We start from the raw sequence: 144,179 nt of genomic DNA, 5'->3' as shown, positions 1-144,179 counted from the left end.
CTACATCCATGAGGGCCAAATGCTGCCCACGCCTTTTCTACCTGAGTCCTATGACTGCCCACGGTCTCTCCATCTGCCACTGGGGCCTCAACCCCATGGCCCAGCCCTGTTACCCCACTTGAATGGGGGCCATATTTCTGCCTGCCCCAATCCCTGGGGAACTGGCATGCTTCTGTTCTTCCCTTTCTTGCTTGAATGGGCTTTCCGGCATGACCCGGCTCAGGCCTGGGAGTCCTGTTCTCACCACTTGGCGCCACCAGAACTGGACCCCGTCCATGGCTTTGCTCTCTCTGGACTCCTTAGATGTGAATGAGTCTGCTGTGTCCCTGTGGGACTTGGTCTCTTGGCCTCGTTGTGCACTCTCTTGTGTGGTTCTCACCATCGTCTTCTTCCTGCCCAGCGTGTCGCAGAGTTGGACTCCGTTCTCCACTTTATCAGCAAGCAATCATGCCAAAGCCTATTTGCTGGTCACAGTCATCACAGATGCTGTCACTCCAACTCAGCAGATGGACAGCAGACCATATGAGGACAGAAGGAGTGAGAGTTACTTCTCTTCCAGGAGTGCCCCCACACTGGAATAAGACCAAGGGCTGGCAAATTTACTGGGGTTTAGGGTCATGATGTATTAGTGAGTCATTTACTTTTCTTGCTAAAACTAACAACAAAAGAAAAGGTCCTACTAAAAGGAAAGATAAATGTGTATTATTTTGTTGTTGGTCCTGGACAACTGGTTTGCTTAAAATGCACAGGGCAGTTAGTATAGTAAGTAGTGGGGGGATACTCTGTCTTTTACCAGGAACATTCATGTTTTCAGGGAAGTTCTGATGCATAAGAATTTTTGATTGGAGGTAGCTTCTTGGGGAAAGTAACCCTTATTTCTAAGTTAGAGTGTGCCATCATAATTAATTTTCTAATTTTTCCAAGGTTTCGAGAGATTCATTCTTATGACCCTTGTGACTTTCTGTGGTGTAAGACTAGGCCTTTGAGTTCTGAACAAGATTCCATTTACAGTTCCTTATTAAGCATTTGGGAAATTTAAATATTCTTAACTTCAGGAGCCTCCGTTTTGAGAGCATGGCAAACAGTTCCCTCATCATTCCAGACAGGCCGGGTCTGTGTCTTCCCTCCCTAAGGATAAATTCTGAGTCTTTCTTTGATTCATGTTTGACTGACATGGCAAATCCCAATTGTAAGTTTATAGACGGGTCCTCTGAAAGATGAAGTATGAAAGGTATTTATTTAAATTACTCTTGGTTTTGCTTTGTAAAGTATGCTATTCTTAAGTCGCAGTGCTTCACATGAATTACGGACAAGTGATGGTTTGGCAAAAACACAACGCTTACAACACATCACATGTTACCAGCAAGATGCCACACGACATGATTTTATTAACACGAGTTAAAGTTAAGGGTACAGGTTTGATCTGTTTGCTTTCAGGCTAACAGCAGCGGGAGCCGGACTTCCAAGCAGGGATGGAAGCTTTGCTACTTCATTAAGCAAACTCCACCAAGCATTAGCTCCCTATTACCTAGCTAAGCAACTTTCTTGGGAACTGATACAATGTCTCTTTTCTCCACCCACCACTGCAATACTCAGCTGATAACACCATTGCTATGTGTTTTCCATAGTTATATCTTCCATTTTTATATGAATTCATTGCAACTCCGGCTTGTGGATTTTTGCTTCTTTCTCTAGAATTAGAGACCCAAATTATAAGTGGATTGGGACAGGTTCTAATTCTTAGAGGTGCAAATAGGTTCTGTGTGGTGATGGTTTCATTGCTTACTGATCACTTAGCCTCACAGCCAACATTAAATATGAGTCATTAATAGCAGCTACCATTGAGCTAAGTGCTCTGCTGTATACATTGTTAGCATGTGAATTCCATGGGGTTGGACATTGTTTCCCTAGAGGAGCCTGAAGCCCATCATTGCCATGTCTCTCTTCTTGGGAAGGTTTGCAGACATCGGTGAACTCCGTAACCAGATCTCCCTGTGCTCACTGAGGGGTAGTAGTTACATTTTTGTGAGTTAGCGAGAGATAACCTGTGACCATGCAGGTTAATTATGTTTTTTCCCCTGCTGCGTTCTAGAATAACACCAGTGTTTTAATAACTGAAACCTTTCTATGCGAGAGGTCCTTTGAGATGCAAAATTGGCAGTAGTAAAATAACAATAATATTCTTTTCAATGGTAATGGTGGAGATAATTGTACAGTGAAGAGGTGCCATGAAAAGGTGGCTCGGGCACCACCGTGACCTGGCCCATTGCTGTGTCATCCTCATGCTTTCTATTTTAGCATTAATAACATGCCTTTATTTTGTTCCCCTTCTTTATGATAATCTGGAAGTCTTAAGTGCCTCAACCAAGCCTAATGGATTGTCGAGAAGCCACAATAATGACATTTTATTCTATTATTATAATTTGTTTTCAGGGGGCATATTTTTAATTATTTGCATGAATAATGTTATCGTGTATTCATGCCAATACAATTCTGATAATTAATTTACATGATGGAAATTTCTTAGTGATTTTGATGTCAATGTTAATAGCAACATCTGATAGTTGATGTGGGGATGTTGACATAAATTTAACTTTTAATATATTATTGCTAACACCACCGGCAGTATAAAATTACTTTGCAAGAAAAGAAAAAATCCATCGGGGAAGAATTCCAATGAAAAAGAAAGTGAACCTTCCCTAGGGTTTATGAGTCCAGAACAAAATATATGCACTCAGATGTGACAAATGACTTACTTGGACACAGACTTGGGAAAATGAACCTGTCGAAATGTGTGGCTTCCTATAAAGAAAGCTCGCTGTGAAAATACTGTACATGCTGGAAGAAGTGGCTCTTACAGCCACTTTTTTTGTTGGTTTGTTTTCGTAATTTTTTCTTATAAAATCTTTCAAAGCTTTTGAACTCTTTGTGTGCTTCTTTTGTATTTTGCCTTTGTTAATTTGCATTTTACTTATAAGATTTAACAGGGGAAGTGATAGGCCATTGTTATTTTACAGAACAAAAAACATTGTGCATGTCCGGGAAAAGCTCTATTTTCACGTTTCAGTCAATTAAATGACTGAGGTGCTAATAAATCCATTATGGAAGAGTGGACCATGTTAATAAGGTGATCTCAGGTGATCCTCAGGTAACTGCAGAAAATACGCTCTTCAGTTTCCACTGCGGGAGGGAAGTACAATCCCAGAATGTTCATTGCATTGTTGGGAGTTGTAAACAGCAAATGGTACGAAAACAATGAATCACGGATCACTACATCAAAAACTAATGATGTTTTGTATGGTGACTAACATAACATAATAAAAAAAATAAACAAAACAGCAAACGGAACCCCTCCTACTCAGATATATATATTCATAAATATGCATATAAAATACATACATACACACATACATATGTGTGTGTGTGTGTATGTGTGTATGTATTTCTGGTTTAAAAATATTGGAATTTGGGGGCACCTGGGTGGCTCAGTCAGTTAAGTGTCCAATTCTTGGTTTTGGCTCAGGTCATGATCTCAGGGTCGTGAGATCGAGCCCTGCGTTGGGCTCCATGCTCAGCACGGAGTCTGCTGGAGCTTACCTCTCTCCTTCTCCCTTTGCCCCTCCCCCCTTAAATAAATAAATCTAATAAAAGTATTGGAATTTTATAGGTCTGATAGTTTTTAGGAGGAAAACGCCCCCAAATCCTGACTGACCAGATCTGTGCTTGGCTCATGTAGCTGTTTTTCCAGGCTCCCCCTCACTTACAAAGAAAGGCACCATCTTCCCTAATGTGGCATTTGCGCCACAGGACATGTTCAGGACTGTGTAATGGGTGATGTCCCACTGTCTTCTCATCATTCAAAGTCACTACCGTGGCTCTTAGGTTTTTTATAGAAATTAGTTTGCAAAATACTCACACTCTTGAATAAGGTGAGCATGGGAAAGCAACGAAAAAATTCAAGGCCAGTTATAATTTTGATTTGCTTTTGGCTTTTGAGAGGCTGTATTACAGTGACCGGAGCAGATGGGAAAAACCATCACGCTGCATTCTGTTCATCAGGTTAGTTATTTCAGGTTATTGTGATTGAGAAAAAGGAGGAAGGGCAGGACTCCAGTGACAGTTAAGACGTTTTTGTCTGGCCAAACTTTTTCCATGTCCTTGCCATCAACAACAGCAACAGTGTCCCTCATTAGCTCTGAACTGACTGGTCTCAGCTCTGTGTGTGAAAAGAGGTTTTGGAGGGCAGCAATTAGTACGGGGCAGATTCGAAATGCAAGCTCTTCTGGGTCTCTCCTCGGTGGATACAGCCTCACTGCTTCTCGGGAGCAGAAAACTTTCACCCCCCCCCACCATCTTCACCTCTTTAACTCCCATTTTCTCTTCTAGTAAAAACAGGAAGGATGGAAGCAAAGTTGGAATACATGACGAAGTAGAATGAGCTAGTTCAGTGTTGCCTGTACTACTGAGCAGGTTCTCTAAACTTGATTTTAATGAATATTTTGAGAGTGCTTATTTTGATTGATTGGTTGAAAAAACTTCACCACCACTGAGAATTGAAATATGATTTTTAATGTTTCTGAACAAAAACTATGTACTGTGTGATTTGTCAGAATTCACAAGAAAGTGTGAAGTCACTTCCTATGGGCTTTGTTGTGACCGATTGATCCTGATGATTTAAAATATCTTTCTCTGGGTGTTGCACACGATATAATTCAAGGAAAAAATTTGTAATCGACACTTAATAACTTCAACCTTGTCATGCTATATTTTCATTCCTTCACTTTATTGGTTTCTAATTGCCTTGACAATATATTATGCTTATGACAATAGTATGCAGTTCTTCCTGGCATAAGAACTCAGAAATATGCTTTGACTAAGTTATGAATCACACATTACAAGTAACGGTGGACATTTTTGTTTTGGATTTTCCCAAACATGCTATTTGCAGTTGTTTACATATATTAGAATCCCTTGCATTTAAATAGCTCATTATGTAAATATTTAGGAAATAGGTGGATATTTATTTTCATGGAAACTTCCACTCAGTCACTGAAGTTAAGATGATACCTTAATGTTGACGGCTATATTGCATGTTCAGTAAAGAATACATAAATATAAAATGGAAATCAAATCACATTTAACTTCTGAAAGTAAAAAAATAATGTTCATATTTTGAAAATATATAATTAGCAGAACCCACTGGACCAGAAGAATTGCAGTGATGGACCCCTAGGTAACCAGCTTTGGCTTTCCCTGTCTTCTGGCTAGGAAAGCTCCCATTTTCCATCTGGCAGAGGAACTTTTGGCAGCAGAAGAGTTAATTGCTGTGTTTATGGACTATGCAATGTGTCTGTGTCTCAGGGCATTTTAGTGCATTTAGTGCATTGAGGATTGACCTACTTGAGCTCCCAAAGGCCAGCAACAGCCCTGGTGGGCGGAGGCCAATGGCTTGGTTTGCAGATGGCTACTAATCCTGCACTTCAGCAAGTGAGATTTATCACACTCAGTCTTTGAGAATTACCTAACTTTGTGTTGGGTTTACTTCCATACTCATGCTGGCTGCAGAATGACATCAGCTTTGGGAAGTCCAGCCACTGACCCAGGATCAGATAGGGGCTGGACAAGTGGTAGATCAAATGGGCATCAGAATTGCTGTGGGGGATGAAACGGTCATGTGTCAATTGCTAGACTTAGATCCAGGAAGCTGGAGTTCTCGTCCAATAATTAGCTCTCTAAGCTCACAACTCAGCCTCTGTGAGCCCTGGTTCTCTAATCAATAGAAAAAGGGGAGTAATAGAGGGCTCCTGGGTTCCTTTGCATTCTAATATTCTCTGATTTTAAATCTTTTGGATAAACGGTAATTACACCAAAAAAAAAAAAAATAACCACAGAGAGTGGTAGAAATGGAAACACCCATTCCACGTCAACTCTAGAAAAGATATATTGAAAAAGGCACAGAGCAGACATCGAGGGACAAGATAAGGGCATCAGTGTGCAGAGAAGAGGGGCATTTTGCTCTGGGGATTCAAAAACATTAATAGTTTATCGGAAAGGTAAACAATTTGAGTGAGATGACCTATGTATGTCAAGCGCCCACATTGCAAATGCTCCAGAATGGTAGCTTTGATTACCACTGCTATTATGGAGAAGATGTGAAGATGTGGCAAGTGTTCTGTTCTCCTTCACACACACACACTTTCCCCCAGTCTGGCTTCTCGGGTAGATGTTCCTGTTAATAATTGTTATCGTCTGCAGAAAACTTTCATGTCTTATTAAACAGATGTATTTGATAGTTATGTTTAATAAAAAACATTTAGTTTTGTTTTAACTCTCCCGTGCTCTTGGTGAGCATATTTTAGTTGCCCTAAAACATAAACACAGTCGAAGGGCACTTGGTGATGCAGTCAGTAAAGCATCTGCCTCTTGGTTCTGGCTCAGGTCATGATCTCAGGGTCGTGAGATTGAGCCCCGTGAGCCCCGTGTCAGGGTTCACGCTCAGTGCGGAGTCTGCTTGGGATTCTCTCCCTTTCCTTCTCCTTCCTCCTTTCCACTTTTCCTGCTAGTGCTCTCTCTCTCTCTGTCTCTAAAATTCGTAAACAGAATCTTTAAAAAATATTAAACATAGTGGAGAGCAATCAACTTGAATTACCCTAACAATCTCTGGCACCTTGCTTTTGTACCCACATCATGCAAGTGGTCAGGAGACAGACTGCTCCGAGCTCCAGCTGGGAAGTAGGTAGGAGCTGGTCCTCAAAGGGTATGGACAACGTCTAACTGCTAGCCCAGAATAACAGGATGGGAAGAACTTTCAGGCCCAAGGAAATAGAAAGTGAACATTAATTTTTGATTGGGGTTTGGAGGACTTTAGAAAACCAGCCAAATCTCTGACCCTTATTAGTTAGGTGTAAACTGGTGAAAGGTTAGGATTGAATGTGTGAAAAGGCAGTGTGTGGGAATGGCGCACAAGGAAAGTCCTAGAAGGCTTCTCTCCAGGATCCCCACTTCACCAGCTATACTACATCTTGAAATGCAAAGATTCCATTTTTTTTTAATTGTGCAAATATTTGGAAATGTCCCTTGGTTATTGCGTCCTGCCTTGGTCCTCTCCGGGTCCACCACCGGGTCCTTCTTGGGAGTACGGTCCATATTAACCCTTTGTCATCTGGCTTTCACATTCATTTTATTGAAAGTGTCTCTCCAAACCCTTGTGACTTCCTATCTACCATAGCGTGTCTTTTCCCTAGACCTCACCTTCTTCTACTACTCCATTGTATTCAATGTGTGGGCCCACTTCCTTCCTAGATATCTCTTTACCCTTAGTGTCTCAACACCCTACAGTCCTACTTTTCTGTCTTCATTGAGTAAAACCCACTCTCCTTTACTGGTTCTTTTTCCTCTCCATGCCTCTAAAATGTAGGGACCCACTGCCCTGAGTTTCTTGTCTCCTTGCTCTGTCATGTGCTTATTTCTTTGGTGATCTCAACCAATTCCTGCAACTCCAGCTCCCCCCAACTCTATAGAGACGACTCTTGCTACTAAACTCCAAATCTGTATTTTCAGCTTTCTACAGGGTATGGTATGTATTACTATCTCGTATCAAACTTTAAGGTGGCAGTGGAAATGAAATTTGAGGAGAAGTTTGATGAACATTCTAGCAAAACAATGTTCAGAATTTTGTAAGCGGCTGGACGTGCAAGATGGGGAAGAGAAACTGCCAGAGGTAACCTTGTGTGTGGAGTCTGAGCTCTGGGTGCAACCTTCGGAGACTTTGTCTTTGGGCCTGTCCTCTCTTCTATGAACGGTGTCTTTCTGGAAGATCTGATTCATCCCTTGAGTCCAGCCTCTATGCAGATGACCAGCACAGCTATCTTTTGACCTGACTTTTGTTTGAGTTCTAGCTCTAAAGAAAGAACTCCCCCTGGGCATCTATGCTATCCTCTCGTGACACTTTAGATTCAATACATCCAAAATGGGGTGCATTATGTTCCTCTCCAAATTTAATTTCTTCTTAATACTTAAGATTGTGGCTTCCAAATAATCATAACTTCCCAGGTTTGAAACCTGAAATTCATCTTTTCTTCTTTTTCACACTCCCTTGCTTATCTCCATGGGAGAGGCAGACATCCCTACTTTATTAGTGCTGTGCTTGACCAGGGAACTTATTTAGCCAAAGGGAGGTTAACAGGTCTGACACAATAGAGGCTTGACATGTGCTTACACAAAATGTGCCTGGGCTTGTACATGTCTGTCCTCTGCAATCTGCCCTTGCCCGGGAAGACTGGCATGAGCTAGCCCCCTGGTCCTAGGGTATAAGCTATCTGGAAGCCCAGATCAGCTGACTCCCAGCCAACCTGCAGAGTTGTGACCCCAAAACTTACTGTTGTGTGCTGCTGTTAATTTTGTGGTTGTTTGTTATGCAGCATCATTGTGACCACATTGACTGGCACACCTCTGCTTCTCTTCTAATAGTCCGTGCTGGTAACCTGTCTTCTCTCTGCCTGAAGCCCAGCCTCTCCTTCACACTTTGCAGACTACCGTCCTGAAAGCACACCTGTACTCCTAGCCTTCTCTTGTTCAACAGCCGTCAGAGGCTCCCTATTACTTAGCATGTGATCCACCTCCACGGCTGGTCGGGGAGCGTCCTTTGTGATGTGGCTCATCCTCCATCTCAGGGTTCAGCTCGCTCTGTTTTCTACCTGTGTGCTAGAACCCAGTGCTGGCAGGCCACAGTATACCACCGCTTCTGCTTCCGTCTGTCTTTCCTTACATGGCTCCCTTGGCTTGGGTTGTCTGCCCACATTGTTGGTCACATTTTGAAATCTTAAATTTCCTTTCAAGGTAAATCATCGACGCCATCTCTCCATAAGTCCTTTCACCGCCCAGTGTGTTGTGATTTTTTCCTCTTCCCAACACCATTCAATCCTTCTCTTTTATTTACGACCCTCACTTTTTTTGTATCCATATCTTCCTGTTTCTCGAACACTGCCACTCACCCTCCCCAAGCATTCTTATAAGCTTGGTTGTAAGCTCTTTGCTTTTTGTTTGTTTGTTTGTTTGTTTCTGTCTTGTTTTGTTTTTGTCTTTTCTGTGGTTTGGAAATCAGTGCATTACAAAGTAGAGTGTTGATTTTTATTTGAATTGGGTTGAAAAACAATAAGTTGTATTTCCCCCAATACCTAAAAACGTTACCTGCAGTACTAGAATGGAAATTTGTTCAATTTTAATTGTTTTGTGTTGTAGGGAAGAGAGTGAGCGGTTCTCTGTCTGGGGTGCTTCACCTCAGCAGGCAGCTGGGCACTTGCCACAGGGCTATAGAAAGCATCAGGCATCCTCAGAGTCGGGCAGAGAGAATGCCGGGATTTGGTAGGTGCAGAAAAGCAAGTGTTCGTTCCCTCTGTCATGTCTCTCTGGGACCTGAGCTGCCGAGACTCATGTGGACCAATGCTTAACCCAGAGATGGGGACACCAGTTTTTATAATGAGAAATTATCTTCTGATCAAATTGGATTCCTTAGAAATCTGGTCCATTTGTTTAATTAATTGTTTTTCACTTATTGCTCTTTTGCCACTTTCAGTCTAAGGGTAAAGAAGCATTGTGTTTTTAATCCAAATATTCTGTGATGCCAGAAATTCCACAACTCTAAGCTCAGGATATATTTTGACAAGGGAATATGCCAGACCTTCCCATAGTCACTGGGACTTCTGAAGGGGAAAGTTTCATCCAGAACCAGGGGTCATGGGTATATAACTAGGGGTCGCACCAAAGGTAGTGGTTATAATAGCCACGATTCAACCGCTTATCCCTAGAAAACGTAAACCATTCTTTCCATCTTCCCAAAACTGGGAAATATCTCTTGTATAATTTGGTGAAATCATTCAGGTTGTTAGGATTGTCCGGAACATCGTTTCTGGATTAGTTATGTCAGTTGGGTCAGTGACCTTTCTTTCTTACCAGTAATTAACCGGACTTCTTATCAGACATATTATTTAGCTACATGACTTCAAACTTTCACAGTGCTTTAGGAAATCGGCCGAGTCTCAGAAAATGGGAGCAAATGATTCACTTTCTATGAGAGGAAATTGAGGTCAGTCCGGCATCAGGGTGGCTGAGATCCTTGACTCTAACACATCTACAGACCCCACCTCCTCACCTCACTCAGCATGGCTGATAAAGAGTCATCCTCATCCCGGGTCCGAGTTTCTTCTTCACGGGAGGTTCATTACATGCAATGCCTGATTCAGACACAGACATTCTGAAAATCCAAAGAGGGTTAACCCAATCACTGTGGCTTATTCTTCTACTCCCTGGAAAAAGACAGGTTTGTAAATGAGCAGTTTCATAACTGTTCACTGATTATTCTGCCCACCATGTCAGTTTTGATTATTGTGTAAAAAATAAAAATGCCTGCTTCTGTTCTGTAGACTCGCCAGCCATGCTCAATAGCAGGAAGCTGTCAAGTGGCTGGATATGCGTGTTTCTAGATAGAAATGTTTAGTTTAATAAATTGTGTCTTTTTGTAATATATCGTGACTTTAAGTCACTCTCCTTTAAATTTACATATTTATGCATATACGTGCATATATATCCTTATACACACATGCGCACCCATCACACACATGGGAATGCATAAATACATCACTTTGTATTTTTATCACTATTATTTGTAAATAGGAAATGAAGTTACAATCCTTGAAATTGTAATGGCGAGCACACAATGACACAGTTGCTGGCACAGAATTCAATTAACAGATAGCAATCACCCCTGGGTGACTGTGTGAGGTAGAAATATACAGGCATGCTAATAAGTAATATCTTAAAGCCGCAACGTTTATCAGCCAGCAGCCAGACATGGGCACAAGTGTGGGCAGACAGCGTTGCTCTAGGATATTTAATACAAACCAGCTCTCTCCGTTTAAGGATTTGTGTTTAATCATTCAGCAACATTTTAAAACATCCCGGCTGGCAAGCTTTTCAAATGGCACTGCTTTGGTCAGAAAATGCAAGAGCTTATTTCGCTCCCCATGGTTGAGAGGGATAGGAGGGGCAGGAATAAGGAGTTTAGGAATAATCAATCTGCATTTGTATTTTTAAATGTTTTTTCCCTGTCATTTCTGATCTTTGAGCTACTTCAGTGTGCATCTGCTGGGTGAATCATAGCTTTATCTAAGGAAACACGCAGAAGGCATTCATTAGTACGGAATAGCCAGATGACTGACTCCCTGTGAAATAGCATTTTCCCCAGCAGCCGCTTAGTATAGCTTATGGTTATATTGTTCTTGAATTTTAGTGAAAGAGGAACACAGGGGTGCTCAGAAACTAGAGGCTGTTTTATCTTATTTTTTTTCATGCACATAGGGATATTTCTATAGTAGGTTAAAGAAATTCTTTAAGTGCCTTTCAAAATATTTTGTACTGTGTAGAAGCGAAGAGCCAAGAAAGGTTATGATAAGGTGGGGCATGGTGTCGCTTTTCCGAAGGAGAATGTGAATTTATCAAAAGAATGTGACCCCTCGTAATGGACAAAAAGAAACATTGTCTTACACTGAAATAAAGTGGAAGCCATATTTACGATTGCCAAGATTAAAATCCTCATCACCCAGAAATGGTTCAAGAACAGCGAGTCTACTGGCATCTGGGTCATGCGATTTGCCTGGAGGTGTTATGTCGTATTTATTACAAGCAGATGCCTGGGGGAATCTGGCTGCTTAGCAGATGGCTTTGCTGGGAGAGCATCTCCTACATTTGGTTCTTTGAATCAATCAGACCTTCTGTAAAGCTCTTCGTTCTTCAAAGCAGAGAGGTAAAGGGGGAGAGAAAAGAGGAGAATAAAGGGAATAGTTCCACTGTAGGTACAACTGACAGAAGTGTGAGTAGATTCTACTTCAATTGTATTTTTCAAGTACTTAGGTTAGTACTTACTATTTCTCCTCTAAGGTTCAAGTTTTTATTTTTTCAAAGTAAAAAAAGAGAAAGAAAAAACAAGCAGAGGTTGTTGTAGAGTCCAGGCATTTCATACTTTTTAAGCATGTGGGTTTTTAAGAAATAAGATGACAGCACTATTAATTTTAAGATTGAAAAATTGTTTGCAATTTTCACCGTTTGCTGACCAAGAGCCATATTCTGAGAATCAGGGCTCTGTGGTGTCCAGTGGTTCCTTCCTCACTGCAAGACCCTCATTGTTGTCCTGAGATGTTTTCCTGTCTACAAAGTAACCTCGAAATTATGCCTGAGAAAGAATCTTCTCTGAAGGAAATGGGTCATCTCCACAGGGAGACCATTGATGCAGTGCCAACATCTTATCCCGATTTCTGTGATTTTCTCTTCTGTCAAGTAAATATGGTTTCATGAACCCAGAATTCACTTCACTGATGTCTGGAAGGATCCACTGTAGCCAAATTGGGAGACAGTGGATTATATTTAATCCAAAATGATAACAGATCTCTTAAACTTGCCATTTATAATTTAACACAGGATAATGACGTCAGTAGAGTGAAAAATTCAACTGGTGAACTTGGGTGTTTGTGTAGGAAATGAGTATTTAGAAGTTTCACGGACTATGGACAAGAGTCCCTGTAGATTCTTTTCCATTTCCTTAGGGCTCACAAGTTTTGATTATATCAAGAAGTGCACATTTCCCACAAGTCTTGTTGCAATGGAGAATTTACAAACTCCTACGATCCTTAAAAGACAACAGCTGAAGTGGCCTCTAAGTATTTACAAATGATGGGTTAGGTTAGAGAAAATGCCTAATATAAAAAAAAAAAAACAAACAGAAGTGATTATTTTTCTTATCAAAGACTTGGTCTCTGTTTTAGGGGAAACAATATATTCAGATTTAGTATTGCACATAGTTGTGTAGCCATTTTTTAAAAAGTTTTATTTATTTATTTTTTAGTAATCTGTACACCCAATGCAGGGCTCGAGCCCATGACACCAAGATCAGGAGTCACATACTCTTCCACCTGAGCCAGCCAGAAATCCCTGGTTGTATAGCCTTAATATTAAAAATTATCATAAAAGATTTCTCCTGGTAGTATTAGGAAATTTTAAGCATGATTTTGTCTGTCTCTATTTGTGCTTGGCTTGAACTGCTAACATGTAGCTATAAATGGATTAGCTCTAGGAGAATGAATTATAGTTTACTGCACACACACACACACACACACACACACACACACACCTGCACACATGAAATACTGTAGTTGGTCAGATCAACAATCCATGCAGCCCATTATTCAGCCTAGAGGGTGGTACCAACATTCTTTTAAATATAAAAAATACAGTTGACTAGTATGATATAATTTCAAATTTTTCAAGGTTAATTACTATTCTTTATTCTAAAATATCTCAATGGTTACAATAATAGGATTTGTGGGGAATATAGGAAAAAGGCAGATGTGGCCCCGAACTCAAGGAGTTTATAATCTAGCTGAAGTCATAGAATGGACATCCATGGGATAACGTCAAACATTTCGAGATAATGTGTAATTGAGTGGTAACCTATATGCATAGATCTCTCAGTCCTGTGGGCACTCAGAACCAGGAGCTCGCAGAGGAGTGGGACGGGCCAAGGCAAATGAGCCGCATAGACTCTAGGTACTCATCACACCCACTCCTCCGCTAGAAATTTATATTATGCATTTATGCAAGTTTTTCCTGACCTTTTAAAAACCATTTCAAAATTTCTCATTCTTCAGCTATCAGGTTTGTAAAAGCAGTGTTTAATTTGACCTAAGTTGTCCTTTCAAGTTTCGAAGAGTGTCCACTAATTCTATTATGTTAGAACAGAGATCGTTGGATGGATGAATGACTTACCTCATCCATGTATTTCAGGATTTTCTACACTTCAAACATCTCCTCATGTTCTTAATGAGTCTAGGTGGAGTGAAAGCCAGTACAATTGTCCAAGTGAGGGAGGTTCTACCCCAGACTTCGTACTGGGAGACTTCCCACTGGACTTTGTCTGTGGCATTCTTTTGCCTGAGCTCCAGGGTTGGGCTGGAGAGGAAGAAGGGGTGCTCTCCAGCCAAGGGTAGCTCCGGGAGCTTTGGGAAGGTGGGGTGGGTGGGCATCGAGAAGGAAAAGAGGGGCTTGCAGCATAAGCAGAACAGGGACAGCACCACTGTTGGGGTCCATGGAGGAAACGGATGGGGTTGCAGAGACAAGCGAACACCACAGGAACAACAGGAGGACTGGGGGGAGGAATACAGCCAAGTGCAGGCAAACTGTGTGTGAAAGTGAATTTCAAAGACCTTGGTCACTGAGGGGGTGAGCGAGCAGAGGAGTTCCGGGCTGGTGTGCCTCGGGAAGCTGAAGACAGAGAAGACAGAGACAATGCCACGGGGATTGAGGATCTGGTCAGTACAAGGTCACAAGGGATTTTCGAGATGGTCTTTTCAGTGAAGTGTTGAGGAGGAAGCAAGCAGGTGTTAGGACAGTCGGGGGTGGAGGGAATTTTCTACCACTTTTCCAAAATGTTCAGCCTTAAAAGAAAAAAGAAAAGGGGAGTAGCAGGATCCAAAGAAGTTTATCTCTTCTCTGTCCCCAGTAGAATTAGGCCTATTTATGGGCAGAGAGAAGTGGCACAGACAGAGCACGCAGTGAAGATGAAGTAGCATATACAACTAATGGAGTAAGGTCCCGGGGTAATGGCTGGGCTGGGAGCTGAGCCATGGCCTGGGGGAGTAGCACCTTTGCTCAGGGTCAGCCCCCACTCTCCTGGTAACTGGGGGCTTGTCATTTAGCCTGTCTGAGCCCGTTTCCTGGTCTGTGCTTCGGGGTTAGAACAAAATACAAAAGCGTATGTAATAACCTTAGCACAGTCTGAATAGCAGGCACATAGTGAAAATCTTCAGGTCAAAATCTTCACAGGACTGAGGGAGGGCAGGAGTCTAGGGGTGCTCTAGCGTGTGGTACCCATGAACAGACAGACGGACAGCTGGGAACTCAGAATGCGCTCTGAGGCAAAGTACAAATCCACATGGGCCGGGGTGGGGGAGAAGGAGACACAGAGGTCCCAGCAGAGAGCACGTGGGGGAGGCAAGGATGGGGTGAGTCTTCCTTTCAGAGGGCACCTGAGGTTTGCCCCACAGGTAAGGAGGAAGCTGTTCCAGGTGAACAGTCTGAGCAGAGGTGTAGGGCGGGCACAAGGAACCCCTGACCCACTACCACCCCCAGCTGCTCAGCCGGTTCCATCGGTGTTGGGTGTGAACACTCTGAAATGCTGAAACAAGCATTAGTACAGAAAGGCACACTCATCACAGGATGAATAACATGCAAATAAGAAACAAAAAAGCCCAATTATTAGAGAAAAATTTCATACGCGCTCATGTGGTCTTGCCATCACTGGGAATGATGACAGAGTGGGTGCCCATCAGTGGGCATGGGCTCTGTGCAGTTTTAACTTATGGCATCCTTTGTTTTCGGAGTCACCTCTGGTGGTCACGTGTTGGTGGCCTGGTAATTAAGTTGGACTCTCAAAAGAAACGGCCTCATGGGGTTCTTTGTTTTTAACATGGGCTGAAACTCTCCCCAGGAGAAAGTTCCTATTTCTTCAATGTGTCACCAAAGTCAAATGCTCATCACGGAAAGTCAGTCAATTTTAAGTAAAAAGGAGCCCTTCTGCAGTTAAACCGTAGATTCTATCATTTATGCTCCTTTTTCTTTGAACATACATGTTATGCTTGGGAAATGCCCTCTCAATATTTATGCTCAGAACAACTCCTTTACTGCACAGTGGAGAACACAGATTTCAGCTGTAACACTCCTGTTTCTCAGCTGTTGCTAGACATAAAAGCCAGGTTTCATCTACATCTCTTCTCCCAGATTAGTATTTACCCACTTGTATTTGGTAGTGGTGGTAAGAGGGCACAAGCCAGGCTTCTGACTGTCAAATAGTTTCTAGTCAATCATGTGGCAAAAAGACCGTTGCAAAAACCCAAGTCCAAAACAAAGCAAAGCAAAGCAAAGCAAAGCAAGGTGATGAGTGAGATTGCGCCAGCACCGCGAGGCAAGGCACGTGTAGAGTCAGTCATTGCCACTGCACTTAGGGTTGGAAGGTGGCGACTGGTAAAATCATTCTGTCTGGTCCTCGCCTTGGGCACATCAGTAACTTCCTCCACAGGGCAAACCCTTGCCACTCTTTCCTACCCAGCTCTGGTGCTGGTTCTTGGGTCAGACTTACTGGATTTCCCCAGAGGTCCAGGTGTCCCTCTCCACATCTCCAAAAAGCACTCATCATATGGAGCTGGCTGTCAGCTGGCCTGTCTCCATTATCGGACTCTCTGTGTGAGGACAAGGGTTGTCACCAGTCCATGTAGTCACAATATTGACTACAAATAATCTGGAACAGTCGTATGCTAGTATAATAAATATGTTGGGGCGCCTGGGTGGCTCAGTCGTTAAGCGTCTGCCTTCGGCTCAGGTCATGATCTCAGGGTCCTGGGATCGAGCCCCGCATCGGGCTCCCTGCTCCGTGGGAAGCCGGCTTCTCCCTCTCCCACTCCCCCTGCCTGGGTTCTCTCTCTCGCTGTGTCTCACTCTGTCAAATAAATAAATAAAATCTTAAAAAAAATAAATATGTTTTAGTCCTCATGTTATTGCCAGGTTATGCAATTGAATTCTTAAAAGTTTAAAACTCTTGTCTACAGCTAACGAGTGGTACGTCATTATATATGTTGTGTACCAGGTAACACATTTATCCTAAAGCCAGATATTCTTGACTTTCATACCCAAGTCCTTCAGCTGGACCATTAGAAGTTTCTAGCTAAATTAGCTAGTAAACTTATCTCCAAAATCTCAGTTAAATATCAGCTAGACAGAGAATGAGTGGGTAGACATATTCACTGCCATCAAGCCAGGGTCCAGTCAAGAAACTTGCTCTTATGGCTTCACCATGTATGGTGGGTTCCCCCATCCCCGGTGCTGTCTATTAGAGAGGTTGGAGCCCTGGAAAGCTTCTCCAGCCTAAGGTGGCCAGAGGCTGCCCCTGGCTCACTGAGTCTTAGAAAGGCAGTGAACACCCCGCTACTGCCTGAAGAGTAGAAACTCCCAGAAGCCATAATGCCCTCCCCACTACATGGGCCAAGAGGATAGATGCCAGAGCGAGGACTGTTTCCTGGGCAGTTGTGTGAACATTGGTGGGATCTCCTGCCTAATAAAGCTGCTGGGGACGCAGAGATACTCCAGAACATCATAATACTTGCAGAGAAGGTTCTGAGGTCCTTGCAAAACTGACCCTTGAAGACCAGCCCCCAGTAATCCACTATCAGGTATGATTTCCAGATGAGAATGTTTTAGTGGAAAATTTAGGTGTAAGACTGATGGCTTGATTGATTGTGCTCCAATTTCCTGAAGTCCCATGGCCACTTTCTTCTCTGTGGAGCCCTTCAGATGGGTTCAGCTTACCCCCATTAACTTCCCATCACACCTGGCTCAAGCCTAGTGAAGAGGGCAGGGTTGGTAAACACCAACACAGCCAAGCATGCCTCAGACTCACTCTTGATCCCTTTGACAGCAGGGTCTTTGCAGTTCCTTGGGAGTGAGGGGCATTGTTTGTGGCACAGGAGGTTGAACCCTGAGCCACACCTCATCCTTTCTACAGCACTCACTGTGTAGAATTATCCTCACAGAGCACTCTTGGGCTCATCAGAAAATGCCAGTCTCTTCCCCCCCGCCCCTTTTTTTTAACCCAGTCTGAATATCCAGCCCTCTGACATGCAGTTATAAACTCACCCCTGAATAAAACACATCGACATTGAAATCTTCCCAACACATACATTCCTTATCAACCTCATGGTGGCTCCGAGTGGCATGTCTTCCCGTGGCCGTCCATCTCTGCCAATGTCATCCTCCTTGAACTGCAGGCGTACACGAGGCTGGCTAGGGCTTCTGCCACGCCCGTTGGGCAGTGTTCAGCCATGCATTCATTACCTCTGGGCAACTGCCTCAAGCTGGGACTGCCCACTTTTTTGTCATGATTACGAAAATGTATGCAAAGCACACCTAGCATGGAGTGCAGCCCGACACGTGACTCTTCCTCCCAGATTATAGACACACATTCTCGACATCCAGCGTTTCGTTATTTATTTATACTCCATGTTGTTCCAAATGAATTGAAGGCACCGTCTTGGAACACAGACTGCAGCAGTAATGAGAGAGAGCGTCCTTTCCACATAGCTTTTCACGGAGCGGGATGACGAGTTGATGACAAACATTTTTGTAATTGTGGGTTTTCATCTATTTCTGTCCTGTAGCTCACTCATCATTTTTCTCTTCTTGTTGCTTTCCCGAGGTTTTTATTCTTGTATCACGAGTCTCCAAAATAACAGCTAAGCTAACATTTTTTTTTTTTTTTTTCCTGTGCAGGGTGCTCCGGGGAGTGCTTCACAAGCCTGATCTACCTTAAGCCTCCAAGCGCCCCTGTGATATGGGTAGTGGGTTCTGGTGTATCCCTTGTAGGAATGCGAAACTGAAAATCGGAGGGGTTAATGTTCCGTCTTGGGGTCACGCAGAGAGGAAGAACGGGATAGCAGGACTTGTCCTGCTGATCTTCTGTAGCATGGCTTATCATACCTCTGAGGGTTAGTACCCGGCAGGTGAGGGGCCTTTGGATGCAGCAGGCAAGGGTACCCTGTTGGGGCCAGAATAACTCAAAACCGTCTCAGTCAGGAGCTTTAGGACTGAAACTCAACGAGGAGCTGAACAGAACAAATGCTCCACCATCTCTAGGAGGGCCCACAGTGAAACATCCTGCCAATTTCGTCCCATAGGCGCTCTTCAGGGAAAGTTGCAGACATTTTTATGGAGAACATCCTGCTTCCAAAGCTTCGGGGAGGGAGTTTATAAAAGCCACAAACTCAAGGGCCTGATGAGAAAGGCCTGTGGACTCGCTGACCGAGGGAGGAGAAAGCCAGGACCTTGTTTGTCCTTGCTTGAAATGAGCAAGTGAAAATTTGGAGAGTTTAATGCCAGTTTACTAGGCTTTGTTAATATTGTTCATAAGTCAAATACTCTGCCATGATTTTGGTGTTTAAGTAAAATTCCAAAATGTCTACCGCTTTTCAAAGACCTTGATTAAATTGGACTTTCAAAAGCAATGGCCTTTTGTTGAATATTGCCGTTAGAGAAAAAGGATTCTACAATTTGCTTTTATCCTGTGGGAAAGATGCTAAGGTTCTTCGTTGTTGAGCAAGTATAATTGAATAGACCCAGTTTTAGTTACTGTAACAATGCTATATAACAGTTGCATTATCTGCTAACAATATGCAATATACAATAACCAGAGTGTAATACCAAAGGGCATTAAGCCTCCAAATATCTTTGTTTTAGATACTGGGAGGCAGATTTTGTTATATTCTCTTGGTAAAATGATTTCAATGGCATAGTGGTTTATTAATCATCGAGGACTTCTGGGATCACTTACTGGTAATGTAGATGAGGTAAATTATTTCTTCTTAAAGTTCCTCGATTTTTTGGATCATGACAGCTCATTCAGTCTTCCTAACTTTTTTGTTTGCTTTGCTTTGGGAGGAAAGGGCGCAGGCAGCCCGTACTACTGTAATGATGTTACTGCTGTTGAATAATACAATATTTTGGGTCTCAAGGATACGTCATCTGGAAATAAAATTCAGTCTTTCAGTAGACAAAATGCATACTTACCTTCCCGGTTACTTTGCCAGTCTAAGCAGGAACTATGGTGATGACCCGCAGCGTCACACTTTGCATTTCCCAATAAAGTCACATTTCTATAATTCACAGGATTTCTACCACAGACTGTGGTGGGGCTTATTCAGTAATGCTGGCGGGAAGATGAGAGGAAAGAAGAGTGAAAGAACACAGAACGAGGTGGTTTTGTTGATTACAGCTTTTTATTCCCTGTGGAAAACGGGTCCGGCCTCACTCGGCCTTTTGTTTCAAATATATTCATGCCAGCTTCTCTTCTCGAAGCAGTGGTTGCCCTCTGCCAATTCTGTGGCTGGGAGTCTTTCCTTGGGAACATACTGTGGCTTCCCAGTTCCTGTGTTTGTGATATCACAGAGCTTGGCTCAGCAGAACCCTGAATGGTGTCTTTGTAACAGCCTGCGAGAGATTTAAGATGCTAAGAGGACCGCATTACTAAAGAATGTCTTGAAAGAGAGGAAAATTAAATGACCAATAAAAAAAGAATCGTCACAAGTTCCTATTGTATCTTGTAAAAAGAAGTACTGATGTATTTGGGTCTAGCTCCTCAAGGCCTGTGGGCAGTTGCCAGGCTCCGGGGCCGCCCCTCCCCTCGCCTGGGAGCTGGGCTGGAGTCTAAGTCCCAATTAATGAATCTGCTTCGAAGTTGAGGAAGGAGCAAGTAAACCACAGCTGTGAGTCTCAGGTCACTGGGGATTTCTGTTTCAAACTCAGCCAGTATGGAGTCTCTGAAATTATTTGATTTGGGAGTGGGATAAAAAAACTGATAATATCTGATTTGTAGATTAGCCCTGGAGGGGGAAAATACTAATTTCACATATCATTCATCTTCCTTTTTATCTGGTCTCCTCAAACTGTAATGAAATTACTGAGTCCAGCTTGAGAAAACCTCAAAGGAGTTTGCACATTGAACTGGCAAATTAATCTGTGAGCAGCCCACAGCTCAACATTTATTTGGTCAATATTCAGTGAATAATAAAGCTTGAAAGCACATTTTTTAATTTGTCCATTTATTCATTGAAATGTTTTCAATCAAGTCTACACCTTGAGATTTATTCTCATTTCTAAAATCACGAATTTTCAACCTAATTGCAATTTTTTTTTCCCTCTGACTAAAACCTGGACGACACAAGTAAATGTATTTACAAGTTAAACTTAGCAGACTGATTTGGAAGGAGAATTAGAGCAGGGCTCAGGAGATAAGAAATATGTTCAGTTCAGTGGAAGAGTTTATCATGGAATGTTCCCAAAGAGTTATGTAATTAATATAATGTGAGATGTTATACAACAAATAGAGATATATGCTATTAAGTTTATGCATGAAAATAAGATTTCAGAATCTGAAGATCACTACAAATTCTCTGCTCTTTGGGTGCATTATACACTGGGCATGATTATTGCATATTATGTCGTCCCAACATTCTTATGAGGCCAATGGGTATTATGAATCCGTCAATTTATTCAATAAACGGTAAGGACACACAGAGGGGCCGATAAATAATATTTACTGTGTGGAATTAGGAACCACTCCAGTGGGCTCGAATCCTGTCTCTATCACTTACCATCTGTGTGAACTTGGACAAATTACTTAAACTCTTGGAGCCTCAATTTCTTATCTGTATGGTGAGGATGACGATAATAAATAAATGATAGGGTAATTGCCGGGTTTAAATGACTTTATATATGTAAATTGACAGGAATGGTACCTGGAACTCAGTCAGCATGACTTAAAGAATTGTAGGCATAGGGAATGCTATGACCCAGCTGCCACCTCAGGTGCTCACATTATGGTCAGGGAGGCAGACGTGTAAACGATTAAAAATAATGGCGTTATAAATTTCACAGCAGAAGTGCAAATGAAACACGGTGGAGAAAACTTTGTTTGGAAAGGTAAGTGAAGACTTGACAGAGGGGAGGAGAAAGCCAGCCTGTATGCAGAGGGAGCAGCAACCTGCTCAGCACGGGTGGTAATTGTTCAATAATATTTGATAAATAAGCAGTTGACGGAGTGACTATGAACCCATAAGTGAATGAATGAATGGGTGAATACAATCACATCCAGACATGCACTAGTCCAAGCCAGATTCTGGGAGAATTCTGGTGATTATAGATAAAGAAAACACATTTACCTCTGACCCATCCTCAGTCAGATGTATAGAGCTGAGATATTAGACATAATTTCAACAGAAATTAAGCCTCCAAAAAATCCAAGATCAAAGAGTCTATTGTTCGGACAGATCTTTGCTCTCTGTACTAACTACATCATGCAGCCTCTCTGTAAATTTCTCTACCATCAATGCTTCCAACTGCAGAAAGAAGGTGCCATGGGTTAGCAAGGTTATAAAACGAAAGGAACAAGAAAAAGCCAGGGCGGATGAAGGGCAAGATGTTCTTAAAATCTGAAGTGGAAGGACACCTGCGAAGAGCCTTCCAGAGACAGGGAGTCTTCAGGAGACCATTTTCTGAAAAAACACTAATCATGAGTCATTCATAATGCTCTGCTTTTATGAGTAACGAGCAGATGTATCTTCGGTGTTCTGTTCTTAGAACTGTATCTTGGGATGACTTACATTCTGGGAAGGATAGAGGGGGCAAACCTGCCTCTCTGACCTTTAGGTTTGCATTCTAGTTAGTGATGTCAGTGCCCTTGTCTGAGAGTAGAGCCTCTGGATACCCTGGGGTATGCTTGGAGGAGCCCCTGGAGTTCTGCTGATTTATGAAATGCCTCCAGGGTGGGAGGAGGTGGGAGAGAGGATCCAGGACACTTGCTCACTCACACAGCAGGGCAGATCTATTGCACAATGGATCCTTCCTTCAGGCTCCTGGGTATTGTTTGGATGCTGCAAAAATTTCTGCTGACAGTTTTTCTTTTTCTTTTTTTTTAATTGAAGTATAGTTGACACACAGTGTTAAATGAATTTCAGTTTCTGCTGAAAGTTTTCAATGCAAGAGTCAAGACTACCCTCTGGAGCGGGGGCTGCTCCTCTCCAGAGTGGTCTCCAGCCCAGCTACAACCTCCAAAGCAAGCAGAGAGTTCTGGCAGGGCTGCCCAGCTCACAGTGTGCCAACCAGAACGTTCTAGGTCAGACCAAACGGATACGGCTTTCACCTCATATATATATCACTAAAATCATGAAAAAGAAAAGATATTTTAACATTAAAAGGGGGGGAGGGTGTTAATAAGAAAAAAATAAGATATTACCTTATGAATCTATTTGCTTTTACAAAAAACTCTCTGCTGTCATTATTTTCTTATTTTACCATGAACCAGTAAAAATTTGGGCAAGGATCAGTCGTGGTTCCCAAAACAGTTTTTGTGTCTGGTCTCAGGACCCAAAATTTAGATGCAAGAAGGATCTTGTGTTTCCTCAGCCTGTCAATGGTCACTATTCACAGCCAACAGCAACTATTCAGGACCGAAGGACTCCGTCGTCCCCCCCACTCCCCATGGACAAATGAGTCTCTCTTCCTCCTTCTCCCATTTCCCTGGAAACACTTCTGTGTGTTCACATTACCGCTGAATCTTGGAAGAAGCTCGTCCTGCTCTCCTGCTGGCATGTTTGCTGGCCTTGCGTCCCAGCTGAGGCGATCCAAGTCACGGAGGGGGTTTGTAACAGCTCCCAGGACCCCCATCTGCAAATGCTAAGCCAGCACTGAATCTTAGCTTCTTCCCAAAGTAGTTCCCAAATGCACAGTTGGCACCAGAATCACACCAGCCAGTGCAACGGACTCTCCTCAGCAGGTTCGTGGCTGTGGGATTTGTGTTGCCATCTGCACGTGGCTTTGGAGTGTGACAGGAGCCTACACTCAGAGATGGTCAAGCTCCCTGTTGTCTCCTTATGATAGCCATGGCAGTAGGAAATGAAACCCCCTCTTTGTCTTGCTTACAGGCAACTACTTCTCTCTTAATTCTTTGTGATTTACTTTAATTATATCTTTAACTTCTTCCTTAGTTCCCTAGTTTGAGGGATGTTGGCTTTCGGACAAAAGTGCCATTGACAACGTGAAGTTACCTGTGGAGGCCAGGATCCCTGAAGGTCGCCTCCCACTGTGGGACGATTTGGTTCTGCGTGTGGCCCTTGCTGGTGTTGGTGCAGCATGAGGTGACCATGACTGAAAGAATGCCCCGGTAAGTGGCTTTGACCAGTGATGCTCTTCTGTGTGCTCTTTGGCTTCAGTGATACAATTAGGTGCTCCCTTGTTTGTTTTTTGAAGAGCCTATTCAAGAATATTCTTGAAATGTGTACATGGAGTGATTGAAATACGCTTATTTTTCAGCCTTTAATTCTTGGAGGCAGGCAGAGTGAGGAGGCCACCAATGACTTAGTGGATCAATAAATGTCAATGAGTGTCATGCATTATGTCAGGGCCTATTCATAGGATGGGTGGATACTCCTATGGTCATCCTTGTCTGGGTAAAGGACAGCTGGTATTAAAAATGCTGTCACAACCATGACAGTGACCAGCCATGTCCATGGTCTCCACCAGGAAGCTTGGCTCACGTGAAGAAGAAGGCGAATGCAGTTGGCCATAAGGAGAATGGTGGAAACTCTATCCTTGTAGGATATGTCTGGGCTCATGAAAAGAAGAACCATGTCTCCTACTTGTGTGATGTCTCTCAGGGCATTCTTTTATTTCTTCTTCTTTACCCAATAAGCATTTCCCAAGAGCTTACCACTTGTTGAGTCCTGGAGACACAAAGAGGAAAGATAGCAACCTTCAAGTCTAGTATAAAGACAAGAACATAGATGACATAAACTTGTAAGTACCTAATGAGCATGGAGGGCACCAAGGGAGTGTAAAAGAGGGGGGGTGGTCAATGAGGTTTGAATGACTGACATAAACTAGGAAGAATGTGTGTGTGTGGAAGGGAGGCACAGCTCAGGAAGGGCAGGTGTCAACATTTTTGGATCTTAGAATTTCTTTCTCTAAAACCTCATTCTGATGTCTTGTTATTCCAAGAATTGCTTGAAGTTAATGGGTTCCTAGATTTGGAAAGAACATCAAGCATATCTAGTACCATGCTTAGGAACTAAAGCTAAAATTACATACCACTCTGTCTCTGGACATTCTCTAAGAGAAAAGGCTATCACGTCCCTGTGTGACAATCCACTGAACTTCTCCCCTGCAGCACAGGAAAGGTTGAGGGTAGGGCTAGTTCAACAGAGATTGCCTGAGCAAACTTGTCCAATTTTGACTTTCACATCTGTTCTCTGAGAGGAAATTGGAACTGAATGATCCTCGGAGCTTCGGGATCAGCTGTACCGACTAATGAAGCTACGATAGGGAGCCTTCGCTCCTTCCCTCGTGCCCTGATCCCACCTTCCACAATAAAAATGCTTTCCATAGGCTCCAGTCTGAAGAGTGTTCCAGGCATTGGCCTCCACGTGTGTATTCTTGGTTTGCTTTTCTTCATCTTTTTATGTCATTTGTGGAATCTTGTTATCCGTGTGCATCACCTTCCTGCTCTGACACAGATCTAATGACCTCCTGAAGCCGTAGTTCCCCCTGCAAGTCTCCCAGGTGATGGCTACTTCCCACGTGGTGCATACTGCGGGGCCTGGAGGTGAAAGCCTTTGTCCCTTGTCCTTCCAGAACACTGTTTGTCTCTCTTCCATAAAACAGACAAGAAAAACCAAGCAGAGGAGCCCACCAGGATGTTTGCAGCACACATCATTAGATTATCCCAAGTGCTACCTGTCCTTATGGACATCTACCATTCTCCTGGGCCGAGTTCAGAGCCCACATCCGCCTCACACCCTTTGCCCCCACCCGCTTCCCCCGCGCCACCAAAGCACTGTTCCTCACCCCTGCTGACTTGCACATCCAGTTTAAAAGACCATCAAACACACTGCCCCTCAATTCCCTCACCTCCAATATAATCTTTCCTCCTCCCACTTCTGTCATCCATTTCTGCGACCATTTCTTGTACTTATTATTACCAGGAACCACACTCTCTACAAAATCTTTAATTAAAGCATTTCTGACCCAAGTTTTTATCTTCCTGGCTCATTTGCTCTGGTACTTCCACACCAATGCGACTTCATCTAAACCGAGCCCTCTCATTCATGCGTGCCACCCTTCCCAGCATTCATCCCACTTCCTCCCCTTCACCCTCCCCACGTAGCTTAGGTGGCATGGTCCATCACCGTGGTGACTCCCCTGATACACCCTCAGTGCTCTTGCCCCTCCATCTCTAGTCAAAACACCATTTGGGTTAAATCCAACTCTGTTAACTCTGTGCCCAGATGAGTTGAATGTGGCCTGGGAAAAATATCTAAAATTCTGCTGGTGGTGGGCAGATTGCGTCAGCACACGTCCCAGCTCGATTTACTCCTCTCCCCTCTCCTCCTTTCCCCTCCCCTCCCCTCCCAGATGGCCACTTCACACCTGCCCTCTCTCTGCTAGGGTCCGACGCCCCCAGCACCACACTCTCGGCTGAGGACTTGGTTTTCACTGAAAAAATGGAAGTGATTTATAGGGAAGTTGCTCATACTTTCATCACAAAGCTGTCTCCTTGTAATTATATGTTCAGAACTGGTTTTGTAATCCATGCTTCCAATCCGACCAGTAATTCAGGCCAAAATTCCAGGAGCTATCATGCTTCTCTTCTCCTCCTGCTTCTCCTCCTCCTTTTACAGTCCACATTCATTCCAGAGATTCAGATCAGTAGACAGACATGATTCTACCTTCAAATATACACTGACATCCATCCGTCCCCACCGTCTGCACTGTGCCCAATCCAAGCACTCTCATGTCTCATGGAGCCATTGTCACCTACTGGACTGATCAGAATTTGATCTGCCCACTATAAACCCAGTGGAAATGGAAGCTCATGCTTTCACACAGAATTCCAGAGGCAGGAATCCTTCTGCCCTCCTGCTCTACCACCCTAGAGGTGGCCCATGGTCCAAGCTGCCTGTGTCATTCCTGCCTGCCATCAAGGTCACATCACTGACCACACCCAGTGGAACCAGGAAGGGCAAGCAGGATGCATGCCACATGCTCGTTTCCCTGTTTCCACACCACTAGCAGCTCCCACCTGAACGAGGGCAGGTGAACACAGTTGTCTAGGTGGTCACATTGCTGCCCAGAAACAATGCTGAATTCTTTTACTAAGTAAGTCAAGGAGAGGAGGTGTGAGTAGGTAATAGCAGTGCTTGATATGGCTTTGTATTTTTCTTGTGGCTTCTATTCATGCACTTACCAATTCATGCTCCATACAGCAGCCAGTGTGATATCTTAAATCCCAATGAGAACATGTGAGTCCCCTACTTACATATTAGTAAGTCGCTTTCCAACACTCCTCAACAAAAGGTCCTATGTCCTTTGTGGTCCTTCATGCTCTGGCCCCTCTTCACTCCCTTCTCCCTAGCCATAAGGTTTCTAACACCTAGCAAACCCATGTGCACATCTAGCCTCTACCCTTGCTGATTTTTCTCCCACACATTTTCACATTTTCCTCTCGTTCTCTTCAGCCATGTTGCTGCTAATTTCTTACTTCCTCCTGGGAGAGGATGAGCTCACTCCTACCAGCCAGTAATCCCCACCCTCGCATCCATTTTTTCATGACCCCACTGGGCAAAGTTGTCCTCATCTTATTTGAAGTTAAATGTTTCTCTTTGTTTGCTCATTGTTGTCTGTCATCTGCCCTAGCTCAGTGGATCCATAAAGGCAGGGATCCCATCTGTCTCGTTCACCATGATGGCCCCAGCTCCTACAACCATGCCAGAGTACTGTAGGATCTAAGAAAAAAAAATGTTGAATGAAAGAATTAATTAATTCTAATATGAGGTGTTGGTTTTATTTGTAAAATCTAAAAAGTATGTTAAAAGAATATCTCTGTAATATGCCCTTGTTAATGCCCTCATTTTACATATTATATTACAACATTATAGAATGTTATAACATTCTACAATGTTATACACATAGCAATTGAAAATGTGCCAAACTTCAGCTCAGTTCATGTCTTCCCTTACAGAAGGGAGGTTTACAGCACTAACAGGTAGGAGGCTAACCATGAGTTTACTTGTACATACTGATTTTCTAGAAGGCATCAGACAACAATACAACTAGTAATCTGAAGTCTACTGTTGCTGAATGCATATCAGTTGAACACATTATGCATTTTAATTTTGAATTATGCATGCCATTTTATGTAGATGTCTAGCCAACTTTACTATGTGATTCTTAAGGATGCATTTTACATTTGTACAAAAGACTTCTTCAACTTTAAAAACAATTGAAATAAATCATGTTATTTAATGCAGGTTATTTTTTAAAAAATAATTCAGTGGAGTAGGTAATCAGGAAGATCAAGCAAAATATAACACAAACCCCCCCCCAAAAAAAATTCTTCAACAAGAGGCATGCTCCTAAATTCCTTAGATTACTGAAACCTAAGAAATTGGATAGCCTGCAAGAATCCGAAAACGAATCCCCAGTCTGAGTCCCTAGTAAGTTTATGTAAAATCATTGACCCTGATCCAAGGATAGACCTCTTTAACACAATCAATACAGGTGCAATCAGATAAGAACATTCTACTGTTTTATTAAAGTGCATCTAATTCAAAACTCAATAACCCTCACACATCCTTAATCAGGGAAGACATCCTGGGAGGTATTTACATGAGTGGTCTTAAAGTGTTGGTTTCTGGCTTGTTAGCAAGACTTTCTACAAATAGATCTTTCAGGATCCTGTCTATTCTCTCAGAAATTTTTTTCACCCGCTTTCCTATTTGTGACTATTGTAAATATGTTGAAGTTGTCCTCCTGTCTCCCCCGAAAACGGAAAAGAATTCTCTGGGGTGGACACTGAAAAGCTGATCTCTATTCCCGGGGAGCTGGAGAGGCCCAGGGGAGGGTGTGTGGGCGCGTGTCTGGAGCTGCTAATAACTTCCCCTCCCCGCTCCTGTTCTTCCAACAGCGGCGCCTTGGGAGAATTCGGGGAATTGTGTAGCCGGGAGACAATTATCTTGTTTCCAGAAATAATTTGAATCGAAACAATACGTTCTGAACAAGGCAGAATGACCCCAAGCACAGGCTGGGGCGTCACTATTCATTTTGTGGGGGCGCGATCTTTGGGGTGATCCGCAGCACGCCCCGCTGCAATGTGTGAGGAATTGTAATTTGGGACAGTTACACGGAGTCTAGCTTATCTTCATTACATTAACTCGAAGTCTATTGAAAATGGAGGTCTAATCTTTCAGGGTAATATTTTTTACTAAGGACTTCTCTCCGCTTGGTCAGTCATTCACTAATTCCTCACGGAGGCCACCTGCGCTGGAGAGGGCCGGTGAGAAGTTCAAAATCCAGCAAGGCCGGGAACCACGCATCCCCAGGCCTGGAGCCCACACCCTGTCTGGGTGAGTACTGCCCTCAGCAGCAGCTTTCCCTTTACAAATAAAGGGCTGCGCGTTCTGGTTGGAATGCCTCCACCGAGAGATTCCTTTGACCTTTTCCAGGGTAAAGACAAGTAATGTCAACATTTCCTCCCAAAGCACAGAGAACTCCTTTTTGGCAGTTTGTTTACCTGCCTGCTTCACTTTGAACACTCCTGCTCTGTATGCACGCAGGTGGGGAAGCCCATGGGAACCCAGCATTCGATCAGAATCATGCAGGGTGCTTGAGACCTTTTTTTCAGTGTCCACACAGTTTTATACCACACATTCTCTTTCTGGGTTTTTATTTGAGCACCCCACCTCCCCAAGATGCTTACAGTATGCACAAAGATAGCCCCCAAATCTCCATTAGGTTAGCAGTGTGGTTGAGGAGCAAGTGGAGAATTGATGATTCATTAGAATTAACCAATCAATTGGCTCATATATTTATACATTTAGAGAGAGCCACCTGTGACTGGAAGGTGCTAGAGGTTGCCCTAGAGGCAAAGAAAAACCTACTCCTCAGAGACAGAGTTCAGTAGCAGATAAGAAGAAATTATACAAAAACAACATTTTACTTTGTGGAGGAAGAACAAAAGAAAGAGTATTATGTCATAGAGGTACCTTGCACAACCCCAGGAGGGCAATATTCATATGTATTCCGATGTAACTGGCTTTGAAAATAGCACCCACTGGAGTTGCACAGTGAACAACCTGGGCAACTATATGTGGTGGTCCAGAGAGGAGGAAAGATTCCTCTAGAGGAACACTGGAGAGGAGCTCACACTGAAGGGAGGGAAGATGGTAGAATGAATAGGAATTGGCCAGATGATAAAGAGGGAGGGAGGGATTCCTGACAGAGCCAGCATCATATATGAGGGAAAGTTTAGAGCCTGGGATGATATCAGTATCAGTAGAGAAGCACTGTGGGGTTTCAGCCATTGTAGAAGAAGTTCCTTCCCCCAGTCCTGTTAAGACACACCCCACAATATTGCGGCATTACACTGATATCCCAGGAGGGGAAAGTTGCAACCATCCCAAAAGTGTTAGGGGGAGATTAAGTATTCCAACAAGATGAAGACACTTGTATGCACCAGTAAAGGGGTCATGCCTTCAGGAGGACCCATTGTGATAAGCCGTTTGGGGACTTCCAGGGTATATTGAAGTAGACCACAAACACACACACACAAACATGCATATGCACCCATGCACACACCTACACGTGTGCATGCACACACGCACCCACGCATGCGAACATGCATACAAGCACCCACGCACAAGCACACACATGAGCACAGGGAGGGGAAGAGACATAGGCCTGGGGGCTGCCCCAAAAGAGGTGCAGCCGAGGGGTGGTAGAGGCCCATTAAAGCTGCCTTCTGCCTCTGCTGTGTCAGCTCTCTGTGAAGTCGCGTTGCTCACTCTTGGGGTGGGAGTGAGTGGCTCATCTCCACGGCAGGTAAGAAGTGCTGATTTCCACAGCACATAGGGTGTGGGAGGAACGAGGGATCAGTGGCATCCTTCTGTGGTCACGGCTGGGAGTGTCTGCTTCTCACATGGCTCTCCTCCGAACCCCCACCGTCTCTTTATTATGAAAATGCATAAAAATCCCTGCGTGTCGTAGTATGTGGAGACAGCAAGAAGGTGGGGGGTACATCGCACATCAGATGTGCTTTTGGAAGTAGTGAAGGGCTGGATGAAGTCAAGACCTGTAAAAGCGAGGAGCCCTGGGGCAAGGGGTCTGGGAAGAAGGGAAAAGCTCAAGGAAAGTTAGTCCTTATCCTTGATCGGGGTTGGAGGAGGACAGTGGAGAGGACAGCATCCTCTTCGGGCTTCTGGACAGGTAAACGGGGGAATGAGGATGTCAGAATGGAGTCAAGAATATTTACAAAAGAACAGGCTTGGGATATGCCGATACAACCAGTGCAGATTTGGACATTTGGATTCTGAGATGAATGTGGGATTCTTTAGTGTCAATAAGATGGGAGAGGCATCTGCATTTAGAAATAGCAATAGTGATACTTTAAAAATGGCTGATATTTATACACGTGTATTTGTTAACACTGTGGGTATAAATCAGCTCATTTAATCCTCACAATAACCCCATATAGTGAAGTATTATTATCATTCCTATTTTACAGAAGAGGAAACTAAGGCAGAGATTTTAAATAATGTGTTTACAGTTTCACAGCTGAAAAGTGGTAGAGCATCTGGCACCAGAACTCTTGCTACTAATCATGACATTATAATGGAGGCTGAGCATGTGGGAGCAAAAGGGATTTCTGAGAGAAAGGGCGAGGAAAAGAAGCAGGAGGGAGAGGATGGAATTTTGCAGAATGCCCATATTCATGGTTCCTTGTGAAGCTTTGAAGGAATCGGATTCGCATCCAGGGGACTGGGAAGAAAGGGAGGGGCCCGGAGAAAATGGGAAAGGGGATTGGTGTGAATAAAAGGGGGAGGGCGTGGGGGGAAGGCGGAGCCTCGTGGGAAAGAGGCGGGGCTTGGGGGAAAGGGAGGCGTGTGTGGAAGAAGGAAGAGTATGGGTGTGTCTTTATCGGCCTGAGGTCCAGCCTTCCTCCTGCTCTGTTCTCCATGCCTCCTGCAAGTAAGGATTAGAAATGAGGTGACGCTTGGTGCTGCATCTTTCTGTCCCACCGGCTCCCGCAATACCCACTCAGAGCGGCTGCCTGCACCTGTTCAGGGTGTGCTAGGGAGTCAGCTTAAGGTTCCATTCTGCCCCGGAGAGCGGTGAGAACCACAGTGCAAAACAGCCAAGTTTCTCCCAGCCTGAACATGACTTTGCTGTGCTTTTTCCATTCATTATTGTGTATTCACAGGCGACATGCATGTTTCCATGGGGCGGAAAGTTGAAAAGACTTGATTCATTCTCGGGGCATTTGGAATCAAGTTTGAGAGTTTGGAATATTTGACTCCTAATGAACCATAGAAATATCGTTGAAGTATTCCTCCACACTGCTAATCATTAGGCTGAGGTGGACAAAACTATTACATGTTAAGATGTTTAAATTGTCTCTGTAAATTAAGATAAACACACCCAGAATTCACAGGAGAGAGATATAGCACAGGGCATTAAATGCCCAGAAATACCAAGGACATAATAATTTTAGATTAAAGAACCTAGTGTCCAGCTCCGGTGCGGTTGGAATGTCCTCTGTAGGAGCCAGTGGGCCCCAGCTTCCCCTACCCCGATCCGCCAAAGAATTTGTATTGGGTAAAACTTTGATACCAGGCCGTCTCTGATAATTCATCGGAGGCTTTTTAAAAATTGCAGTTGACTTCTTAGAACTAATAAAATAGGTTTATGATGATTGTGGCAAAAGTGATTTAATAACTCTTGTCTGATGAGCAAGTTTTCCTTCTCTTCAGGGAACGATTCTGGATTTTCTTTAGTCTTGCAGACATGGGTGAGCCTGGGTGGGGACCAAAAGTTGTTTGAAGAGCATATTGTCAGGGGGCTGACAGGGTTTACCTAGGGAAATGAGAAAGTGCAGGTGCACAGATTTAGCTCTGTCCTGGGGGGAATGAAAATCTCTTTGTCATCAGTGCTCTAGCATCGAAGAAGGAAGGCGTGTGTGTTTGCTATGAGCAGTGGCAGCTGGCTGAAGTCTGGCAGTTTGTCATCCTAGGACTGGGTCTAAAAAAAAAAAAAATCAAATCCTCAGCTGAAAAAACCTAGACAAAATAATAGTAGCTAACATTTTTAGTAATCTCTGCACCCAACGTGGGGCTCGAACTCACAACCCTGAGATCAAGAGTCACATGCTCTTCTGACTGAGCCCGCGGGGCGCATCTGCGGTAGCTAACGTTCACTTACTGCTCCATGCCGGGAGCTTCGCTGGAATGATTCCCTTTCTCCTACACCAACCCTTTGAAGATTCTATAATTATCCATGAGCTAACTAAGTATCAGAAGGTAAAACAACGTCTCCCTTGTTCTCAAGACTGTAGTAGAATTATTTCAACGCCTGTTCTGGCTTCTTGGTGTGTATACTCTACTGCTCTGCCCACCACCACCCTGTCAGGCTGCCGGCGCCATAGAGCCTCACACAATCTCCCTGTTTACCAGACAGAACCCCAGACTGTCAACTCCACGGGTCACACCCTGTGTTGATTGGCCCCCTCTGATTCCAGCTTCCAGCTAAGAGCTTGTCCCATAATCAATAATCAATATTGGTTAAAGGAATGAATGAATCACTCAATGTATGAAAAATGAGTCAGTGAAAGAAGTGAGCCTTACTAAATCTTCTACTGAGTCAGCCTGGGAGAAAAACAGGCTGGCGGAAGTGTCCGGGATTTTGGGAAGTAGACATTTTGGAGAAGGACCTCTATTTACGAAAGATACTGCACTTTAGCAAAGTATGCGGTTGCCTGTGTAGCCAACGAAGCAGGTACCTGTGAAGTGGTTGCTTCATGATGAGAGACCTTTCTTCTCCAGGGTCAACTTCATTGTGGGGAAACACTAAATTCCTAGCAACATTTCAATTGTGAGTGGGAAAGAAGGACAAATTAAGCAGAATGCAGTAGTGCAAAAGCTTCATTACAGGGCAAGAAGAAGGATTAAGTCAGGGACTCTTTAGTAATAAACAAATTGAATAGAAAAAGGTCACATGCTGGATGCTCAATAATGTTTTGTTTAAAAAATGTTTGTTGAATTGTATTGGACATGCCTTATTGAAATAGCCTTGTGTTTTACTTTAAGCTCTACGTTTTGGGGTGTTCTTATTGCCTATTTTTGAGTGCTGGTAAAACCAAAGCAGGTCTGAATTATTTCATTATCTTGTAGTTCCTGCCCATAAATTATCCTCTCCTACTTTGAAGTCCCTGAATATGAAATTCCAGTTTCCAACTCATTATGATGGTGGTGATGTGCTGTTTACTGAGGTGAGCGGCTTTCTTTCCTCATGGCAGGACACCCCTATTTTTGGAGAGGTCAAACACCTGTGCTTAAGAGCATACATTTTGACAGTAAGCATCTCATTAAAATCCTGCACATCTGCAAAAGACTCACCGTGCTGCTTTCTGGGGAGGAGGTGAGGACAGAAGCTCATTGCACGGTTTTCACTTGTGTGTGTGACGGAGCCCAGCCTACTCCTGGGAATGACCTTGACTTAGACACTTCACGACTCCACTTCCCTTGCGTCTAGGGCAGAGTAGAGAGGCAAGGTGTGGAGCCATCCAGAATGGGGCTGCTGACTGCTGCAGAAAGGAGGGGTTCCTGGCTCCAGGGAGGGAGTAAGAAGTCCATATCCATCTCACTTTGACATTAGAGTGGCCAACGCATGTCAGGAGATGGTAGCAGGGTGCACAGAGAGCTCCTTCCCCTTTCTTGCGATTGAGGAAATACTCATTATAACTCTTTATCAAGTGGCTGTTATACACAACGCACGAGGCAGGACCATATGGGGCAACAGGAGGGAAAAATGGGCACAGTACCCAAAAGAAGTAGAATTTTTTTAAAAAAGTGTATGAGGACCTTCGTTTGTACCTGACGGGTAACTATAGAAATACTTGCTATACCAGCAGTGTGCAGTGTGTGTTTAAACGATGCACAATCACTAAACGTGTGCTCATGGTCCAAGAGGAGCATGTATTTGATCCTGATGAAACCATGTAAGATTTGCTTTATTTAATTTCTATGAGGACTATTGCAAAGCAGATTTATAAAATCATAACTTAGAGAATTTCCTTTTATTAGAGTAGTGTGAATCAAACATAAAAGTCATGTCTTCAAATATCATTATGTTCTAGTGCTTTATGATGTGTTAGTAAAATCAGACTGTAAGAATCTCCTGTACCAAAGTGCTCGGGGTAATACTATTTAGGGAAGTAAATGAACTAACATTTGTTCAGTGCATTGTTGGTAACAACATTATCCTTCATTCTTTATGTATTTTACCCCACGTAATTCTCAAAGCTGTATTGTAAGTTAGAATTGTTTGTCTATTTTTCAGATCAGGGAGGAGGAGGTAGAATTACTTCTCCAAGGTCATATTTATCAAGTTAACTTTAAAAAACTTATGTTACAAAGTTATGTTTATAACTTATGTCCTTCTATATCTTTAAAACTTACGTACTTCTGTCAAATACATCAATAATTATTCAGGAAATAAGAACAGAGATTTGGGATTCATTAAGCAAGAGTCCTCTTATGAGCTGAGTTTTTATTCCTTTTACCATTTTCTCTTAAACCTTTTCTTATATATTCGACTCAATAAATAATTTTTAAGTATCTACCTTTTGCACACGACTTAAATTTTCTTGCTTCCCTAATATTTCAAGTTACAGATGCTTCCTGATCTGCCCACCCCAAATTTGAGCACCAAAACTTGTCCCTTTCCTTCAAAATTGGATTTAAAATTCACCAACTTTATGAAGCTTTCCCTGATTAATTCTAATGCTGGATTTACATATATAATATATAATAAATATCTGATGTAGAATAGTTAGAATTGCTGGCCACAGTTTACGTGGGGGTTATTTTTGTGTTGTGTTTAGTAGTTTAATTTATGTGTCCACTAGATCATGAGGAGGAGTGTTCATGTTCACTTCTGTATCCTTAATGCCCAGCTGAGGGCCTCTAAGTGGCTGACTCACTCAGCACATATCTATTTAAATGCCATGAGTCAGTATGGACATCAGGTTGGGTTATGTCATCGTCTTTGTAAATTTTGGTAGCATCTTCTGCATGGCGTTCAAATGTCTTTTTTTCCTATTATATTCTTTTCTACCTTTTTTGTTTTACTAATTTTGAGATTAATTACTTCCCCTCAAAATAGCTCTTTGTCAAATATTTACTGTCTGCAGCATGGGGCTTCACACATGACTATTGCAGGGCTAGAAAAGACGGTGTTTAGTGGGCTTTGGCTCGTTCTTGAAAGGAAACATGAATCAGCATGAATACTTGTTAGAGGTAGGCATGTTTTCCAAAATAATCTAGTGTTGAACCAGAAGGAAAAATGTCTTCCTACATTTCAGTGTTAGATGACTCTGTGTGGTGTGCGTCTCTGTGTGTGCACACGTTTGTGCACATGTGTATATGTCTGAGCACATGTGTATATGTGTGTGAGCGTGTGTGTGTGTGTGTGTGTGTGTGTGTGTGTGTGTGTAAGCTGTGTGGGACTCCTTCTGATGTCTCCTGCAATCTCCACATCTAGATTAAATTCTGCCTCTGTTTTTCTTTCAATATCTTAATTACTCATGGGATGAAGCAAAATGGCAAATTATTTTAACAGTCTCACAGACATTACTGTTTAGTGTAGTGAATGAATGAATAAATGAATGAATCAATCAATCAATGAAAATATATGCTTATATTTTGAAATATATGAGAATGTATGGGAATAAATGCTTATTTGGCACCAAAGTGAAAGCATTGCAAATCTTTCCCTTGTTTCACATGCATAATTACTGGTTTCTTTTAATAAACTAGTGATCATATCATATTCTACAGCCAAATAGGGACTTCTAAAAGATTTTCACACTCATTGGTTATTAAAGTTTCCAAAGATCTAAATACTCATAACATCCTGAGCCTGTGATTTTCAACAACAAGACTTTAAATTCTTCTGACATTTAACGGAATTTTCTGTGGTGTTAGAACAGTGTTCTACACAAAATGCATTATAGAATGTTTGATTTTTCTGTGGGAAAAAAAAAGGTAGCAATAATGAACTCTTAAGAAAGAAAACCCAGTTCAATCGGATTTTAAATATGCATGTTAAAAATAGATTGTGCATACATGTAATGTTGGATGGTACTTAATCAACAGTAATTGTATTTCAAGCAAAGCATGCCCTTTCCATATTGTGTTTGGCACTCCCTACACCAGCAAGGATGTGTCCTGCTCAGGGATGGTAGCAGCTTCTGAACTGCTGTACTCAAACCTCTTTTACACTGGAGTGAAAGGTCATGCCATGTGTCACTGGAAAGATAATGTCCTACAGGTTGTCAATAAAATCTGTGATATGATTTATTACTTGGAGTCAAGTGTTAATTGGATGGCAGCTGCCCTTGAATGGATAATCTTACTCTTTCCTTAATGCTGACAGATAAAAATGGAGAGATTGGTTGAAATAAAGGAAGCCCCTTAGGCCTAAATGGAAATCTGAGGTTCACTAAATGTTTCACATTTATCCATCCATCCATCCATCCATCCATCCATCCATCCATCCATTTTATCTATCTATCTATCTATCTATCTATCTATCTATCTATCTATCTATCTATCTATCTATCATCTATCTGTTATTTTACTTACTTGCTTACGTACTTAGAATTTTGTTGTCTCACTGTCAAAAATGGAGAGAATAAAAAAGATTTCATCCAGAAAGGGAACCAGTCTGCTTTTCTATCATCCAGGCTCATTTCAACCTCATTTATGGGAGTTTGATCCAGGCTCTCCTATTTGTGAACGGACCCGAGAAGAAGGAGCCTTAGCTTATTCATCTATACTTTGGGATAAAAATATATTCTCACTGGGGTGTTTGAGGAGATTAAGTGAGGTTATATCTAATTTGAAAGTCTGTAAGTCACCAAATGCTAATTAAAATTATCCCTATAATGATCACAAATGTCAGACAGACCTGACTGTACAAATTCAGAAGGGTGGGTGCAGTATTCCACCAAGCAGTGAGAAATTCTTAGCGACTCCCAAATAGCACCTCCTAGAAGTTCACCCTTTTAATTGTTGCTTTGTGTGAAGAAATATTAGATTGTCTTTACTACAGGTTTTTAAATACTTAATTTTAGAGAAGACACACCTGACTTCAGTGTTTATGGGTACATTCAGCTTCATCTAATATTCAAACTAAACAATTCCTGGAGTCTCTCTCACGACTATGGGTTCACATTCTTCCCTTTGCTGTTCTCCTTCTCCCCTCCCCCGCTTCTCTCTTCCTCTCTCCAGGTACTCCATGTCAGAACCGAATGGATAATGCCCAGAGCAGAGAAAACCAGAAGGCTTGCTCAGTTTTCTTCACTTGAAATTTCTGCCACCGTTGAGTTAGAAATGACCGGGCCATTCTGTTGGCCACACTGTCACTGTGGGGAGATGGAGCATGCTGGCATCTAGGTTAGGCAGTCGCTTCTCCATGTGTACGTTTGACAAGGAGGAAGTGGAGTAGACAAGGTTTATGTGACCCATTCTGTATCTCTGTTGGCCTGAGCATCCAATACTGAAGACCTTTATTATACTTATAATGATCTCCCCAAGGCATGCCCAGATTTCAGGGTGTCCACATCTGGAGGGGTCTTGGTCTCAGCCACATGGCCATCAATTAACTACAGCCCACCTGCAGGGAGAGCCTTTCTCTTGGACCCAGATCTTCTCAAGAGTCCACAGTTCCCCGGGTGCCTGGGTGGCTCAGATGGTTGGGTGTCTGCCTTCGGCTCAGGTCATGATCCCAGAGTCCTGGGATCGAGTTCCGCATCGGGCTCCCTGCTCCTTGGGAGCATGCTTCTCCCTCTGCCTTTCCCTCTCTCTGCCTCTCTCTCTCTGCCTCTCTCTCTCTCTCTCATGAATAAATAAATAAAATATTAAAAAAAAAAGAGTCCACAGTTCCCCAATATACGTCCATGGCCACTTTTTCCTTGGGAATGTCTGTTATTACATCAGCAGAGATGTTTTAACAAGGTTCAGCTTCAAAAGATGAATCAGGGTCTCCCAGTAAGTTCGTTGTTCCTTTAAGTACATAGACCTACCTCTTTCCAGCAATCCTGAAAATTATGGGTGCATTAGTCAGGATTCTCGAGAGGAGCAGAACTCATAGGATATCTTGGAGTGCCTGGGTGACTCAGTTGTTTAAGCATCAGACTCTTGACCTCAGTTCAGGTCTTGATCTCAGGGTTGTGAACTCCAGCCCTGTGTTGGGCTCCATGCTGGACATGGAGCCTACTTAAATAATAATAATAATAATAATAATAATAATAATAATAATAATAAAACTAATAGGATATCTTTATCTATCTATGATCTATTTATCTACTTATCTAAAACAAGATTTATAAGAAAGTATTAGCTCATATCATTATGGAGACCAAGAAGTCCCATGATGAGCCATCTGCAAGCAAGAACCCAGGAAGGCCAACGCTGTGGTTTGAAGACCCGAAAGCCGAGAATTGATGACCCAGATTCCAGGTTGAGTCTGAAGGTCTGAGAACCAGGAACACTGAGGGCAGGTGACCCACATACTAGCTTTATAGTCAGGCAGAGAGCTAATTCAGGCTTCCTTTGTCTTTCTGTCCTCTTCAGCCTCTTAAGTGACAGGAAGATGCACATCCATATTGGGGGAGCTGTCTATTGAACTCGGACCACCAATTCAAATGTTAATTTCTTCTAGAAACTTCATCACAAATGTGTCTAGAAATGATGTTTCTGGGCATCCCATAGCTTAGTCAAGCTGACACACAAAATTAACTCTCATAATGTTGTGGGGAGATCTTTTTCCTAGTCTCTGAATGCCTTCTTATACTCTCTTCCCAGAAAAAACAGTTTCTTGACAAAAAAGGCTTAATTGTGTGTGTGTGTGTGTGTGTGTGTGTGTGTTTTAAGGAATAAAGAATGTATAGTTGACCCTTGGAAAACATGGGTTTGAAGTGCATGGATCCATTTAGATGTGGATTTTTTACAGTGCTGTAAATGTATTTTCTCTTCCCTATGGCTTTCTTGATAACATTTTCCTTTCTTTACCTTAGTTTATTATAAGAATGCAATATATAATACATATAGCATACAAAATATGTATTAATCAACTGTTTATGTAATTGATATGCTTCTGGTCAACACTAGGCTATTAGTAGTTGTTTTGAGGGAGTTAAAAGTTATATGCAGATTTTTAACTGCTCAGGAGTTTGCATCCCTAACCAGTATGTCGGTAAAGGGTCAAACATATTTCTATTTACTTGCAAGCAGAAATAGAAGAGACTAACAGATTTTCTTGCTAAATAATTTTAAATTCTACTTTTCTGAGTACTTGGATGTATGTTTTTACTAAAAATAGGTATTTTTTTCACAATGTTTTCTAATGTATAAACATTTTATATCAAGCCTCTGGCCAATGTGTGAGAATCTGAATGAGTATGCCATATTTGGTTTTTAGCAGTTGTAAACAGCAAAATCTTAAAAATTAAAAGAAATTTTAGAAATCTAAGATCCAAGATAGTAAAGTCTTAAATAGAATACAATTAGCATAGTGTTAAGTAAAGTACCATGAAAAATGAGGAAGTTATATGTTTAAATATGGGTTTGTCAACATATTTTTTATTTGTACTAATAATAGTTTTCATTGAGAATGATTGGCTTTAGATGCTAGCCAAGAATGGGCTATTATCGAGGATGGACAATTACTATGGAGTTGCAGAGAAAATCTTCACCATGACCTATTTGCTCAAGCCTGTCATCGTTACTGTGATTTGGGAAGAACAACAGGATGCCTGGTGCAGCATAATGAGTGATTTTAAGGATACATCTTCACTTGTTAAGATGATGGGGAATATTCTAGGCAAGATAAAATGCACTAAGAGAGTAGATTTAAATTTCCTTTAGTGCTTCTGTCGATGAAATGGTGAATAAAGTTGAGAAATGTTTATATTTTATATTTAATTTTTATTATTTTATAGTTATATTTTATCTTTATCTAATGTTTATATTTTATATTTATGTTAATGTAAACATGACTTTGTATTACTTATGTGAAATCAGAATATACTTAGATTATTTGCTATTAAATCCAGGTGAATTCTCATATATTTTTAAAAATGTATTATATACTCATAATATGCTTCCTAGTACTGGGTGCTAAAGGTGATTGTGACGCACTGTCTACCATCCGGGAACTTACAGTCTAAAAGGAGGGGGACATGAGGCATGTGCAAATCAGTGTAACACAAAGACACTGGAGCTGGGCAGAAGGGAAGGTCAATACTGACTGGAGAAGAGCCGGGACAGGAGGTTGCCGGGAGGATTTGACGTTTGATCTGGACTCTTGGAAGGGTGGCTAGAATGGCACCACGCAGAAATGGTGGAGGGCAGCATGGGACCAGAGGACCACCAGAACTAAGCCTGCAGGTGTGGAGGTCATGTGGAGAAGGGGATATGGAAGCAGAGTGGGAAATCCTAGTGTCGAGATGTCAGGGCGGTCCCCGACTATTACACAAGGAAGGTCGGGCTCTACGTTGATGCCCCGGCAGAACTCTCAAGGATTTTTACAGTGAAATGATATGAACCAAACTCAAAAATGTGTCTGATTATGTAAGAGGAAGAAGAGAAGAGGAGAGAGATGGGTTAGAAGGGTATGACAGTACTTTAGCTCAGGAGTCCGCAAACTTTTTTGTTGTCAGGGGTCAGCTAGTGAAATCTTAGGCTTCCTAGGTCTATGGCTCTGCTTCAGTTATTCAACCCAGAGGCTGCAGCGCAGAAGTGAACACAGATAATATGGCACCGGTGAGTGTGGCTGGTCCAATAAAATTTCATTTATAAAAATGAGATTTGGCCCATGGACTATGGTTTGCTAATCTCTGTTCTAGTGTATTATGACCTGGCACAAATCTGAATCTCACAATTTGAATCTCCCTGACCTTTGGTTAGGGAGGCAGCATTGTATGTTAGGAAAAAAAAAATTGGGTCTGGGATCACACATGTCATGGATTTTAATTCTAGCTCTTATTCTAGTTATCACCACACAAGAAAATAAATGTGATAATGTATGTCAGACAGAACACCACTTGCTTAGCAGTCTTTCAGGTAGCATGAGATTCTTTCCCTTTATTCAGTGCCATGAAGTTTACTTCTTTAAAAAAGCAACAGCAACAAGGCAAATCAGTATTTACTTCATTTTCGGGAATATATAATAAGTCCTTGTTTACAGAATCAACTTTCTGAATTCCCAATCACATCCAAGTATCTTTGCATTCATGTTAGTTCACAGATTTTATTTCTCTTGTGGTCTATTTGAGACATTTAATCCATCAGGCTGGTTTGTTCATTGTCTTCATAATACTATTGCTGCTGATAAAAACAATCACAGTGATAACAGTAGTAGTTGCTGTGTATTATTTTTACCAAGCATTGTGTTTATTCAGCATTATCTTACTAACTACTCACAACTACTGACAAGATGAGCATTACTGTTTTCATTTAAGAGATGAGGAAGATGAGAATAAGGGGGCTCCTTTCCAAAGTTAGTCCCCTAGGAACCTATAGAATTTCTCTTCAAACTATGTTTTGCTTCTCTGTGGTTCTTTAATTGTTCTCTCTTTGAATTCTTATCTCCTCGGAACCCATCAAAATACGCTCAACCTCTGCCAAAATCTGTTCCTTTTTATGAAACCTTTCTAGAGTTCTCCAGCTCCCTTTGATCGGTCCCTTCTCCAACATCTTAAATCATTTAGAATTATTGTTGTACAAGTCTCTGTGTCTTGCACAAAAGGAGAATTTTGGCTTCCTCAAGGTATATGACCAGCTTGCTCCTTCTTTTGTGTATACCTACTTTTTGATGGACCTATAGGTCTTTGCTCATTCGGCAAATACCTACTGAGCATTTGCTAGGTACCACACGGTGTTTCTAAAATGCTATGAACAGAAGGGACCAGGGGAGAAGAGCAGTTTCAGATGAGAGTGAAAATAGATTTCTTGGCCCCCTGAAGGGGTCTAAATTCAAGCTAGGAAAGGGTACACCCAATCTTCCAGGGGAGGTGGGGAAATTGATCCTGGTCTGGGACAAATAAGTCATTTCCTTCGGAGATCCACTCTGACGGCACCAAGGAATCAATAAGAATTGTCCTCAAAGGCCGGACTTTCCAAACTTCATGAATGTCTAGTCTTTGCAACTGTAGATGCTTGCTTCTCACTGCCTACACTGAAAGAGTGGCAAAAACAAGAAAGAATACTCACTGGTGTGAAACTGCTGTGGCCACTTCCTACAAGTCACAAAAATTGTCCAAAGGGATTGAGTACAAGGTGAGGAAAGCAGAGCTGGCTGCTTCCCACAGTGGCCCAAGGGAAGGAATCTTCAGTCCCCGCCTGCTTGTGATGAGCACTTTGTAATTATCCAGACTGTTTTGGGGTAACACACAAGAGGCAAGTTCTTTTCACATGATCAAAGGTGCCACCATTTTAGAGGTTTCCAGGTGTCCACAAATAGAGGATGCATTTGGAGCAATCTTTCTGCATAATGTAATCAGGGAGATGGAGGAGTGCCTCGCACCATTAGACAACATTCAAGGGTGGCTAAAGACAGTCAAGCTGTTCTACTGTACGTAACTGTTCAGACGTGGGAAAGCCTCGGGAAGCCGTGGACGGATTTAATGAGTCACAGATTTTATTACCTGTCCGACAGGTTTTTTTAAATAGCGCTTGCTTTTCCTTTCATGTCAAATGCAAAATGAAAGAAGTGGTTTTGAAAATTGTTACTTGAAGAGACAAAGGGAAGAGTCATGATGTCAGCCTTTAAATTGGTCCAAAGAGATGCTGAAGGCAAATACAGCCCCTTCTGGAAGTGGCAGGTGAAAGATGAGGTGAGATTTCAGGACAAATCCTGCCACTCTGCGTAGAATTCAGATTACAGGGAAAGCCCTAGGTGGGCCACAAAGTGACTGCCATTTGTTATCAGGCACTGAGCTCTGGACTTTCACACTGTGGGTCCTTCAATGGGTTCCCAGGAGGACATCTTCTTGGTTGACCAAAAGCTAGAGGTAGCATGAATTCTCTGGAGGCCTTATTTAATCTCCTTGTGTGATGCAGAGAAATCCATAGGCATCATCAGGGAAACTAAGATATTCACAAGTTTCTATCAGACAGCTGTATTTCAGAGGAAACTAATTGGCATTTCTGAATAATGTTGGGGAGGAGAACAATCACTAGAAATGTGGTGAATCTGTCAAAGACTCCCAAAATATCAAGGCTTGAGGAAAGCTGAGATTTCATTTTTGGTTTTGATTAAAAACTCTACCCAAGGCTTTATGAAAAGAACAGGAAGTTCTGGGGGAGAAGTTCCAGTTCCCATCCAGAAGTGTTTTAGAGTCCATTATTAACATGAACGTGATGATGATAAGGATAATCACAGTAGCTAGCAGATTTGTGTATATTCTTGCTTTCCTTAAAATTGGATATTGAAACCACAAGACAGAAAGCTAAATTCCTCTCTGGTAGGAATATATCAAAGAGATATGTCAAATAGAATTGATGCAAATTATATTTAATTATAATCATAAGAAAAAGGAAGGTAAATGCACATTCTCTAGGCACTTACTGTGTGCTAGGCCCTGGACAGAGTCTTTGCCTATGTGACTGTTTATGATCTATTTATTGATTTTAATAAAAGCATTGTCAGAGAGCCAGATCTTAGTTACAATGGACTTTCAGGTTGAAATGTGCTTTTTACCTGTGTGGCTACGAGAGAGGCAGCTGAATCCAATACATTGTTCTTCTGAAAAGTAGGTCAAACTTGACTGTAGGTCCTCATGTTTCTGGCAGGAGACTGCACGGCCTTCTGGTCTACCTCCCTTGAGGCCCGTTTAGGAGGACAGGACACAGGCTTTGCAGACACACAATTTTCAAGAAGAAAACTACTGGTGTTATGGTTCAGAAATGATCACACCCTGAAAATGAATTGCCTTTTGATGAGTGTTGGTAGCTTTTGATCACAAAGAAAACCCACGGGTTTTTCTTAAACCATGAACAGATAGAACTATTTTTCAGAATCCACTTTTAGCAAATTATCTCCTTGATCAGCAAGTGATCTTGACATCTTTCATATCATTTTTATACAATCTCTCTGTACCGATAAAGCTGTTTGAGGAATTTAAGATGAAAATCAGGTGAAATCCCAAGCTGAATTTAGTAATGACAATCCAAAGACTCTGCAATCCCTAGATAACAAGGAAATAATAGGAAAACGGAGGGTATAAAGGACTCCAACGGGTTTATCTCTTGTGTCCTGGAAAAGACTCTGATCTTTTTAAAGATGTGGGAGTCATATCTCCCGGCAGGACTCAGAGGATGGCATGGGAGCTAAGCGTGAGCCCCTCAGAGGTGAAGGGATCAGTCTTCCTCCTCCTTTCAACACACAGCCAGGCTTACTTCACTTTGCAGAGAAAAACCCTGGTTTTTAAATGAAACAAATTAGCCTTTTTTTTCTCCCAATAGTACCCACTCCTGAGCTAGGGTCACATGGAGTGGCTCTGGGTGGAGCCAAAAGGGTAAGAGAGGTTCCCACCTCCTTGCTGCTGCCACGTGCCCAGGCTGACTTCAGTGCTGTTTTCAGCTCTGCTGCCCTTGGGGGCCCTGGTGAGGTAAGGGAGGTTCTATCAGGGGGCTATGGGTCTGAGACAGGTGGTGGGAATGGACCCAGGTCTGAGGCAAGCCTTCCCTACTTCACATTGAGGAAAATGTGGAGAAAACACTGGAAGGGTGGGCTAGAGGGGTATGCCGGTGCCCAGGTGTGGGCAGAGATCCCCAGAGCAGTGAGAGAGTCTACACAAACACTGTCCAGGCCGGGCTTTTCCCCCAGAATGGATGGTTGAGAGTCTAGGGCGCGGTTCTGGTAGCCCTTGTAACTGGTACATTTTCTAGATTATTAGAACAGGTCCTTCTTCGAGGTATTGATGTCCTATATAGGAACGATCTCATAGAAAATGCTTTTTACCATTTAATGTAAAGTTTACTCCTCATTTGAGTATAGTGTTTGGTTGGGACCCTATTGTCTATCACTGTTCTCTGATTGCTGTCCTGCCAGATGTCAAGATGGTGTCCTCTCACACTGCCTGGCCCCATGACTGCAAGATGTTACTTGTATTCGAGCATTTCATGCATCAGCTGGTAAACACGAGGCCCAGGGATGGTTAGAGTGGGAAACACAATGCAGCTAATGCTCTTTTATTTTACTAGGATGGAGCAAGCCCACTCATCAAGGTGGAGCTGTCTCAGTAGGGATGGTCTTCCCTCCTCTTACTTCTTGGGAAAGAGCTGAGTCCACTTGCTTCAATGCCAAGCATGGAATTGGAGCGAGATTTTGGCAATGGGCATGAGATGGCATAGAGCCCAGAGCAGGAAGGTGAGTCATGGCTCATTTCCAGCTATTGACTGGAGGTCACCCTCAGAACCACATGACCAGATCCAACTTATTAACTTCTATTTGGCTGAATGTAGTCACAGATACCTTTACTGGCTGCTCAGTCCACCTATGAGATGTCAGGGAAGGTGGGATTCCTCCAAGAGTGTCCCAGAAAGCACACATTTAAGGCTCATCGTGGGCACTTGTAAAGCTGCAGAGCCCTGGTCCCATCCCCGAGTCACTGAATCAGAATTTCTGGAGTTGGGGCTCTTGGAATCTTCCAAGAAGAACCAACAATGACTGATTTTGGAATTCCTTAGAGAGCTGGTTCCTTACAAGTCTTGCTTTACCAGAGGGTGAGAGCAGAAGCTAGTTTCATTTCCAGACACTTTGTCTGCCCTTATGCACCCACATGTCCGGTCAGATGCAAACTTCCCCTTCAACCTGTCTCATTGGCCCATTTTGCACCTTTGGTTACCTTCATGTCAGTCCCACCTCTTGGCACCTGGGCCTTATTTCCTGCATCTCTGTTGATGTGGGTCCAGTTCTAGATGGACCGATCGCCCAGAATCTCAATGTTAACAGCTTTTTAACTAAGACCACCCGCTGCCAGGGACCTCTGTTTTTCCTTGCCTGTGAATAAGCTGTGGTGGGAATAGCTACTCAAAGCAAGATTGAGTTCCCTACTTCCCTTTAGAGAAATGGTTCTCCCAAACTTGATTGTGCATTTGAAGCATCTTGGGAGCTTTTAAATATACTCAGAATTGGAATACTGCCTTTATGGAGCTTATATTCTAGTTGGGGAGACAGAGAGTAAATTCTCAAAAACAATTTAATATAATCTCAGGCAGTGGTATGTGGTAGGAAACAATAAAAAGACAGTCTGGGAGATACAGAGCTAGTGGGAGGTGCTCGGAAAATGCCTCTTTGAGGAAAATTGGAGCAGAGCCCCAGACCAACTGGAGGTACACGTCATACAAGTATGTGAGGGAGAAGCCTTCCAAGGAGGGAAGAGTGAGTACACATGTCCTGGAAAGGAAGGCACCTGGCATGTTCCACACAAATGGAACTCCATGGGTCAGGAGGAAGGAGTAGGAAATTATGTCAAAGTAGGTGCAAGGGGCCGATGCATGGGGCGGGGGTCTTGTAGGTCATGGGAAGGACTTGGATTTGGTTGTTCTGATGGTGGTAGAAAGCCACTGGAAAGTTTACAGCATGAAAGAAATACAATTCAATTTATGTTAAAGAGTAGCTCTCGCCACCCTGTGAGGAAAAGTCTATATGAAGCAGGAGTAAAAGTGACCCCCGGGGAGGCTGTGTCATAGGACTGTGGACAAACCGAGTAAACTTGGTGCTGAAAAGTATACATTAGGGACAACAGTGGCTTGACTTGCACAATGTAAAATTCTGGAATGAGCAAAGAAATTTCTTCTGGAACTAAATTCCTGCTTCGATGATACTCTGCGTGTCGTGTTTCCTCCGAGTGGAATTACAGAACACAGAGACTGAGTGTGGTGAGAATCTGATGAGGCAGCAGCAGATTGGCAATGGGGATGCACCTCTTTTGAGGCATCAGAGAGAGTTGTCTTTGTGTCCTGTCAAGAGGGAGACACCCGAGTAATCTGGGACAAAATGGCAGACAAAAATATTTGGCATCCCTGTTGAGTTATACAGTTAAAAGCACTGACATGGTTTCTGTAAAAGTGGATTGCAATCTTGGGTGATTTATTTAACCTCACTGCACTTCAGGTTTTTTTTATCCACAAATTAGGAATACTAATAGTTAGGAATTGAATGGGTGATCAAGAAGGTTCAATAAGATATGTACTTCAAATGCTCAGACTAAGGCTTACCACCTAATAGTGTTCAATAAATGACAGCGCTGTGGTTGGGTAAAAGACAAACAACAGAGAAAACTGGGATTGTTTTCTCCTGACTTCAAGTAAGAAGGAGTTTTAATAGGGAGAAATTCATCAAGGTAAATAATCTGACATCTACAGTATTAGTTACACAAGGATTATCTCATCCTGTTATGAAAAGAAATTCAAAACCTTAAAAATGGGCCTCTTTTTTACTCATAGCTTATATGTCATTCAAAAGAAGATTGCAATAATGCAGTCCCTGTTTCCTACGGCACACAGTGGGGATTAGAGACGAGGTCTCTACGTAAGTGTCTGAACATGGGGAGCTCCTTTGCCACCATATCTTCATTCTCATTTTTGTTCTGTTCCACCTCGCTGATTTAATTTCCAGGTTGATATTTCTCAAAGTGTGTTCCGTGGACCACCTCCATTGAAATAGTCTTTGGGGTTTTTAAAAGATGCACACTGGCTTCAGAAGTGAGAATAGAAAATGCGAATGATCAAAAAACTCCCCAAGTGACTCTAAAGTTTGAGAAACGCCAGAAGTTTCACCAGACATTGTTTCCTTCGAGTATTTTATGTGTTTCTCAAGTCATCGTGCATTCTTGTGTCAGATATTTCACTTTCTTTCTATAGAAATAGAAAGTTTCACTTACTTTAGAAAGTTACTATAGAAAGTGGCATATAGGATGCAAAAGCCCTGAAGGACTTAAAACCTGTATTCCCACTCCTGCTTGTTAATTAACCCCCTTACATGATATAAATATAAACAGCTTCTGTCTATAATAATCTATTATTATCATTCCCCATAGGAAGACTAGTCGCCCCTGCTAATCAAGCTATATCATTATATAACATGCTTATTAGTACCCAGATAGTGCAGGTGCAGTGATGTAGGGGCACACGGGCATTTCAAATTCTGACTCTTCTGTTTACTCCGTGATTTGAAGCAAATTATACAATTTCTCCTTGCCTCAATTTGCTCATCTTACTGTGGACCTAAAAACACTCATTTGATGACAATATAAAATGAACTTATATAACAGTAAATATCACATTTCTTTCTTTCCTGGTAAAAGCCTGAAACCAGCTCTACTGAAGAATTCCTTTTACTTCATCACAAATGTGTGTCCTAGCAAGGCTGAGATGGGGAGACAGAAGTCGCCCAAGGGCCAAGTTATTGGACTTTGTTTCTAAAAACGCTTTCAGACATAAACTCACAAAGCACAAGAACTCAGATAATGGACTTTTTGTGCTAAAAGATGGCTTTCAGATTTAAAGTCGCAGGGAATGGATTCTCTTTTTAATACCCAGAACATGGTAGGTGTTAAGTAATAAACTCTAAAACAACCATATTTAATGACAAAAGAATAGGAAATCTGGAAGTTGCTTTGAATATGGTGGAGCGAGAAGACTCTATAGCAGATCTGGTGAGAATGTATGTCTGCTAAACTGGTGATGTGATGGCTTTATCTGATAACTGCTGTACTTTAAATCTCCGAAACGAGTTTGTAGGGCAAAATCTCTCCATAGACTTTTGCAAAAGGTTTTATTTCTTTAAGAGCAAAAAGAAATAAAGAAAAGGTAGACGGAAAGGAAAAAAAAAGAGCAAAAATCTAGATGAAGAATGAAGTTAACCTGCTGTAGGAAAAGCAATTAGGTCCCACAGGTAAACCGGGTTTTTTTTTTTTTAATTATTTCTTTATTTTATTTTATTTTATTTTATTTTATTTTAGTCGTCTTCTTATTTTTTTAAGCAGCAAATATTTCCCTGTGATGACTTTGGCAGAAGCGGAAGATCTGAACTCTACCGCCTAATACAATGAAGATGGAGAATGACAACCTTTGAGTGGGTGAGGGAGGCAGCTGACCATTGATCACGTGGGAACATTGTCCCAACAACCAGCACTTGTGAGATAGCATCCTCACTGAAAACTCAGGAGGAAGGCACAACCCATCATGAGCTGGCCGGGCGGGTGGGCGTCCCAGGTGGCCTGAGGTGAGCCACAGCCCCTCGCTGCCTGAGCCTGAGAGCCCAAGAGAGGTGCTGACTGTGTGTGTTTCTGGGTTTTCCAAATGAAATTAGTTCTTCGCCCTGTCAATAATCATTTTTTCATAGTCCCTGGGGAAGCCGACAGAGTTTAGCATTTTTAGATCCTCTATCAGATTAACACTTTTCTTTCTGTCCCAAGCAAACCAGTTAAGATGAAGACAAAAGGCTCCACACCTCGGAAAATTCTTGTGGATCCAACAAGGCACTTGACTAATTTTCTTTTTCCCATGGGAATCTGAGGCATTCTTTCAGGACACAAAATTTTTAAAAAGATTTCTTCCCCGGGATCTTTCTATCCATTACACATAGTGACTCTCCTCACCTGATCCAGTGCATGCTTTTTGTGAAGTGATTGTCGGAGATGTTTGAAGATGGATAATCTCCAAAGAAAGGTTCATGGTCTTAAGAAATGAGGAACTTAGGAAAGAAGTCCATTACTTAAAAGACAGTTTCTTAAGCTCAGTTTCTGAAGAGAGATACTAAAAGCACTTCATTCCTTTCTAATAAACCTGGTAAAACATTAATAATGAGCTATTTATTTATTTATTTATTTATTTAATTATGGAGACAAATTTTAGACAGAAGAATTCCACTGGTATTAAGAAATTCTAAAAAGCAAATTTCTGTGAGTAGGTCCAGGTATATAAATTATGAAACCCAATGAAACATGAATATGAAAGTCCTTTGTTCAAAAAGCTGGGGAAAAGTGCCATTAAATATAGTAAGATACAGATTCTTCTGTATAAAATGTTTTAATTATTTATAAAGATAACAGGGGTAACAGTGATACATGGGTAACAGCAAGGTCTTACAAATTAAAAAATTACTTTGGGTGTCATAATTTTATATAATATGGTAAATAATACTTTATTAATATGGCATAGTAATTGACCACATAACTTTTCTAGCTCAACTTCAGTGGAAATTCATTTATTAGGTCACTGTAACTTCATTTTTGACTGATAAAATTGAAAGCGACATTAGTGGCTCATGGCAAATGCCAGATCGCAAATAACTTTTCATGCTTTTTAAATTTGAGAGGAATTTTTCTGTGGTTGCAACTGTTACTGTAACTTTGAAGAGGAGTTCATTAGCCGTGACAACACTGGGGAACATTTCTGATAAATCATTCCAAAATGTAAATTTTAGTGTATTTAGAATTGATGATTCCCATTGAACAATTTTTCTAAAAAGATTTAACTCTAATACAAATCAGTTTTGTGCAAATCTGAATTGAATTTTAAGTGTAAGTTTATAAAATGCCATTTTGATAATTATACTGACATTTTCTGAAATGTATAAGACTTGTACAAGAAACTCAAAATGGAGTTATTATTTGTGTATAATTCAGAACGCTTATTTATGCATTTTATTACTCCAACTTCAATTACAAGAAAGAAAAATTTGCCTTCCTTATTAATAACTGGCTTATCTGAAGCTTCCTATGAAAATAGTATGCTTCTCCATAGGATGTGATGCTCTTTAAATTTAATATCTATTTCTAAGCCTGGGAAAGCTTGCTTTGCAAGGTTGCACTAACTTTCAAGAACATAGATTCTAGATTTTTAACAGAATTCTGTTAATTTCCTGATATACATTATGGTGATGTCCACGTGTAGAGTTTTGTTTTCTAACAATTTACTGTGACAAAGTTTGCTGCCGGGACTACCTGTGTGGGTGCTCAGGCCAGAAAGCCTGTGGTCATGCAGTTGCTGGAGAGACCGCTTCCAGAGAGAGGTGGGCATCCAGCCTCCATGTATCCTGGGGCTGCCCCACATGCAGTATCTCCCTCTCTTTGTTTGTTTTGTTTTGCATAAACAATAAACAACAATCATAGTGTGTTGTTAACAATTTCTACTTTTTTTTTTTAAAGATTTTATTTATTTACTTGACAGAGAGAGAGATAGAGAGCATGAGCAGGGCAGAGGGGAGGGCAGAGGGGGAGGGAGAAGCAGGCTCCCCGCTGATTAGGGAGCCCTGATGTGGGGCTCCGTCCTGGCCAAGCCGGGATCATGACCTGAGGCAAAGGCAGACACTTAATCGACTGAGCCACCAGGCACCTAACAATTTCTACTTCTAATATCCTTGAAGAAGAGTTAAAAATTCAAGATTTTTGCAATCTAACCTGAGCACAGAAGCCTTTGGAATTTTAACTTTTCTCCCCCTGATATGTCCCACTTACCTTTCCTATACTTTGAGAACAATTATTTTTAGCAAGTCTGCTTTTGTAGTAGCTTCCAGAGCATTCAACTTAGTTTTCATAGAAATGTCCTTCTTTTTGCATTGATATATTGTTAATTTTTGTAATACTGATTCAAGTGATTGCACTTGTAAGCTCAGCTAGTGGAATGGGGTTTGGGAGCAAACACAATGAACGCTTTGGAGTAAACAAGTCAACTGGAGAGCGTATAACAGAGCCACGAGCATTCGCATCCACCACAGACATCAGTCAGGTGTCTTCTGGGGGAAATTGAGAGGTTTCTGGTGAGCTGGTTAAATAAAAGTTGGCTAAGAACAGTTCCATTGTAGCGGGTCAACTCCACTGCATGTCATGTGGGACACAAATATTTATCTCCAAGTGTATTTTTATAAAGGCCTGTGCCCCATAGCATTCAGATAATTATTTTTATTTTACCTAAAAAGTGAAATAGCCTGCCTAGGGGGTCCTGACGGTCTCACTCTCCGAGATACAGATACACTTCCTTTCTTCCTCCGTTGGGCTCCAGAGTTATTTCACTTTGTGTTGTCAGGCCCTGGGCTACCACATGTTTACTGAAATCATCTGGATTCATCAGAAGGTTGAGTCCAAGCTCACCAAGTTCACCCCTCACGAGCCCAGCAGTCCAGCTCTTACCTGGAAACAAGAAGCCTATGGTCCCTAATTGACCCAAACCATCCCTGTGGCCCGGGGGCCACCCCAAATCATTATCTCATACACTAACCTAGCTCAGCTCTCCCAGACTCTTATGTTCCCTATTCTCAGAGTCCCGGATTGCACACACATCGATGCAGGATTGCAGCTTTGAATAAATAAGGCTGGGGCACCTATTTCCCTGCTTCAGTGATAATTTCAACACACATAGTCTTAAAAACAGTTGCCTTCTCCTTGAGAAAGGCAAACATCCACAACTCTGTGATCCTATGGCTGCATCCTCCTTTGAGCTCATGGGTTTCTCTCTCTCTCTCTCTCTCTCTCTCTCTTTTTTTTTTTTTATGACCACAGCCCCACTGTCGCCTATAATGCAGTCACTGAGGTAACTGCCAGCAAATGGACTCTGGCAACTACTCTGTCAACCAGGGCCCATCTCTCCACTTCATTCAAGGTTTTTAAGAGTTCTGTTAGGACAGCATCTGGCGGAAATCTCTAATCCGGGTGTTTACAGTATCAACCGTTCTAACTCCTACCCATCACGCTCTCATTCCCACTGGCCCAAACTTCTGCTTTCTTGGGAGTGTGCCTGGTTCCTTCCATTGATTTCTCCTTCTTCTGGAGGAGAACTTCCCTATTTCAAATGTCAGGTCCCATCTGCCACTGTTGGCCACCTTTATGATTTTGAAACGCACGTGAAATAGAGCATAAAAGCCAGGCGGGCTACATTGAAATGGAAAGCCCTTCAGCTCGTGCTTCCTCTGGGCTTGCAGTAGCTGATGATCCAAAAAAGTTGTCTTTACAATATTAACCGCCATAAGCTGATGACACTTTGAATGATCGTGTGTGATACCGTGAGGGTGCTTGCAGGTGGAAAACAAGAACGTTTGAACTCCATCAAGAGATGTGGCTAGAATGTGGGGAACCTAATCTTGGCTCAAGGCCTGGATCCCCATCACGGTAACACCGTGAGCAAATGTACTAGAGTGGGAAATTTTGTCAGACGCACTTCATTTCCCCTGGGATAACGGATGGTTTGTAGTGGCACCAGGCCAGACTCCTGGGGCCCTCGGAGAGTTGTAGGCTGTACGGCACTTGATGGCACCAAAACTTCGAGCTCTGTGGATTGAAACTGTGCCTCTCAATAAATTTCCCTTTCCTTTCTCGCAGCCGAATAGGAGGAGTGTCTGAAAGACCCTGTTTTTAGATGTATACCATCTGGATGTGAGAAACTGTATTGCCAACATCGGGGAAACTGGTCCCTCTCCTTAGGAAGACCTGATAATAATAACTAAGCACGTGAAGGTGGAAATGAGAAGACAAAAGGGCTTATGAGTTCTCAACAGGACACACGCTTGTTTTAATTCTAGGCTATTAAAAAATCGTTTGAAGTGATTCACATTATTACATAAATCATAGCAAGGTTTTAAAAATAAAATAGATTAGGATAAAGGAAAAAACACGAGTAGGGAAAAAACAAAACCAGTGAATGCATGTATTAAGTTCCTTTGCAGTAATTAGCAGAGGATAGAAGATTTGACTGAGTGTCCTAGCATACAAAGAACAAAGAAACAGCTGCTTGAAATAGATGCAGCTTTTGTTCTGATGCTAAGTTAAAGAAATTTAAATTTTAGACCCTCCTAAAGGAGACTTTTGGAATTTGTTGAACCATATCCTCAAACATATCTGCATATTAAATGCAAAAATAATGTTTCAGTATTTCTTCTAAGATTCACCAATTCATGCCAATGGCATGACACCAAAGCACCATTTAATAAAAACAAGTCAATGATGAGTTAATGCAGTTGAGATACTGATATGCTTGTTTGATCCACTAATAAGATGTAAATTATCCGGAAGAATAAAGAGCCGGTCAGCTCAAAGAAGGACCAGTGATGCCATCACCTAACTAGCGCCTTTTGTAATAAAGTTCTCAAAGAAGACAGACTCGGCAATGCACACACACATAGGATTGTGTTTCCGGCTTAGGGGAGCATTCTTCAGACAAGAATCAGTTGTGCATGCACTGTCCTATAAGTTAACCTGTAAGCATTCAAGAAGTAAACAAAACAGAATAAGAAAGGAGGAAAAAGGAAAGATGCATAAATCATCAAATTTTCCTTTCCCCAGATCATGATGGTATTTGCTTTTCTTTCCTTTTGGAAACATTTCTTTTAGCTTTTCCTATTTAGATTTTTCTCAAATTAATTTTTTGTGTATGGTGTAAGGTGTGGAGATTAAATTTTTTTCATATCTAATAAATGGATTACTCTTGGTTGAAAAGCTCATTGCTTCTCTAATGAATTGCAGTGGGGCCTTTTTCATAAATGGAGTGACTGTGTGGGTTTGGGACTCTTTTGGACACTCTGATCTATTATGATATATTACAATGGTCTATGAATCTACCTTTGCCCAGCATCACAATGCATTGATATCAACATTACATGTTCTCTAGCTTTTTTCTTTATTAGCTTCGGCTTGGCTATTCTAGTCCCTTCCTATTTACATATACATTTTAAAATTACCTTGCTACAAAAAAACCTTCTGGGATTGCATTGACTCTTTGCTTCAATGTTGGGAGAATTGACTTTTTAACAATATTGACCTATCCAATTTATGAACACAATAAGTCCCTCCTCTTATTTAGGTAGTCTTTCATTTCTTTGTTATATTTTTACCTGTTCAGTTAGACACTTTTTATTTTCGTTCTTTAATTGTTTATTCTTTTGTAAATGTGTCTAAAATTTTATCTTCCGCATGTTTATCTTTATTATGTAGAAATGAAACTGATATTTATATATGGACCTTCTATTCATCAGCATTGTTGTATACACTTGTTACTAGAAACTTCTGTTTGTTACAATCTACTTTTAAATTGTAGATTCTTTCTACATTCATAAATATGTCATCTGTGAATAATGACAATTATTTAATTTTTTTTCCACTATGATACCTTTTTCTCTTTTTCTCCTGCCTAGGATGCAGTACAATATTAAGTGTAAGTGGTGATGGTAGACATCTCTTTTGTGTATCTGACTCTGGCAGAAGACTTTCAATATTTAACCACTGAGTATGAAAGCAATATGGTTTTCTTTGCAGATATTCTTTAGTAAATTAGAGAAGTTTTTTTTTCTATTCCCAGTTTGTTGACTTAAAAAAAATCTTAAGTGTATACATTTGGTCAATTAAAATGAAGATTAATTGATTAAATTAATTGTTGTTGATTAAATGCATCATTAACAGTGTAAAAAAAACATAAGCAGCAGGAGCATATATTTACAATACATAAGTCTGACAAAAGTCTTATAAGAAAAGACAGATAATCCAACTAAAATAGGCAAAAACAACGTAGAAGAACTTCCAATGGCCAAAGCCAGTATAATCCAAAACAGAAAAATTTTTTAAAAAGTCTTGGATTATACTCAAAGAACGAAATAAATATCCATGAGTCCATACTGATATAAAAAAGGATTAAGAAAAAAAATAAATAAGAAGGGACAAATATTCCTTACAAAAGAATTACAAACAATGTTGTGTAAATACTCTCCCTCTTAGGGGATTGGGTTTAATTCCTCTTCCCTTGTATGTGGGTTGGACTTAGTGGCTTATCTCCAAAGACTAGAGAATGCAAAGGGAAAACAGGAAAGTGGAGAACCTGCAGATACCACCTTAACCAAGTGATGAAGAAGGTCTACTCACAGTACTGAGTTGCATTGCTATCATTTGCTCCCTGAGATGTTGCAATGGAGATGAGCATTTCATCTCAATAACACTCTACTGAAAGAGTTGCCCCAGAGACAAAGGTAGAGTTAGAGCACGTCACTGAGACCACAGTAATGATTCTGAGTTTTGTTTGAAAATCACCAGCAAAGCATTCAGGTTAAACCTAGTTGAGATTTTTGCGGGAGCGTGAGAGGCAGAGAGGAGGTCAGGGAGCTAGGTGTTCTGGGGCACAGGAGTTATGAGCAGGGTAGTACAAGGGAACAATATCATAGGAGTCCCCGCATGCAGGGAAGACCTCTCATAGCTCTAGACCCCGTGTAAGAGGTCATACTTCAGCTTTGTAATCACAGATGATAGAAAAAATGTTTTTATTAACATCTATACTGAAGTAAAAAATGATCCCAATATATGTTTCAAAATTATTTTTTTTAAATGCCAATTACACATCAAAGGAGGCAATAGTATTCTACAGTCATGTTTTTCTTATTACTATAATATCCATTACCTCCTAAGTAAGCAATGCTAATATAGAAAGTCATTTTCTCGGTACACACTCAGTAATGAAGTGACTTCTAGATGGGATTGCTAGTTGATTTATTACTGCCACTAGGTGATGGGAAGACTTCCACTGGAAGGCTTTTACCATTTATCAAGTTTTGTTGGCCTAAGGAAGGGTAATTACTTTTCCAGGGTTGATGTGATGTGTGAACCAATACAAGCACCAGGGAGATGAACAATGACCAATCTTTTACTCAAACAAAATTAAACTGTAACACACTTACTATATACATAGACTAGGCATTTAAGAGTGTTAAGGGATAGTTCTGGAAATACCTTAATCTTCAAATTACCCAATACAATATGAAATATACATCTGTCCTATGCATGTGACAGCAGGAGCTTGGGGTACCCATTGGTCGAAGGATAGGCTTTTGCAATTCAAATAAAATCATCCTGTAAAAATTATAAATCAGTGCATGGCATGACTTTCGGAGTGACTCATGAATAACCTTATAGGTACAAATGTATTTTTAAAATATGTATGGTGGCATCAAGACTGTAAAGCTGTTTTCTAATCATAGGCTTTTGATATCATTCTATACTAATAAGGCATGGGGATATTTCACCTAAACAGGAGGACGATGAGGGCACAAGGTGTCTGACTTAGAATATAGTCAAATGTCATCATGTGGAGGATGAAACAGATTTATTCTATAATACCGCAGAGGGTAAAATAAAGAGCAATAGTTAGTGATAAGGACAGAGCAAATTCAGATTTATCACAGGAAGAATATCCCTCATGATCGTAGTGGTGCAGTAATGGAATGGTCTCGTTTTCTGCTTGTTTGCAAAGCCATGAGTTTCTGATCACTGAAATTACACACAGAGAAACTGGATGGAAGTCAGAGAAAAGCTGACTCCTGCGTGAGGGGCACTTTGGACTGGATTGTTTAGGGCATGACTAATAAGACTTTAAGCACTTGTATTGTTGCCATTACTGTATGTTGTTGAATGTCTGCCTTTATCCCAACCATGAAAAAGCCATAAGTTATTAGGCATTGAAGCATGGTGTAGGGGGGGTGAGACCAACTGTAGAAAGAGTTACTAGTTGGTCTCTCTGGGATCCCCCTGGCCTCTTTGGCTTCTCTTCCCCTTTCCTGCGTGGGAACTGTCCCATCTCTGTGCTTCTGTCCCAGGACCAATCCCCCTTCTGCCCCATCTTTTATCACAGTAATTAGCTCAAGAACTGTTATGGGACCGAAACTGACCCTAATCAGCAGCTTCCCTAAGATTTTCCTAATAGACCTGGAACTTAAAGCCCCCTTTCTTAGTGGTTCTCAGAGTTATTGGAGGCCATGCTCCTAAGCAGACAGCCCATCTGGAGGAAAGAACATCCCGGTCCATTCCCCATATTGCAAAAGAGAAGTATTTCTAAAACCCAACTAGAGATAGTCTGAGGGGGGGAAATGAGGGGTATTATCTATTGAGAGGATAACGATGTGTCCTAAGGAGGAGCTGCATGGGCCAGGCCAGTTCTGGGTCCAGTAATTTGTAATCTGAGAGTAAGGACTTTGTGGTTATTATATGTCAGTATATCTCATTCCTTCCTCTACATGCAGATCAGCTCAGTCCTCTTTGAATTCAGGATATTTGTTGAGGCCCTATGAAGGGCCCGGAACTAACACACACAGAAGAGCCACGTGTGTCCCTGCTATTAATTAACTTACGGTTAGAAACAAAGGATATCATGTAAGGAGGCAATCCAGAGCATTAAAATGCACATCAGGGTTAAGTACCAGACACCAAGAGAAATCACAAGGAGGAACTTAACCCTGCCTTGGAGATCAGGAATCTATGAGGTTTTGTGGTACAATTCGGGAAGCCATGTATTCGCACACGTTTCTTCAGGATGTGATTAGAATTAGTCCTGAATGATCAGGAGGAGCTAGCCAGGTAAAGGGGGGGAAGTGCTCCATTAGCCTAGAGGTAGGATGACTAAAGAATATTTAGGGTATTTCAAGCTCCTCTCATGCCCTTGTTTTTGTGTCCCCTGTGGTTTGGGGGTTTCCTTAGAACTCTTCCTTACCTAGAGATTTGCAGCCCTCTCAGCTGTAATCCACTGTTACTGTGCTGGAGCCCTGCTTTGTATGTAGGGGTGAGGTGAAGGGAGCAGTGGAAGTATTCTAAGATCTTATGACTAAATCTAAATCTTGTAGTGGAGGTCTGCCCCTACGTTGTGACCCTCACAAGCTTCTCTTCACTTAATTTCCCCTTCGGGTTATGTAGGAAGGCTGAAAGGGGCTAGAATTGGGAAATACCCTTCCTCAAGTTTGGATAAGGTGCCAGGAGACTTCTAGGCCCAACGGTCAGTCTTTTTTGAGGAGAACGTTCTGGTGTCTTCAGCAATGCTTGCTTTTCCCATCCTCCTGCTAGAGCCCGGAGGGGACCTGCTTGATTCTTCACCTCAAGGACCTGGTGGGGTTCCAGAGGATGAAAACCATAAGCACATGTCTTGCCCCCAAGATGGCACCCTTCAGAGCTTCTCATTCTTGCACTATTCCACATTCAGCCTTCAGAAATTCATCAAAATTACTATTGCAATGTTTCTACTAGTTTATGACTCCAGCAGGTTCTGCTTCATATCAGACCTTGTCTGTAAATCTCTGGATTTGTCTACTTCTTCAGGTTTTTGGGTGGGAGATTGCCTTTTGGACTCGTTTTTCTGGTGTGTCCAAGAAAAGCCATTGATTTCCAGTTTGGGTTTGTGTGTGTGTGTGTGTGTGTGTGTGTGTGTGTGTGTGTTTAATTCTCTTATTGTAAGGATGGGAGTGATGACTTCCAGGCTCTTTACATGTCAGAACTAAAACTGGAAGGACCCCAGCAGAATCAAACCAGAAATCCAAGCAGAAAAATGACAATAACTCCCCAAACACTTGGAAACTGAGCAACATATTTCTAAATAATTCACCGATCAAAGAGGAAATCTCGAGGGGAAAAATACATTGAACTGAATGAAATGAAATACAACATATCAAAATTTCTGAGACAGAGCCAAAGCAATACTGAGAAGGAAGTTCATAGCAATAAACGCTTACATTAGAAAAAAAAAAGTAAAATTTCAATTCAGTGATCTATGATCCCACCCAAAGAACTTAAAATAAGGAGAAAAAAAATAAACCCAGTGCAATCAGAAGGAAAGAAATATAATGGTAAGAGTGAAAATCAACGAAATTGAAAATAGAAAAATCAATAAAACAGAAAGCTGTTCTTTATAAATATCTATATAATTGACAAATCTAGTAAGACTTACAGAGGAAAAAAGAGACACAACTTACCGATATCAGAAATAAAATAGTAGAAATCATTAACAACTCAGATATCAGATATCAAATGGCTAGTATTGGAATCCAACTATCTATACGTACAAGTGTGACAACTTAGATGAGATGAACCAATTTCTTGAAAAAACACAAACCAATAATGTACTCAATATGAAATAGATAATCTGAGTGGCCTTATAATTATTAAGAAAAATAAATTTATAATTAGAAATCTCCCCAAAAAAGAGCTCTGTATACTTAGCTGGATTCGTTTGAGAATTCTGTCAAATGTTTAAGGAAGAATTAAAGAATTAGAATTTCTTCTAGAAAACTGAAGAAGAGAGAGCACTTCTTTATTAGTTTTATGAACTTAGAATATTACCCCAATACCAAAAACAGATAAACTCAGTTAAAAAAAAAAACACAGAGCAATAACACACATAAATTAGATGTAGCATTTCTTTTTTAAATCTTATTTATTTATTTATTTAGGGAGCACAGAGCAAGAGCCTGGGCAAAAGGGTGGGCAAGAGGGTGGGGGGAGGAGGGGCAGAGGGGGAGGGAGAGGGGGAGGGAGACTGAATCTCCAGCCGACTCTGCCCTGTGCGTGGAGTCAAATGCAGGGCTGGATCTCACAACCCTGAGATCATGACCTGAGCCAAAACCAAGAGTCCAAAGCTTAAACCGACTGAACCACCCAGGTGCCCCAGATTTAGTTTTCTTAACAAATTATTAGCAAGTATACTTTAGCAATAAGAAGAATTATATACCAAAAGAAAGTGGGATTTACTCCAGGGTTATAAGACTGGTTCAATATTTAAAAATCAATCAATATAAGCCATAATATTAACAGGATAAAGAAGAAAAATTGGATGATTATACAATTGATGGTGCTGGAGCAACTGGACTTCATAGGCAAAAAAAAAAAAATAGATGACTGACCTACACCTTGTCCAAACATTAATTCAAAATAGATCATGGACTTCAAAATAAAATGGAAAACAACAAAGCATTTAGAAATAAACACGGAAGAAAATCTTCTGGATCTAAAGCAAGGGAAAGTGTTTTTAGACTAACACCAGAAGCAAGATCCATAAAAGCAATTATCCAAAATTGATAAATTGGACTCCATCAAATAACTTTTGGCCTTCAAAAGATCCTGTCAAAAGGAACAGAAGAGGGGTGCCTGGGTGGCTCAGTCATTAAGCGTCTGCCTTCGGCTCAGGTCATGATCCCAGGGTCCTGGGATCGAGCCCCGCATCGGGCTCCCTGCTCAGCGGGAAGCCTGCTTCTCCCTCTCCCACCCTTGCTGCTTGTGCTCCTTCTCTCGCTGTGTCTCTCTCTGTCAAATAAATAAATAAAATCTTAAAAAAAAAAGGAACAAAAGAAAGATTACAGATGTGGAGAAAATGTTTGCAGACCAAGAATGCAATAAAGAACTAATATCTAGAATATATAAAATCTCTTAAAACTCAATAGCAAAGCCAAACAAACAAAACAATCCAATTAGAACGAGTGAGAAGGACACAAATAGACATTTCACCAAAGAGGAAGTACAGATGGCAATTAATCGTGGGAAAAGATGTGCAGCATCTAGCCATTAAGGAAATGCAAATGAAAACCAAAATGAGATGTATGAAATGCCTATCAGAATAGCTAAAATAAAACAAAGTGACAACACCAAATGCTTGCAAGGACCTGGAGAAATTAGATTCATTCCTACATTCCTAGTGGGAATGTATGTAAAATGTCACAACCACTTTTGAAAAGAGTTTGGCATTTTCTTAAATAAGTGAACATGCAAGTGCCATATGACCCAGGGATTTTTTTCCCTGCGAAATGAAGACTTATGTTCAAGCTAAAACCTGTATGTAAATCCCCATCACAGCTTTATTCACAACAACCTCAAACTGGAAACAACTGAGATGTTTTTCAGTGGGTAAATGTTTAAGCAAAGTTTGTTAGATCCAAAACATGGAATACTACCTACTGAGCAATAAAAAGGAACAGACTCTTAGCACATGCATATTAATCTATTGAAAGATGTAACAACTTTGATGAATTTCCGGAGACTTGTGTTGAATAAATGAAGTAATTCTCAAATGGTTACATACTCTATGATTCCATTTATGTAACATTCTTGAAACAAAAAAACTATAGGAACAGAAGACATCTGTGGTTGCTAGGAGCTAAGGACAGAGGAGAGAGGGAAGGAAGTGCGTCAATAGGAGGAATCCTTGTGGTGATGGAAATATTCTGTATCTTGACTGTAACAATGTGTCTATCTGCAAGATGTGGCCATTGGGGGAAGCCGGGTAAAGAGTACACGAGGGAGAGGATTGAAATTTGACCACCCTTTTAGGTGGTCACCTATTAGCTTAACACCTAATAGACAGAGAATACAAAGATGGACACTGGTCAGTACTCAAGCTATTGAATGACAAGGTTTCAGCTTCTCTTCAAGGTGCTTCAAATATCTTTGAGTCTCGGTGAGGACAATTTTACCAGGCAGCTTACTGACCCAGGCCTAATCAAAGTATTATCTGGAACAAAATAGAAATAGTCACTTCCTCTTTTCTTGAAAGTTATGAAACAGTGTAATTGTATAAAGAAAGGAATGGAGTGAGGGCTAGAAGCGAGAACCAATCTTTGAAAACCTGGTAGGAACAATTGCCTTAAACATCATCTTATATGGTCTTTGCCTGAAGCCTGCAGGGTAAATAATATTGTTCCCCATGTAGCCCCAACCCGCCTAATTACTCTAAGTAAAAAGTAGAGTTTAAATGTAAACTCTACTTTTTTTAGGTCCAGCTTACTAATGCGTGCAGTCCCTCTGGTTTCTTTTTCAGATGCTAGCTTTATGAGCACTCTGCCAGAAAGTGCCTCTCAAATGTTTCTGAGCTTTCCAGGGAAAGTGTGGTACTCCCAATCAGTTCTCTACCATCTTGTCATGGTGACACCTGTTGGTATCAATCATCTCCAGCCACCTTGTCTTGGTGTCAAACTGTTGCTTTTGCTCCTTGTGCTGGTCACTTTGCTGGATGGGCATGGTGGATTTGGCTGGTGAACTTTGCTGATGCTTCCAAACTAGAGATTTTAAGACATCCATGCCCTGGATGCTAGCTGCTCTGGATTCTGGCCCCAGTGTTGGTGCTTTTACTCCTGTTCATTGAGAGGCCAGCTGGAACTTGTCTTACTGCCAACATGTGGGTGCAATGTCATAGCCAAGAAAGTCTTGCTTGCACCTCCAGGACCACTCCAGTCCAGTCCTGCCCAGGTCCTGGTTCAATACCCCCACTGGCTGTCTGCCTTCAAAACAGAACACCCCCTTTCTCCTGTGCCTGCTCATTTCCTGCCCTGGGATGGACCATGGTCCTGGCATGACTGACCATCACAATATCCATTACTTTTGACCACCCGGCAATGTGGAGGTTGAGTGAAGTTCACCCATGTCTTATGAGATCACCTCAGAATCAGCTAGATTTGGTTTCCCCCTCTAAAAGTTCCTAAAATTGGTCTAATCAGCTTTAATGCAAGGTGTTGATTTTTATGGCAACCCACTGGAAAACAATATGAAAAATGTTGCTCATTTGAAAGGGACTGGGGTTAAATAAAATCTTGCAAATACTCGCACCTGTGGAAAAAAATCATCTAGATTTGGTACATTCCAGAGATTTCGGAGAGTCCGTTTGGTTTGTGATCACATAACTACATACTTTTCAATTTACCTTGACACAGACTTGAAGAGGACGCATGCACAGCACTGACTCCTAGGACGAGAACGACTTCACTTTGTTGGCATGGTTTTAAAAATCGCATTCCCTCCCTCTGCTTTCATTTTAGTCTGAGCAATGACAATAAAGTTTAGTGAATCTAAAAGAGTATTTAGACAGCACTGAATTGTTTATGTGGAGGCTGGAAATGAGATTGTTTTATTCAGGTTCCGATCATGTTTAATACAAATCTCCTCATTAATTCTCAGCTTTAGAATTATAAGGAACTTGGTTAAACACATATATATGGTTATTGCTGAGTGCGAACAATAAGGCTGCACTTAATTATTTATTTATTGAATAATAGCTTCTGTTTTCCTGGACCCAGTTCACCAATATTAAAAGATAATGGTGACATATTTATATTTCACTGGATTTAATTTGCTAGATTATTGGTCCCTCAGGAAATATTATAATTGTTATAATTATTATTTTCCAAATAATCGAATGCAAACATCTCAGGATTATTTAGTTGGAGCATGGTGCTGAGAGTGATTATTTGAAGCAAATCTACTTGTAATACAATTTGCAACTGCATTATGCAACTTGCTCTAGAAGAACATGGGTAAATTGATTTGCAAGTAAAATATTTCATAGAATTAATATTAGTGCATTTTATGTGACTTGTAAAATTCCGGTGTTGTTTTAGAGACCACTCTTGAGTGCTAAAATTCCTTACATATCTTATAAATTAATGGTGAAGAAGAATCTTGGTCGTTGGTTTAAAAAATTGTAGACTTGTTACTGGTCGTGTCCTATAATTTAATTTTTAGTTTCTGGAAAAAGCACTTAAAACTTACAGCAACGGCATTCTTGCATAGGGTCTATATTAGAATATATCTTCATTCTATGAATTTAAATATGCTACCATGTTGTATGTTCATGTTTTTATCTTTTTGATCTTTTTCTGTTCACATTTGAGAGTAAGGGTTTGAATTCACAAAAGTGTGATTTTAATTGCTGTCCAGTTTACATGAGCCAGATTCACCCAGCAGCGCTGACTTCTTGTGATTGAGATCGGAAGGCTGACGTATTCTAGAGAACACTGATCAGCTCATGTTTATCTTGTTGACTAGTTTGCTTCTGACAGGGTTGCATTTTTTGTTTGTTTGTTTCTTTTGTTTTTGTTTTTTTGTTTTTGTTTTTGTTTTTTAGAGATTAGAATCTAGGAACTATTCTCATGTCACATGAAACTTTATTTTAGTAAATGCTGCAGACAAAACAAAACAATACAAAACAAAAACCCAAAGGAAGACATCTGAATGGATATCTCCCTTTGTATTTAATTTGTGGACTTGTGTGGAGATTAGTATGTTATTTTGGATTTCTAAGGAAAGGCATAGAATCCAGCAGAAACCCATGAGTAAACAAGCTTAGTCTATGCCACTTTATAATCTAAAAACATATAACAGCATTATTAATTTGATACCGTTGACTTTAAAAACACGTATATTGTGAGACAAAAAAAGAGGGCATAAATAGAATTATGCAGAGTTTAAAAAACATTCAGCTTTAAAAAATAGATTATTATTCATACTTTACCTATTTCTTTTATGTTCCTCCCTGATTCTGTACCCTGACTAAAAGTTGTTTATTTTTCTGAGTTTTATGTTTCTTCTTTTTTTTCTTTATAGTTTTCCCATCTATATCTCTTTCCCTGAACAATTAATTGTTTCAATATGCCAGCTTTGAAGTGCATGGAGATGGAATCATACCACATATATTCTTGTCTCACTTTTTCTTTTTCTCAACATTATGCTCTAGAGATTTCTCCATAGTGATACAGTAGCTCTAGTTAATTTATTAGTTGATTTATTTTTCACTGCTTTGGAGTATTCCATTGAAAAGGTATTTTGCAATTGACTTGTCAATTCTACTATGACAGGCATCGCAGTTCGTCCTCCTGTTATTATGAACAGTGCTGGTGTGAGCATGTGTGTATGACCTACACAGGTGTACATGAGCAGTATTTTCTTGGGGGGGGTCAGTTTAGTCATAAGGCACTTCTTTGTCCAGCTTTACAAGATTAATACCAGCCAGTAGTCCAAAGTGTTTGTACCGATTTACATTCCCGCCGGCACATATGTATTCTCCTTCTTATACATCTTCTGCAGCACTTGATGTCATCAGACTTCAATTTTTGCCGATTTGGTGGTAGTGAAATAGATTTAAATTGCAGATTTAGTTTTAATTTTCCTGATTAATACTGTGATTGAGTCTCATTTCATATATTTGTGGGCCATTCATATTTCCACTTCTGTGAATACTAACTCATGTATTCGTTTGTTTCTTTTTGGCTGCTTTTTCCATTGGATTGATTAGTACATTAAAAATACTCCAGATGCTAATCCCTTATCCATTGTAAGTGTTGAAAACATCCCCTGTCAGTCTGTGGCTTGCTGTTCAATTTTATACAGTATCTTTCAATGAATACAAGCTTTTTCCTTTTAATGTGGTCAAACTTATCTATCTTTTCTGCTTTTTGATCTTGTTTAAGAAATCTTTTCCTACCGGGACGCCTGGGTGGCTCAGTCAGTTAAACATCTGCCTTTGGCTCAGGTCATGATCTCAGGGTCCTGGGATTGAGCCCCGAGTTGGGCTCTCTGCTCAGTGGGGAGCCTGTTTCTCCCTCTCCCTCTGTGCTCTCTCTCTCAAAAAATAAATAAAATATTAAAAAAAATATTTTCCTACCTAGAGATCATAGAATTTGCTCAGATTTTTTTAAAGTTCAGTACAAACTTTACTCTTTTTTAATATGAATAACCATTATTGTAGACTTTTTCTTTCCCCACTCACCTGCCTGACCCACAGTCCTAGATCCTTCCTACAGTTCTGGGTCTATTTCTGGGCTCTTTATTGTTTACCTTGGTTCCACATCACAGTGTTTAATTACTCCTACATTACAACACATCTTGACTGCTACTTACTTTATTAAGTATTTGTTACTTAATTACTTTGACTTTATAAAAAGCCCTGATGAGTAGTAGGGAAATTACTTCAACCTTGTTCTTCTTCAAAAGGGCATTGGTGGTCCTTGGCCATTTGTTCTTCCCATTAAATTTTAGAAATACCTTGTGAAATTTGTGAAAACCTCTGTTGGGAAATTTATTGAAATTGCAATGAACTCATAGATCAATTTGTGTAGCACTGATATATGTTGAACATTGAGTTTTTATTAAAAATTTGGCACCTCTCGCTTCATTTAGATATTCTTTGATAGCTGTTTTTTCTTTATTATGTTATGTTAATCACCATACACTACATCGTTAGTTTTTGATATAGTGTTCCATGATTCATTGTTTGCATATAACACCAGTGCTCCATTCAGTACGTGCCCTCTTTAATACCCATCACCAGGCTGACCCATCCCCCCACCCCCCTCCTCTCTAGAACTCTCAGTTTGTTTCTCAGAGTCCATAGTCTGTCATGGTTCATCTCCCCCTCCGATATCCCCCCCTTCATTTTTCCCTTCCTACTATGCTCTTCTTCCTCTTCTTTTTTTTTTTTTTAACATATAATGTATTATTTGTTTCAGAGGTACAGGTCTGTGATTCAACAGTCTCACACAATTCACAGAGCTCACCATAGCACATACCCTCCCCAATGTCTATCACTCAGCCACCCCATCCCTCTCACCCCCCACCACCCAGCAACCCTCAGTTTGTCTCCTGAGATTAAGAATTCCTCATATCAGTGAGGTCATATGATACATGTCTTTCTCTGATTGACTTATTTCACTCAGCATAATACCCTCCAGTTCCATTCACATCATTGCAAAAGTGAGATTTCATTCCTTTTGATGGCTGCATAATTTTCCATTGTGTATATATACCACATCTTCTTTATCCATTCATCTGTTGATAGACATCTTGGCTCTTTCTATAGTTTGGCTATTGTGGATATTGCTGCTATAAACATCGGGGTGCACGTACCCCTTCGGATCACTACATTTGTATCTTGGGGTAAATACCCAGTAGTGCAATTGCTGGGTCATATGGTAGCTCTATTTTCACCTTTTTGAGGAACCTCCATACTGTTTTCCAGAGTGGCTGCACCAGTTTGCATTCCCACCAACAGTATAGGAGGGTTCCCCTTTCTCCACATCCCCGCCAACATCTGTCATTGCCTGACTTGTTAATTTTAGCCATTCTGACTGGTGTGAGGTGGTATCTCATTGAGGTTTTGATTTGGATTTCCCTGATGCCGAGTGATGTTGAGCACTTTTTCATGTGTCTGTGGGCCATTTGGATGTCTCCTTTGGAAAAATGTCTGTTCACGTCTTCTGCCCATTTCTTGATTGGATCATTTGTTCTTTGGGTGTTGAGATTGATAAGTTCTTTATAGATTTTGGATACTAGCCCTTTATCTGATATGTCACTTGCAAATATCTTTTCTCATTCTGTCAGTCACATCCTAGGTCACAAAACAGGTCTCAACTGGTACCAAAAGATTGGGATCATTCCCTGCATATTTTCAGACCACAGTGCTTTGAAACTAGAACTCAATCACAAGAGGAAAGTTGGAAAGAACTCAAATACATGGAGGCTAAAGAGCATCCTACTAAAGAATGAATGGGTCAACCAGGAAATTAAAGAAGAATTTAAAAAAATCATGGAAACCAATGAAAATAAAAACACAACTGTTCAAAATCTTTGGGATGCAGCAAAGGCAGTCCTAAGAGGAAAGTGTATAGCAATACAAGCCTTTCTCAAGAAACAAGAAAGGTCTCAAATACACAACCTAACCCTACACCTAAAGGAGCTAGAGAAAAAACAGCAAATAAAGCCTAAACCCAGCAGGAGAAGAGAAATCATAAAGATCAGAGCAGAAATCAATGAAATAGAAACCAAAAGAACAGTAGAACAGATCAACAAAACTAGGAGCTGGTTCCTTGAAAGAATTAATAAGATTGATAAACCCCTGGCCAGACTTACCAAAAAGAAAAGAGAAAGGACCCAAATAAATAAAATCATGAATGAAAGAGGAGAGATCACAACCAACACCAAAGAAATACAAACAGTTATAAGAACATAGAGCAACTATATGCCAGCAAATTAGATAACCTAGAAGAAATGGATGCATTCCTAGAGATGTATCAACTACCAAAACTGAACCAGGAAGAAATAGAAAACCTGAACAGACCTATAACCACTAAGGAAATTGAAGCAGTCATCAAAAATCTCCCAATAAAGAAAAGCCCAGGGCCAGATGGCTTCCCAGGGGAATTCTACCAAACATTTAAAGAAGAATTAATACCTATTCTCCTGAAACTGTTCCAAAAAATAAAAATGGAAGAAAAACTTCCAAACTCGTTTTATGAGGCCACCATTACCTTGATCCCCAAACCAGACAAAGACCCCAACAAAAAGAATTACCAACCAGTATCCTTGATGAACATGGAGGCAAAAATTCTCATCAAAATACTAGCCAACAGGATCCAACAGTACATTAAAAGGATTATCCACCACGACCAAGTGGTATTTATCCCTGGGCTGCAAGGTTGGTTGATAGCTGTTTTTAAATGCCTTATACATCTTTGGTGAGATAGTATTTCTGTAGAATGCTTAAAATGTTTAAGTTCATTCTTAAGTCCTATGTGTTTTCCCTTTCTATTTAAATTGGTATCTTCTTAATTATTTAAATAATTTTGTGTTGCTCTAGAATAGATACAATTATACCTCTGTGTATTGATTTTGCATACTCCATGACAAATATTCTTATTAATTGTAATAATTTGCCTGTAGATTTTTGGGGGGCTTTTGTAGATGATTATATTTTCTAAAAATATGGACAATTTTATTTCTTATATTGAGTTTTACCTTTAATTTCTACATCTGTTTTACTGTGTTCACTTATTTTGATCTTGATCTTCAAGAAAATACTTGTAACTTTTCATTCAGTCCACACGTATTCACACATGGCTTAGCATTTGCCAGCAAACGAAGCCAACAAAATCCCAGACATCATGGAGCTTACATTTAAGCAAGGGTAGCAGTGATGATGGAAAATAACCAATCAGCATAATAATAACTAAATTATGTGGTGTTGTGGAGGTGGTAAGTTGTCATGGGAGAAATAGTAATGTGAAAAGTGGGTCAGGTCTGGACAATGTAGACGTTGTAATCAGGTTTAAGAAGCTCCTTCTTGTCCTCTTGCTAATACACAGATAGGACATCCAGGTTCCAGAGTTAAGCAACTCAACTCTCCAAGATCAGTAGTCCCGTGGGGGTGCCTGCGATTCTAGTCAGCAAGGCCTCATGCCCTGTCAAGTGACCACACGCTTATGCATCTCACACACTGCAGCTGAAGTCTCTTTCCTTCTGCCTCACCTGTGTGTGTCTGCTGGTGACAAACTCAATTTTGACTTCAATGTATCTTTATTGTACCCTCATTCCTCAAAGTTATGGACACTTAGATTGACAATTATTTTCTATCAGTACTTGGAAGATATTAATTACAGTGCCTCGTGGCTTCTGTTCTTACTGTTGAGAAATCACTCATCAATCTGGTTGCTACATCTCTGCGGTGATCTGTCTTTCCCCCTTCGCTTTTGGCTCTTCTGCAAATTCACAACGAGTTTGATTTTCATTTCTGTTGATTGGAACTCTCTGGGCTTCCCAATGTCAGAATTGCTATGTTACAACAATTCGGGAGGGCTTTCAGCCATTGTCACTGTCTTTTGAATATTGATTCTTACCCTTTATTTTCTCCTTCTGGATCTGTATTGAGACAAAGTTAAGACATTTCACTTTCTTTTCTGTGCTTAACCCTTCTGTTATGTTTCTCATCTTTTCTTTTTTTCATTTGTTGCTGCTTTCAGGATGAGCTCTTCAGTTCTGACAGTTTGCTAGTTCTTTTTTTCAACTTTCTCCAATATGCTGTTTAATTCACTAATTTAACTTTAATTTCATTTGTAGACAGTGAAATTGTGATGTCATTCTTGTCAAACTCCTATTTCTTGAAATACGTAAAATATGATTTTGATTCTGATAATTCCCATTTTGAGTCCTTGTGTATTTCCTTTTGCTGTCTACTGTTACAGCTGGCTCCCATACATGGGACATTGTTTCTTTCTGAGCTTTATGCATTTCAAAATGTCAACTATTACTTTCCCTGGACTTAAATGTCGGGATATTTCATACCTGGTTGCACTCAGCTAGGATTTGGATCTGCTTCTGCCAGTGGCCTGGTACCCCACCAACCTGGGACAACTTTGTTACTTCCTTCCTTCCTTCCTTCCTTTCTTCCTTCCTTCCTTCCTTCTTTCCTTCCTTCCTTCCTTCCTTTCACACAAATGTTGTGATTTGGGGCTGGAAATTGTGTGAAGGCACAAATTCTTCAGAGAGGTTTACCCCCATCCCAGACAGTATCAAAATTGAGATCAATCAATTTCCTTTCTGGACAGTGGCTTTACTCCTTTAGGATCTCAGCTTTATGAGGGAAGGCACCCTCTGAGATTCTTCACATTGAGCAGGCCTAAGTGTTATCTGTTTCATATCAAAAAGCAGAAGCTCAAGGCCTCCAAGTTTCCAATAAAATCCCCAGGCAAAACCAACTTTGTTTCTTACACTTCTTGCTTATTTCCCAGGTTTCTGCTTTCATTTTTATTTAGACCTCTGCAGGTTCCTTCTTCTGTGCCAACTTGAAAATGAAGCACAACAGTGCCATCTATGTATCATCTATCTTCCAGTATTTTAATTGTTTTAATAAAGAAGATCAAGGTCACCCTGGGTATCTAGTCTGCAAGAAATGGAAGTCCTATTGAACAATTTAATAAAATAATTTTAGAATATCATAAGCATTTTAATATGAAATAGTCATAGTTTTGAATATTTGTCTGAAATCTGCACTGAAGTGTGTATTTCTGTTCTTAATACTCATATTTTTATGTTATTTTATTACTTGAAGTCTAGGAACTACCTATATTCTATATAATTATATTTTATACTTCTAATACACATCTTATATCTTTTTAAAATTACTTTCAGAGGTTTACATTCTAGAATCCAAGAAAAGTTGTTCTATAATAATATCTCTTAAGAGGTAGAATTGTGTGTGGGGGGGATAAAAATAGCTTTCATTTATACTATTTCTTTCTGTATTTTGTTCTATAATTGTAAATAGATGATACTTTTTAACCATCCATATAAACATTGTAGTTTTAAGAACTGACATTTTTCTAGTAGTATCCACTAAGCACTTAATGATGCTGTTTGATGAGAAAAGAGAAGATTCCCAATAGATACCCTGAAGAAACAAGGGTAGGAAGTTGATCTATTTTACAATGTCTTCTTGGAGAAAGAGAAAATGAAGAGAGGGTTTCAATTTTTTTTTTTGTTAGCTTGTTTAGCACCAAGAATAACTCTCTGAACCTCTCTGCATCCTTTGCTGAAACTCTTCTACTAGATACTTCATATGTAAGAATAAAGTTAAAATAAGGGGGAAATTAGAAGTAGGGGGGAAAAGAAAACCAGAATCCCGTGTGTTTACCATATAGTGGGATAGCATGTTTGGGTTTTGTTGTTATTGCTGTTTACCACTTTCCTTTCCTTTAAAAAGTCACATTGAAGGTAGGGGAGCTACCTAAACAATTGTTCACATTGAAGGAAACAGTGTAATTTCGTGATGTCTGCTGGTGTTTTGCAGTTTAAAGGATGACTACTTATGGTAGAGCCCTTCTTTAGCAGAAAGACTTGGAATTTTGTTTGGACAAAGAGGGAAGAGCCACACTTCTCTGCCTTGACTTCAGCAGGAATTCGGAAATTTGGGTTTGGGAGGAGAGTGTCAGGTCTGAGAAAGAGGGACATGAACAATGAAAAACTCTTCAAGGCAGGCAGTATTTGGATATTTAAGAGAAAGTCGCCCTATAAGGCTGGAGGTCTTGGAGGACACCCCAAATCCAATGAGCTCAAGTATCTCCAGGATTTCTAGCTTTGTGGGTTCACCCTTATCTTAAATATTTAAATAAATGAGACAAACAGAAAGTATATACGATAACTTTTGTTGCTCAGGAAAAATAGATAATACTGAGAGGGATATTAACTGGTGGTTTTCCGCACCTTATTTCAAAGTCTATAAGATTAAAGCCAAGCATTACCCAAATGTGTAGCACTTGATTGGGAAGTTCTGGAACGAAGTTTAGGATGAAATGCCCGAAGCTTGATGAAGTATGTGCACTCTTCATATTAAACGGGGTGGCTGATTTGAGAAATTCACATGAAGTAAGTTTTGACACAAAGAATGGTAAAGAGCTCTTGGAAATGTGGCAGGAAGGGGGTCCATGAGGCTCACACACTTATCTGTTAACTCTGTTGTTACTGTGTTTGATTTCTTGATTTCCACCTCACTGTTCCCTACCCGTTCATCAACAGTGGCAGAAGGGAACACAGAGGTCTGGCCGGCCGTGCAGCTAGATGCATCAATCCAAAGGTTACCTCAGCCCTGCCCTGGGGGGCTGAGAGCCAGACTAGGGGTTCAGCTGGGCAGTCCAAACCACTGAGGGTTACTTCATAACACAGGTGACCTTTCTCACTAGACTGTGTTGATAAATCTTTTTTTATTTATGTTATTTCAACAATTAGGCTGATTTATAATTTATAAAAGGCTAAATTCATCCATAGTCTCCTAAATATTTCATGAAAGCAACATACCCTGTCAAGAAGAAATTTCTCCCCACAGCATAACACTGCCCAATTAGGCATATTCCTTCATGACTCTGAGCTCCTTGGGGCAGAGTGTTATTAGCGAGGCACAGTCTTATCTATCACACTGCTCTGTATACATTTATGGTGCCAAATAAATGTTAAATAATAATTATGGGGATTTTAATGTCTTCCTCAGAAGCATCCTCCATAGGCCACTGTAGGAGATGGACTAGCGGCCATTAGATTTTACCACAGTCCTATGTATTTTGGGCAGCCTAGAAATTGTCTAGGTTGATAATAATCTAAGTTTATTTTTTTTACTTATGCCAACCTATATTTTCAAAATTGGTAGAATGCCATTTGTAAGACTCAATGGGCTCTCACTAAATTTTTTAAGATGCTGCCAACACGATACACTTTTTTTTGTGTGTTGCTTTGTTGTCCTTGTGTTGATACATACACAGGTACATACGTGCACGATAAATTTATTTCAGAGCCCAATGCAAACCTGAGCTCCAAAATCACAAGTGCCGTACCAGTAATAAACAGATAAACCAATAAATAAGGAAGAAGGGCTAGTTCTTCCTTACAGTAGAATGCCACATGCCAACTAGGAAATGTGAGTCAATGCTTGAGCTGGAATGTTAGTATTTTGCAAACATCAAAGTAGAAATTGGATCAGGCAAGAATTGTCAATGGATGGGAAACTTAGGGGGGACATTTTGATAATAAGCACCCAAATATCTGCCCATAACTTTTTTCATTAAAAAAATAATGATGCAGCAGAGAAATTGGGCAATACTTTGACTGAGTACTTACAATGGACATCACTGATGAGGGACAGATGGACACCGTATGCTTCTGGATGTGCCACACTGAGAAGGACACAACATCCCCTCTGTTGTTTTCCAGCCCATGGTGCATATCCCGAATCCAATCACGAGGAGACATCAAGCACGACATGAATGTTCTGTTTAAGAAGGGAGGAGGGGCACTGTACTCTTGAAAAATGTCAAGGTCATAAAAGAAGGCTGAGGAAGTGTTTTATGGGAAAGGGATCTGCAGACACAGGACAACCAAATGCAATCCCTGACCCTTGGCTGCATCCTGTCCTGGAGAGAACAGAAGGTATGAAGGACAGCACCGGGTCAATTACACAATTGGAACACAGATGGTAGATGAGATAAAAGTGTTGCATCAGGGTTAATTTACTAACGTGGATAACTATGCCAGGGTTATGCAAGAAGATTTCCCTGTTACTCATCAATAGGCACTGGAGAGTTTCAGGGTAAAAGTAACACCCCATGCAAAATTCATTTACTCCATGTTGTGTCTTCTTTTGTGTATATGAATCATTACATATCATTCCCTTTCTTCATTATCAGGCATTCTAGTTCCAATTTATGAAACCCGAGTTAAGTAAATATTCGCCTTTTAAGAAGTATGGAAAGTCTTTCCTGTTAAGGCTGTAAAATCACTTGAACATAAACAGATCCCCAAAAGGCATGTGTATTAGGCTCCCTTTCTCCATTCTTTGCCTTTCTTGGATGGGGGTTTGGAGCTGCAGATCAGGCCTGGAAGAGCCCCTCAGACACCAACCCCGAGCGAACACAGGGTTTGAAGCAGCTTAATTCCCAGACCCGGAACGCCGGCACAAGAAGAGTGAGCCACACTCCTCTCTTCGCTTCTTTCCCTCAAACACCGCACGCCATGCCAAGGGTCCCTTTCTCTGACCTCCAGCTTTCTCTGATCCCGAGCATCCTGGTGACTTCATCCGGCGTGTGTAATGCAGGCCTTAAATCATCGTGCAAGCCTGACAACATGATGTCACTCCCTGGCACCCGGCCCAGCGCTTCGTGGTTTCCACCATGCACCTGCCATTCCTGACCGCACGCGGATGGCCTGGGCCTCGGGGTCCTGGGGCCAGCTTCTTCCTGAGCGGTTTGACAGAAAGATCGTGGATGCCAACACATCAGAAATTCCTTTCCTTTTTGTTCATCCGCATGAAATCTCCCAATCATCTGCAAAAAGGAATGCCAAGCAGTTTTGTCGGGGCAGGGGCACAGGACAGGGAACAATGACCAGTGGGTTAGTACAGGTGAAGCTTCTGTGTCTGGGATGGAGGCATCCAAGGACACGCACAGGTGGCTGGTCCGCCAGGGAGGTCCCAGCGGCTAGTTTCAGCAATCCGTGCGAGAATGTCGACCAAGCTCCTGATTTCACGGTTTGAAATAAAATAGCCCAAATGCAATTATTAAAGCTTATTAATTTCTTTGTTCTGGGTCAGTAACCCTTGCTGGCTGCAGGGGCTTTTTATGTATGAACGGCAAGGATTAGAACTCTATTTGGGATAGTTTGATGTGTCCCTGGAAGTGGGAGGAAATCACCAACAAACTGCTTGTTGTAATTATTGTACCCTGGTAAGAACCAAAATTGATATCTAATTTTCAAATAGTTAGCTTAATTTTGCCAAGAAGTAATCCCAAACATCTCATCAGCACACACCACCAGGGGGATATTTAAAAAGTGACAATGTGGGCCTGATTTAGTTGTAGTGAACAAAAATAGAAAGCAGGAGGGAAAAGTTTACAAGAATGTATCTAACTTTGCATTTGGGTACTGAGGAAAAAATTTTAATAACATTTCTTCGGAATTTTTATTAATTTTTTAAAAAAATTGAAAAACTTGATGCTAAAAATTAGTTTTTCCCTGGAATAAATTTTTGATCGAAGAAATTGCATGAATATATCAATTTAAAAGAGGTATTGAGGGAAAGTGTTTTTTTATGTTACTTCCTGAAAAACCCATGTCTCAGAATTAGAAACATACCTCTTAATTATAAATAGACTTCAATTTCACCTTCTTGCTGCCTTTTAAAAATGTAGGTGTACTCATTTAAAATGCAAAAGTGGAGAGTGACTCTAATTTGCATTTAGACTTTTCGCTGTATACAAATGAGGTTGTAAATTGTCAAGTCTATTGTCATTTTTCTCTTAAAATTCATATTGTACAAATCCAGGTTAATTCTTGAGATCGTATTTGTTGAGTGGTTGTTTAATGTTGCTTTACATTCATGTGAAAAATGAAATAAGAAGCAATATTTAAGCATGTGAGTATGACTGGTTTTATGATTAGAACAGATAGCACTGATCATAAAGTAGAATTTTTCCTGTGCTACAGTCTGCATTAGGAGTTGGGATGGAAAAGTGAACACCACCAGCCCCTGCCTTCAAGGGGCTCACAATCCAGTGGGAGAAGAGAGAGAGCAAGCAAATAGTTAAAACTACTCCCACAGCCTGAGTCACATGGGTTGGCTCTGGACTGGGTCTGTACTGAGAAAAGCTCTTTCAGTGCCCTGGGGACTCTGCTCCTGGCCCTGCCTCATTAGCCACTGAGTTAACCTATTCCACGAGGTCCTGATCTGAATGAAATGTACTGTGTGAATGTCCTGAATATTCTAAGAGTTCCTTTACATTAAGGATCTTAGGGGAGTGAAAGATAGTTCTTAAAATTGAAATATCTAGGTGTGTTTTGAAAGACAGACTTTTCTCGTAAACTCCAAGGTATAGACCTCCAAGGGGTGATTGGTAACTTTCAGCTACGAATAGAACTCAAGAAAGGTTACTGAAATTTTTACCATATACTGCAATAGACCATAACAACAAATCTGTAAAATGGTGTTATTTCTAAAATGTTCATGGGGAAAAGCCTTCCAGTTAAATAAAAGAACTGCTTTACTCCTTTGCTGGATCTGGGCCGTTAGACAAGACTAAGTGCTAATACTTTCTCTTATCGGGATGAAGTTGACATACTTGTTTATGGGGTAAAAATGACCCTGTGAAGAATCCTTCTGTCATAACCCACAGGCTCGGTGTCTTAGTCAAATTTGGCAGCCCTGCCAGAAATTCCAAAGTGAGGAACTAAGAGAGCCTGGTGCAATGCTCCAGAGTTTGCTCTGACCATCAGAATCATCCAGAGCGCTTGTTAAAAATACATGTGACTAGACCCCACTCTAGACCTATTACATCTGAATAGCCACGGAAGGGGCCAGTGAATCTGTGTTTTAAAACTTTCTCTTTGGAGATGGTTGTAGATTCACATGCGGTTCTGAGAAACAGTACAGAGGGGTCCTGTTTACCCTTCACCCAGTTTCTCCCAGTGGTAGCGTCTTGCATAATTATAGTATAATTTCACAACCAGGATATATGCATACATGGGCGTGTGCACGAGTGTATTTCCTTCTATGCATTTTCATCACATGGGCAGATCTGTGCAACCACCAATCAAGACACAGAACCATTCCATCACCTCAAGGTACTCTCCTTCTACTCCATACATCCACATATACGTCTCCTCGTTCCCCTGTCCCTAACCTCAGCAGTCACTAACCTGTTCTCCATCCTGATACTTTGGTCATTTCACAAATGTTCTCTGAATCGAGTCATACACTATATAATCTTTTCACATTGTCTTTTTCTTACTCAGCATGATCCTGTGGAGGTTCAATCAAGGCATTGCCTGTATGAATAGTGCATTCCTTTTTATTGCTGAATAGCCTTCCATTGTATGGATGGACCACTGTAGGCTTACCCATGCCCCCACTGAAGGACATCCAGGCAGTTTCTAGTTTGGGGCTGTTGTAAATAAAGCCGCTGTGAGCCATTGGTATTTTTACTAGTTTTTGTATTTTAGCAGTCCTGATAGGTGCATAGTGATAGCCCATTTTAGTTTTAATTTGCTTTTCCCTAATGACTAATGATAGTGCACATGTTTTCATCTGCTTATTTGACATTTGCATTTCTTCCTTTGTTGAATGTCTGTTAACATTTTTGGCCCATGTTCCCACTAGAGTATCTGCTTACTGTTGAATTTTGAGAGTTCTTCGTATATTCTAATAGTAGTCCTCTGTCAGATACATAGTTTACAATTTTTTTTTTTTTTTTTGGCTAGTCAGTAATGTGTCTTTTAATCTTCTTAAGAAGGTCTTTTGCAGATCAAAATATTTAATTTTGAACAGGTGCAACTTATCATGTTTTTCTTTTATGGCCTGTGCTTTTGACGTTGAGGCTAATGACTCTTCATCCAGGCTCAGGTCTTGGGGATATTTTCATATTTTAACAAGTTTTGTAGTTTTCCATCTTACATTTATGTTCACGATCCCCTTTGAGTTATTTGAATTAGTTTTTGCATAGGATGTGAGGTTTAAGTTGGAATGATTATCTTTTGCCTGCAGATGTCTGTGTCAGCACCAGTTAGTGAAAAACCACCCTTCCTCTATTACACACTTGTAAAAAAAACCAGCTGAGCATATTTGTGTGGGTCTGTTTTTGGGCTCCTTATTCTCTTTCGTTAATCGCCATGTCTATCTCCCTGAAACACCACATTGTCTTGACCACGGTGGCTGTATCGTAACTCTTGAAATCCAGTAGATTGATTCTTTCCACTCTAATTTTCTTTTGTAAAATTTGCCTTTGTCTTTCCATAAAAATTTTTAGAATTAGTATGTCTATGTTTACAACAGAACTTGGTGGGTTACTGATAAGAACTGCATACAACCTGTAGGTCAGTTCAGAGAGAAGAGACATATTTATTACGTGGAGTCAAGTTTATACCTATGTATTTCATTTTCTTCACAGTAATTGTAAATTTTATTGTGTTAATTTTGGTGTCTAGGCATTTATTGTAAGTATAGAAATGTGATTGATTGTGTGGGTTGATTTCTTTTCTTGTGAACTTGCTGAGCTCACTTACTATTCCTCTGAGTTTTTTGGGTATATTCCCTGTGATTTTCTATATCCACAATCATGCCATCTGCAAATAAGTATAATTTAAATTTTTTTTAATTTGTACTTTTTAAGTTTATTTTTCAAAGAATTTGCACTGGCCAAAACTTCCAATACTATGTCAAATAAGCCAGGTGAGAGCAAACACCCTGGTCTTGATCTTTATCATAACGGGAAATTATTCAATCTCTGCCATGAATGATGATATTTATTATGTGTTTTTTTGTAAATGCTCTTTTTCCAGTTAAGAAAGTTTCCCTTTGTCCTTAGTTTTCTGGGAGTTTTTATCATTGAAAAAAAATTGATAATAGATTTTCCCGCTAGATTGTGTCAAGTGCTTTTCTGTGTCAATTGATATGAACATATGATTTTTCTTCTTTATCCTATTGATATGGTGAATTGCATTTATTGATTTTTGAATGTTGAACCAGTCTTGCATGCCTAGAATAAATGTCGCTTGGTAATCATGTATAATTTTTTTACATGTTGCTGAATTGGATTTATTGAATCTGTATTTTTCATGTCCTTTTGTTTATTTGCTTGCTTTGGTAATTTACAAAATCAAGCCCAGTTGGAAAATAATGGTCTAAGAAGCATGTGATTATAGCCCCAATCGATCTTTTAAATTAGGACAAATTTGTTGGAAAAAGGAGATTTTGTAATTACTAAGCAGAAGACTATTCTGCCACACATCTTTCCTTTATAATATTATATCTCACTGCCATCAGGCACCAGATTCATCCAGGCAGCTGGTGACCTGTGTCTAATAAATTCATAGAGGAGTCTCTGCCACTGCATTAGAGAGAGTATCTTCTATTCTGGGGTATTTAGGACATGGCTTTATTATTGGCTAGACTGATCATTCCGAGGTTACAACAGAAAAAAATAGATCACTGGGGAATTCTAAATTAAATATTTTTTGTTTTAGATTTTATGTACCGCATTTTTATTAAATACTTTATTCACTCAAGAATTATTGATTTGTTGAATTTCAACAAAATCATATTGCTTTCTGTGAGGATTGCAAAGTTGAATGAGACATAGGTCAACCTTTCTTATTTTTTTCATTTGGGTATTCTACAATAAAAGCATGTTTGGGTCCCTAATGTGCCCGGACCTATAGTGGACATCGCAGATAGAAAAGGACGTGCTCTCCTGGTACTTCTGTTGTCGAAGAGTGTGTGGGTCATGTGTGGTCATGGTAGGAGCTTATGGTGCAGTGGTTATGATATGGGTTATATACACAACTACTCACCATACGAGGCAGAAATTTAGGCTTAATCAAAAGGGTGGTTTAGTGATTCAGAAGTTCGACAGAGGATAACATTATTTTTGGTTCAGAGTTGAGCTTCACGGGGAAGGTATCATTGGAGCTAACCCCTTAAAGGACGAGGAGCATTCAGACAAGCAGAGAGGGTGCTATTGTCAATGGGAGGACTGAGTAGGGCATTCCAGCTTTAGAGGCGTCACGGCAAAGGATAGAGAGCACTTGGGAAAGGTGGGGAGATAGCACAATAAGAGCAGTGTAGGGATGAGGGTTGTGACATGGGTTAAGAAGTTAGAACATTATGACAATGTGAAAGGTTTCCACCATCCTCTAGGTTTTGAGAGCCACTGGAGAAATTTAAACAGGAAGGTGACATGATCAGACATATTTTATAAAGAACATTCCATTAGCAGTGAGGAAGGCAGACTGGTGATGGGGCTGTGCAGACACAGTGAGGAACACAATGAGGAGACTACCGCAGTGGTCCTAGCAAAAGCTGATGAGACACGGTTGAGGCAGTAGCGGGTAGTATAGTGGAAAGGAAAAAAGTAGAGAGATGTTTGAGAGTGAAGACTCATTCCTTGTGTGGGCAACAGAGTGAGGGCATGGGGAAGTGACAGAACTAAGGGTGAGGCTTCTAAGGTTTCTTGCTGGAACAAAGGGGTGATTAGTGAAAGCATTATCAAACTTTGTAAATACTCAAAAAGAATAGTTTTTGGAAAAAGTTAAAATATGCAAATTTATGATCCCAAAGGGAAAATACAATATAAATCTTTGTATATATATATACATACACATAAAATGATTAAATGAAAAGGAATAAGAAGTGAATTAAACATAAGGAATAGCAGGAGGACATCAGGAGAAGGAAGGGAAAAATGAAGGAGGGGGAATCGGAGGGAGAGACGAACCAGGAGAGACGATGGACTCTGGGAAACAAACAAGGCTCTAGAGGGGAGGGGGGACGGGGGATTGGTCAGCCCGGTGATGGGTGTTAAGGAGGGCACGTACTGCACGGAGCACTGGGCGTTATACGAAAACAATGGATCGTGGATCACCACATCAAAAACTAATGATGTATTGTATGGTGACTCACATAACATGATAAAATTTAAAAAATTAAAAAAAAGAAGTGAATTAAGATTGTAAGGAAATGAAAATTGTGGTATGGAAAGATGTAGAGAACAGAAGTAGATTTAAGTCTCATAAAACAAGGTCCTTTGGTAAAATGAGGAGTATGTGTATAGTGCCCCTTCCTATATATATGGAAAGAACAAACTAAACAGACAAGACCCCTTTGTTGTTCCTGGTTGTGGGGTCTTTGCTTGATGTGAGTTGATGTCTAGATTAAGAGAAACACCAGCTTAGCTGGGAACTGGGGACTTTGGGTCCGGCAAGCTTGCCAACTATCTCTGGAGCACACCACCACACACATAAAGACAAACAAGCAAGTAAATAAAAACACAAACACATAAACCAATAGGTAAATGTGCATTTTACAATTTGACCATCCCCAAATGCCACATTCTATTGTGATCACATCACTTCCTTTAGAAAGACTTCATTTAAATAAAGTCTAAAACTTGCGGTTCTCTCGATTTTCTTCCACTTCTTTTTCTTGCTTGACATTTGAGTGTTCTTCGTGAACCTCCTTGTAACTGACAGCCCCCCTTTTTTTGCTGGCCTTAGCAAGAGTCTCACCTGGATTCAGGTCTCCTCTCTTGACTGGCTATCAAATTGCTACTGTCTTGTGAAGGCCTGGATGAAAACCCTCTGTCTGGCACTTGTGTGGATCCAAGTCTGAGATCTCTTCCACTTCAGAATTCTGACTTGAGTTCTTTGGCAGGTACATCTCTGGTGTCCTTGGATCTGCTGGGCCAGCTGCCCCTGACCAGGTGAGGAGCCCACGGAGGGCCTCCCACATGTCCTGAAGCCACCCGACCTGTGTTGCTAGTGGAAGAGTGCATAATCAACATTTGTCCTTCATAACGATGATAAGGACAATGATAGCCAGCCTTTCCCCTTGTTTTCCTTTCCTTTCTTTTTCTTAATTTTGTTTTGCCTTTTTCTTCATTATAATGTATTACTATTATTTTCTACCCCCCTTCTCCAAAAGAGAGTTATCATGCTTTGCAAGTGGTGTTTGTAACACCATGGTTTTCAAATTTAGAGGAAGAAGAGATCACATGCTTTCCTTAAACTTACAATAATCTTCCCTCTGTGAGATTTAAAAGACCAGAGAGGAAAATGGAGTGCTGCTTTGTTCTAATTTTCAGCATGCAGTGACATCTCACCAGAAAACAGCAAGCCAGAGAATTGGCTGTGGACAATCTTACGTCGATTAAACTGCCCTATGGTGGGAGTTATGGAGCTTGCTGCTAGCTGAAAATTTTCGATAAAAACTGCACATCAAGTGTCATCACTCTCATCTTTTGTTTGTTTATTTTTACTCTCCTGAAAGGATGCGCACTATGCTCGGATCAGAAGGAACCCTAGAAGGCGGTGACCACGGCTCCTGAGGAATCTCTGGTTTCAGCCCCAGTTGGAAGCTGCCCATTACAACATGGAGTTGGGTTATAGTCTGAACTAATCAAGAGAACTCGGAAGGTGGGCGCAGCTCATTAATCTGCTTGGGCTCGTTCCTGAATGTTCGGAGCCCTGGAGTGTTAGCTATTTTTGTGTACTCTTGAGTGAGCAAATAAAGAGAGGAGATCAGCTTCTACGAGCTTACGGGGATTTGATATACAACGAGAGGTTTTTGTGACAGCATGACAGAAACGTTCCCTGTGTGAAGTCTGGTCCTCTGCGAAGCAAGGAGCAAGAGAGCATCCTGTGTGCAGGGGACCCGTATGGCAGCGTCTGTGGTGGGAGTGTGCTGGACACAGTAAGAAAGGGCGTGCGGATGCCCACGATGGCAGGAAGGCCCTCGTCCTGAGCATGGCCATCCCCCTCCCTGTCTGGGAGAGCCCAGGGACACATGAGCTTGGCACAGTCACCATGCAGATATCAAAGTGCAACAGCTAAAGCTGACCTGTCCCCGGGGCCCCCAGCCACTGGCACTCTTGCGGGCGGACCCAGGCAGTGCACCTCAGTGTCTGTGAGGACCCCCCTCCACCGCACAGACCGGCTTCTCCTGCATGCCTGGGAAGCACCTCTCATCGGCCTCGTGAGCTGCTTCTCCTGATGGGGGACAGAGGAGGTATTCCTGTGGCAAACTGCCACCGCTCTGGGGACAGACGCGCGTCCTCCCCACCCTGCTCCCCCGGCAGTGCGCCCCTCCCCTAAGACAGCACATCTGCCCCCCCCCCCCCGCCCCCCGCCCCAGGCTGTGTTCATTTCCTGTGGCTGCTGGGAGGGAGCGCCACAGCCTGGGGGCCTAAAGCAACTGAAACTCACTCAGCTTGTGGAGGCTGGAAGCCTGAATCACGGTTCCGGCAGGGCCTTGCTCCTCCAAAGCCTTCAGAGGAGGACCCATCTTGTCTCTTCCAGCTTCTGGAAGCCTGGGCATTCCTCGGCTGGTGACCACGTCCCTCCCAGCCCTGCCACCTCTGTTCTCACATGTCACTGGGTCTCGCCTCCCCTTCTTACAAGGACACCAATCCTATTGGATTAAAGCCCACCCGAATCCAGTGAGACCTCATCTTCAGCTGCTTGCATCTGCAGAAACACTGTTTCCAAGTAAGATCACTCTAACATATCTTTTGGGGGGACACCCTTCAACCCCCAATGGTGACCTGCCTGGTGGGATGACACCTTCATTCCCGAAGGGTCGGAACCCTCGGTAATCCCCCGCTTCCCTGGCCGGGGTTGTCACAGATCTCCACGCACAGTGATAACAGGACAAGAGACGGCCACGAGGCTCTTCTGGGTTCTGCACCTATTGTCTCCCAACCCAGTGTGGAAAAGCAGCCCTACCTTCCCCTCCTAGCAGGATAAATTCCCTCCTCAGGACAGTGACCCCTCTTCTCCCCTCTGGTCCTTTGACATAAGAAGTTCACGGGTCCAGGCAACAGCCACAGCTTGGGGTTCAAGGGAGCCTCTTCTATGACCCCTGGTGAAAGATGAGTAGGATCTTCCCACCTTGCAGATCCCAGAGTTGCACAGACGGCAGTGTGGACTTTTTCAGTGGGTCATGTGGAGTGATACTCAATGGGTCTTATGCCTGCTTTCACTTCCACTCCTTCCGTGTACCTACCCTTCCCATTGAAGATGCCCCACCATAGAGAAGGCTCTGAATAGTGCACGTACTGGGTCCTGTTTGGCACCTCATCCTTGCAGGGTATGGCCTGCAAGCGCACTCGAGCACTGTGCCTTCAGCAGGCTGTTCCAGTGCTCCAGGGAGGTGATTCCCTCCGGACCATGTGGTTTATGATACAGCCAATGGATTCCGTGGTCATGGCCCCACACCCACTCCCACTTCGACGTGAAGTGGGTCCTGCGCTCAAGGGCAAATTAGTGGATACTGGAGCTGGCTGAGGCTTTTGGACAAGAAAGGCAAACTCATGCCCAAATAGGCTCATGCAGCTCATTCTTGTCCATTAGTTCTGCCTGAGGTATTCCCAGATGTATCATTTCAAGACAGGTTTTGCTGTTATGGACTTAACAGCCAGGACAGGTGGTGGGGGCGGCTTGTGTGGGACCTGAACACTAAAGCTTTTCAGGGAGGGGCCTCTGCAATGTCTTCCTGCATGTCGTCAGGCTAGCTCTTACGAGGGAGAGGGCACAAAACTGTGAGCTCTGAGATTTCAGGGTTTCTGCAGAGTTAAAATGCTCTGGGCCATTCACCCAGATGTTCCCATCCTGAGTTTCAGCTAAATTTTCCCAACTGGGACATCTCCCTTGCAAATCAGACCTGACTTGTCTGATTATCTAAACATCTGTGGAGCTCTCAACTCCAGCTAGTAAGTCCTGAGTCTGCTTTCCAGCCTCATCTTCCCTTCTACTGCAGAGCCTCTTAGTGAGTTACCAGCCAGGCCTGCTGGCTCGCCCACTTAGCCTTGAAGTGTTCACTCCCCTCATTTACTCATCCTTGTCTCTAGGGCATCATTGCAACTTCATAAAAACCAGCCAACTTTGCTGTTCTCTTAAGTACTCTTTCCTCTGCATTCTTCAAATGTTTGAATCATCACCACCCTGGACCTTCCCCCTGGCCAGACATTTCCTCAGGTCCCCACCAGTGAAACAGTCAGCAACTGGGCTGCCACCTTGTGCTAGGGACCATGCATGCCCCACATTCTACGCAGGACAAGGCTTTCTTTGTCAGACCTGCTCCCCAAACCTCCACGTACCACCTGTTCTTTCAGATCACTCGATATCACCTGTGCCAGTTCAGGCTTTCCAAGAAGCAAATTTCATAACAGAATTAGTCATGTGTGGTAGCTTGCTAGGGCTATCTTAACAAAGTCCCATGGGCTGGGAGGCATAAACAATAGAAATTTATTGTCTCACAGTTCTGGAGCCCAGAAGTCCAAAATCAAAGGGTTAGTAAGCTTGCTTCCCTCTGAGCATCTGTTCCAGGCCTACATCCTTTGTCTGTAGATGGCCACCTTTGTCATCTCTTTACAGGGCCTTCCCTCTGTGCGTGTCTATCTCCAAATTTCCCATTTTTATAAGGACACCTACCATATTGGATTGGGACCCACCTTAATGACCTCATCTTAGTGTGATTACCTCTGTTGAAGTCCTGGGGGTTAGAAGGTCAACCGCTGATTTGGATAGGCACAATTTAACCCGAGCAAGAAGGGTAAAGAGGAAGGGGGTAGGAAGAGTCAGGGGTGCCTTCAGACGGGAGTGAATTCTGAGGCTCCGAGGAGGAGGCAGGAAGAGGAGGTCTGGGTAGGGAGAGCTTCAGACTGCAGGCAGCTGGGAGGAAATCTTGGCCAGGCCACAGGTGGGTCCCTGAGCAGAGGTCACCCCCTGTTGTTAGCAGACACCACAAATCATCCCTTCCTTCTTGAGGGCTCTCTGTCTTCCTCGACTAGTGTTTCAGTTTCTAAGGATTCTGGATCCAGTAGATTTATGTTTTCCACAGCTGATTAATCTGTGGGAGGTAGGTAGAAGAGAGTCAGAAGCAGTGACCAAGGACCCAGGAATTGAATGCAGACTTGCACAGGTCATCAATGATTTTGAGTTGATTGGACGTAGATGGCATCTTAGACTTTTTGACTACAGCCCCTGACAACAGGAACGCCCAGAACCCTGAGCATTCTCAAAAACATGTCAACTTGTTTTCTGCTCCCTCTCCGCCCCGGTTGCAAGTCCCCGTGGGACTTTTCCTTTCCTTTTTGTTTCTTTTTGAGAAGGCTAGACAAAGTTCTAGAAGCTTCCTGTAAACTCTAATTGGGTACATTTTCCAAAGCAAAACTTTATTTCTTTTGAACACTGTATTTTTCTTCGTCGGCTGTCGCCCTTCAGAAGCACACATCTGTGTTTGAAGTCTGAAGGGAAGGATCACACGCTCGTTTCTCCAAGTGCTGCTCGGATTCCTGCCGGCCACGAGGCTCTTCTCCCCGCCCTGCTCCTCTGCTCTCCCATCCCACACCAACCCCAATGGGGCCAACCTGGCTCCGTTCCCCCTTCCATGCTGCCCTCCCTTTCAAGCGTGTTCTACTTTTTATGCAAAACCCGAAGCCTCGAGGTCCCGGTGTTGCCATGACAGTGATGTTGCCATATGCCTTCAGTGGATTTGAGTTCCAAACTTTGAAAAAAAAAAAAAAAAAAAAAAGACCTCAAAGAAGCAGGAGGGAGATGGCAGGAGAGAAAAAAGAGGAAAAAAATCAAACAGGGCATCGTCCTAAGAAGGGGAGAGAGCAGGAAAAAGCAGGGCAAAACCCTGAAAATATATTCGCGGTGACATCATTGTCTTTCCCACAGAGACCATTGACTTGGGAGGCAGCGTCCATTCACCGTCCTGAAGCGGACTCGCCAGGGCCCCGGGAGCCATCGCTCTCGGCCTGAATGCCTTTTTTGTTGGGAAACAGTGGACTGTTTCTGAAGGCCTGCATAAATGACTGAGTAATTCCCTTCAGTTGCCAGGAAGTCTGAGCCACTTGTGAGCTAACAATAGTGAACTTTATCTCCTGCCCCATGCTGGAAGGTCCAGCTGTAGGTCCGAATTCTAATAAGGGCTTTGCTCATGCCTCTGAGGTTATGGTAATATTTTATCCATCTTTTTTCATTAAGATGCAGTCATGGCTGCTATTGAGAATTGGAGGCAGGTCCTGAGGAGCGAGGTGTCGGGGGGTGGGGTGGCTGGGGTGAGTGAGGGCAAGATGGGGGATAAAACCAAGGGAAAAGAAGAAGGAACATGGCTCCTGAATTAGCCTGATGGCTTTGCTTTTCAATATGAGACTCCGCATTGATTTTGGGGGAGGAAAAGGAAAAGTCTCACTCTGACCCATCAATCCCTAAACCAGGAAAATTATTTTAGGGAATTTTCCGTGTTTCAAATGCTGCCTCTCTTGTCTCCTTTTTGGCAGAATGAGCAGCGACTGAGGCTAATGATGTGCTCGGAACTAGTGTGAGGCTATCAGGTTTCTTCCCGTGTTTGTAGGCAGATACTCATTTGTGTTGTTTAGTGACCCTGTGTCCCAGTTCTTAGCTAAGTGAAACACTAAAGTAATTGTTAGCTCCCTGCCTTGTTAGCTTCTGAGGACACACTGCAAAAAGTGCCTGCGAAGATGGTCAAGGCCATTCACCTGCAGGGAGACCCTCGAGGGACAATTTCGAGTGACTGATTACAGTGACGGCAGATGCTCTCGTGTTTATGGCCTTGTCTTTGTAAGGACCCAAACCCCAACAGAACAGTAGTATTATCCCAATTTGAATATGCATACACAACAGTTACTAATGCACTCCTGCCTTTGTAATGTGGCTCTCTTTCCCCAATTACTAAAGTCCTTTTCAGGTTTCTCATGAGCTTAGCTTCTTATTGGGTGAAAATTAAAGATAAATGGGTGAAAGGAAGATGGGGATCTTCTGGGTGGGAAGGATAATAGCAAGTGCTTGACTTTTATCTCCTCGTAGTTCCTCCCCACAAAAACAATCCATAGGTAAGCCACACACTCAGCATTATCAGGAGATAGAGAATATCATAATCTACAAAATGATCCCTCAGTAGAGAAATAAACCACACTGCAGCAGAGCTTGCCATCCAGCACTGCAAGCTTGTGGGTGAAGGGTGTGGGGCTGGTGAGTTGAAATGACTTCATGACAAAAAGAGACGAGATGGAGACAACCTAGGAAAAGCAAATAAAATACCACCACTGAAGGGAAAACCCAGCACTAAATGCTAAAATGCTGATTAGAATTTAGGACGTGGGGCTCCTGGCACCGGGTCCAGGGAAGTGAGCATCCACAGAGGTGGGTGACTTCTGGAGAAGAACCAGAACATGAAGAAAGTGTGGGCACCCACTGGAAACAGGGCAGTGAAGGATGGAAGGAGACAAGGTGGGAATGAAGGAGTTTACAGGTACAAGTGCCGGATACCGCCAACCATCCCTTTCTCCACCACCACAGCCAGCTCTGTCCATGTAAGGACACTGTGCAGAAGGCAACAGACACACAAAAAAGTACACTCTCAAACTCAAAAATCCTTCCCATGAGAGCAACAGGAATAGAAAATGTAGGTCACATTCATATAAAACTAGTGTAACAAAATTGAAAATATGAGTCAACACATAAAAGCTGATGAAAATTCTCTGAAAAAAAACATCAGCTATGAGGCAGAAGAGCATTGTAACAGAACAATTGAAACTGAATTAAATACACTCAGATAAGCATTCAAAGACATAAGGAAGACACCTTAAATCAAAAAATTAAAAATAGAAGTGGAGAACACACAAAAAGATACAAAACAAGAGTTAATGGGACTCAGGGAAGAAATAGTAGAGAATGACGCAGTCATACAAGAAATGAGAGCTAAATGACAAGGTGCTGAAAGAATAGATTTGACTCAAAATTTAATAAAGGCCAATAAAGACAACATTAAGGAAAACAACCAAGGGAATAAAATCAAGATACAATACAAAAGAAAAAGAGTGAGAGAGAAAATCATTGAAAAGTTACAGAAATAAGAGGCAAGCACATGTGTATTCAGCTTAATTTTTCAGCTCAGCTGAACCACACTGCCCGCCTAATTCAACACCAATCCAGGTGTTGCTGTGATGGCTGGCATTTTTCAGATGTGGTTAACATCTACAATAAGTTGACTTTGAGTAAAGGAGATTATTCTGAATGATGTGGGTGGGTCTTATCTGATCAGTTGAAGGCCTGGAGAGCAAAAAAACTAGGGTTTCCTGGGAAAGGAGAAATTCTGCCTCGAGAATGCAGCATCAGGGGTGCCTCCGTGGCTTAGTTGGTTAAACGCCTGACTCTTGATTTCAGCTCAAGTCATGATCTCAAGTGTCAGGCTCTGCACTCCGTATGGAGTCTGCTTAAGATTCTCTCTCAGAGAGACAATGCAGCATTAGCTTCTACCTGAGTTTCCAGCCTATTGGTCTATTCTACAGATTTTGGAGTTGCCACCCCCAAATTGTATGAGTCATTTCCTTAAAGGAAATCTATGTATATCCTATTGGTTCCACAGGTCTGAAGAAATTATATAGATAGATAGATCGATTGATAGATCAATCAATTGATCAGTAGATTAAATATAAATATAAATGTATACTCGATCTTAATTCTAAAATCTTTCTTAATTAGGAAACACTAGAGCCATTCCTATTAAGTTCAGGAACAAGACGAGAAGGCATTGTTCTAGAAGAATGGACCAATGTCATTTAAGTAGAGGAAACAATCAAAAGTGAAAGAATTGGAAAAAAAATAAACTCTCTTTGCAGGTGATGTGACAGGACATGAATCCAAGAGTGACAATAAAACTAATTTAATCAAAGTTAGTAAATAAGTAGGACTTTTTAAATTAATATTAATAAAAAATTAATATAAAAAACCAATAGCCTTTATATACTTGAATGATGGGCAAGATATAATAAGTGAAGAGGTCCTAATTGTGAAAGCAATAAGACACAAAGAAAGTAAAAGTAAACTTAAAAATTACCGTTCAAACCTATGTGGGGGGAAAAAAAAAATCAACGACCTGTAAAATATGCCAGAGAGACCCAAAAGGAGATGGGGATGTTTCAACATGACCATTCTCCCCATGGCCCAGCCATATGTCAGAAATCTAGTATAATATAAGGGTGGTGTCTCAAATAATTGGGGGCAAAGAAGGACTTTTTAATAAATGACATTGGAATAACTGGAGCGTCATAAAGAAAAAGATGAATTTAGATCCGTTCCACACACAACTTCAAGAATAAACTCTAAACGAGTTAGAGATCTAAATGGAAAAATGAAATTGTATGAGATCTAAAAAAAAGAAAGAGAGGTAAATTCTTCTACAGCCTGAGTGTAAGAAAATATTTTTCACAACAATGTAAAATCCAGATTCAATAAATGAAAAGATTGATATGTTTGCCTACTTTACCCCCAACCCCAAAAAGCCCTCTTTCCATGGCAGAACCACATATATAAGTCAAAGGACAAATGACAGACTGTAAAAAAATATATACCTAATATATAAATAACTTTAATATATTAAGGTAAAGGGAGCAAATATCGTACAGAAAAATGAATACAAGTCATTCATGAATAGAAAATTAACAAAAAAGATATTAAAATAATATTATATGCAAAAGAAGTTCATTTAAACCCATAATCAGAAAAAATAGTAAATTAAAACTACATTGAGATACCATTTCTCACCCACCTATTTAGACAAAAGAGCTTGGCAATTCACTCGATTGGCAAGGCTGTCTGGAAACATGCATTGCTGGTGGGATGAACATGGTATAGTTCCTACAGAGGGGAGTTTGTCAATGTCTAATGCAACTACACAGCCATTTATTCTTCAACGCAGAAATCTCACTTCTAGAAACTTACCCTGGAGATATAGCTCCAATAATGCAAAAAACAAAAGTGAAAAGAATGAAAAGAAAACTTTTCTGAAATTACCTTTTTGTATTGTTTTAAGATTTCAAAGAATGTTAATATTCTATCGAAAATTAAAAAAAATAAAACAAGAATGGGAAGTAAATGGAACTAAAAGCAAGCTGAAACAAATGAATGCAACTGTATTTAAAATGAATAACAGGGGTCCCTGGGTGGCTCAGTCAGTTAAGCGCCGACTCTTGGTTTCGCCTCAGGTCACGATTTCATGGGTGGTGGGTTCAAGCCCCATGTAAGTCTCCCTGCTCAGCAGGAGTCTGCCTGAAGATTCTCTCTCTCTGCCCCTCCCCTGACTCGTGCAGGCTCTCTCTCTCAAATAAATAAATAAATAAATCTTAAAAAAAAAAAAGAAAAACAAAACCACATTGATGGGGAGAGAAGACATAGTCAAGTAACTTATGAACAGAGTTGACTAAGGAGCCTCAGTCTTGAGGGGTGGGCAGGGGTGGGGTGGAGTCGGGGACTAACTGCCCACAATCCTCAGCTCTTTATTCAGTAGTTTGCTTTCCATTGTGAATATCTGAGTCAATTACGTGACTGTTTTAGATCTATTACAGTATTGACAAGTAGATGTATTGATTTTAGAAACCAGGTTCTTACTGTGAAAGAATGTGTATATATATATGATATGAAGATAATAAAGAAAAATATAGAATAAAAATATGTATATAGAGTATATATAATATAATATATGTAAATGTATGTGTTATATATATTTAAAATCTCTATATATATGAATGAATTTGGATTTGACTGGAATGAATTGGAATTGGCTTTGAATTTGAAAAATTGGTATACACTCATGATTTCTAAAATAAAAGCATGTAAATGCATGCATATGTGTTATATAGGTATATGTATATAGGCAGTGTACTGTGTGTGGGTTTACATATGCCCCCAGCTCTGTCCACTGAAAGGGCACGGAGGCATAGGTACCCCACAAACAAGGAGGACACTTGGAATACAAATCTTGGTTTCTGGTTCCATTCTCTTTTGAATGGAACCAAAGCTGATTCTAGTGCTAGGTCAAGGATGGTACAAGATGAACCTGGACTATTTTGTTGCCTCAGAAAATCAAGATTCAAAAAGTGATGGATAATCTGTCAAAAGGACACACAGTTTCCAGGGGCTCTCATTGATCAATATGTACAGTTTGAGTACCACACTAATTAAGGACAGTACTGAATTATAAACATTGGAAAAAACAAAAATCCATGAGACTAGGTTAATAATAGGTAGATCAATAAATGATCCTGGAGATTTTTTCTAGAGCTTCCGGAAGATGGAGACAAGGCCACTTATGAACAAGGTCTCTTTTGGAGTCTTCTGCTGAGGGCTGGGGTCAGCACACACTGGCAGTTTCCATCCTTTGAGGATGTACCTGCTTGGATTTACGGGTTTAGAAGATAGTAGATTAAAAATATCTGAGAATTTCAATTGAATAACAACCACCAGAGGGTGTTTGACACATTTAAATTTATAGAGTGGATTTGCATACCGCACTGCAGGGTGAGATTTTTATATTCATATTTATTTCAGATGTGGGGATGGAGTCTTGAAGAGCTTGGAGCTGATTCAAGGCAGGTAGCCATCTAATATGTAGTGAGTAGGAAAGAGACTCCAAACTCTACAACAGCAGACAAAATATTAATAATAGAATGGGAAACTGTGAATATATTATTTTTATATTTTGTCATACAACTTTATCATCTATTTGGGATCCCTTTCCACTTATCTCTTAGGATTTACTGATGAAAACACTAAGTTCTAAATTTGGCCTCTCTCCCAAATTCACATTTGGCAAACGTGAGGAGTGGAGTGAAGTAACATGTCCTCTCCTTGCAAATCATCTAACGCACCACTTCCCCAGGAGCCCCTGACCTCAGGGTGGGGGCAGGGGAGTGGACAGATGTGTGTGTGTGTGTGTGCATTGCTGTTCGTACATATAATTACCTCTTCACTCATAATAAATATTTGGGGATGAGCTTTGACAGCTTTATTTTCTTCCTTTTTGTCTACAAACAGGCATGGGACAACACTCCTGTCTGGACGCTGGGCTTCTCGCACTGTGTGATGACCTTGCTACCAAAGGAATCCAGTAGAATTATAAATTCATTAAGGGATGAAAAATGACCTGAAACTACTGAGTTAGGTCTCTTGCCTGGGATCAGAGCTGCTCTGTCAGCCTCTCTATCTGCTGCCTTAAGAACGGCATAGATCCCATAGCTTTTACTGCTCCCGATTCACTTGGAATTGAAAGCCTTGGTTGATTGATATATTTCAGGATCTTGGAATTGGGAGGTAAAAATGTCCATTCCCTATTTTCTAAAATATTGAAACAGATTGTTCCTAAAAACTTAAGATTGACCAAGGCTTCATGCCTACATCGTTAGAGTACAAGAAAGAGGTGCCAGATGCCTCTTTTCAGGACCAGCCTGATCCTGAAGAGTTGAAAGGTTCTGAGACAAACACCTCCTTCATTCTTAGTGCAAAACTACAATTCTGTACGGTGGAAAATGGCAGAATTAAAATAGGTATGTCTGGGAGAAATGCTTTCAGGATAACTGTGAATTAATCAAGAAATATCTTCCTAAGTATCTTCTTTCATAGTTAAATCAACCTGGGAAATCCATGTAACTGTGGAACTATTAACAGAGCAGCTCTCTAAACTCACTATAGAATTTTAGAGAAGACTGTCACTGTTTGAAACTAAAGCCATGTTAAATTTTGACATCCCTTCAGAATAATAGAATTAATGGACTCATTTCCCGCTTGTGAAAATAGAAAGACAATGAATAATGACCAAACTTAGGAGGAATCCTTTTACTTTGCCCTCCATCAACTACCTTGCCATGCACACTCCATCTTGCCATATGTTGCGGTCCTTACCTGGTGAGTTTGTAAAAATGGCACATGGCTGTTCATGGCACGAGGCCAGGGACACAGAGACAATATAGGCTTATGGGCCAGGCAAAATGTTGTCAGATCTGAGGTCAGATCTTTATCTTTGTTGGCTCTTTCTTCAGAATTTCTGCTTCTAAACTTACCTTACAGAGAGCTAAATGATTCTCATTTTGAAATCCCAGCCATCCATCTAGAATAACATCTATGACGTTTCACACATTGCATGCCACACGATCATGCCAATACAAATCTCTTAATTCCCCAGAATATGCTGGTAGCTTCATTATTGTTAATTTTTGTTGTAAGGCTAATGAAGATTATTGCATATATTTCTTATCTTGAAGAATGCTTATACCAATATGAATGTAGTATGTCCATTAACTTTATAGCAAGGGGAAAAGCTCTTCAGAATAGAATGAAAAAAAATTTGTAGAATTTATAAACTCTGCCAAGGAACACATCTTGTTTTGTGTTTCTTGTGGGAGGACTTTTAAAGCGGAAAAAACTAAAATACACTGCTTTGTGCCCAAAGGTAATACTACCCTAGCTCTTGTTGTCTGTTGGCTTTGTCTATTTTGCCCCTGGATATCCTAGAGTTTTGCCTCCTGTTATCAATATTTTTTCTTGCTTTCTTTCTCCGTTTTCAAGATTTCCTATCTTTCTAGTTTTTCTTTTTCTTTCTTTCTTTTCTTTTCTTTCTTTCTTTCTTTCTTTCTTTCTTTCTTTCTTTCTTTCTTTCTTTCTTTCTTTCTTTTTTTAATAGCTTGGCAGATTACTCTTTTTGCTGTTTATCTTTCTGCCTTGGAATCCAGTCATAGAAACTGAGCTATTAATAATACCCATTCTAGTCAGAAACAAGGTTAGCAGATTCAACTCTGCTTTCTTCCTCAGAAAATTGTACACACACACACACACACACACACACACACACACGCGCGCGTTCATTCTCTTAGCCTCTTTCAGACAATACTGGGCATTTGTAGTCAAATGGCCAATAGATTTTTTTGGAGAAGGAAGAACAGGTTTGGTAAGGAGACCTGGATGTCATATAATGGAAATCTGGTCCTCGGGAGTTGACAGAGCCAGAGTCTGTGAAGTAGAGTCAGAGAATGGGAAAACGTAAAATAAAGAAATAAAGAAAAACCACATATTATTCTAATTGATATATATTTATGTGAATATTTGTCATTTTATGTTCTTCCAGTAGTTGGGTTAAACTCAGAGTTTCAGGGAGTTTTAGTAGATCAGGAAATAACACTCTTCGTCTGTTCTGAAAGTGGCATTGTCAGGCACAAGGCCATGGAGAGATTTGGCCATGGCCTCGGGGAGCCCAGGACAGTGTGAGCCCATTGTGCATTGAGCAGGAGTTCATGATGTGCCATGACCTGATTTCAGTCACATGTCCATCCATTCACCAAGTAAGATTACTCAACAGCATGTCTTGATAGACAGCTTGGAAAAGATGAAAGATTTTGGCCATTTAAAAAACAAGCCAAGACAGTGCTTGATAATTTATTGGAAACAGAAATGGGTGAGGAGGAGGGCTTGAGGGTGGCTCTCTGGTCATCACTTAGAGAAATGGGTGGATGATGATCCTACATATCAAAAAGATGATGGCAGAGCAGAGAAGAGAAGGAGTTTCATTTTGAGCTGGCCAAGTGTGAGATGCTGGTGAGAATTTTAGCGGAAAAATCTGGAAGGGGTTTAGATTATACAAAGCTGAAACTCTACACTAAAAAACAGCAATTGTGAACAAAGAAACACTGGTTAATCCAAAAGAATGCATACATTTCCAAAAGTGAGAAAAGAAAAGGCTCAAATGGAACTCTGCCTCCCTCTCCCCAGAACACTGTAATAAATGGATGATGGAAAAAAACCTTGTGGATAAGGGTGTGACCAGAAAACTAGAGGAAAACCAGGAGAGTGGGGTGTTTAGGAAGGCCAGGGAAGAAAAGTATTCGAAGAATACAGGAATGTTCAACAGCACAAAGTGTTTCAGAGGGGCCAAGGCCTTGAGGCCTAGACGTGGTCCATTTAAGAACTCGAGAGTCACTGGTGATCTTGTCATGGGGCTCCTTTGGGGGGCAGAAATCTGAGGGTCTGGGTTCAGGGAGGCTAGAAGTTGATATACTGTAGTATCTCTGACTTGGCCCTCACTGGCCAATAATGAAACATCCAAGTGTGTTCCGGACAAGGGAGCCCTGCAGCGTACTCTTCAATCTCCTACTCATTTTCCAGAAATTCACCAGGCTGCTCTGCAGATAAGGTCTTCATTCACGCACCAAACAAATTTCCTGCAAGTTGGATTTTAACTTCTTTTGCAGATCTTCCATGTCCTATATAAACATTCCATTTCCACTTTATTTTCTATATCATTCTGCTCCACCTTGCTTTCTTTTTCTGGCCAGAATTAGCTTCACTAACCCAAACTACTACCATCTGGTCCCTTGGAGTCAATGACTTCATTAAAAAGGGGGAAAAAAAAAAAAACCCTCTCAATGAATGCAACTCTGGAAGTCTAGGAACAATGGTGAATACCTCTGACTCATTCTTGACCCTTTTCCACAGCTCTGTGGATCAGCTGTGAGCTGACCTTTCGTTCACGGATGATAAGGGATGACTCTGCGGCATCGAGCAGCATGGTTTTCTCTAAAATTCAGCCATTCACATATTTGCCAAGAGTCTCTGTTGAAAGGATCATAGGAAAGGGAAACCCAAAAGTTCAGGCATCTATTTCCTACCAACTTCTAAGCCTAAGCTCTGAGCCCCGCGCTGGGCCCCATGGTTCTACCCTTTCAACTCTAGAAATCTCTTGCTGACAGGCTTCCTCCTGATACTCCGGCACTTCCTGTTTCCCTCAACAGGAAACCCTGCAAAGGAGCTGTCCTCCGCTTCTTTCAGAGCTTCCATTTCCCTCCAGAATAAGGAAATGCTATTATGCATATCAGCTGGAAATTGAACAAAAGAAAATGAGCCCACTCACATAATAATCACCTGGTGCGCACGCACACACACACATACACAGGGGACTTTGGGAAGCTAAACACACGCAGCTTTCATGACAAACACATAAAACCGGGACTACTTGGACTAAAGTGGGTCTAATTTTCCAGAAGACAATAGAATAGTACAGTAAGATAGTGTGATGTACGGATATAGACTGTGGGTGACTCAGGCTTCCCTAACATGCTGAGAGGCTATGGGCAAGTCGTTTAAACTTTCTGAATCTCAGATGCCTCCAATATTAAATGGGGATAATATCTTAATGGTTGTTGAGGGGATTAAGTGAGATAATTCACACTGACAGTTTAGACAGTGGCTGACACACAGAAAAATGCAAAATACTGATTATTAATTACCCTACTTTTCCTGTAGGAAATTATGATGCTTTAGGACTATGAGACGTTCATCCTGAGTATATAAAAGGTCATGTTATTTGAGGCAATGCTATAGAGAAAGCCATAAGGAACAGAGTCCGTGTTGAACTATTGATCCACACGGTGCCCAGGACACTGGGGAGTGCAATGGATCTTATCAATAAACAGTTTGATTTAACCGAGTGTATTTTTAGCACCGTCCATGTAGAACAAGATGCCACTGATTGAGTTGAGCTAAAGGTTTTCCCCTCTTTCCATTTATCCGAATATATCCAAATATAAGAAACATTGGACGGTTTCTTTACAACAGAAACCTCGGGATTTTGAATTGCATTCCCCCTTGGGAAGTGTTTGGCATGGTGTAGACAGAGTCTCCAAGCTCCTCATAGGAGGGAAATCCAGGCAAATAGCTCAGGACAGGGAATGGTATGTGTTCGTCTAGCATCTGTGACCACAACGCTGATCTTAGGGTCAACCCGGGGGGACGCGCATCGAGTCAGCCCCGAGACGCAGCTGTGAGCTTCCCCGTCTGCACGAAGCCGCAGCGGCCAGAGGACAGCCCCCCAAGGGGCTCCCATCAGTCACATAAGTTTATCTTCAGCCGCCTTCACACCCTCGGAAACACCACAAGCAAGGACAGCTGATGTGAAACAAGAACTCTGATGTCACCGAGGAGGGTGAAGAACAACACGTTACCTAAAGAATATAAATAACCAAGTGCTGGCCTCTGTGTTCATGCTCCTGTAAGCCCTTCGGAGCTGGTTGACCCTTAATGCTAAATACTAACAGTAATCAAATGGAAGCTGTGACAATTCCCTGTCCTTTTGGTTTTGCTTTCCCTCTCCGCCTCTCATTTTCCCCTCCCTGTTGTCAAAACTTTAAGTGATAGACACGACATGCAGGCTTGGGGTTCACTGGGGTGATCTGCTTGAGTCATAACCCGAGGGGTGTTAGAAGTGGAGCTCCCAGATGCTGCAAAGTACTCCATTCAAATGGACCCTGAATACAAAAAGAAAGCAACCCGTGGGTAAAAGAACAGAATGAGAGAGTATTATTTCTCAGCACCACACTGAGACTCTACAAGAAGGCTAGGATCCATCATGCACACGAAAGGAAAGCAGGAAAAAGATTTTGGCCAGAGCAGGTGCAAAACAATTGAGCGAGGGGGCCAAGAACGGGCCACCCTTGAGCAGCTGGGGCCATGGGCGGTACAGGCAGCACCTGTTGGAAGTGCTGGTCCACCTGCACCAGGTGCAGGGCACCCCTGCTCCAGAGGATGCACGCTGGGGAATGGGGGAGCAGGGCGGGGGGCGGTGCTCTTAGGGTCTTTCATTTATTCCCAGCCGATCAGTTCTGTCTTTTTGCTCCACAGAACTCTATTTTCAACCCGTGTGTTTTATTATTATTTTGGGAAAGCTATTGCATTTCTACTAGGTTGCACTGTTCCTTTAAAATAATTTGTGAGAATTTCAAGTGAAGTCATCAACTTAGAAATAAAAATGGGGCAATCTGATTAACCTTCTTTGAAGGAGTGTGGGGGGCAATATGAACAGAAGGCATTATTTTTTGTGAACTGGAGACGCCTCTCCTTCTATTCCTCTATCAGCTGTGCAGAATGCTGCACGCATCTGTATGTTTCTAACACACAAACGTTTCCATGTGTGCACTAATTGTATAGGTTGGTTCATATGTGTATATCATTTATGAATGTGGATATACGTAATCTGCAAATTTGTTTGGCTATATCTAAAAAGGAAGTCTGGTAAGCTCTAGCAAGAAGATGAGATAGTAAATAAATAAATCCCATATTCGCCCAAATTCCGTCCCTCTCACTGATACCACCGTCCTGCAGACCACCCTCCTCTCCCACTGGCCCGTTGGGGTCGTCTCCCACTGCCTCACCCTCCTGCTAGCTGGTCTCCACAAGGAGCTACAGCGGTCTTCCAAAAAGTGACAAATCGTGACACTCCCTTGCTGGAAAGCCTCCCATGAGAAGAAACCCAAGCGTTAAAAGAGATTTAAGTGAAACATTAACCAGTTGCAATATATGAACTCTGTTTGGATCCTGATTCAAACACGCTAACAAAAATTATGCACACATACAATTCTAAAACACTGACACAGTATTTCATAGTGTGTATCTGATGCTCTTCAACGTATACAGGTGTGATACTTGCTGAATTGTTTATGGGAGAAACGCCACGCCATGACGTCTGGAATTTGTGTTAATATCTGGTCAGGATGGGGGGGGCCTGAGGGAGCCCTGGATAGAATAAGGGTGGCACGACTTGTTCCTTGTTGAAGCGTGCTGATTCGTGGTGCCCCTCTCTATACTTGGAGTACGTCTAAAATCATCTATATCCTTTTCTTTCTTTCTTTTCTTTTCTTTTTTGGTGGGGGGAAGAGGGGCAGAGGGAGAAGGAGAGAGAGAATCTTAAGCAGGCTCCACGCCCAGCGCAGAACCCAACACGGAGCTCGACCGGACGACGCTGAGATCATGACCTGAGCTGAAAGCACCAGTCAGATGCTTAACCCACTAAACCACCCAGGTGCCCCTAAAATCATCTATATTCTTAAAACAAAAAATAGACAAATAAAGTCCTCCATGACTTACCATGCACTTGGAATAAAATCCAAGGCCCCACAATGCTTGACCTGACCTGAACTGACTTGCCAACATCCTCACCTCCAGGCTCTCCCTGGGCCCCAGGGCCCACCAGACTGGCTTCCCGGGGTTCCTCCAACACGTACCGATCTTTCTTGGCCCAGGGCCTTTGCACTTGTTCTTCCATCAGCCTGGGACATGAACGCTCCAGCACTGGTCCTTCACACCTCTCAGGACTCCAGTTAAATGTCACTTTGATGTCCCTGGCCAGCCTCACGGACATGACCGTACAATTCGTCCCGCTTTGCCCTGTTTCACCTCCTTTCCATATGTTACTCTCACTTGTTTTCTTGGTCATTAAGGTCTTCCCTCGATTCTTCTCTGACCGGTTCACTCATCTGCCGCAGGCTTAGAATAGAGACTGGTGCATGGCAGGCATTCGACAAATATTTGTTGAATGAATCAATTTAATGTTATAATCCCCAGTACACAGCAAAATTTGTTCCTTTGTGTGGTAGGCTTTTCCTTTTTCTCTCTTTTCAAAACTAGATTGAGAGGGACAGAAAAAAGAAAATTCTTTTCTTATTCTCACTCTCTTTCACTGGAAATTATAACAGAGGAATAGACAAGAGAAGACGAAATGTTCACATTCTCCCTGTAAGGACAGACTCCTGTTAGTGGCAATACTATTGAAAGGAGCGAAGTAGAAAATAATTCTTAGGAAAAAAAGAAAGAAAAGTGCTTTCACTTCTGTAGCCTCTGTGGGTTCTGGTTGGGTGCTAAGAAGAGATTCTCCCATCCCGCTCATTCTGCAAAAGCCTTCCTTACCCAACCCGCTCCAGCTTCCATCCCCACTTTTCTCCCTTCCCGAGTCTCCAAGGAGCCGGCATAACCAATATTCAAAAACTCTAATCCAGTTACCAAGAAAATAACAACTTGTCAGGGACTGTACCTTGAATAATGAAAATAGATCTTTTCCTTCCAGAATCCAAGTCTTTCACTGTTTTTCCCTTGTTCTCTAGACTCCATAAGCCTCCACTCTAGTCTCTGCCTCTGTGTCCCCTCTTGGTATAAATACAAGGTCAAAAAAGATTTTTTGATGTTCTACCAAATACCATTACAAAATAAAACCTATATGCAACCACAATGTAATACCTTGTCAGTCAAAAGCATAGGGCGCATTTTGCCTAAGGGGACACTGTCATGGAAGCCAGGGGGTTAAATTCATTTTTAATTTGCCCACAGATGGATGCACCCAGTTTTTCCTTTATCAGAGAAGCGTACATCCATAGCACTGCAATAACAAATATTCAGGAAGCAGCATTCACTGTGAAATGTAACAAAGGGAATTAGCCACAGTATGTGAACAGTAACTTTAAATAGCAGGAGCAACAAAGAGAGCTGCGCCTGATAAAGGAAAACTGGTAATTACAATATTAGTCCCCTTTCCACATTAAGTCTCTAAACTATATTCAAAGGTTACTTATGATTCCGTCCTTTCTCCCATCAAAATAGAGCAAAATAAAATATAATAGAGACAAACTGCTTTTCTCGATTCTTTTTACAAAATGGCGAGTCACTGTAAAATATTCTTTCACAGAATACAAGTTCTAATTGTAAAAATTAATTTAAAAAATTTTTTAAAAAATTTAAACTATTTTCATCGAAACTATTTTCCCATGCCAGCCTCGAGGGAAGAAGAGTAACAAACCTCATCTTTCTCAGGCTTCATCCAGGAGCAATGGACTGCAGCTTTCCTCGTTAATATTTAATCTAAACTTTATTAATTTTTTTTTAAAAATAAAAGATTCTTTGTCTAATTTATGCTCACCTCCAGGATTGCTCTAAAGCATGGCTTATGTGATATAAGGCCCCCATAAAAGACTGTATTATCTTGAGCTCTCTTTATTATCATTTTAGTTCAGCCATATTTTTCTTTTTAAGCTTTAAAAAGCATTGATCTGAGACAAGCCCTCACAGTGAAACTGTCTCCCTGCAAGAACACTGCATCAGGGAATGCTCCCCAGCAGCAGAGCTTCTGTTCTCCTGGGAACCATAACCAGGAGTCTGAAGCCACCAGCCAGCTGACAAGAAGTCAGGAGAGTACCTCAAGAATGTCTTTCCGTAGGAACGGCTTTCAGAAGAAGATGCACAGAGTCTTTCTCCTATCATTCCATTATACTCCCTTCTGCTTACCTGATGAAAGGTTTTCATTTCTGAGCTAACCATTTTAAGAAGGCCAGGAGTAGTCACGTGAATATCCCAAGAAAGACGACCAGTATAATAAGCGAAATGAAAATCAATGAACAGGGGATGCTTAGAAAATTAATCACTTACAGGAAACACGGTAGACCTTCAATCTTTAGACGGTCTGTCAAGTGGAAGATGAAGTAGACTTATTCTGTATGACTCTAGGAGGGTAGGATGAAGATCAACAGATGGAAATTGTGTGACAAAATACCGTAACTCGATATAAGGACTTCCTTACAATTAGTCCTTTCCCCAAAATTACATAGACTGTCCTGCAAGGTAGAGAGCTCTTGGTCTCTGGAAGGGCTCCAAAGACGTTGATTGATAGCATTGTCAGGTCTGCTATTGAAAGGTCGCTGCCTGGGGCACCCCAAGGTAACATGGCTGTGTGGCAGAGCCCGAGACCCATCCACAGCGAAGTCGAGGTAAAGACTTATCTCGGAGAAATGCAGCCAAGCTAGGGACTACGTTACATTTCTCAGCCTCTTTTGCATGTAGTTGGGGTCTTGTGACAAGTTCTGACCACTGGAGCGTAAGCAGAGTGATGGCTGCCATTTCCACACCATCGCAGTTCAGTTCGGAAGCCAGTAGCTCCTCTTGGCCCTTCCCCCGCCCCCCAATCTGGGTGCTGAAGACTCTGAGATCCTGCTGTGGAAGGCACAGTCGTGGTGGGGAAGGAGCCCGAGACCATGAAGGCTGCCCACAGACCAAGATCACACGCGCTGGACCAATACATAGGCCAGTATGGAGCCAGCGTAATGCGGGGACGAATTTTTTTTTTTACAGCACCTGGCAGGACTATAGCATATCCATGAAGTTTTCTCCCAAATGTAAAGTGTATGGATTCTGAGTAAATCTGGATTATTTCTGGAATTTATGCATTACTTAGGAAATCTGGAAACTTCTTTTCTCAGGCAATGATTTCCCTTAGAATGGGTGGTTATGAATCAGTTCTGTTTCAAGCCTAGTTAAGAGCCCCTGTCCTGACCTGTTTTAGCCAAACCTTCTCAGTTAAGCAGAAAGTATAATTCAGCAGGCGAATAGATCCATTTTCGCTTGCGTTCCGCACTGTCATTTTCAGGGGGGCATAGAATTCTTGAGCAGTGCTGGGGATACTCAATCCTACATTATTTCTACTGGTGAGAGTTTGAGGCCAAAGGCAATAAAAGTAACCCTGGGTGGTGCTAAGATGGGCATTGCGTTATTGCACCAGAGCGAGGTACATTAACCAGGAGCCAGAGACCAGGACTTGTCTCGAACAAAGACTCAGAATATTTGCCGCCTTAGTCTTGGCAAGGCCCTCAAAGGCACGGTCTGTGAAACTGGATTTCTTCTGTGCACACATCATTCTTTTCCTTCCCCTTTAAAGGGTATTTAATTTCCATATAACTGTGAAGGCTGGAAGCATGCTTAGGACCAAAATAGCACCGATTGTGAAAAAGCGTAACCTTGGTTAAACATTCACATCGTTATGCTGTGCTCTGTGGCCATTAACTATTAATGTCCTGAAGTTGTTTGGGATGGAAATATGGGTCATCTTTTGGAGAGGAGAGCCCTGAGGCAACAAGAGGTTAATCCTTTGTCAGCGGCCATGTCAATCTACGGCAAAACCAGGTTCAGAAGCCGACGTGTTTATTTCCCTTGGCTGCACTCAGTTGGACACTGAGAATGTTATTACTAAAAGATCAAACCTTCATCTCAAGCCAAATTCCTGCAGAGGGAGGGGAAAGGGACAGCCAGCCAGCCTGTTTTTCTGTTGTGAGCTTGGGCTAATCTATACGTACACACAGACCCATATTTAGAACATGTTTGTGAGATTGACCCTTTCAGAGCAGCCTATGCACCCATATATTGCCATGAAAACACTCCCAAGAACAGGGGTCCCCCCGGCCCCCCACCCCCCACCCCCTACCCCACGTATTAGCAGGGACTGTAACTCTCTTTGGTCTCCTAAATCTGCTAGGGAAGAATTTGCCTGCTCCGGAAATTGATGCTGTCTGTCAAGGACACAAAGAATTGGTGTCTTTCTCTTGGGAGGGGGGGGCGCTTCCGTCACTTTGGCAGGCAGAAGTATAACTCATTTGGGGCCATAATGGGTCAATACTGTCAATATGGCTTGGAGTTTACATTCAGCTTTTCTTTGACTAAAGAGATGAGTGTGATGTATAATTAGAGCTTAGGAAATGGTGTCAGCATTTTTCCCTCAGAGAACGTGAGTGGAGACAAGTGGCCGGAGGGGCGGAACCATGTGACCTGTGAGCCCTTTCTGTGAAGCTTTCTGTGATGTTAGTGCCGGCACACTGGCCTCTGCTCTGACCAGAGGGACTGCTGGTTTGGAGTGCGCTCAGCTCCCTAAGCTTGCTGTTCCCTGCGTCTAGGACGGGCCCAGAGGTTCAGAGTTCCCAGGCCCGAGGGACCCCATTGTGGCTAAATTATTGCGCCCAAAGTCACTCACTGCTCTGTGGGCACCGCGTTGGTCTGTCACTCAGAAACGTACCTCCACGGTCTTTGAGAGGGGCCCTCGAGGGCCTGGCAGCCAGGCCCCTCCGGGGCGCTCAGCTGGCCTCCGTGGCCCTGTGCTGGGGGCCCCGTGCGAGGCTGCCAGGGCAAGTAGGAGCCCGGATCCCCTCACCCCCTCACTCCACGGGAAGATGACACAGAGTTGGCTTTGCTGTATGTGGACGTGTGAACGTGTGACTAGAGCTGCAAGGCAGTTAAGAATTCCTTCTCCCAGGTCTGGCGACCCTAAGAACGCAGGGACACACATGGCCGCGGCTCCCCCTAGTGGCCGGTGGGATCCCGTCCAGAGCTGTACTCCTACCTCAGCAAAGAGTGTGCAGGAGATCCCTGATCCCTCTCTCCCTGCTTCTCTTGACATTCCCAGGGCCCGGGAGGGAGTCTTCTATGCCCTGGTGTCCTCCATCCCAACAGCACGGGCACCGGGGGGTTCCCGGGAGCCCAGGTGCCTTGCACAAAGTGCCTTCTACTCCTACCTGCAAACCTACCCTGGTGTCTCGCTTTCCAGACTGTAGCTGGGGTGCCTTGGCTGCACGAGATGCTGGGAAGCAGACCCCTCATGCAACCGGATAGTACCTGTGCCCTCCTCAGACATCCTCGACGTCTTGGTTTGATTCTTACATGGATGTTGTGAAAATTTTTTCAACAAACGTTAATCGGCATAGTTCTCCCACAACCATAAGAAAAGCTGCCAACATCGATGAAACTGACACAAACCACCACTGAACAAGGAATATCTGGGCTCCCAAGCTACCTTGCTTCTGCTGAGAATGAAGAATGACTTCATTTTCACTTTTTCTCTTGAATTCTACTTCTCTTATCAAGGAAATTGCACTCCCCAGACACGAGCCGTGGGACCTGCGCTGGGGCTGCGGACCCGGCACGGGGAGGCACGCGTGTCCGAGTGTGAGTGCTGGGTGGTCCGTCCACGCTCGCATCTGGCCCCACTGCATACGGGCCTCTCGGTGTGCAGCAAGTTCCTGGACCGTCCTTCCGTGTCTCCACCTGAGCAGTGAACCTCCCTGAGAGCCTCGATGAGGATCAACTGAGATGATCCTCGGAGACCAGTTAGGACTGTGCCCACCGCTCAGTAAATCTCAGCGGTTGTCATTGGAACCAGGAGATCACCCCAACCGTACACTTCCGTGGGCTTCTGTTCTGGCATGTTTATGCTTCAGGATTTTGCCAAACTCAAAGTAATTTTGTTTTAGAAATTTAAGAAAAAAGGCAGTGCTCTCTAAGGAGACCCTCCTCGACCAGCGCCAGCTTGCAGTATATGTTTACAGCTGATGCAACGGGTGGAAATAAGAGGCTTTGGGGTATTGGATGCCTTCAGAGTGGAGTCATGGGATATTCTTTATTTGTAGGCAGCTGGTTAAATTCCGACCTGAGTTATCTTGGGATGGCTTTTAAGTGGCCTGCGTGAGATGCATTTCGGGCTCAAGCCCAGTTCCTACGGGACAGGTGTCCACCCGAGAATGTTGGCACCGGTCTTGGAAACTTTGGTGGGGAGACCAGGGCTCAGATCAATCAGTTCAAGGGCCCCAAAGATATCCCAGCCCCAGAAGGGCCACTGGCAGTGGTCTCAGGCATAAAAGCAAGGAAATCAACTATGAGTTGTGAAGCCAACAAAACCGACATTGATGGTTCTAAAGCGATCCCATCCCCACCATGTCATAGAAGTAAATACATTAGCAGGGTTGGGGGGACAGTTTATGCTTTCAGTAGAAACTGCGACCCTGAATTCAGTGCTGCGAGGACATACCGAATCCATCTAAACAAACCTCCTAAATCACAGGTCTTGCTGTGACAAGGAGGTGACATTTCAGCCTCCCCGAGTCCCCAGCTCAGGCCAGCCAATGCCCGTGTTTTCCCTTTGCCCATCCTGCCCTCTTGTTTGCTCCCACCTGCTTTATCTCTGCAAGCTGAGATTCCATATTTTTCCCATGGCATAAATAAACTCAACTTGTCTCTTTCAAGGTGACTAATTGTAAAGAGTAGCCAGACTTGGGGGAAATGGTTACTAAACTTATGTGTGGGGGAAATACGTCTTGTCTCTTTGGTATGAGATGGAATGGCCCTGTTTCCTGAAGTCACCTTCATTATCATCCCTCACCTTTTTTTTTTTTAAACGAGAAATTCCCCAGAAGGAATGAGAAAATTTCTGGCGACGTCTTACTTTTCCTCACATCTGTCTCTGGCGTGCCTATGGACTCAAGTGTGCGGGGAACTTGAGGAACTTGAGGAGGCCCGAGGAACCCCAGAGTTTAGTGAATGAGGTCTTCACTGAGACTGAGTTTTGGGACGCAATGAAAGAAGAACCTCAACAAAGGCTTCAGCATCCCCGATACATAACTGACCAAGATGAACGTGGCCTTGCCCCCGCTCCCCTCGCCCCCGCGTCTCCTTCCACCCGAGCGTCTTGGCCCAGGCCGCGTGGAGGGGGCCTTAGGAACATGTCCTCTTGCGCTTTCCCTTTGGGGAGGTGGCTGTCGCTGGGGTTGACACTGGGTTTGCGCACAGTCGGGAGTGGGTGCCCGATAATTGTCGTACTCCTCAGGCACTTTTGTCTCCCAGATACGGGACCGTGGCAGCTGAAACACTTTATGAAAATAGCATTAAAATGTGTAATGTACCATAAATAAGCAGAAAGACACAGCCAGGAAGCTGTGCTAATCACTGCTTTGATGTAGTATGAATTACTGTATTTTTTAAGGGCCTCATGTTTCTGACTGCTTGTTTTGACTCAGCTGCCACTGCTTTTGTGAAGCCTTGGTCCCAGTCCTCCACCTCTCCTCCCCTCCGCGGTGACAGCTGTCGCCCCTTGACTCACAGGAAAACGATTTCCCCACCCTTCCCCTCCCTCTCAGCTCTTTCCTGGCAGGACTCCCTGCAAATCTGCACCTCTCCTCCCCTTCCCGGGGGTGCAGAGGGCACGGACGGCCGCCTGGCTCCTGTCCAGGCTCCCAGGGCTCCTGTGTCATCGGCCAGACGGCCCCAGCCCTGGGCAGCGGCATCCTATTTTTACTCGGGTAACCGGGCCCTCTCTTATTTCGTTGGCCGTGTCAGGAAATGGGGTTTCGGTTTGACAGTGTACCAGGGAGCTGGTGAGAGTAATTCCCTCGCTGAGAGGAGCTTGCAGGAGGGAAGCAGGCTGGGCTCCAGGGTGGAGTCAGGGCATCCCTGTTGTCCGTGCATGCTGACGGCCCACTTCAAAAAGGGGCCAGATCCCGAATTGCTACTAAGGAGTCTAGGAGTCCTTAGGCTTGATAAGAGCTCAGTGCCTTCCTTGATCTTAGGATCATATGGATGACGCAGGGCACAGGTAAGTGCCGGAGGCTGTCTCCGCTTTGTAAGCACCCAGTAGCCCCTTTCAGACAGGACCTCTGGCAGCCCCCGAGCGCGGCCCACTGGGCAGGATCTGGGCGCAGACCCTGCTGGGTGCCCGGCTCCAACGGCGCCCTCTTGTGGCCAGAAGGGCTGTGCACACACTTCTCTTCCTCTAAAGATTTTATTTATTTGAGAGAGAGAGAGCACAAGCAGGGCAAGAGCAGGCGGAGATACAGAACCAGGCTCCCCGCCGAGCAGGGAGCCCGACGCGGGACTCGATCCCAGGACCCTGAGACCATGACCTGAGCCCAAGGCAGATGCTTAACAGGCAGAGCCACCCAGGCGCCCCTCTCTCTTTCTTTTTTAAAGAACAATATTATTAAGTATTTTCTCAATTTTTATGTGCTCTTCCAATCCTTGGAGCAAAAAGCATTCGCTGTTGAAGATGAGTAGGAAGAGGTTCACCATCGTCCTCGTGGGTTAAAGCCATGGTCAGGCTCTGCTCATCCCCTCAAACCCGGACACTGAACACATTTCCACAAAGGTCTCCTTGCCTTATAAATAAGGATCCTTATTTATACATGTGTCTCAAAATTAAACTAAATTTCTTAAAACTGTTTTTTTTTTTTTTTTCTCGCAACTTTGTTCAGAGCAAGAGCTGTCGTCTGGATAGAGTCCAAAGGCTGAGCCCTTCCCAAACCACCACTTCCCACCCGTGTGTGGGCGCATCTGTCTCCACTTTGTTAAACCATTTGGTACGAGGACCTGGCCTCCAGGGACTGACCAGCGGGTGGGCACCCTCCGGCCTCCCCCATGCTGGCTTCTCTGGGGCGCCAGGCCCCGCTGCACGTCTACGTCCCTCTCCTGGTCCACCAGGCCTTCCCATCTTCAAGCACTGTCTGCTTTCACCTACTGTGGACACTTCCCCTTCTAAATCCCTTGGCGCTCCCAATTCGTGCTATTGTGTATCTTGTATCTTCTTGTAACCACTCTGAACTCCCTCCCCAAGGAGATTATTTCTGTGGGTTGGAGCCAAGCTTTTACCTTTTTCCCCACTTTTTTTCTCCTTGGTTGAAGTGGTACCAGCAACTGTGGACTGTTTACCAATCTTGTCCTGTGCCTCAGTTTGCCTAATCTTCACTCTGACCTTGTGGAGTCTGTGTTAAACTATTCTTATTTCCACCATACAACTGCAGGAAGGCTAGAGACTCTGACCTTAGCCCTGGTTCTACATGAGGAGGGTGGGGCTGGGGCTGTGACCCTGATCACAGGTTATGTTGTCTCACTTAATCAGCCCCAGGGTCTTCAAAGAGGAGACCCTGTCATGTGAGTTCATTCTGGATGGTCATCTGAACACACATGATGATAAAGGCTTACTTAAATTCTCTGGTTTTGAATGTGAACATAGTGAAATATTTGGAAAAGCAAAGCCTATTTTATTTTATTCTTTAAGATTTTATTTATTTATTTGAGAGAGAAAGCAAGCGAAGGAGGAAGGAGAACAGACAATCGTAAGCAGACTCCTCCCTGAGCGCTGAGCGCAAAACAGGGCTTGATCTCACGACCCTGAAACAATGACCTGATCCAAAACCAAGAGTCAGACACCACCCAAGTTTATTTTATTTTTAATTATTGCATATTGTTGAGTGTTGGAGAAGATATATAACAAATGCAAATTAAGATCTCTCTTTCTGATACTCTCTTGTGGTAGGTAAAGTATCATTATATAACCCGTTAGGACGCTGCTGCCTCCAAGTAACAGAGAACCAACCAAACTGGGTTAAACAGGAAATCAATTGGTCACCCCTACTTGGAGGGTTTGGACAGAGGCTTACATGATCAATGGCTCCAGCTCCAAAAGCAAGCACTTTTGGATCTGCCTTCCTTCAAATAATGGTTTTATTCTCAAGTTGGTGATTTACTCTTGAGCGAAGATTTGGTAGTTCTGAGACCCATTTGGGGCAGGCAATGTTCAGAGGAAGAGGGTAGAATAGCTTGTAGGCTTTTTCTGAAACAGCTGGATTCCCTATGTGGGCTTGCCTTTGTCCGAACATTTCATCTTACGGATCCTGCAGTGGCCAGCCTGGTCCTAAGGCTGGTCCTCTACTGCAGCAGGGCTGAGCTCAGCGCCAGGTGGCGGGGGAAGCGGGGGGTACATGGAGAGATCCCTGAAGACCACTGGGATTCCACAAGAAAGCAGGAGGAGACGACACCTTTCCCCAGTGAGAATCCTGGCATGGCACGTGGTAGACCTTTTGTTTTGGTTCTTCACTTGTGGGAATGACTTTACACTGGGATGACGTGTGCACATTTTATTAATCAGTATGTCACATCAGTGGGATGACCGGAGAGGGGGAAGTGAGTCTGAAGCCATGGCAGAAAGCCCAGCTTACATCAACCACCCTCTGTATTTTTCGGACTCCCGGCTGTATTTTTAGTGCTCTGCCTTCGTCATTAATTCACCATGTGCTTACTGAGCACTCAGCCTGCATCTGGCCCAGCTCCAGGGGCTGGAGACACAGTGGTGAGCCAGGCTGACGAGGTTCCTGCTCTCCTGGTGCTCATGTCTTAGAGAGGGGAGAGGTCAGTAAACAGATTAACAAAAGGGATCACTTTGACTAATGGGAAGTGCCATGTGGAAAACCAAATGGAATGATTTAAAATGGAGGAACTGAGGGGCAAAGGAAGAACTGGCTGCATCAAAAAGTATGAAAAATTTTCAGGACAGTCACTACAGAGCATTAAGCCATGCACAGAGCCCTTCTAAGTGGGATGCCCGGGCATCCTCATGGGTTCCCCTGCCCGTGACGCTGGCCCTGCGCAGGAGACGGCTTTGGTTACAGTGGTCAGGGACAGCTTCTCTGAGGAGAGACAATTGGACTAGATTCTGAGGAGATCTGAATTCTAGCAAAGACTCTGTTGGGATAAGCATTCCGGCTTGTCACAGATACTGCAGGAAGGGACAGCCCGGGCAAGGTGAAAGGAAGCAAGGTCAAGGGGCAGAAATATGATTATAGGTACATCACATGGTGTGGACAGCCCTCAGAGGGTCATGGCTGAAGCTGGTGTGGATTTTATTCTCTGCCAGCAGAAGGTTTTAAGAAGAGACATGTTGTGATTGGATTTGTGCTCTGAGAAATTCACTCTGGTTTCCAGGTCAGAAGACAAGAGATCAGTTAAGAGACTATTCCGATTGCCCAGGGAAAAAATGATCCAGACTAAAATGAGCATGGCCAAGAATCTTTGTGTAGACTGCCAAATAAACATTTATGTCCATGGGATCATATGTGTTCTATTTATTCAAACATAGATGATATCCACTGATGTGCACAGAGTCTGCGTACCTGCACTATTCTTCACACTAAGGTTGTGTGTTTATAGGTCTGTGGACTATGATGTTACAGAGTTATGTTTACTATTTACTAATATTTCTATATCATAAGGACTCAACTCTCTTCGAGTGTGTCCCCTCTTCTTCCCACAATCTGATGCTGAGTGGGCTTTAATGCAAGTTCACACCCTGCCCTGTCCGTCCTGATGCGCTCTGATCCAGCATGCTCCCTCCCGCACGTTCCTGACTACTCCTCCCCTCTGGGAGGTGCTTGCCAGTCCTTCTCCCCAGGAAGACCTCCCAGGACTTTCTGCCCCTCCATCCCTGAGGCTGCCTCTGCCGTCTCCCCAGGAAGACCTCCCAGGACTTTCTGCACCTCCATCCCTGAGGTTGCCCCCTGAGGTCCCAACTACTGCTGTGTGTTTCTCTCTGGCCACAGTTGGAGTTTCAGGACCCCAGGGACCGGGTGTGTGTTTGGGCGTCTGCAGAGGCAGCTCGTCCCCCGGGCCCTCCACATACTTTGCTGACAAGAGGAAAGAGAGAGTAGCAGTAAGTAGCAGGGAGCGGTGGGTTCCGACCCCGTGGTCCCAGGTTCCGATCCAGCCTCTGCAGCTTACTGGCTGTTTGGTTGTGATTTCTCTCTACCTCAGGTTCTCCATTTGTCACGGGGGGACCAGGGGCGGGGGGATAACGGTGCTTCCTATGCAAGGTTAGTTTGCCAGGGCTGCCAAGCCCAAGTACCCCGCCTGCAGGCCTGAACAAGGGGCTTCACTTCCCACGGCTCCGGAGGCTAGAAGTTCAACATCCAGAGGTGGGCACGGCGGGTTTCCTCAGAGGCCTCTCTCCGTGGCACGTTCACCCCGTGCCTGTGTGTGTCCCGACTGCCTCTTCTTATGAGGACACCAGTCAGATTGGATTAGGACCCGCCTCCCAGATCTCATTTAACTGGAATCACTTCTTTAAAGACCCTGTCTTCACAGGGGGTGAGGCCTTCCACAGGGAGCTGAGGGGCCACCATTCAGCTCATAGCACCCCTCACAGAGTTTCTGCACACGTGACCTGTGGCTGCCCACGCCAGCCTCTCTTACGCTCTCTGTGCAAGGCAATGAACTTAAAAAAGACGCCGGAGTGTGCAAGCCGAGACTGAAGTTTCTCCCTGACATTCAAGCTACATGTCAGGCATAACGAGGCAGAATGCAGAAGGGTCTGCACTGGCTCCTGTTGAGAATGTGGCCCATGTAGCTCCGGCAACAACCCACCGTCTACACCACTGTTTCCCGTAGACCTTAATCCCATGCTGACTTTGTGTGGTTAACCATTTCCTGTGGATCTATCTTGTCCCCTCCAATGATGCTTTCTTGCTGGCAGGGGACACGTCTTTTCCTCGGATCTCTCTGGCTGGTTTTCTGTTGAGGACACTGTTCCTGGTTACCTGTTGAGTGAGATGGGATGAAATTCACGGCTGAGCGCTCATCATGTCCCTCTGCACTAGCAGCATGCAGGAGGGGAGGGAAGGGGCCAGGGGGAGAGTGTGAACACCAGATTCCGTTAGCCCCTGCCTCCCTCAGAAGACACAGAGGAGTACCTGCAGCTTCTGGAACCAGATGGAGCTGAAGCACTCAAACCCTGTTTGCCCAGAGTAACCAGGGCTCCGGCCAAGTGACACCACTTCTCTGAAGCTCCATGTTCTCTTTCAACCCGAAATCCCCCTACCTCTTCTGCAGTGTTTATTGGTAGTTTTGGACACCACTACACAGATTGCCTGTGACCACAAATGGCAGTTGGGGGTGCAGGCGATCAGTAGGGGTGTTTTCCCCTCACACCTTTCCCTCCCACATTACCGACCTCTCATGAGCTACCACTTCACGCTTCGTCCTGTGTTTGGCATCCACCACCATGTAATACTTTTATGTGCATTAAATACATCACGTAATTCGTGTCCACTATTATTCCGTCTTTAGATTCAAATTTACCCTTTATGAAGAGAATTTGAAGTTGGCGGCCTTTCTTAGAAATGGGAAGATTCTTTAGGCAGCGAAGGCTACTGAGCCCCAGTGCGCCAGGCAACGGAGAACCCCCAAAACAAAACAAAACAAAGCAATCCTCGGTTTCATTGGAGCTTAGACTGGGGGAGAGAGGCAGTCAACAAGCAGAAAACCAAATGGTGTTCAGCGCTGGGCAGGGGGAAGAGGTGGCGGGATGGGGAGGGGACAGGTCCCTGGGGCAGACAGAAGGCAGTGGAGGGAGGGGGCTTCCGGGGTATTTCAGGGCCGTGCCTCCCAGCAGCCGGAACCGGAGCCAGGAGGCCAGAGGTGGGCACAAGCACAAGGTGCCTCAGATGTGCCGGAGACCACTGTAGCTGCAGCTCAGGGGAGGGCCCCGGAGGCAGACTGGAGGGGACGCGGCCCGGAGAGCTGGCCACCCCGAATAAGCACAGAAGGAACTGGAATGACCAGAGCCTGCAGTGAGCCGCTGGCTTCTCCCTGGGAGGACAGGCTGCGGCAGGCAGGTCGGGGAGAAGAGCGCTCAGGGAGAGCTGTGGACATGGTCCCGGCCTGGCGGGAGGCAGAGGGAGAGGGGAAGGAGCTGTCCCGTCTGCCCAGCTGCAGGCCGTCCCCATGGGAGAGAAAGCCTGCTGGAACCCACTTCGCTTCAGCTTGGAGAGCTGAATTTCGTGTCACAGACCCGGTCACCGCAAAGCCCTCTCCCCCAGGGTGACCCGGTACAGCTGTTCCTGCAGGTAAGCAAGGACACCCGTGTCTCTTCTTGAAGAGCATCTCATTTTGAAAAAACATGAAATCTACAGCAGCCTGCATGGGTGCGTTTACCATAGCGGTTTTCACACCAAAACACGCTGGGATATCACAATTACGTGTGCCAAATCTGTGCGTCCCGATCTGACGTACACATGGGAATCACTTCAGCTTCTGGATTAGACCACCCTTGTTTGTCTACATCTGGAGACAATCACGATAAAATTTATTTCTTTTATTTTCAGGTCAACAAGTTTGCAGGCCGCAGGACGAATTATTTTCTGAGCCTTTTCGGTCTAAGCTTTTAGCTTGAAAATGTCATTTTTATTTATCAGTATTGTGCCTGACCAGGAAAGCTTCTGTCTTCTAGGATTTTTTCTTCTCCCTTTTTTCAAACTGTCTGTTATTAGGTATTAAATATCGCCTTGGAATGAGAAATGTTTAATTCAGAATGTGTTACTAGGGCAATGTGTAAGAGAAGTATGAAATACTCAGTGGGTGTTTGTGAATTGTATTTGAACCTACCCTCTAAATCCAGGTACCAGAAATTAGTGCTCATTCCCCACGAGGGGGGAAATCTTCCCTCCCCAGTGCCTACCACATGCCTTGCATGTGGCGGGTAATCTTTTAATAAAATCTGTGTCATTGTAATCGTCTCAGCTCAAAGTTCTACCTCTGCTTAAGATGTTTGAAGACTACTTGAGGGTCTGTAATTACCTGAAAGTGCTAACACAGCCAAGAGCTCAATTTTCTTTTTAACCTTCATTTTTAAATTTTGAGAGCCTTTTGAGCCTTGGTATTTTGTAAGTTCTCACTTAGGGGATAACATGATGCGGTGTCCTACGGCTGATCTAGATAACATGATGGAGTGTCCTCTGGCTGATCCAGTTGCAACATTTCCTTAACTACTGATTAAAATCCTTCATTATTGATGAATTTAAAGTTATAATGGTTTGTGTGTCAGCAAAGGATGAATTGTTGAGTGGAATTTGTGGAAAGCATCAAATTGTAGGGATGGGTACAATTTAGGAAAAGGAGAGTCAGCGACAAGGGATTTTGTGTTTGGCTGGAAGTTGAAAGGAGGATTTAAAATCATGTGAAGTCCCCAAGGCACCCATTAATAGCCTATTTCGTATCTTTGATTCTTGCAAAGTAAAGATATTATGCTACAGAGTCTCCTAAAATTAAGGAGACATGGGTGAAACATATCGCATTTGATTTATACATACTTCAGTTTTTCCATGAAGTCTGGTGAAGCTAGGAGCCTTTCTGCTATTTTACTGTTTGCATTGGTGTCTGGAGAGATATTTGCTTACATTTTAACTTGTGAGAATGTTACTTTTTTCCTTAGGCCAGAAAACAAACCAAATGGTCAAATATTCTTGCTTTTCTACCTCAAAAATTCTTGGTTAAGTTCTCTGGCTGTCCTAATGCACAAATTACTGTGTCAAAGAAAGATAAACGTGAGGGAGATGCTCCCCAGGGGTCTCTCCTCTCCACACCTGCTCCGGCAGCCGGGCTCAGACCTGCAGCGCGGGGCCCTGTGGTGCTCTTTCCTTTCCACTCCATCTCCTTTCACTTTATTATTTTTTTTTAAGATTTTATTTATTTATTTATTTGAGAGACAGAGTGCACACTTGGTAGGGAGGAGCAGAGGAAGAGGGGCAAGCAGACTCTGCACTAAGCGGGGAGCTGGACGTGGGGCTCGATCCCAGGACCCCAAGATCATGACCTGAGCTGAAATCAAGAGTCAGACGCTTAACCGACTGAGCCACCCAGGCTCCCATCTCCTGTCCTTTAAATATGCTCTTTTCCTCTTGGTTTCCAAATTCTCCACTGAGAATTAGCTCTCTTCCCCAGTTCTTTCTCATCCCAGCCAACTCTGTCTCCTTTCTCCCATCGTAAGAAAATCTCAAATGTATAAAAATCTCAAGTCCATTTGCCGACATCATTTTTTCATCTCTCCCTGAAGAAAAACTTTTCTCGGAAATTCCACTTCTTGTCCACCCTGGAAACTACAAGTTGTTCACGATCATGTATATGTTCATGTTATTGGAGTATAGGGAATCATAATCCTCAAAGCCCTCATCCAAGTTGGGATCATGCATTTTTTATTGATTCCCTACATTTTTTATCAAGTTTGCCTTCTCTGTTCAGAACTACCCTCTTTCTGTGACTAATTCAAAAGGTCAGAATAGGTTATAACAGGTTAACATAGTTAATATAACATGGTTAAGATAAGCTAAAGCACTCAGACAAAATAATGGGGCAAACACACCTTTAAAAAAAATCTTAAATTGTAACGTGAACAAACTTAAGTACTGACTATGCTATTTTTAAAAATCTTTTTGGTGTCAAAAGGTTCTTAATCTGTATGGGTTACTGTAACAAAGTACAATAGACTGGGTGACTTATAAACAATTGCAATTTATTCTCATGTTTCTGGAACCTGGGAGTCCAGTGTGGCCAGATTCTGGTTGTACCTTTACATGGTGCAAAGAGAGCAAGAGAACTCTCTCCCTGAGGTCCCTCTCATGAGGGTACTCTTCCCCTCATGAGAGCTCTACCCTCCAGACCTATTCACCTCCCAAAGGCCCACCTCCTAACACCATCACCTCGGGGGTTAGGATTCCCACATATGAATTGTGGGGGGCATAAATATTCAATCCACTGTGGGAAATGAACTCATGAAACAGCTAATATATGTGGGATAATTTAAGGTAAGTAGTAGTTCTGTCTCCTAATCCAGACCTGCAGGGTACTGGACAGGGGGACACCGGACAAGCCATGGGTGTGACGTGCGTGTAGAGCTAGAGAACCAAAAGGTGTGGGCCTTTGGAGCAGGACCATTCAGTATAATGATGGCGGCTACTATCACGGTCAACCATTCACGTCTCTTGGTTCCCGTGCACTGAGCTCTTCACACACATGCTCTCCCCACAGTGCTCCTCCCAGACAAGCACTATAGTCATCTTACAGACAAGGAAATGGACTGAGAGAGTCAGTTGGCATACCCCGTTAAAGAGTTGCCAAGCTAGAATTTGAGCCGGGATATTTCTAGCTCCAAAGCGTCCTTCATGGCATTATACATTGCTGCAGCCTGTATGTCCCACAGAGAGCCGGTGATCCTTTCAGGGTTGAGGAGCCGGGTCCGAGCGTGAGGGGGTAGGGGGGCAGCGGGAGCAGGAAGCTGCAGAGGGGAAGAAGCACAGGGAGTGAAAGTGAGTGCACAGATGGGTCCTGTAGCACTCGGATGACAACAGAGGAAGAGCTCCCCCAGGCAGGTCTCTACTCTGGACCCTAGAGGCATTGAGAGGGATTTCTGATATAACTTCGTACCTGATTTACAATGTTCAGTTGCTTGGATAAAGACTTAGAACTAGTTCTTATCAAAAGCATGGATGCTGTGAGTCCAGAACAAATATACTGGTTAACAGAATCAGGATCTCCAAACACCTAACAAATTTAGAAATTGTACTAAATCTAAAAACACAGATTTTTTTTGATAAGATACATTTATTTATTTATTTTTTAAATTCCAGTACAATTAACATACAATTTTATGTTAGTTTCAGGTGTACAATATACACAGTGGAATATTACTCAGCCATAAAAAATGAGGAAATCTTATCAATTGGTCAGACACATTTTTTAAAAAAGCCTTATTTATTTTATTTTTTATTATTAACATATAATGTACTATATGTTTCAGGGGTACAGGTCTGTGATTCACCAGTCTTACACAACACACAGTGCTCACCACAACACTTACTTTATAGGATACATGTAAAGCTGTGTCCTTATGTTAAAAAAATCCAGCTGTGGGCATGTGATGGAATGAGCACTGGGTGTTTCATACAGCTCATGAATCACTGAAATCCACCTCTGAAACTAATAATGCACTATATGTTAATTAATTGAATTTAAACAAAATAAAATAAAATTTAAGAAAAAGCCAAAAAAGCCAAAGCCCCCCCCAAAAAAAAGCCAACTATAAAAAAATACTGAGGAGAAGAGACAAAGCTAAAAGAGCTCTGAAGTCCAGCCCTATGCTTGCTAGAGACACCCAGGAATGTGAAGTTGTGTAGAGAGTGCAGAACAGCATTTCAAAGGTTGAGCATTTTCAGAAGTAGGCTTCCATGTGATCAGGGAACTAAAAGCTGCTCTGGAAGGGTTCGGGTAATTCGGATGTGAATCCGGACAAGGGAAGATTAAGCCCTGAAATTCTTAAAGAACCACAATGTGGAAGAGTTCTAGGAGGCAGGACTGGTATCGGTGCGGAAAATTACAGAGAACAGATTTGATTCATTATACGGAAGAAGGACGTTGTCCCATTTAAAGCCATCCAGTGACTGAATGGGTGGCCTCACTACAGTCTGCTTGAGAAAATGTCATTAGCAGGAAGTGCTCACAGGATCAATTTTATTTTTAGTCCCCGTTTAAGAAATTAAACATAATCTTGGAACTATGTTGCCTACCATATTATTTTATGATAACATCTTTCTTACATTATATGACAGGCTTTCATATTACCTTTTAGGTATTTCTTTTCCTAATTTCAGAAACAAGGTTGCTTTTGTTGATTTATGCCTAATTGTGTGGAGTTTTTGCCATGGAAAGGCACCAACGTCTAGGTGCGTTGACATCTTGAAAAAAAATGGAGTTGCTGCTAAACACTTCTTTCTGTTGGTGAAAGCTGATATCCAGATTGGAAAGGATGCGAACTTCCTAAAGTAGACGTTGACCTATTGTCCTGGAATTGTCTGTGGACTCATGAGCCCCTGCTACCAAACTGTAATTGTCTTAAGGGTAGAAGTTTTGTATTTTCCTTCATATTCTCATACACTCAGCATTAATAATCATACAAGTAAGTTTAAAAAAATAAATAAGAGAATGGGTTAGCAGACATGTTGGAACAGAATCTAAACAAGTGAATGAATGAGTATATCTGGGATTTTGTATATTGATTTAGAAGCCAAGCCAAGGTTTGGTTCCAGACTGAAGGGCATCTTCACTTCAAAGATCGTATAATTCTGTCCTCAGAATGCATCCTTTACACTTATGTGTGGAGGGAATTTCAAATAAAATAAAGATATCTGCAGAAAGGTTGAAAGAATGAAGAATGAGGAGGGAGAGTAGTGGAAGAGATTTTGGGAAGATGTGAGCAGTGAGCTGGGATCTGTAGAATCTGGGGTGGCAGAGAATCCTAAGGGTGGACAATGGCACCAGCAGATGGCCTGAAATTAGGAAGGTGCAGGGTGTAGTACTTCCATAAGAATCTGTGATTTCAAGGAAAATCCACTCTAGGTCATATGACATGGTAACTGAAGTCCTGGGTTTAGGGGGTCCTGGGTGGATTGAAGGTGGAGGAGAGAATCTAATAAATATTTCCAAGGCTTCTAGAAACAAGGGTGTCAGTTCTGAAGAATAAGAAATTACTGCTCACGTGCACTGAAGCATCAGTTACTTCAGAGAAAGGAATGTGGTTTGCAAAGTGGAAAAGTACATGATTAAAAAATTAAAACAAGTAACCAGATGTGAAGTCCGTTCCAATTTAGAATCGTGTGTTTGTCGCTAAATCAAAAATAAACCTCTCCCCTCCCCCTCCCTGACCCTCACTCCACTTAGCTGTTCCTAGGACAAGCACGATTCTGAAGTGTCTAAATGTTTAGGAGGAAAGGATACTAGTGATAGAAAGGAATGTGGAGAGTGTCTGTCCCACTTCTCTTAGGAAATAGACAACGGCTAAGAGTCTTCGTCTGGCTGGAGGTGGAGACAGGACTCAAGTCTGAGTCTCTTCATTGCTTTCTCAGGCCCCCGTTCACACCTGTCAATGAAACTCTGTCCCTGGCCTGAGTGAAAAGGTAAGTGATCCGAGCTTTCCAATACTCTGTGTGACGTGTATGTGTGTGAGAGACTGAGCTGAACAAAGATGGAGGCATGGGTGTATGTGCCCAGCAGCACGGAATGACAGAGAAAGTCCTGGTAGAGAAAGCTGGAGGTGGAGGCCCCGGAAAGGACAGGGAGCTGTCCACAGGGCCCAGGGCTACGTGTGGCCCTCCACACGTGGTAGCTTGCTTCCTCCTCACAACCAGCGCATGAGGTGGATCTGGTCCCATTAAACATATGGGAGTGCAGGTTAGAGGGGCTGAACCACCTGGCCGGGGCCACGCAGCTCTGAAGCCACCTCACCGCGATCCCACACGCACGTGCCATCTCTTTCCCAAGCCGTGTGCTTCTTGGTGGTGATGTAGGGCGAGGGTGCGTGGGGTTTGGTGGGTTTTAGTGGTTGTTGTGACTGGAGTTGTAGGCCCCTCAAATTCATATGTTGAAGCCCGAACTCTGAGTCCCTCAGGATGTGCGTTTCCTTGGAGACAGGGTCTCGTTAGGGGTAAACAAGCTAAGCTGAGGTCATTACCACGGGCTCTAATTCAACAGGACTGGTGTCCTACACAGGGAGATTTGGAGGTTGCCATGTGAACGTGAAGACAGCCATCGAGGAGCCAGGGAAAGGGCCCTGGAGCAGATCCCCCAGCCTCAGAAGGAAACAACCCTGGAGGCACCTTGATTTTGACTCCAGCCTCCAGAACTGACAGATAATGAATTTCTGTTAAGCCACCCAGTCTGCGGGAATGGGTGACGGAGGCCTGTCAGCGGCACTGACCCATTCACGATGCTGGGCAGCTGGCACCACTATTTGTTTTCAGCATTGCAAACAGAAACTGTAACCACAGAGGAGCTTTCTTAATCCATCTGCAAGGTTTATATATGCTTCGTGTATCTCTTTCTGCATATCTCTGGTGGTGCTTGTGGGAAATAGGCTCGTATTGATCAAAAAGGCCATTGTTGTCAGCTGGGCAACCAGCATCCACAGCACACATGGAAAGAGGCTGTCTGTGAATTCCTTGACTGGCTTCCCCCAGGACCCCGTGCTCTGCCCTCTCCCTGCTTCCCATGGCACGCCCGCTGCGCTGGCCCCCTTGCTTTTTCTCGTCTTATACAAGCTTGCTTTGGCTACAGGAACTCTCCCTTTGCCTGGGATGGTCTCCCCAGATGACACGCGGCCGTGTCCTCAGTTTGTTCTGCTCAGAACTCACCTGTCACCTTCTCGGAGATGCCTTCCTGACCACCCCATGTCAAGCACACAGCTTACTCTGCCCCACGTATCGATTCTTGCTCATGGTCACCAAGGGGCAGTCTCTCTCCGGCGGAGTGGCTGGGGCTGCCGAGGACGGACGTGCATGTTGCATGCATCACCTCTGCTCACATGCATGCCCCATCACCCCTGACACTTCACTGACAGATCGCAAGTTCAAAGATAAAATGATGAAGGATCTCAAGATGGTGACAGCATGAAACGGAAGTGCGGGACCCCTCGGGGAGCCTGGTTCTCCATAGACCCCCAGCAGTGGAGGGTGACTGACGCAGATCTATAGGTGCATGCCCTCCATCAACAAATGCACCACCCTCACCTTCTCCTTCTGTCTTCATCTGAACGCATCACTCTTTGTTCAAGACCAATTTCTCAGCCTTGGTTTTAGAGCCAGCCCTCTTCAGCTCTGCACGGTCTTGCCTGGATTAATCCTGCTTCTCCTAGACTTCCATCCCTCCCCCTAGCATCACCTCCACACCCCATAACCTTGTTCAAGTCTTCCTCACTCAGCAATGACAGCAGTCCCCACCGTAGCGGCCGGCCATGCTGAGGTGTCTCTCCCCCGACCCCCCTGCAGGCCGGACAGCTCTGCAGCCACGCGCTTCGATTCTTCCCCTCGTACCTTCTCCTGAAAATAGGTGATCGGACAAGGATCGGGGTCCTTGCTATGTTGGCATCACCGTCCCTCCTCCACACCCCACCCCACCTGAGTCCCCACGAGCAACGGTGAGCCAGGAGGGAATGGTTCTCAACGCGGACTCATGTGTTCTTCTCTCCGGAGGGCGTCCCTTGCTCTGTCAAAGCTGAAGTGTCGGCGCATCCCGGGCACAGGCTGTCTGTATTTACAGAACAAAGATGCAGGTGAAGAGTAAAACCATGACTGATCTGTTGGGTATTTGGACTTTAAAATATAAAATAATTGAAATCAGGAGGGTACTGGGTATCTGACCTGGGATAATGAACCTGATATTTTCAACCCCTGCCCTGCATGGGAGCCCCTTGCAGCCATCCACCTCTGAGCTTGAGCTTCCCTCAGACCTCGGGCCCCAGGGAAGGGACGGTCCTTTGCCTCAAGGATCCAGGCTTGCTGGGAGTCTCAGGTAAGAGAGAAGTTACCTGAGGACCGGCGGGGGCCTGCTGGTGCAGTTTCCTGATGAGGAGCTCTGTCGTGCTCCAAGTGAGGGCTGCAGCAGGCACTCCCCGGCCCAGCGGAAAGGAAATTAGGACCCTACGTCTGGGTGTCCCAGCCACCAGTCAGAGCCTCCTTAGGATCACTGGGTCCTGACCGAGGCTCCTTGCAAACAGGAGTTCAGCAGACACTGACTTCCCTGGGGATGCCCTCAGAGATTAGCCACAGGCAGGTAAGGAAGACCCTTGGAAAGACCAGTGGGGCAGAAGTGGCTTCTGGACTCCTGGGGACACGAGGACTGTCCATCTTCTTCTTCTCCATTAGGTCGTGCAGACCTTCTCCCCCAGACACCATCTCGGGAAGGAGGTTGAAGTAGGGTACGGCCTTGAAGGAGATGGTGTGGCACCCTAACTCGGCACAGATGGTTGCATAGGGATGCTAAGAACTCCCGTGACAACATCAGTGGAACCAAGTGATGCCTGCAAACTCTGACTTGCCATTCAAATAGGCACATGCTGTCCCCCACATGGAAGAGCTGTATCGGCTTGTGTCCTGCCTGCTGTAAGTGTGAGCTCTCTATCCACCACTGCTCACACGCTTCCCACAGGTCAACCAGAAGACAGATTTCTCTCTACAGTCTAAGAATATGCGGAGACCCATCTCTCTTCACTGCGTGGACACCACAGACAGCTCAGGAAACACATGTGCCCTTGACAAGAAGGTCTCTCCGCAGCTGAAAAGGTGGAAGGAGATTCCTTTGCACTAGCATTGGGTGGGACTATTCATTTGGAAAATCCACATCTCTATCCCAAAAAATAAATTGAAATCATGCAAATTTACTAGTTCAACAATTTAGAATACTTGATCCAACTGCATTGTATAAAAAGAATAAAAGGAGATACGGTTTTTTTTTTCCTAACATTCTTTCCCTAAGCGCTAAGGGTTGAAATTCTGAACTTTCTTCTGGCTCATGTTGAGATTTTAATCAATATCCTATGGATTTCAAACTATCAGTACATATTTAGATACGCACGGGCTGGTTGGTTGGGTGTTTGTTTAGTTCATCCATCCTATGCTTCTTATTTATTTGGAATCTCGCCCCCCACCCACACAAAGAATTATATTAGCCAAAAAACTAGAAACTTCTTCCTTTCAGTAGTCATTGCCAAATTATCTTCTATGAAAATATTTTAATGTCAGCTCCCCCACACTTCCTTTTAAAATTTAAAATAATGCAAATACCAAACCTAATCATAGGGGGATGGGATGTTAAAAGAATATAATAATAAGAAAATGCTAAAGCAAGAGAGTTCACGTATTTTTGTTTAGGATAGCTACACTGGTTTATGCTCAGCCCCTCGAGTTCTAAGAGAGTTGCTTTATTTCTAAATTGGATGGTTTACATAGTTTCCTGTTAAACTTTAATTTTCACAGAACTAAAGGCCAAAGATCATTTCTTTACCAAACTTGTTTACCAAAGATCATTTAAATTACCTGGTGAGTATCTGCAACCTTTCAGTAAATGAATAAAGGAATTCTTTAAAATAGGAAATGAGATGTGGAGGAGGCCCCGGAAAGAGTCTTCTGTTATTTATCGCTACCAGATCTGTGGCCTTGGGCAAAGCTTTTTATCACCTTGGTTTCCCTAATCTGCCAAAACAATAGGGTTTCATCTTTAGAATTCCTTTGCCCTAGATGTGACTCTGTGACTATCAGTTCAGGAGCACAAATCATTATAGTTTCACATTTTCATGTGATAGGAAATACTGGCATGTATGGTTGGCTAGGTAGAATGTTCTACATATCAATTCCACAGGCTATAGACATTTTTTGGTTTGTATATATTGGGTTTAATTTACCACTGAAGACACAGGGATTTCTAAACTGTGCTTAGAACTTTAGACACAGCTTAGCCAAGCATTCTTTAGGGAGACTGGAGCTTCAGGGATGTGGGACATGTGCAGTAGCACCCACCCCACCCTCCACACACCTCGCAGAAGGGCAACACTCGCTTTAATGCTCTGCTGTTGCCGTCCACAATTCTTGACACTCTGATGTTTGAACTTGTGTTTTGTACACGAGCAGAGGAGGTACATGCAATGTGTATGGGTGCTGTGCCTCACTGCCACATTTGTATGTAGCATTTGTAATGTGCCATTGGAATTCCTGTGGCCCCATAATGCGTAGGAGGGGAGTACAAGAGACCCAAAGCAAGTACAAGGTACGTCTGTGATGTCTGTGTATAAAGGGGCACTGACAGTCCCCGGAGACCATGCTTCCCTTCTGAACAAGGACTTATTCCAAATGCAGAAAGAAGGCAATGCCATTCTAAGACACAGAGCAGCCAAGAATCCTATGACATCCCTTCTAACTACTGTTAATTTCCTGTATTAACCAACGAGTTAAGCTGCAAATAATGACATGGAAGGAGAAAGTTCGGGTCATCTATAGTTCCTGTCCCTTTCTGTCCTTCCTTACTCACCATAAAGCCAAATGCAGAGAGTGTTGGTGGAATGTGCATAGAGCAAGACGTGAAATAAATGCAGCTAGGTTGGTTTTGTGCAGTGTTTCTGGGTTTGTGCAAGGTTTCTACTGTTCTGCTAAAAACAAACTATATATGCACATACGTGCCCGGAAATAAAAATGTGCATTTCCGTGATTCCGCATACAAGTTAAAGGAGCTCATACTTTCATTGAAACCTGGCACTGCTTGATATAAAGGTGAATGGTAAACTTTGTGTTAATAATTAAAACATATGTTTACTTATCATGTCATTAAAAATAAGTCAAATAGGTGTCATGGCTGTTACAGAGAGAGACCACTGAGGAAAAGACAAAGGTTTGTGTCTAGCACTGTTCACAGCAATTTTGAACCAGGCTTTCCCATTCCTCTTTGTGTAGCCTCTCCTGGGGGGACACAGACTGCTCCCTGGGAAGGCAGGTTATGATTCGCACAAAGTTGACCACATCTTATGTCTGTATTTGCTCCATCTGTAACTTTGTTCCAATACACCGACAGAGGGAGTGGATGTTAGACAGAGAGGTGAAAGCAAGGAACCAGCAGCATCGCGGGAAAAGGACTCCCAAGATAGGTCAGGACACCGGAGTCAGGAGCCAACGGCTTCTAGTTGACTTGATTCTTGGGACCTTGGCCATACCTATGGGGGACTTTCCCATCTGTAAGTTGAGGTGAGGTTATGAAGGTTACTATTCTAAGAGAGCCAATTTTAGCATTGTCTTGGTGGCTGACACATGAAACCCTGATCAAGTACCTCCCCACTCCCAAGCCACCCTCAACAGACAGATAATCTGGGTGAACGCAGTGTATTTACTATGCAAACGTGCTGTCAAGAAAAGGTCTATTTTGGACCCGTAGGACCAGATCAGTACTCCCAAGCTCCTTCTGCCTAGAATTTCTCATGTTTCCATTGTCCACCACTACCTTTCCAAAATTTTGGAGGGGGCATGGAGATTACACTCAGCTATTTTGTTCTACTCATTAATTATATAATCATTACATTCAGAAGTCCTTAACTCAGCGCGCCTGCACACACAAGTCATGCCTCAGACTTCAGCAAGACTTCAATCAGTTGGTCTCACAACAGATGCATCCCAAACAGAACTCTTCTGTCTTCTTTATTTTTTCCTTTCAAGAGACTAATCTTGGGAGAGGGAGTTGGGCTTCTTTAAACCCTACAGTCTTGAAAGAGGACGAGTGTCCTAGCAGTACCTAAGTGGTGGCCACACTGTGACCATAACCAAGATGGCCCTGGGCGGTGATCTTCATCACGGCCCCAGGAGGACCCTGCCTAGTTGCCTCAGCCCCCAGAGCGTACCTGCTGACTATGACACAGAGATCGATATTTACACTTTACACAGGTTTCCATTTAGTCGTTTCTGGCACACCCATAAATTAATAGATAAACTTGTTAGGAACTCAAGAAAAAAAATAATCAGTTTGTTGATATAAATTGTTCTCAGCTGGAAGTCCAGACAAAATAATCACACAGTTTTACTTGTTGACAGTGGCATTTCCTTAAATCAATTATTCCCATGATTTTTCCACAAAAACTGCTTACTGTGACTATCAGTTCGTTAGGGCACCAGTTAATTGTTTTCTAGCTTATTACTAATGATACTGACTCTGCTTCCTTTTAAAATACTGTACAATCTTCCAAAAGAGGAGCATTAGCTGACCTCCAGTTGAAAAGAAACCCTCCTCCGCCATCCCATCTCCTTAATTAAAAAGCACATTTTGAACGCAATAAAAGAAATGAGAGAAACATTGCTTCCTATTCACTTAGTCTACCATAAAGTGGATAAAAAGGGTCTAACACCAGATGGGAGGTCATTCTTAAGCCTGCCGTTTGTGCAGTAAGTGTTCTCAAACAGAGAGAAAGAAGCTCACTCGTAGAAAAATTGGCAAGGGAGAGTGGGAATATTTAGCTTTTGGTTATAAAATATCTCAGGGTGGATTGGCTCAGTCCTAACTGCAGATTCAGGGAAGCGAGACCAGAGGGGAGAACAGATGAGCCCCTCGTCTCTCCCTTATTACTGCCTAGTTGTGGAATTACTGATGCCTCAGGTCCGTGGAGGGAATAATTTATTTATTTATTCCCTGGATTATTTATTTGTTCCCTGGAAAACAACTTTCTAATGAACTCAATTCTATTCCTAATATAAATCTCAAATGTCCTTGTCTCCATGACTTGGGAGTCTCCTCCTGTCCATTTTGACCTCTGTGACAGTGGTGGTGTGGGTTGGTGAGCTGCTGTCTGGTGTGGCTTGGTCGGTTCCACTTATATTTAGTCTTGTTTATCCTTCTTAGGTCTCCCAGATGCCCCAAGAAAAGGTTTGCTTTGAAGTGTTAGAGATTTTTTTTTTCTTTCTTCCACTTGGGAATGAGTTTAGAATTAGTATTTATTTGGAAGGCAGGGCTTCCTGTGGAGGGAGAGACCAGAGCCCCCTGCTCCGTGTGGTCAGGGAAGACGTTCGTTCAGGCCACGTGAGGGGGGCTCAGTCAATTCCAAAGCAAGAATGTATGAAAGTTTTCTTTCTGTTGAGTGGAAATTGCACACAGTTATCCAAGTTGATGCCACGGAACAAACTGTAATCTTTCCAGCTAAGAGATGAGAAGAAACTTGTCACTCTCAGCCAGCTCATTGGCACACTGCCTTTCTCCCTCCATTTTGACATGTGTGCCTTTTGTACCCTGGGCCATTATTTTCCTCTTCTGATGTTCAGCCTCTCACCCTCTGATGAATGGTTGTGATGAGGAGCGATAACACAGAAATACTTTCTTTAATACATTGTGACCAGGAAAGAGTGTCCACGGTGCAGAGAGACCTGAAATGCAGGAAATTATTTACTCGATTTATGAAAACTATGATTATTGTGATTGAATCATTTGGCAGAGTAACTACACATTATATATGAATGTCAGTAAATAAATGTCCAAACTACTTGGGGCTTCTTTAGTCCCTAATTATAATTAATGTCAACACCCTCTTTCCATCGCCTCCTTATTTTCAGGACTATTTTTATGTGCTTGTTAAGTATTGAAGGCATTGAAGACACCCTCTGTCTTAAATTGTGGTGAGAGAAAAGAGGGTCTGGGCATCGGCACTAATTTTTAAAAAGGAAACACGACTAATGTCTACTCAGGCGTCCCTGATGATATAGAGAAGGTGCTCACCAACATCGCTATTTGCAAAGGCAATTTAGGTACATGTTCTCTGTTTCTGTGAATAAGAGCAGGGAAATGAATATTAATGTTATATTTTCCACACACTGTGGAATGCTGTGATCCCCCCCCCCCAGTCTTCCTTTCATTATCTGTAATTTTTCAACCACCTAACAAAAACTGGTAACAGGTGCTCCTGGTGAGAAGCACCTCTGACTTATTCCAGTCTATTTGGCTCAGAGAATAAATTTTTCATGAGGGAGAACACCAACAAATTTGAAAATAAGACTAATTAAAATTAGTTCAGACTACCAAAGTCTCCCGGGGCCACCAAGAGTGTGTTTGAGTCCTGATGCAGAAAATGATTCAGGATTTGTATTGCCAAGTGACAAGGGCTGGCCCGGCCCTATCAGATCTCTGTGATTTGTACAGCATGATGATGCTCTCATTGCAATTGGGTGGTGTGTCTTGGGCAAATTTGCTTTTCTCCTTCATTCAGCGTATTTGAATTCTCCATGGTTTCTGTTGAGAAAATGCATATATTCAGCTATCAGAAAGAATGGGAACTGTGGATTCTTTCTTTTGAAGCTTTTTGGTTTTACATATTTTAAGGCACTAAACTGAGTGTAAATGTTCTGGTGTTTTGCCTTATGCCTCAATAACAGATATTTTTCCATGAGGAAAAGGTAAAACGAAGTCTGCTTCTTGGACTCTAATGAACATCCTGAAATATTAAGAAATGAGAAATAGAACATAGTTTCTTTTGAAAAAAAGATCCCTTGAAAGTTTTATAGTTACAAACAAGTATCTTTTTATGCCCCACATATCTGCTTCCCTCTTTTCTTTTCTTTTTTTTTTTTTTTAAGATTTTATCTACTTATTTGACAGACAGAGACACAGTGAGAGAGGGAACACAAGCAGGGGGAGTGGGAGAGGGAGAGGCAGGCTTCTCGCGGAGCAGGGAGCCCGATGCGGGGCTCGATCCCAGGACATTAAACAACTGAGCCGCCCAGGCACCCCTGCTTCCCTCTTTTCTTAAGAACAAACCCTAGTTTAATATTTCTATGTATTCTTCACATCCATATTTTCGTGTTCTAATTAAATATATATTTAGTTATCAACAGCATATTGTATTATTGGGCATATTTAAATATTAACAGAACTTCATGAATTAAAGGTATTAACAATCAGGAAATGAACATGCTTGTTGAATCTGTAAAAATAGGATAATTTATTAATTTGTTAATTGTGTTCCCTGGCTCTAGCCATTAGCTGTTTTTCCAAAGGCTGTGATGTGTAGACATTTATAATTCTTTTTTTTTTTGAAGTTTTATTTATTTATTTATTTGGCAGAGAGAGAGTGAGCACAAGCAGGGGGAGCAACAGGCAGAGGGAGAGGGAGAAGCAGGCTTCCCGCGGAGCAGGGAGCCCGATGTGGGGCTCTATCCCAGGACCCTGGGAACACGACCTGAACTGAACGCAGATGCCTAACGACTGAGCCGCCCAGGCGCCCCGATATTTATAATTCTTAAAAGAAACTCTGTGGCTTTAGATATATGTTGTCCAGCATGGTAGATATTAACCACCTGTGGCTATTGAGCACCTGAAATTTGGCTCATCCAACCTGAGATGTTCTGTCCATGTAAAATATATACCAATTTAAAAAAACTTAGTATAAAGAAATAATGCAAAATACGTCACAATTTTTTATATTGATTACATGTTGAAATGAAAACATTTTTGACAGATTGGGTTAAATAAAATATATTATTACAATTAGTTTTACTTATTTTTTACGTTTCAATGTGGGTACTAAAAATTTAAAGTTGCATTTGTGCCTCATATTGCATTTCAAATAGGTACTGCTTCTTAAGAATTCCTAGAAACTCAAGCCTGTCTCTTCTGCATTCCTCCGATGGACTGTTAGGTCTCTCCTCATCCAGTTAAGTGTCTGCTGCTCAGAAAATTGGTTATCACTGTGCTGTGAATTCAGTATTTCATGATGCTGATGGTGTTTCTGAGTTTGGAAGGTGCATCCCAGAGAATGGTCTCATCTGTGATTGGCAGCCACGGCCAGGGTGACTAAAACTGATTGTGTAGCTTTCTCCTGGGTAAGCAATGAGTGATTGCTTACATTTATTAAAAGTGGGCATGCTCTGGAAATCCATGGGGTTTAATTCTGGTGATATTTCAATTCACAATTACTACAATCTGTAGTTTAATTAAAAGTCTCCTGCTCTGGTGTGTGTGGCTCCTGGTCATGAGAGATTGCCTAAGCAGGGACGATAGAAAGTTCTGTTTACTAATGGAATGTGCCGAGTGTAACCATAGTTTCTAATTATAGCGCTTTGAAAATTAGCCACATATTGCTGTGAATCTCGGCTGCTTTGGCAGAAGGGGACAAATAAGACACAAAGGAACCAGCAGAGTTTTTGATAATTTTGTGGGGCTTGAGAGAGAAAAAAAAATAATAATGGAGATAGAATCTTCCAAAATCCTCCTCTGACTAAAGGATCCAAGAACCACACCCAACACTTGCCCTGTTTTTTCCTCAACCAAAGCAGCACCTGGCAGGGACCAAGGATTTTAGAAGAACATCTCTAAAATCTGGACAGAGTTTGCCACAGTCTCCCAGTTTCCAGAAGACATGGATTAGTAGGAAGATCCAGCAGTGGGGAGGAGCCATGGTCAGCATCCCTGATTTCACAAGCTTCTTAAAGGACTGGGCCCTGAAACCCGAGGTGAAGAACCAGAGTGGCAAGAGCCCTGCAAAAGTGTCAGCCTACTCTCATTCACTTCCTTCTTGATTGGATCGAAGTGAGTAGCCCCCTACTCCATCTGACCAGAGGGAAAGGTGGAAGCTATGTGGAGGAAAATATAATTTTGTGCTATTATATCTTTTATGCACACAGTCACAAGGATAATCAAATATTACCAGCCATGCCAAGAAATAAGGCTAAATTATTAAAAATCAAGTAAGCAGAAACACACGCATAGGTGACCCATATTTTAGAATTGGCAGACAGTAACTTCAAAATAACCATGAGTAATTTGTTTAATAAACCAGAGGAAAAAGATGAAGAAGATATATATAAATGAATACTATTTTACCAGAAAATATCAACCTAATAACAAGTATATGGAATTTCATTAAGTGAAAAATAACTTGAAATTGAGTTGTGAATAAATGGATTTGATGCAAATTAAACCAGCAGAGGCCAGGGATAGCAAACTGAAGGACAGGTCAAAAGAAAATATGCATATTAATTAGGGAGCTAGATACAAAAAGATCCACAATGTAGACAAGAGAATAAAAAACATACAAGACAGTGGCGAAAAGTCCAACATCCATATAATTGAGAGTACCAAAAACAGAGTAGAGAGAATGAGGCAGTATTTAAAATTACAATGGTTGAGAATTTTCTAAAGCTAAAGTCACAGAGTCACGAAGCTCTATATATCCCAACCTGGAAAATTATAAAGATTAATGAAAAGCAGAGAGAGAGGGGGAGATTTTAAATGCACCCAAAGGGGAGAAAGAGACATATTACCTTCAAAGAAGCAAAGATTAATAGTTAGCCATTTGATAAGAATAATGGAAAGGAGGTGGGTGGGACACCTGGGTGGCTCATTTGGTCGAGCGTCCAACTCTGGGTTTCCGCTTAGATCATGATCTCACAGTTGTGAGATTAAACCCCAAATCGGGCTCTGTTCAGCATGGAGTCTGCTTGAGATTCTCTCTCTCCCTTTGCCTCTCCTGCTCATGTTCTCTCTCTCACTCTAAAATAAATGAATCTTTGAAAAAAAAAAGAATAATGGAAGTGATAAAAAATTGAAAAGGCATTTTAAAGTGTTGAAAGACAATCACTTAATAACTTATAATTCTGTTTCCACCAAAATTAAAGTAAAATAATTTTTAAACAAATAATTAGAAAATCAAATATTTCTTTAAAAACATCATTAAGGGATGCCTGGGTGGCTCAGTCGCTAAGCGTCTGCCTTCGGCTCAGGTCATGATCCCAGGGTCCTGGGATCGAGCCCCGCGTCAAGCTCCCTGCTCCACGGGAAGCCTGCTTCTCCCTCTCCCATTCCCCTGGCTTTTGTTCCCTCTCTTGCTGTCTCTCTCTCTCTGTCAAAATAAATAAATACAATCTTTAAAAAAATAAAAATAAAAACATTATTAAAATACCAATAAATGAGAAATTGTGAGAATTCTTCAGAGAGAAAGAAAATGATCTGAGAAAGAAATAAATCCAGAAATGAGCAAAGAGCAAAGAGTAAATAAGTGGATAAATATAAATAAATACTAATGAAACTAAATAACAAATATTGAATCCGTTTATCTTTTATGATATATGTGTATGCATAATTAAACTGAATATCTTTTTTTTTAAGTAGGAGTAAGAATAAATAAAGTAAACCATTCAATCCTGAAATTGATATTATTTCTAAATATTTTATTTATTTATTTATTTGAGACAGAGAGAGAGAGCACAAGTGGGGGGTGAGGAGGGGAGAGGGAGAGGGAGAAGCAGACGCCCCGCTAAGCAGGGAACCTTATGTGGGGCTTGGTCCCAGGACCCTGGGATCATGATCTGAGCTGAAAGCAGATGCTTAACTGTCTGAGCCACCCAGGCGCCCCTAAAATCCTGAAATTAAACAATAAAGTGCTACATAAGTGATGGGCAAGATACACAATGGAAATTTTAAAGAATTTTGAAAGGAATACTAAAGAAAATACTACATATAAGAACTTGTAGGATGTAGCTAATGTTCCTGAGAGGGATTTTTATATTCTTAAAGGCATGTATTAGAAAAGAAAAAAGTCTGAATATTTATGATGTGCATATCCATTCTCAAAAATTAGAAAAGGTAGCAAGTTATACCAAGTAAGACAGAAGGAAGAGAATAAGAAGAAGAATTAACAAAATGAAAAATATACACACAATAGAGAAAACCAACAAACCAAAAGTTGGCTCTTTTAAAAGACTAAAACAATGGACAGGCATCTAGTTATAAAAATTAGTAAAATGAGTAAATATACAAATTGCCGGTGTCAGAGTGAGTCTGGTAGAGCACTATAGCTACATCAGATTTTAAAAGATGCTAAGAGAATATAATAAAGTTTATCAGTACAACTTGAAAATTTAAATGAAATGAACAAATTCCTAGGAAACATAACTCAGCAAGACTGAATTAAGTTGAATATATAATTTAAGATCTCCCAGAAAGAAACCTCCAGACTCCCTTGTATTCTAAATTGCATTGGAGTTCCTAGATATTGGAATAAGCTAAGAAAACAAAAACAAAAATTACAAAAAATGGAAAAAATGAATTATTAGAATGAATAAATGAACTTAGTAAGATTGCTAGATAGAATGCCATGCTATACAAAAAAAATCAATTTTTTGTATATATCAGCACACGGAAAACTTTTTACATGATGTTTAGAATTAAAATTATTAAAATTCAAAAAAATGAAATGGGTATATCTAATAAGAGATATTTAAGAGCTCCACAGAGAAAGCTACAAAATATTATTGGAAGAAACTAAGAAGGAATGAAGGCATTAAGAAGAATGAGGGACTAGAGTGACAAATGATGCCACATTCACGTCTTTGAAGATCCAGTATTGTTGTCACTTCCATATATAGATCTGTGGATTCTGGCTTTCTCCACAACACAGATACAGCTCAGATGGAAGTCAATCCTAACCTCGCCCAGAGGTGTGCCACCAGGCAGCCTGTAAGAGGACCAACATCTTATTCAGAAAATAAATTTGCTTCTACTGAGACATCTGACAAGGTACTGGAGTTCCGTGTCATGAACAGAAATATGAGTTACAGCACAGAGTTACCAAATTTCCAAAGTTAAATAATATTGCTTACTAACGGAGGTGTTTTAATATACTTGCCTATTCATTGTAACAGACTCAAAGGTGGGATTCTTTTTATGTCAACATCAGTCACTGGCACAGTATGTACTCTTTCAAGTAATAATAATGGCTGCCACTTACTTATTATGTGCCAGACACTCTTCTAAGTACCTTCCATATTTTAATTCATTTAATCCTTCCCGGAACCCACGAGGTAGGTAACAATGCTATTGTCATTTCATAGGGGAGGAAACTGAGGCACAGAGAGTTTATCACTTGCACAAAGGTACTCCCTAATAAATTGAGCAGGCTGGTATGAAGTTCTGCATTTTTAACCACCATGCTCTGGTTCTGTCTCCTGATAGGGATTTTTAACATCCTTTACCTTACACAACAACAAAGTCCTATATTCAAGGATTTTGGTCTCAGCATTTTGGCTTGAGGAGTCTGCTTGATAGTAAATATCTCCTCCTCTGGATGACTACTCAAAGTCTCTATTTCATCATTATGAAAACCTTGTCTTTAACATAAGCAGAACCTTAATGTTTACATTGTCAAGGAGAATAGACAAGCATAAAATCAGCCCAAATTGAGTGAAATTATCCAGGCTTAAGTTAAATGCAAAAGAGACACGGACACAGCCTTTCATTATGACATTTGAAACTGGACTTTTTTCTGCCAAAACAGCGTTCTTTTTTTTTAAATTTAATTTTATCATGTTATGTTAATTGTCATACATTATATCATTAGTTTTTGATGTAGTGTTCCATGATTCATTGTTTGTGTATAACACCCAGTGCTCCATTCAATACATGCCCTCTTTAATACTCATTGATACTGCTAGGAGCCTGGGTGATGATGAAGCCCACTGCCATAATGTACTGCTCAACCTTCACGCTGAGTCAGTAGACTCCGTCTCTTCACGTCTTGGCAGACTGATGAATGCTACAGAGATATTCTTACTATTATTTAAAGTGATAAAAATAGCTTTTGGAAAATATCAAATTGGATCTAGACAGAATTTGAAATTTTCTATGCTGTGGCTTGTTTCTTTGGTGCGCTAAGAAGAGGTATGGCAGCCTAGGTTTGACGGAGGAAGAACCAGAAGGAAGACAGAATGCAGGCAGAGCTGGTGTGCACTTTAAAGGTCAAAGATGTCCCAGCTTCTTAAAATCAAAACAATTATTGCCCAATTATTGAGTGTCTATCAAATGCTAAAATGAAGGGTCATTAGGCTATTTCAGCTTTGACAATTTTCTCTTCCTGTCTGTGAAGGGGGATGGGGTGGGAGAAAGAAAAGGTTTCATAGAAGTTAAAAACAACACAAAATTGGTATTTTACTATTTTAGTGCTAGAGTCAGCCTACAGATCTTATCTTTGTCTAAATTCCATTTTATTCCTTCCGTCTCTTGGCATGGGATTTTTTTTTAATACACGGAGTGGTAAAACATTAATAATTGTATTTATAACAGGAGGTTATTGAGGGCTTACTATATGCAGGCGAAAAGTTTTACATGTATTATTTATTTAATTCTTCCCCACACTACATGAGGTAAATTGTATTATGGGTGTGAAGATGGTAGGTAACATGACTAGTAAGTGAAGATCAGAAGCAGGGGGTCTGGCTTGTATCAATGATGGCAGCAGACAGGAGTAGCTCCTTTCAGATATCTTCTAAGTGAATTCCATGCCAAGAGAGGTTATGAGTTTTGATATGGGGCCGATGCCAAGGCCAACTGCAAAGTCTTCATTACAGGTAGAAGTAGACGCTGCCATACTGTGTTCAAGTTTCACAGAAGGCTTCAGATAAGAAAAGCAATTTTATTTTAAGTCAAAGCTATTCTCTGACAGACGCTCAGAAAGCGTATTAAAGTGTTGTAAAACCAACTGCTCCTATTTGAGATTGGTATTTAAGGATATTTCGAAAAAATGTCTCTGAATTATATTTTAAGTCTTGGTAATGATTGAGAATTAGTCATGGGAATCAAATTTAAACAATAAAGAATTAATTTTCTTTAGATACACAGATCCAAAGAGGAAGCTGGCACGGATTTATGCTGCCAAGGGTCAAAATTTGTCACCTGCTGGTGCTCAGAGGACATGTAGGCACATGCCACCAGAGCGCAAAAGCGACTACCCCAGTGTCTTTCCAAAGTACCATGGTGTAAGCCCGCAGGTGTGATCGGAGGGAGCAAAACTGCATTCGATAGGAGAAGTTTGGAAAAGTTATCATTGATAACAACCCAGCCCAATAGTGACGTGGTAAGAATAAGTGAGACAATGTCTGTAATATTTTGCACCGTTCCTAGTCCAGCAAGTGCTTTGAAGCTCTAACAGGGCATTTGTATTAGTCTACTCTGGCTTAAAAATCATAATAAATCAAAAACCCTGCAAGGGAAAGTGGAAGTGCCCTGAAGACAAGGCGCCTCCTCCAGGTGTTTGCAAGGACTGTCAAGAGGTGGCTTGACGGTGGAGTGGAGGGGAAGGGCAAGGTGACCCTGAGGCCAGTGTGCTGGGTCTGCGAGAATGAAGTGCCTCTTCTCTCATTAGACTTGGCATTTCCTATGAGGTCTTTCAACCAAATCTTGATTCTTTCCGATCTTGCCAATATAAGTTCATTAAAAATTTCTTAAAAGCCTAACATTTACCTTCTTTTTCAAGCATTCCAAGGTTCACTTTAGACCTTATCTGGGATCCCCAAACTTCTATCAACTCTCTCAGCCTCTTCAAATTTATCTCCATTTTCCAGCACTAACACAATATTTTGTAAAGATATATCTTAACATACAAAACACTGGACATAAATATATACGAATGAATAAATGATTTTTTTTTTATCTCCAAATGTAAAATGTCAATACAGGTGCTCAGAAAAGCTGGTCATCCCTCTGCCAACAGCCCTCACTGAGAAGAATGTCACAAAGCAGCTTTCACGTGGAACCCTTGTAACGCTGTGACCTTAAACGGTGCAGAATTATCCACGGTGCCCTTAAATTCAGCAGTCTTGCCAGGGTCATTCTTAATTGCTAAGCCCTTCAGAGGGCACGTATGACAATGAAAGTGAACTATTTATATTCTACAGCCACATTCCAAGAATAATTTTAAAACAATATATTTAAGAACTCAAAACTAGTTTAATTCCAATTTTTTCCCAACATAACCATTGTTAAAAACCATGAATGAAATCTTTCATTTAATTAGGAGTTGAATAATATTTCTTTTTCCAAAAAAGATTTATTTATTTATTTATTTATTTTTTAGAGAGAGGAGGAAGTGCGCACGTGCACACAAGCAGGGGGGTGGGCGGGCAGGGGTCAAGAACCACCAGTGGGCCCCCCCACCCCCTTGCTGAGCACATAGCCCAGCCGGAGCCCCATCTCAGGACCCTGAGACCATGACCTGAACCAAAATCAAGAGTCAGTCACTTAACCAACTGAGCCACCCAGGCACCCCAGGGGTTGAATCATATTTCTGAAGGTTCACAGAACATTAAAAGACATTTTGGAATAACTTGTTCCAAGGGTGTACAACATTGACTTAAATATTAAAGTATTGAGGAGAAATGAAATTATATAATATAAAACATAACATACCAGGTAAATAAATAAACAACATAATAAATAAATAACATACCAGATAATACAATAGCAGATTTCATAAAGGTCATTCATGTTACTATATAATTGAAGACCATTTTAGGATTTATCATATATTTCACAGCAAAAGTGGTCCAGATGTATAATATGCTTAATTGGTGAGAATCTATCATGAATAATAGACTTACAGGAAATATTGGGATATCTAGATTGAAACTGATTCATGCGATTTCTATTAAATTGGCACATCTTTTTCTGATATGCATTTTATTTTCCATAGGCTTTCCTTTTTTTTTTAGTAATATATTTTAATTTCAGAGGGTGTGCAGTTTGGCATTTGCTTCTGAAAAATGAGATCCTATCTTGTTCTTCAAAATTTCAAAAAATGTCACCAAGATAATATCAGGGATTTCATGTCAAATATAATATTTTGATTTTCCTCGCGTTAATTATCCCTTGAAAGCAATTTTCACAATTGGTGGGTTCCTGTCTTAGTAATCTGCCTTCCCATCTACCTTCCCCTTTTCTGTGATTCTACTTTGCTTCTGGTTTTCTACTTCCGTTTGATATTTCTGCTGTGAAGGGTTTAAAATGGTGTCTGGCAGCCAGTTGTCATGCAGCCTGTGACTTACCTGGGAAACTATCTATGGAAACACGGGGAAAACTCACGGTGGCAACGGAACTGAGACACATAGTCAGCATGCTACCAGAATCCAGGAGGATTCCCTACAAATGCGGGGCTGCCAACACCTCACCAACGAATGTCATCCCTGGCTGACAGGAGCACACAAACTTAGGGCAGATCCTGAGAGCTTCATCTTTCTTCCAGGAACACATCAGCAGGAAAGGCTTATCAGCACCAACCAGCAACCTGAAAGGCTGACACTCTAATAATGGTAACTAGATATTTTAATTGAATTATTTCAGGTCACGCTTGTAACAATGCCGCCGTATTGATGCAGATGTTATTCCCATTTTGTGGATTAAAATAAATCCTGAGGCTCAGAATGTTTCAGTGATTTTTTCCAAGGTCCTGGAAGTTGGAGGTGGCGGGACTAGCTTTTACTCTACGACTGTCGCGCTAATGTCAATGGTCCCCCGGCTACTCCCTTCACTCGTCATCCTCAGGAGGGCAGCTCCCAGGGGAAGCCACACTCTTTTTCCCCAGGTAGAGAATTTACACTCAAAGTCTATCCAGATGCCAACACTGTGGGAGCCCACCCCCCCTTCCCACAACGTTTCCTGGTTTACTGAGGGGATTTCTACTCTGGATGTGCATGATGACTTGCTCATTATGCATGAATACTTCAAAGGGAAGTCAGCCATTCCTTTCATCCAATGACTTCTCCGATTTGTGTTCTCCGTGTTTACATTTTTCACTTGGTGTTTATCTTCAATAGATTATCCAGGAATGGCATATTCATTGAAGATTTCTGACCTCATGCATACCCGAGGAAAGTTTTCTGTCATCTTCTCACACAGAGTAACTCAAGTAGGTAGAAGTCTTTCCTTCACCTCCTGTACAGCATGCCATCTTCTAAAGGAGCATGATGCCAATCTTTTTCTTTTCTGTTTGGAGAGAAACTCATTTTTAATTTGTTTGCCTTTTGTTTTCTCCTGGGTCTTTGTAATACTTTTTTTCTTTGTCCTTGTAAATAAAAAATATGCCACAATGGGAGGAAACAGCTCTCTGTTCAGTTCAGACCAAGACTGAACCCCATCTCCATTTCTCTTGCATTTTTTCCAGCTCTGAACCATAACTTATGTAACTATTGCCCTTGTCCAGGTTGTTCTGAATTCCTTGGGAAAACCTCTGCTCCTTACAATGGAACCTCCTTTCTCTTTTTCCTGGAACATCAGCTGGCTTTTCCAAAGTCTGTATTGCTCCCAACTGCTTTGTATCTGGACCCAAGTTCACACTTTGGTTTCTTATCTCTTTCCCACTTCATCTTGGGTCTGATTCCCTACTGTTTTGACATCTGGTTAGGCTTTGAGTGTAAATAAATGAACTTTTTGTTTTCAATTACACTGTATGAATTTAAGCTCCCTCCAGAAGCAGATCCTGAGACGAGGGCTGGTGTGCCTGCAGTGCATGTGGGAGGCGACCGCTCCCTGGGTGGTGTCATGCGCAGGGAGAAGCATAGGGGCAGGCAGCCCTGTGGGCAGCTCCGACCAGCCACACACATGCCCCTGAGTGTTACATGAGGAGCGAACAAGCTGGGTCAGGCATCTTGTGACCTGCTCCCGGGACAGGTTAGTATCCCTGCACTGTGGACTGTCACGGGGTTGGGCACAGTGACGGCGACGTCAGATGGATGCCCCAGCAGAGAAATGTCCATGCTGCTTGGGAGGTGAATGCATGCTGCAGGCACTGACAGGGGAAGGGGAGCGGGGCAGGATGCTGTCTGCTGCAACCATCATAGGAAAGAAAACTCTCCAACGGGGCCCACAATATATTTCTCTGGAACTGCTGCCCCTTTCTGCAAGTATATTATGAAGTAAAAAAACAAACAAACAAGGAAATATGGTTATAACTATATTTAACTCTGAAAATAATGGGCTTCATTACTGATGTTGTGGCTAAGTTACTCTCCACTGTATTTCCCACTGAGAATATTTTACATTTTATTTATTTATTTAACATTTTACAAAGCATCATATGCATAAGGAAAAGTGCAAATACCAATGAATTTCCATAAATTAAACACACCCGTGTAACTAACATTCAGATGAGGAAAGTGATTCCAGAAACTTCCAGAAACTTTTCCGTCTGCCTTCCAGACTCTAGCTACCCTCCCCCACCAAGGGCAACTAGCTCAATTCTTACTTTTTACAAAAAAAGATTAGTCGTCCCTAGTTTATGACTTCATGTAAATAATCAACACAGTATGCCATCTTTTGTGTCCAGCGTCTTTGTATAACCTATGTTTTATTAATACAGTTGCATACAGTCGAATATTGTTTATTTCCCATCCTGCATGATGTTCCAGTCATGGAACATCCAGTCGTTGCATATCATAATTTCTTTACCTATTCTAGGCTTGCATGCATCTCTGCTGGGTCTGGACACTGAGAATGGACTTGCTGAGTGATCGTGAGGTTGTGAGTTCACTGCACACAAAAGTGCTAGAGGGTTTTCCAGCGTGGTCTTTCAACAAGTGCCATCTGAGGGTTCCAGTCACTCCACATCTTTGCTGACAGTGCCGTTTTCATCTTTGTCATTTTTTTCTATCTACTTCTATTTTTTAAATTTTTTATTGTTATGTTAATCACCATACATTACATCATTAGTTCTTGATGTAGTGTTCCATGATTCATTGTTTGTCCATAACACCCAGTGCTCCACGCAGAACGTGCCCTCTTTGATACCCATCACCAGGCTAACCCATCCCCCCACCCTCTAGAACACTCTAGAACCCTCAGTTTGTTTTTCAGAGTCCATCGTCTCTCATGGTTCGTCTCCCCCTCTGACTTACTCCCCTTCATTCTTCCCCTCCTGCTATCTTCTTCTTTTTCTTTTTTCTTAACATATCTTGCATTATTTGTTTCAGAAGTACAGATCTGTGATTCAACAGTCTTCCACAATTCACAGCGCTCACCATAGCACATACCCTCCCCAATGTCTATCACCCAGCCACCCCATCCCTCCCACCCCCCACCACTCCAGCAACCCTCAATTTGTTTCCAGAGATTAAGAATTCCTCATATCAGTGAGGTCATATGATACATGCCTTTCTCTGATTAACTTATTTCACTCAGCATAACACCTTCCAGTTCCATCCACGTCGTTGCAAATGGCAAGATCTCATTCCTTTTGATGGCTGCATAATATTCCATTGTGTATATATACCACTTCTTCTTTATCCATTCATCTGTCGATGGACATCTTGGCTCTTTCCACAGTTTGGCTATTGTGGACATTGCTGCTATAAACATTGGGGTGCACGTACCCCTTTGGATCCCTACATTTGTATCTTTGTTCATCTTTGTCATTTTAACCATTCCGTGTGTATGCGGTGGTATGGCGTTATGGCATTAATCTGCATTTTCATGATGACTGACAAAGTTGAAGACCTTTCATTTGCTTATTGATCATATGGAATTGAGTTTGCTCAGTTCTCTTAGGCATTTATCCTTGGGGCTGCCTGTATTTTTATTTTTAAAAATTGATTTGTAGTAGTTCTTTACATATTCTGGATGTGAGTCCTTTGTCAGACATATGGATCCTGAACATGCCTTGTCTATTCACTGTCTTCATGGTGTCTTATGATAAACAGAGCTTTTTAATTTTAACATAGAATGATGTATCAAATTTTTCCTATATTGTTAGTACTTATTTGTGTACTGTTTAAGAAATCTTTTCCTAGTTCAGGGTCACAAAAACCTCTCTCTATGTTTTCCTCTCAAAGCTTTATTGTTTACCTTTGCCAATGAGATCTGAAATCTATCAGGAATTGATTTTTGTGTATGGCGTTCAAATACATTTTGTCTCCCGTGTGGAAAAGACAATTGACCTGGCAAATTTGCTGGGGAGAACATCCCTCTCCTCACTGAACTACTGAGGTGTCTTTGTTTGAAAGCAGACACCTGTGCCTGGCACCTGTTTCTAAACTCTAGTCTGTTCCATTGGTTGCTTTGTCTATCCTGACCTTTCCAATTAAGAATGGATTTCTCTTTGTTGTCCCTCTGTTCATCACACATAGACTAGTTTGTGGGGAAAGAGGGATATTCTGAAACTGAGAAAGAATTGAATTTAATTGATGGTTTATTGGTGATGCTTTGTATATTCTGATAAACGAAAAAAAATTAGTTTTAAGGAATGTTGCTAATTTTAACTCCTGAGACTCTGGTGACAAGGTCAGAATGGCAAAAAAAAAAAAAAAAGTTAGGTAAAGGGGTTCACCATTTGTCTGTCTGCATATTTATTTCAGAAGACAACTGGTAACATCCCAGGAGGCGAGTATGACTTGTCCTCAGATTACATTGGTTTCTTATATTGCCAGGCAATAAGATGGCATCATTCATCTAACTGATGGAGAACAATGACCAAAAGAACATGTGCTCTGGTTAAATTTTAGCAAATGTCTACCAATTTTGATTGCAGCAAAAAGTCAAAACCAGAACATCCAGGGCCTGTGTTTGCTATAGGCAGAAAGAAGGAAGTAAAATCAAAAGATCTGGGTCGATTTTCCATATATCACTCTGGGCATTCTAAGAGCCCATAAAAGTCTTTTACAAACTGCTAAAAATTTCTTCCAAAATGTTCGTCTTGACTTAATGTCCCTGGTGAAGGCATTGTTTGTCATCTGCTTTGTTTGACAAAATAAATATAAGTAAATAAATACAGAAATTAAGGAGGAGAAATCTTAGAACTTTCTCTATGAAGTTTAGGACATGAAATTCTAATGGGTCTACATTATATGGCTTTAAAATGGTATTTCAATAAAGCGATTTATTTTTATTTTAAAAAACTTAAAGCCATAGGATTCTTACTCTATAGCCTATGGGCCCGTTGTTTGGATTTAATTAGGTACGGTAGCTATGATTACCTGGCAACCATAATAATCATTTGGTAAAACGGGAAGGTAAGCTGTTAGGATCATTATTTTCTGTAGAAACACACACCATGTCCCTGGGCTCTCTCAGTCTTGTCTCTGTCTCTCCCTCTCTGTGTGTCTGTGTGTACGTACATGTAACTGATACATACGTTGGGTGTTTCCGGAGGAGCTGGAGCATGTTCAAGTCT

The 144,179-nt window shown here is 42.2% G+C and overlaps 1 long non-coding RNA gene across 1 annotated transcript; it reads left to right on the top strand.

Annotated features, from left to right (window-relative positions):
* Positions 1–23,292: 23,292 nt before the first annotated feature.
* On the top strand, positions 23,293–94,163 carry LOC113926289. The gene is made up of 5 exons (XR_003521269.2): positions 23,293–23,422; positions 23,634–23,809; positions 83,385–84,122; positions 84,413–84,601; positions 93,956–94,163. It is a non-coding gene; the product is annotated as an uncharacterized LOC113926289 (long non-coding RNA).
* Positions 94,164–144,179: the final 50,016 nt, after the last annotated feature.

This window comes from Zalophus californianus, chromosome 7 (assembly GCF_009762305.2).
Source record: "Zalophus californianus isolate mZalCal1 chromosome 7, mZalCal1.pri.v2, whole genome shotgun sequence".
In the NCBI taxonomy this organism is placed as follows: domain Eukaryota; kingdom Metazoa; phylum Chordata; class Mammalia; order Carnivora; family Otariidae; genus Zalophus; species Zalophus californianus.
Note: the sequence above shows the minus strand (reverse complement) of the source record. Positions and strands in the feature narration are given on the sequence as shown.